Raw genomic sequence first — 141617 nt, 5'->3', positions numbered from 1 at the left:
TCAAGAAGTGCAGTAGAGGCTGCATTCAAAATGAGCCGCTGGGCCTTTATCACACTATCTCATGATTTTCTTTTCTTGCGGTTTATTCTGCGTTATCTTCACGCCACTGACACGTGGACGTTTTGATAAACTGAACAGGCAATAATGCAAATATCCACATCTGCATGTTCAGCCTGTACACACATTATCTGCCTCTAAGTTGAACATTGTCGATAAGGTGAATGGAATTTCCTGCACACCTTCACACTTCCTGCTCAATATGTATGGCCTTCGCAGACTCAGAGATGAGAATATCTGCACATTTGAATACACACCTGGTGGAGTATAATGTGTATATTGTTATCTCACATATGGGTTTTCTTTCTCACACACGTATTTGTTCCTCTCAAAACAAATCCAACCCCAGCACATTCCTTTGTTTCAACTGCAACTTATTTATTTATATTTCCATTTTTCTACGTTTTTATTTCAGGTTCATTTCTTTGCCGTGTCAATATTTGCTGCTGCAACCGCCGGGCGTCCCCACAATGCATCTTCAAGCCTCATCTTATTGTATTCGGTAAACTCAAGTTCTCCAGCTCTTCATTTTCTGATAGTGACGATATGAATTGTGAAGTCAGATAAAAAAAACAAAAACTGCCATCTATTGATGAGTTGCTGCTGAGGCGTCAAGTCCTCCAACTGATTCCTGATCCAGCTCATTAACGCGGGGCCGCAGCGGTAAATACATCTGCCTGAGAAGTGAGGTGTCATCGGAGCGCAGTGTTTAATGACGGCTTTTATATTCTGGGCATGACGCCTCTGCTGCAGCTGTTTAACAATGTGCACCTGTCCCGTCTTCTGCTACATGATCAATACACTCATCCATGAGTCTGCGGCTCACATGCTGATAAACTCATCCTCCTCTGTGTCATTATCAGTAAAACTGCTGACCGTCCAAACTGTCCCCAGCATCTCCCTCCAGGACAATTTCTGATATTACACCAAGAGCCATTTTGTCATCTGTGACCTCTATTGACCTCTATTGGTAAATTATAGGAATTATACAAAAACTGATATGACCTTTCCATAAACCGACCTACCACCTGGCTTATATCTCCCATCCAGTCAAGCTACAATGATCTGTAATTGACAAAAGCGAAGTCACAAGAGAAGTGAGTTCATCTATTCCCTTTATAAATGAGTGAAGAAGTTAATTAGAGTAAAAGACCAACAGAGACCTCCAGTGAGGATCTGCTGCATCACCATACAAAATGACTCTATAGTAATGCTGCATCAGTGTCTGCTTTAATGCCTGGCTGGAGAACTAAAACGTGTTGTGACTCTCTCAGTGCCCAAATATAACATGTTTAGATTCTTGTCTTATTTACCCCGCAAAACGTCCTTATTTCCTAACAAACAGACATCAGCATTGCAACTTAAACAACTTTCTCCTATCAACATGAACCATGAACTTTTCTCTGATCATGATCATGATAACTAAATAGTTTTGGAGCCGACAATAAACCAAACCTAAGCATAGGGTCACTTTTTTCAACTGTATCTTAATACAATTCTTAAAGGGGGCCTGTTATGCTTTCCCTTATTTTCTGTCACATATATAACGTTACAATGTCGGATGTTCAACGTAATACTGAAGTAATACTGAAGTAATACTGAAGTAATACTGAAGTAAACGTATGTAAAAGTAATCCCTGTGAGCAACTACATTTCCAACTGTCTTTTTTACTTTCATGCCGAGCTGATGTCAGATAGGCACTGATTTCTTAACATGGTCATCTGCTCCAGCACGCCCACGGTACATGCCGAACCGTGAACCCCGCGTACCGTTACGCCCCCGGTATAAATTGATTTAAACAAAATACAGCCACGCTAATCTCCTGGAATCCACAGGCATTTAACTAATCTGTAGATTCATCAGCATCATGAGTGTGAGTGAAAACAGGTGACGAGCCAGAAAAAAAAATCTGCATCCAAAAATACCCCCAGTTTGACATAGTTGGCGTGTGTCCACACCTTTGAGTCAATGTCAAATCAGAAGTATTTTGTGTATTCAGTTTCCCTCCGAGCTGCAGTACATCTGAAGCTTCTCTCTGCTGGCCTGATGTGATAAGCATCTCGTTACCCACCTCCGATAAACAAAACAATATCTGGAGCCTAAATCATAGATTAATCTACTACCCAGCGTCTATCTCTGACCCTCCCCTGCTGGTCCTGACTAAATGCTGAATCAGATCTCGAATCTTAAACCAGATTATCATCGTAAATAAAGCTACATCTCTTGCTCTCCCAGTTATCTCTATCTTAAGACACAAGACAAATTGAAACGATGCCAAATAGTCCTCAGTTTATAATTTTTCTGTGAGTTGTTTGGCTGGTCCTCTTAAACATTTGAACCGCTTATATCATTAGTCATACGCCTCTGCAGAGGCACAGCAAAGCAGCAAACATCCTGTTGTTACAGCTGAATTCAAACACATTGAGACAACAACTGGTCTTCGTATTCATGAGCCTTGCACAGCTCCACATGGCCTGGTGCTGATTAGTGGAAATGGAGTTCATCAACAGGGCTGGACCAGTCTCTCACTCGCAGTAGTCCAGATAACAAACATTAGACTCTGCTGTTCTGCAAGTCCCAGAAGAAATCACAGTACTGTAGGGTTGGCAGTGTCTGTCGGTTCATGGTCAGTTCTTTAAGTTCAGCACTTTATCAGAGTTAAAGATCCAGATAAGGGATGCAGGGGTCCTAAAGACTCTGACTCATCCTGCACTTTGGCTAGTGACAGCATAAAAGTGTCATGAAGTCGCATGTTAGCTGCTCATTCAGGACGCTGAGACATTTAGGAAACAAACACTGAAGCCAAAGCTGAATTTAGCAAAGCTCCATGGGACAACAGAGTGCACAAACAACTCACTGCATTCGTGCCATTACGCGTGCAAATATCTAATCAAATATTAATGCACAAAAAATTGCACTCCTGTATGTGCTCACAATCCCAGAGCCTCACAATTATTGTTTATTTCTGTCACAATCTGAAACTGGGAAAATCTCTTTTGCTTTTAATGCTTTGTTCTGTCTTTATGTTGTCCTTCATGAAGTGATTGCCGTCGGACACGCGAACACAAAGACCGGCCAATCTTGGTCATATTTTCAATGCTTTTATGCAAAGATGAAAACATAAGCTTGTGTTGTTAATGTTTTAATACACCATCAAGTAAACAAACAGCCACAGAATGCGCGTATACATGCGAGTAACAGCTGGTAGAATATCTGCGAAGGTCGTGGGGGGTGTTACACACATCTTCATGAACTTTGTGTTCATCTGGCCAATAATGAAATAACAAATGCTTCATGCTGATTTCATGTTGGGGCTAGTATAAGGTGGCTGACACTGGGGGAGTTCTGGGGGAGCTTGTTCCATTTTCTGAAGGTCACGTTTCAGGATTCCTAATTCCTGCAGTGACTGACTCCAGAACAGCTGGACAGACTCCCCCTGTTGGTCATCTCTAAACCTGTCTGTTGATTTACTGCTCCATTCTTTATGGTATAGTTTTCTGTATCATGGCCATGTGATAAATGGGGGCCTCACGCTGTCATATCAAAAACTATAAGACCGAGTCCAGCGGCGTTTCCTGCCGAGGTGCGCCCCAAAGTGGAACCACAACGTGGGCTTTTCAGTCCAAACCACATGTGATTTATCCGTTTCTGTTTGACCCCCGGAGACAGAGGACATGAAACAGATTCACTCAGTGATATTGGTTTCTGTCGCCCCCCTTCCTTTCTGCCCATGGCACTGCAGACATATTTAAGACATGCACACCTCTACATTAACTACACAGGACAAGTGATTGATCTGCCATGGGATGAAAACCTGTCCGGGTGAAATCCCAATAAATCTGATGTGATCTTTACAGCTGGGGCTGAAGGGTGGGGGTGGGGGTGGGGGTGGGGGGGTATATAAGTGAAGGGGGTCCTAAAATGTCTTGTAAATTTTCACATTGTGCAAGAGGAATCAATTGAAGGGTATTCAGGCTTCGGCTAGTGTCTCTGTGCATTAAAGGATTTAAATATTCAGGAGAGAAGTGCAGCTGAACTGAGCAGTTGGATTTTCTGACTCTATAGTATCCGAGCGAGTGATCAGCAGGTTTTAAATGCCACAGCAGATGGAAAGCTATGTAGTTGTGCTTTATTACAGTTCTGCCTTTGAAATCCCATCTAGTGCTGAAGCAAAGCTCCTTCACCAGCATGTGTGGCACAATGATCATGTGACGCCGTCTGTTGTGTAGCTTTACCTTAAAACAATCAAAACAAGTACATAGTTTTAGAACGCAGTAAATGAATCAACACGGTTCAAATCAGATCATCAAAACGCCAAACAGGATTTTTTTTTTTTATCCAAGGACACAGGTCCGTGTGCTCGATTGTCATCGGACAGATGTTTGATATATATCTCTCCTCTTTGCTTTATCACATTTATTGCGAGCGCAACGCTCCATCAGACGCCGTTCGCTTTGTCAGCACGCAGTGTAGCGAGATTGAACAGATTGTATGTGCAAGTGTTTGGAGGGTAATGATCTTTGCGAGGCTGCAGATTACAGGACAATGGCGTTGGGAATGTAATCCATTTTGTCAGAACACATGGGTGGATGTTTACCTGAGGCCTCGACACGGCGCTCTGATATTAATATTCCTACTTTGACCCTGCGGGCTGACCTGGCTGTAAACCCGGAGCTGCAGGTGACACGGAGGGTGGCGGAAGAGTCCTCCGTCAGTCTTTGGCGGCCCCTACGCTATGTGGAGCAGGGATCAGTGTAAGACCCTGGTTAAGCTGAAACCATGGCTGCCCGTGCTGAACCAGACCCCCCCCACCCCCGCCACCGGTCCAGCTGTCACAAGCCTGCTCTCCCAGTTGACATACAGCTGATCTCTGACATACACACACACATACACATGCTCTAATCCACATATGAGCATACCACTTTGTTTTTAATCTACCCTGTGTGTGTGTGTGTGTGTGTGTGTGTGTGTGTGTGTGTGTGTGGTCATTTAAATTGCACTGACAATGTTTTCTTCCTCTGTCTCCCCTGCTAATGTCTTTAAAGCAGGAGTGTAAAAAAAGAACATTTGAAAAACTCGACGTCTGTGTGTCCATAGAGACAAAGGGACAACAAGTTCAACCACCATCTTAATGTGAAAGGATGACCCCCCCCCCACACCTCCCGCAGATCACAGGAAGAACAATATTTTAACAGAAAGGGATATAGATTTCATCTTTAACGACCTTTATCGCAGAGTAATGTTTCCTCGTCCCTTTAAAGTTGCATTAGTCCCTTTTTGGCCCCCCCGGGCAGAAAAACATCACAACAGATGTGCAGCTATCACATATCACTGTCCTGAAGCTACGCTGAGACAAATATCTGGCTCTTTAGCTGCTATAGATGTTCCACTTGCAAAACTGCAAAACCACAAGAGAAAGAAAGAAAAGCTGAAGGAGGAAATGTTCATGATCACTTTCTTGTTTTACAACGTGCAGAATAATTTGATTCAACGTTAACGTCACAAATATTGATTGAGGGAAATTAACAGTAAGTTGAATCAGGAAAAAAAGGCATCAGAGAAAGGGGATAACTACTCAAAGGAATGCTTTTGCTGGTATTGCTGGCTGGATGACTGATGGGGGGGTCCTGACAGACAGACCCAGTCCCTTTAATTGCCGCTAAAACATGTAAACTGCTACGTGGAAAGCAATCAGAGCATGTCATAAACAACTCTGGCTTTTATAGTACTCTCTGGAGATGATGTATTGATTTATTTCTTCGGGGAAAGTGAAAACAATTCTTCATCTTTTAGGGAGGCTGTTTATGCAACTCCTGCATCCAGTCTGGTGCCAGAAGTTGTGCCTGTTTTTAGAGCATCTTTCTAGGTCTGCTGAGCATATTTGTTAGGTGACAGCGGAGAGTGACAACAGGGACGTGAAAGGGAGGGAAGAGACAGACATGTGACCAAGAAAGCCAGAATAAACCTGAGCTACGTCACAGTCACAAGCTGCCTCTGCCGACTGAGCCACCAGGACGCCCTGTGTCACTTCCTGTTGGACTGCAGAGTATCCAGCCGGATTTCTTTAGATTCATCCCGCAAAGTCAAACTGCTCCTTCTGTTTTTGGACGCTGAGAGCCCCCCCCCCCCCCCCCCCCCTAAGGTTATCGTTGCCATCATCGTTCATGGAGACGCTCCCCACTGTGTCACTGCTCAGGGCTAATTGTGAAAAATTAAGCAGCACACATGCAGCTTTGAATAGAAAGCAATTAGGCTAATCAATTTCCCGTATTACAAATTGCATAATATGCACCCAGCCGCACCACACATGCACAAACACTCAGGTGGGTGTCAGTATCCACAAGAGGCAGGAGAATGACAAGGAAAGAGCGGAGATGCCCCCCCTCCCTGCCCACGGCGTGTCAGTTTTCCCTCTCAACAGGGACAGGACGTTAGACGAGGTGCAAGCGGCGCTGCGCCATGAATATAAATGGGCCTGGAGTCTCTGTTGTGCCCGTGAGCGCAGCCATAAACTTGGGGAGGGAGAGCAACACAGCCTGCCAGACTTCTTCTGCCCCGACTTTAAGATCTCATCAGGTAGGCTGCATGGTGGGGGAGCACCCCGAGGACTCGTGCACCTGCAGAACTGCAACACGCTTGTGTGCGTGAACATGTAAACGTGGCCTGTCAGGTCTCTATAAATTGGCGGGAAAAGGATCACGTGGTGATGCAGCATTGCCTGATTCTGAGTGAAATTTACTGCTCCTCTCTCATGACCTTGGATAAATCGCTCTGATATCCTGCAACCGCCGTCCCTCCCCTGCAGTAAATGTTTTGCTGCCGTGACTAGCTGTCAATCAGTGCATTATCCTTTTCAAACAGTTGCCTGTGAAAGCATGGCCACTTTTTTTTATTTTTATTTCTTATCTCTTTGGCGAGTTCCATCTTTTTGTCTTTCCTGTGTCCTGTCAGCCTCCTCCCCCTCTCCTCACTGTCTGCAGAGACAGTGAAGACGGCGTGAGGTCTGATCTTTTAACAATTGATTAAGCAGATCGCCTCTAAGTGTTTGTGGAGGAGCTGGACAGCTGACAAAGCAGCCGCTAACCCTGAGATACAAACCCAGAGGTCGTTTCAGACTGCCTGCAGGCTGCAAACACATGCAACAACAGAGTGAAAAATATAGATGAATCACTTAAAGGACGTTGCTTCAGGAACTTAAACCTTGAGTGGCAACTTCGGTCACATCTCTTATCTACGGAGCCCCCCCCCCCCGGGATCGACTGAGAGAGAAAATAGAGCCATGAGTAAATCTGTACTCTCGGGATATAAATCCGTGCACACAGTTTATAATCCGCGCACACTGTTTTGGTACCTGGTTCGAAAGCAGAAGCGAAGCGGCGAGTTCGACAGGAAGAAATGACCTTAAATAATAAGAGCATGGTGGACTGAAATACAAAAACAGATGCATAATAACGTTAGTTAGCCCAGCTCTAACTAAAAATGAAAGCTATAATCTCGCTAAAAGCATTTTACGACCCAGGATTTGTAAACCGAGATTTACAGATTTACACATGGCTCTTTTTTTTCCCCCCTTGATGCGAAGACAAAAGTAACTTTCTGTTAATTTGGAGTTTCTGCAGGTGTTGTTCTCTTGTTGACCATCACTGCCCATGCACTTAATCATTTCAATTACAGACTTAATTACAATATTTTTGGACTTTAATTTAGGCTATAAAAAACGAAAACTATAAAAATAACGAAAAATGTCCATTACAGGATGTGATTTCCTCAAACGGCATTATTATCACCTAACTGTTGAATAAAACAGGCTGACTGAAATGATTCAGACAGAAAGAAGCACAACAAACATTCAGGTGAATATGAAAATATCACAGAGGATTATTAGAGAGAATGTCTGTACACGTTAGTGCTGTTGCACCACAATAACACATCAGATGAATACAGCAATTAAACGTAATGCAATCACAGTGTTTGTGTGACACACTGACTTTTAACTACACGACTAAAGGAACAGCTGAGAGACTGCAAACACTGCATTACCCTCTGTGTCCTGTGTGTGTGTGTGTGTGTGTGTGTGTTAGTTACTTCTAAAGCCACTAGTCGGCGCTGTGGGCAGCAGTTAATGTGTAAAACGCCTTTGCTTGTTTTTACAATATTTACATAGTTTCTAATAAATTCACTTAGCTTTTATTGTGAAACAGCTGCAGGAAGTGTTGACCAACCTAGTGAGGGTCGCTAACGAAAGCTTGATTTGTCATTCCGTAGTTTATCTCGAAAACACAGAACTTCCCGCCATGAAGACGATTTGAAAGATTTCACATTGACAAAGACAACAAACCACTTCTGCCTGTCGTTAATTAAGCAAGAAGAAGAAAAAGATGGACCGACAGGATGTCGGGCGGAAGCTTTGTAAAGTTGCTAATGGATGTAAGCGGTTTGCTCAGCCTCTATTCACTGATGCACGTATTAACAATGCTCAACAATGTTATTGGATCAGTTGTGACGAGTGGACTACTGTGATGGAAGATGACTAGAAAAACATTGACAGTCAAGAAACTCCTCGTGTGTGTGTGTGTGTGCGTGTGTGTGTGTGTGTGTGTGTGTGTGTCCTGGTACATCTACCTTTGTTAGAACCAATCTGTTTCAACCTTGACAGTAAGGACATTTTTTTAAGGATATTTCGTCCTCACCTCTTCAGAGTGTGTTATGTCAACGGGAGTCCTCACATGTATAGAAGTACAGAGGTGTGTGTGATGTGAGTGGGGGTGGGGAGGGGGGGGGGTGGCTGTGGGATTAGTGGAGACTCTGTTTAAAACAAAATGAATCTGCTTAATCAGCGAATGTATCAGTTGTGTTATTGATCAGGCTCCTCCCCGACGTCCAGGAGCAGATTCCTCCATCACACACACACACACACACACACACACTCACATACATACCAGTACATCCAATTACTGAGACTGGGATATGGTTGGCATAACTTAATGAACAGCCATTTTTCACCTGCCTAACTGGTGCCACGCTGTTCACACCGTCTCATTTCACACTCTCATTCATTCTCAGGTGAAGCCAGTGGAGGAAAAGCACACTTTATCTGTACAGGGTTAAACCTCCACCTGTGGGATGGAGGCTTAAAACCAATACGGGATATTTAAAGATACAACCAAACCACTGGAAAATATCTATGGATTATAACGGAGAGCAAAGTTTCTGCCTCACTTTTAAGCAGCACTTCGCCCCAAATTTCCAGAATGAAGTTCTGTTTCTTTCAATGCTGCAAGACTGAAAACTGCTCGCAGCTCTGAACACGTATTGTTTGGCTTTGAAGAACCAGTGCTGATGTCAGGGATCTTGAGATGATTAACAGACTTTGGTCCAATTTTTGCTTTTTTCTTGAATGAATCGCCAAATGATTTGACCTCTCCTGATTCAAATGATTCAAACAAATGAGTCTGAGCAGCAAACAGTTCACAGCCGGTCGACATGCGACCTGTGACGAGGAGCACGTCTACTTCCGTGTTGTCACAGGTGGCATTTGTCAGCTGTGAGCAGATTAACAGTTTTTAGAGGCCAGACGAGGTAAAACCATCCACTACTTCACTCTATCATTATAAATATATGCAGCAGTTTTGTTTTTCTTTCTTCCTATCTTGTCAATCATCCTGTGACCCCTCAGATTTATCTTGCGACCCTTTTGGGGGTCCCAACCCTGTTCCCAAGCCTGCAGGAACATCAGAACCTCCTCAGAGGTTTATTTGTAAAACATGTCAGACGTCAGCAGTAATAATTTATAATAATAATACATTCATTATTTAAGGAGGGCAAGCTGACCCTTTGAATGAAATACTGGATTCTGGAGGTGGGAAGGAGCCGGTCTCAGTTCTTGAAAAGCCCGAACTCGTATCTGATCTACGCGACAGGTCCCAGTGGATTCCTCGTCTCGCTGCATCATTCAGGATTGAACCAATCAAATAAAACGTGTGACCTGTCGGCCTGTTTCACACTCATTTCTCCATCCAATGAGTTTCAGCCCGACAGGCTTTTGGTCGCCCGTGACAGAATAATCTAACTGGTGCTCTGAGATAAAGGGACAGTCGTTCAGTCAGTTATGGATATCTGATCAGTGTGTGTGTGTGTGCTTCTTGACACTTTGTAATGAGGAAACACATTGCTGATAAGCAGCTGCTTCTATACGTTATTACACCCTGGTGGCTTTGTTCTGGTTCTGCTCTGCTGCACTTGTTATCTGTTATCTTCTGTATTTATTTGCTTGTGTGTGATTGTTTCTCTGGGTTAACTTAAAAGGTCTTACACCTTTACCGAGCCGTCAGTGGGAGAACTATCTTGTTCATCTGTCGTGTTGCTTATCTGCTCTACATGTGTGTCACACCTCAGTCACTTCCAGCCTTCCTATAACTGATCCCAGACACAGCTGAGCTTTCCGTTTACCAATTCAGGTCTCATTCTCATGCCTCACTGTTCTGTATTCATGGAGCCAAAGTGCCAGAACGGATCCTTCAGTAATTACAGGAACCTCTCATTCTCTCGCATCCTGAAAAGTCACTCTTCAGTGGCAGTTCAATTTCCCATGCAGCAGCGGCGGCGGCGGCGGCGGCAGCATCCCGGGTCCGGCAGGCAGGTATCAAAGCCCCTCTCAGCTGCTCTAACTGTTTACAATGACGCATCGATCTGCTCTGCTTAATCCCCCGGCAGCTCAGTGAGTTAAAGCAACAGTTACAGCCAACACACACACACCTACAGAAGGCACAAAAGCCAAACACAATGTGCTGTCTGATCCCCCCGACAAGGATCCTGTCGAGTGCTGCTTTTGATCTGATTCCTCTATTGACAGTTAGAAGAGAGGAGGAAGAGGAGGAGGAGGAGGAGGAGGAAGGGGGGCAGGGGAGGTGGGTGCTACTTATAAACTACAACACATCTCCAAACACAATAAAAAAAGAAGCAGAAAGCATTTCCACACTTGGTCACACTCAGTTTTTAAAGTGAAAAAGAGCATTTTCAAGGCAAATTCCAGCTCCCACCGTAAACATGTTGTGTCAGTGAAGAGAGAAGTGATCCGTTACCTGTGTTGGCAATCCACATCCAGCCCTGGCTCGTCACCACTCATCCCGTGTCTGCAGCTTCAGCTGTCCTGTCCCCGTTTTTCTTTTTTTTTCTTCTTCCCTTCTCTCCTTTCTCTTCCTTCTTTCTCTCCCCTTTGGCCCTCTTCCTCTCTTCCTCTCCCTCCTTCGTCCTCTCCCTCCTCCCTTCCCCTTCCTCTCCCTGCACTTGTTTGAGTCTATTTCAGTGGCAGCAACAGAGGAGCCCGCTGCGACGGTGGCATGGTTTCCAGCACTTTGGCAGAAGGTCACATTATCACTCGCTGGTAAAAAGGGGGGAGGGAAGAAGAAGAAGAGGAGGAGGAGGAGGATGGACGGAGTGATGGAGGGAGATCGAAGTGAGCAGGTGCCGGAGGAGGAGGAGGAGGAGGAGGAGGAAAAGGAGAAATGAAACAAATGAACAAAGCGTGGCTGTCCACAGTTGCACTTGTGCTCTAGGCTAAATGTTCCAGAGTTAAAGTTGAGACAGACGAGGGTTTTCAGGTGAGATGTCCCAGAATGCTTTGAGGAGAAACCCGTGAGCGTGCATATTTGAGTGTGAAGCAGTTTCCTTTTAAAGGTCTTCAGCAGCTGCTCACCTCTGGGGGGAAAAGATAATTCCTCTCTTGGCTGGAGAATGAGACTTCAGAAAAGCTCCGAAAGCTGCCAGAAACTTACACCATGTTATATACGAGCGCGAAACAAATCCTCAGCGCTCGGTCTCGTCCTTCTCCGTCACTGCCCAGTTCAGAAAGACGCGGATGTACTCCATCTTTGGCTGAGACACCTGTCCACACTGCGAGTCCCATCTATCACAGATTCTGCAGGGTGACCCTTGTCTTCATTTCCCAGCCTCGCCTCTTCGCCCTCCTCTGGTGTGAGCCGCGCTCTTGTCGCCGCTCCATCAAAATCAGACTTGAAGAAGTGACCCGGCTGCCCGGGACGAGGACGCTGGCGGCCGGCGACAGATGGCCGGGGCGGGGGGACAGATGCGAGTCAGCCGCTGGAGTTTGTATCTTCTAAAATGTCTGTTTTAGCTGGGATCTGCCCCATGCCTCCCCTTGAAACACACCTTGTGTATTCTTGTCTTCAGTTAGCTGCACTTGTTGTCCTGTTTGTCTTTTTTCTCTTCCCACCTGAGCCCCTCCTTCCCCCATCAGCAGAGCTTTCACTCTGGCTTCACTGGCCGGCTGTAATCCTGATTCCTACACTCCGTGTCACAGGAAGGGCTTGTGAGCTCTAATCATTATGTAGTAAGGATTTATCCTCTCATTCTCCCTCCCTCCTCTCGGTTTCCCTCCCTCCACCCCTCCCGTTTATTTCCCTCCCTCTGCTGTTGGAGCACCGGACGCCTTACAACTCTCAACATACTACAGCCTCTTTTTCCACCATCACAGTATAGTGCATCCTCTCTCCTCACTCTCCCCAGACACCCGTTCATTTGTCAACTCATTCCTTTTTATTTTCAGGCGTCCCCCGCTCCGCTCGGTGTCTTGTCTGTCTTGCTGCAGCTCACATCAACAGGTTTGTCCTTGAAACGTTCTCTGGGACAGACGGAGTCGGTGCTCGCCTTTTCCTTCCTATCTTTGTGCTTCATCTCTTGGAGTGTGAGCTGTATGTGTCTGTGTACGTACAGTGTGCATGAGTATCTGAGTGTATGCATGTGCAGCGTTGATGTACTGCACTGTACTGTGTGTATTACCACATGTAAGCACACATTAGAGCCTTCAGCTTAAAGAGATATTCAGGGTGCATCAGCCTATACGTCAGTGTGCCGTTCAGAAAGATTTGTTTGAGGTGGTTTAGAAACATAGTTTGCCGCTCAGTACATACACCACGTGGCCAAAAGTGTGTAGACATGTCATTCAGAAACCATTGGCAGACTTTGGAACCTGCCTGCTTACACTCAACCACAAGAGGGAGCTTCAGTGAGGTCCAACACTGATGTCTGGCGATGAGATTTGGCTCAGTGTTCCAGTTCATCCCAAAGAGGTCGGAGGGGGTCGAGGTCAGGGCTCAGTGCACGGGGGCACTGACCTGACGTAGATATGTTTCAGGTCATTTAGAGAAGGTGTCGCCGTAACAGTTTGTCCACAGAGAGTCCTAACAAGTGTATTAGTATTGTACCATGTTTGTATGACGTGTTAACTTAATTGGGCCTTTTAGCTAAAAATGATGAATACATGAAAATGACTGACTCTATTTGTCTGGTCTTGTTTCTGGAGTGTAAAGATTAATTTGGTTTCAATAAGCTGCTTGGCTTCATAACTGCAGGACCTGAGCCAAAAACCTGAAACCGGTGGAGTCCTGCGGCAGTTTGTTGTTAATTAAAAGAAAAGAAAACTGATCACTGCAGAAATACGTTTTTCTGTGGGTGCAGGGAAGTCAGTAAAACCCACTTCTGTCTCAGTTGCTGCAGTTTCATCGACTGCAAAAAAAGACCGAAGCTTGTTTAGATTTATAGCGCTGCATTAGTTGTGATGAGGACTCATGTCGTCTTCAGATTCCTGCTCTCACTTTTTAGTCATAATTTGAGCTATTCTTTGTTTTTTTCTGCGAAAAAGAAGAGGAGCAATCCTCCAGTCACGGGTTCCTTGTATCAGCTGTGTGTCTTTTCCATTAGGCTGACAGGATGTAGTTAAGACGTTGTGCATCTTTATGGCGTAAAGTTTCAGTAACAATGCAACTGAAGGATGAGGTGTTCAAGAAACCTCCGGCGTTCTGAACATGCTAACTGCTCTTCCAGTGATCACTGGAGAGTGCCGTCTTCACTCACTGCGACAGTGTTAAAATACAACAGGCTCAGCTTTGACCTTGGCTGACTTCTGTCGTCGTGTCCTCTTCACTGCGTGTTTTAACTGCCCTGCTCTCAGCACAGAACCTCGGCGTTGCTGTCTTGAGTCTGCAGGGTGTGTAAAGGCGAGATTTCTGAAAGGTCACGCTGGTGTTCAGGACATGAAACAGCACTGAGACAGACTTGATTTTAACAGAGCAGTGCAGCTCACCACAAACCCGCTGCCTGAAGCTATTTTAGCTCCACTTTCCTGTGGGTCAGGCCATGATCCCCCCCTGGAGTTCAAAGAAGGGAAATGCACCTGCTGGTTTGCACAAGAAATTATTGTTCAAAAACTGTGCTTTCTGATGCACTTCATTGCATTCATTCTTAACGTTTTTATTTCAGCCCGTGCTCCGCTTTAACACCCGAGACGTTCAACAGGCACAGAATCATTTTGTGAGGACCCGTTTTTGCACTTCCAGGTCACATTTGCATAAATTACATATCCCCGCTGCAAACAATCCCCCTCTCAAAGACAATTGCTAACTGTAGCAGAGCACAGTAAGCCATTAATCTTAATTTTTCCCCTCTGTGGATGAATCCCTCGGAAAATGAATGCATTCTCCCCGGCAGGAGGACATCAGGGGGATTTTATGAGCCTGTCAGGGCTGCACTGAGAGATGTGTCAGCAAGGCCATTTTTTTTGTTTCTGCAGCCGACGGTGGAGGCCGGGCCGCATGACCCCGATCGATCGCTGTACCATAATAAATGTCCATGAACCCCCTGCTTGTGATCAACAGCATATAGAGTTGGCTTTCCTCGATCAATAGGTGATCGATAAGGCAAACAGATGGGACTGTAAAGCAAGAGATAATTACGTGTCGGCTGGTGTTCGGTGGGTTTTCGGGTTTGTGCCGGTTGTAGGAGATAACGGGAACGGCTTCTACCTGCGGCCCGTCACTGTCCTGTAGTTCATACTGCAACTTACCCATCCATCGATAACTTTCAGCCACAGCTGGTGATGATGTTAATGAACAACACGAAAACCCGTGCAGATTCAGATTCTTTTTAAAAGTGATTTAAGGCACGTACGAGGTGTAAAATCTTGCAATTTAAATTCAGCCTCCCTTAATCCACAGTATAAAGCCGGTATGTGTCTTTTTAGATTTTAGAGTGAGGTGCATGAGAACTATTTAGGGCTCTACTGTGTTCTGTTAAAGCAAGATAATTTATAGCTGTTCAGAGACCTGCTTTCAGGATCAAATTCAGTTATTTTACCCCCAAAGTGACTCTTTGTATGTGTATTCCACCTTAACCTTGACTGCGTTTATATTCTCGCTTTTCCGTCTGCGTTTGCATGACGGCTACCTCACCTTTCCTCTGTTGTTCAGCTGTTGTTTGTGTGCAACTCAGAAATTAAAGCGAGGCATCAGCCAAGTTGCAGTTCAGTGGATGTAATTCTGTATGTCGTGATGTGAAGGAAACATATGGTCTGCTGTGATCTCACTGCCACTTTCATCTCAACATTAACAATACAGGAACCTCCTAGAAGGTTTATTATATTTACATTTCGACAAGAGATAATTTGTTCTTGATCTGCCTCGTAGAGGTTCAACTTTTGAGTCATTCAGGATCAAGTGTGAAAGACTTTTGTGTTTTAGGGTCATTCTTCTAATGAATTCGACTCCACTCAGTGACCTAACATGTAAATGTGACTATGTGTAAGAAGTATCACTGACAGAAGAATTACTGGTGATTGTAGTTCTGATCTCTAATGGTCCTTCACGTGAACCCGGTTCAGACTCTCCTCTGTCGAGCCTTGATAAGACTAATCTCTGCAGACTGGCACATTGTGCATGCTGTTGCTGCAGGCTGGCAGTCGTAGTAAACTATGAGGCTTGGCCGGGCAGGTGGGCTGAATGAGGAGGAAGTAACACATGTCAGGGGCGGCGGCAGAGGGAAAGGCAGGCATATGCTCTCTCTTTGTGGCCTGGCCTTCCCGCTTCACTGGACAATATGGCAGAGAAGCACATCTGACCCAAAATAATATCCTCACAGACGGCGAACCAAACGTCATCTCGGCCGTCTCCGCGGCTCAAACTCCTGGCATTTACCAACACGCTCTCCTCTCTTCTATCTGGGTTTGCTCGGAGCTATTTTCAGAAGTGTTTCTGTGACTGAGGCGGAGAAAAACTGCGAGGTAAAAGGCCAAACTTGGCTGTCGTCGATCCCAGGAGAGAGGCTGAATTTATCCCCCTCGTCTCAAAGTATTGACCAAAGGCGTCTCAGCTTACACCCTAAAACCTGGGTTTCTCTGTTGCACAGCGAGGCTCTTATTACTCTCTGTCTCCTTTAATCCAACGCTGCTGCTGCTGACAAGCGACTGTAAATCCCAACAAACAAATATTCATTCTCAAACATTCGCCGTTGGTTGATGAATTGTGATCAAAATGTCTTGATTTATTTTCCCTCTTTTCAAGAACGAATGTCTTGTGCTTGGCCCACAGTGTGTGGCAGTCATGTTTAATAATAGCAGCATTGATTTGGCTATTTTCAGGTCGAAAGAAGTCTATGAAACTGTGCTGAATTTCAAGGTTTTATTTTATTTTTTTCATTGAATGACTGTCCCCTCACAATAGCAAAGGTGGAAATAAAGCCTAGCTAAACTTAGCAGGGGTGGGGTCGGGGTGGACACACAAAGAGTGTGACTTTTGCGTCTACGTTGATTTCTTTTGACCATGGCCACAATATTTACCGAACCGAGAGTAACTTACATATAAAACTGGTTTTAAGTGAGAATAAGAAAATGTACACGACGTGTAAATTAAACTTCCTTAGTACCAGGTGTCGTATTCCCCCCCTTCTGTCTCCAGGTCGTGTCTTCATCTCGAGGCTGGACTCTTTGGTCGCATTCAGCCCTTCAAACTTCTTTTTAGCAGCCAGCAGAGTCTGAAGCTGCAGCCTCAGCTGGCGTGACGAGCAGCTCTGAATGCTGAGTCCGCCGGGTGTCCTGAGGCTGTCTGCTGCTCCCGTCCAGCAGCCAGCGGCGTTTTGGTCTGGGCCTGAGAGCCTGGACACAACCTGTCAAGCCATTAAGCATCTGTGCACTCTGGGAACTCATGCCAAGCCGAGACCTGTTGCCTGATGGACGAGGCAGTGACTGTAAACAACTCAACATCACTGCTGAGGCCGCTGCTCCATTTTCTCTATTTCCTGCCAAATGTCGCCAAAAAAAAAAAAAAGAGGAAACTAAAATGAGATGATATTTTTAAAGAGCTCGTCTTGTATACAAGCACATGTAGTATCGATCCACTGCCTGTCAGCTGAGCTCAGCTCGGCTCTGAGATGTACCAGCGTCCGTTACTGATAAACTTCAGCCTTTTTCAAACACCCCCCCTGATGGCAGACGCATGCCGGTGTCATGCTGTAACTCACTGAACTGCAAACCAAACCCATTAACTGAGCTGCCACAGTGATAGTAAGCCTCTGTGTTTCTGGGCGGACTGATATATGTGAGAGAAAACTTAAAGATGCAGGGCAGCTCGGTAGCTTTACTGCAGAGGCCCAGCTGCTGAGTTTATTCACATAACCCCAAAGCACAAGTGCGTCCAACAGTTTTTGTGTAGTCCCTTCAATGTGGCCCAGGTCACACTGCTAAAAGACCACCTCTCAATGCGTTTTGGGTGCATTCACACCTGGAGTCAGAGCTGTCCTCTAGAAGGAGTGTACTCTTTAGACCGTGTAGTACGATGTAGAGAAATAGGATTATATACAGTCAGTGACACCGAATAACACAAATGATAGTAAACAACCAAGAACGTGTCAGTTACAACTTCACGTATGAACAAAACGTTGCATGTAGACATTCAGGGCTTCGGAAAATACCCTTAGACTCTAAAGTGTTAATTAAGCAGCTCTTTTCTGATTGTTCTTTGTGTGACGATGAAAGCTAAGGTGTCAGGTTGAGCAGCGTCCGATGCGCCCCTGTTTGTCCCCCCCCCGTGTGCTGCGACAGGCTCAGAGGTCTGATTGAGGACGTTCTCTGCAGGCGAGCGTCACTTGTTAGCACCATCCCCGAGACTTCACACGCATGCGGCGGCTGAGAAGTGTGTCCTCAGCACCTGTCCAGACGGCTGCTCTCATCACCAGTGTGTCAGCGCCCTCTAAAGGCCGCTCAGAGACATAACCTGACACAATTCAAACAGTCCCATTTGATATTGCATCCAAAGCTTAGTCCTTTTGGCTTGGAAGAAAAAAAACATGTGCATTTGGGAGGAATTAAAAATGTTCCATGCTCTACATGCAGGGCATCCACCTGCATGGCCCTTTTTTGGCTTTGGTGCTACTAGGACAGCCTTTGCCAACCTGTCCTCTAATCCACAGGGTGAATAAAAATGGATTTGGCTGGAACAGACACCCAGTAAGCTGCCTTAAACCAACAGACAGGATCGTCCACAACACAGAGTCTCTCATGTGCATCCTCATTTTTCACAGGTCAGACAGTAACACTGACCTGCAGGGCTGCAAACACACTTTTATTCCAAAACGTCTGACCTGTAATCAGACTAAATAACTGCAGCACAACCAGCTGCTTATAGCCATCCTCCCAAAGGTGCAGAATAAAGCATTAATAATAATAATAGCAATAGATTGAGGCAGGTCTACCAGCCAAGAGAAACAGCTTCTCCACCAGCCGACTGCCTGAATGCTCGATGCCTCTCCAGAATGATTTTTCCAGGAGAAAAGCAGCATAACGGCACATGTGAGTGGAGGACGGAGGCTGTCAGAGTGAGCGAGTGTTTCCTGGCACGGCGTTCTCTCCTGCCTCCGTCTCCAGAGGCCTCGGACAACAGACGGGTCACAGCGAAGCCACATTTTTAAATCCGGTGTGCAGATGGACACCAGTAGTGGTTCTAAATCCTGCGCCGGGCGGCAGCAGAGAGAGGAGAGAGAGACCGATACATCATCAAGTCGATATTGTGATTTTTACTACGAATGGACCGCTTTAACCTGTGATATCAGAGCTCCCTCCCTGACCGCTGAGACGTATTTTAGATTTCCAAAAGGTGTTTAACGTGCAGCGAATCACTTCCTTGTATGTAAAGCTTGTTACACATAATAATCGTCTTAAAGGTTGGATGTAAGTGGGGTGCTTACAGGATATTATTGGCTGAAATTATTCCAATTTGCTGCAGTGGTAGCTTCAGGCATCTGGATCATAAAATCTGTATTATAATTAATTTAGCTTAAATTAAAGCTTTCATTTCTTGCTGTAGCTTCGTCGTATTAAAATATTTAGTATGTCACATGTTTAATATTCAGATAAAAAGTATTAATGTATCCCAGTTTTCTCTGTTATTATTCAGCCAAATTACAAAAGAGGATCTTTTTTTTTAACTATAATTAGTAATTTGGGAGAATCTGCCCTTTCGCTATAAGTTGGGTTTCAGTCGAGGCTTTCTGATGAATGATGGTGCACAGACTTTTCCTGGGATTTGAGGCAAGTTTGGGCGTGCTCAGCTGTTTTTAGTGTTCCCCATAAACTTGTGCTGTAGCTGATGTGAGAGGTGACAGAGATCCAGAGACCCAGAGAGAGTCGGGAGGAAGAAAACTGGCTGCTGCATTCATTTCTTTTTAAAAGAAACGCTCAGCTCTTCACGATAACATCCAGACTTTTCTCTCTGGTCATTTCCACATCTGATTATTTAGATGCATTCATGTTGGCTCAAATCTTCCTTCTTCTCACTCCAGAAGCTTCAAAACAAAAACAGTTCATTTTCTGAAGGAGTATGAAATAATCATCGTGGTGGGAGGAAACTCACAGCAAAGAAAACCATCACATCTTTTCTGTCAAGACACAAAGTCTGAACTCATTTCTGAAAAATACATGATTCATGTCAACAAGTAAAACGTATGTTGTTTTTATGTCAAATAACACGTTTGGAGGATAGTCCAGCCTCTGTGGGAGATATATGATATCATGTGTTTTAAAATGACTCAGTGATGATGATTAGTTGATCCAGCTTTTTAAATGTGTTGATTTACAGTTTCATATTCTTGAATGTTTCAATGTGTCTCTTTAGAGTTTGGGAACTTTTCACCTTTTCTCTTTAGATTTAAACAATAACTGATAATGACGTAATCATTTGCAGCCTTCATCTCATTCAAACTTCCATGTTACCCACCTCTTCCTCTTCCTCGGGCTCATTTCCTCGTTTCTTTTCCGTCTCAGCCGTCTCGCACCAACAAAGTGACTTTTCTAACGCCCGCCTCTCAGATCACCCAGTTCCACGTTTGACCTTGCATTACCCACAAGGCTGCGGGTCATCAGCCGCGTGCTCACCTAATTCCTCAATTTGTGGCTGGAGCTCCAGTTCTGTCGAGCCCAGCAGTTTTGTTTCCATTTATAGCGCGCCGCTTTTCAGGATTCTTGTCATTATTTTCCCTAATCGGCTGGAGGAGGGAAGGTGAGGTTCAGCCCGGCTGAATTGCTAATGACAGCACCTCCACACTGTTGTAATGGGTATTAAACCACAATCGTATTAAGCCGTCCAGAGTGGAGCGAGTGTCGCACAGGCCAGTGTTTCTTCACGTTGGAGGGTGGGAGCGCCCTGCTGACGAGGCCAAACGCTCCACTAATGTAAAGGTAGTTTAGCAGCGCGGCCCGTCAGCACCTCGTCTCTTTTTCTAGCTTGTTGGACGTGAGGTGGTTTTTGTACTGTGTAATCTTTTTCTCATGAAACTTTTCACTATAAAACTTTTTAAAACTCCTCTCAGAGTTCTTAACCGCCTCACTAGCAGCTCCCTGCCGATGGGTAGTTCATTGCATTCTCATGCTGTTCAGCCAAACTTTACTGTAAAGTTTCCAAAGATACCAAATATGTCGGGCTGAATTTTGCAGGACTGTGTTTAAAAAGGTGCTCCAGACATTTCATGGCGAGGCAGGTGGTACACCATTAAAACACCCGGAGTCCTGGGTTTGAATATTTACCATAAAAGTGTAAACATCATCAAAAGAATTAAAAAGTTGAAAGTAAGTGTGATGTTTTCAGTTGAGATTTCAGTCAAATTTATAAAGAAGTAAGAATTTTAAAGTGTTGTTCTTACTCAACAATATGGTGCTTAACAAAGTAATGTGAAAGAATGCAGGGACGCAGTGTTTTTCTTAGCATGGAAGTTCAGCTGAAGATCTCTGAAGATGATTTGATGTACAAAAATAAGGCTTGAAATACCAAATTCATGTTAACTTAAAACTGAAACATTTTCTGTAAACATGAGAATTCCCAAAGTTACACGACCAACTGCAGAAACACAACGCAGTCTCTCATCATCAGGTAAATGTAGTCAAACATTAACAAAAGAACCGTAAAATAAGAGATTTTAAACATGTTATGAACTGTAACACATCTCTCATAATAATTGAGTCTTGAAGAAAATCTTTGCTTTGAACATCACGGCGTCCGTCACTGAAACTGCAGCTGTAACTGGTCAAAGAAGGAAATCTGGACGAAAGCAGCAGTGAGATTATTTTGGCTTTAAGATGCTTCCAGAGCGATGGTTCGCTTGTGTTTTTGGTGATGGGGTCTCATTCATGATATATAATTCTAAGCTCATTATGATCACGTGCCAGAGTAAGAAGCACTGTCTCCAGATCTGCGTGATGTTCTGGCGTGTGTCTCCCTCTTCTGGACAGACAGGGCAATTACAGCTTGTTAAGCTTGATGAAAATATGTGACTAAAATATCCAAACTTTCCCTCCGAGTGTGTTGGATGATGGATGCTGCAGGAGGAGCTTCCGCCCGTGAGATTCCTCTCAAACCGGATCACCGCTGTGTCATGGAGTTGCTCCCGTTCTTCTTTTTAAAAGCCACTCAGCACTTGTTGTTGAGTCCAAAGTAAAACTTCTCAGAGCGATGTAAGTGAAGCGGGCTGCAGATGGCACTTAGCTGGGCCGAGCGCTGCAGTGTTAGCAGCAGATGGTGGAGTGCCGAGCTGATGGATGCACCCTCTAAAGCTCCAGACAAGAAACCTGCTGCTCCCCCTCCGTCTGAGACACTCGGAGAGAATCTGCAGCTCAAACATCCAGACGCACAAAACACTTAAAGACTGCACAGAGAAAAACACGTGATGTGGATTCTGCGATTCTGCGATAGATTAGCTGATTTATTAGAGAATTATTGTGGTTTCTGTTCTTGTTCTGAGTTGGTACGTGTTGCAGTGTGTGATCAGGGTCTCTGCAGAGCTCACCAAGTTGAGGTTAAGCCTTAGTTATTTAAGACCTGTTAACGGCCAAACCAAAGCAAGAAAGCATGATGGAAAACCAGCGAAAAGCAACATACAATGAATAAATACATCAAGATTAGGCTGAAATAAACACACCCGTGATGAGCTGAAGAGCTTCCTCCTGCAGCCAGCAGCAACACCGAGCCAACAGAGACACAAACAGTTTATAACCTTATTATATGATGATTCCTCTGGGCAGAAATATATCGCAGACATTTGTGTTATTTTTGAGGCAGCTGAAGTCGAAGCTGCTGATAATATGGAGGCTGAAATGTACATGAAACCCTCTTGTGTGGCGCTGAAGCAATTAGTCAGTTTTGATTATCGTTTCATAAAAATCCATCAAGCCAAACAGTCTCTGGAGTCAGCTTCTCAAATGTCCGTGAATTGAATATCTTTGGGTTTCAGATTGTTTGTTCTGCAAGACTCTCATTGGCGTTTTTTTCCCACCGTTTTCTGATGTCTGATAGACTGAATGCTTTATCAATGAATCCATGGATGGATTACGTAACTGGCCTACTAGAATCACGTCTTCTCCAATGTTAATATTTTATTATTTATCAGTTTGTTTTTGTTCAGTCATTTTTGACAGTTGAATAACTATTTTTTAGATCAAATTGAACCTGCATCAGAGGGTTTCTTTGAGGTTTTTGTAATATTTTGTGTATCATCCCGTAGTATTATGGTTCATATCTGGATCTGTTGTGGCAGGAAGCTTTGGGAACGTTTCAGAACCTCCAACAAAATACTGAAGTCCACTTATATTTTGTGTATCATCCCGTAGTATTATGGTTCATATCTGGATCTTATATTTTGTGAATGTTTTATCAAATATGTTCTTATTTGCAACTTAACTATTAAATATATACCTACACATATATAAACATAATGTATACTGTACATACATACATACTGGAGACATATTTAAATTAAATATAAATCCAAGAAAGAAATAAACTGGATAAAAGGGATTCACGACCATCTGGTGTCTGTAGGAAACAGATACACATACAGTATATACATACATATATATATATATACTGTAATATATATACAAACAGCAGCCTGCTCCTGTGACAGCTGAGATGAATCAGTGTCGTATAAATACTTGAATAAACTGAACTGTGTCATCAGCTGCAGTCATCAGACTCGTGAATCATCTTTGTTCGTTTTATTTGCGACCAAAATGACACGAGGGAATCCTGTTCCTACAAAATTGATAGCGTCTACAAATATCTCAGCCGTGTTTTTCTTTGACACCAGCAGACTTGCCGTCTTGTCAGCCCCTCTCTGCCCCCCCCCCACCACCCCCCTCCTCTGCTAGATGTGCCGTGACTTGATATATCGGGTCTTTTAGCCCCTGCTTTGGCTCAAATCCAAGGCCCATTTGTACAGATGGGGTTTTACGTGGGCCATTTTAGCAAAGCACCCTCCCCATAAAGCCAAAGTGTCTCATCGCTTCATAATTGTGTGATTATGGTCAATTGCTGTGGTTGGGGTGACAGATTCTCTTCGAGTCCAACAGATGCTTTTATCATATTTTAGATCCCCATTTGACCTTAATCAACCGTTACATGTATGAATAAAAGGGGGAGATAATATTTCACTCCTGAGGTGGATCAGGTGTCTGTGATGAGACGGCGAGGCTGCGAGGGAAGATGAAACTCTGCAGTTAACGCAGACGAGCGGCGGGCAAAGCTGAAAACTGCTGCTGGTTGAATGAATGATGCAGCTGCTGAGGCGGAGAGATGGCGCCACCGAGTGGAAATTAGACGACACTGCACAGCTGGAATATTACGCACATATTCAAACATCGTTTTTGTCATTTTTTTCTTCCATTAAGCTCTTTTGAGAGTAAAGACTGGGGAGACATTCTGTGTGACTTTGGGATAAACAAATATACTTTATACAATCAAAACAGTATGCAAACTAAAGACTGCTCTCCCATGATGCAATGCACCAAGGAAATGAGAAGAAGAAAAGACAACACACAGCACTAGAATACCAGTAGTATGAGGTAGTACTCCATTCACCAGGAGCTCAGAGAACCTCACCTGTGCTTTAACCAGCGACTAAATAAAGTTTAGAACCTGGAGTTTGCTGAAAGCCGCTCAAACACAAACCTCACGGCGGCAGCAGCTTCTGCACAGTGTTCATTCACACAGTCCGCAACATGTTAGGACCGTATTTATAAATAAAGCTATAGTCAAAGTAAATCCACAGAGCAACATATGACAGCGTCGTCTTCTCACTTGTGTCGCTTTGGACTAATCTGCCTATTTAGACAAACGGGGGCGCGAGTCTGTTTATTATTGGTGCTGTATAACCAGATGATTCCTTACTGTGGTCGACAACAGATCTCGCCTGTCGGAGAATAACGAGGTGTTTAAACGTATTTACTGAACCCTGATTCTGACGGCTCAATCTAAATGATGAAAGAAGGAACTGAAAGTCTGATTTAAATGGGTTTCAGTTGAGGCCTCGGGCTAAAAAAAAAAAACAACAACAAAAAACACTCCAAAATGTATAAAGGATGCATTGCACACTCACCGATTGCAGAGAGCACATTGTGCACATTTTGATGTGGCACAGCAGTGACACAAATAACAACAGTGTTTTCTGGATTGTCAATTCTTCTTCTTCTTTTTTGGCTGTGACAAAAAAAAGAAAATCCCATCTACCATTGTTTGTAGAGGCTCAAAGGATTAAACAAAGTCTACAATGATGGAGAGGCACTGATCTTTTGAAGTATTTACATTTGTGTTTTTTCGCCGCTCCTCTTTCCCCCTGAAGACGAGCGTCTATATTTTTCCTCTCGCAGGCTTCAGCCTCGGAGTTTGTCTTTGCTGCGGTTAGGTAAATGGCGGCCTCGGCGACAGACAGGTGCTCTCCATCTTGTAAACCCGGAGGGGGTTCGGCACAAGACAAATGGGTCTGGGAGCGTCCCCCCCTCCCTGTTCCACCTGGCTCATCTCATATGGTGTCGCAGTGATGTTGTGTCATGGGATTTGTAGTCTTACCACGAGTCCCGGTCCGCCCCCCCGAGAAAGCAGCAACTCATCACTCACCACAAAACAGCGCTGAGACACGGAGGCTGAAGTAGACAAGTTTATTAATGATAATAATGAGGATGATGAGGATGATGATAATATTAATAATTAGTCATAATTATAATAACGTTAATGTCATAATAAATAGAACTCTTCATCTGAAGCACGTAAAGAGAAGCATACAGAAAGAGAAAAAACAAAAACACAAAGTTCAGAGTACAGAGCCAGAGGAGGGGGCAGGGACTTCTAGAGACATTTTTTTAACCTTTCAATATATCCATTTAATTTTTTAACATTTTTAAACTTTATTTAACTGGAACATTTACAAAAAGGAGAAAGAGATAGATTTTAAAAAATCCTTATAAATAAATTTCGTCATTATTAGAACAAAATACAAGATTTCGGGGAGTCAGAGGATGTAGTTTTTTTTCTTTTTTTCTTTTTCCCCCTGAAAGGACAACTGGGGGGGAAGGGGGGAGGGGGGGGTGGAGGGGTGAGGAGGGGAGAGGGTCATTATGTACAGAACACCAGGAATACAAAAGGGGCCAGTCGACTCACATACTAGAAGGCTAGGGGGGGGAGTTGGGGTGGTGGGAGGAGGGTGTCGAATGGGGCGGGTATGCCGGGGTCGGGGGGGGGACGGGGGACTCTCAGAGGGGACATCCTGCTAGTGTCACAGCTCAAGCAGTTGTGCTCAGGAAGATCAGGACCAGTTCATTATATACTGAAGGCATCTGAAGGAAGGAAGGGAGGGCCGCTTGAACCCCGCCCCCCCCCCGCTCCATCCAGCTGCTGAGGTGCCGGCTGGAGTTTCAGAAAGACAACGTGAAGGCGGAGCTTCTCTGGACGCAGAAATAAACTCAGTGGTGGAGTTTAAACTGCGCGTCAACAAGAAGAGACAAACAACCACAGCTTCGTGAGAAAGAGTTCAAACTACCGGGACAAAAAAAAACATTTGAATCCGAAAGATCCGATACGGAAGAGCAGCCAGAGACTAACTAGTTCGACTAGATAAGTTAATATTCCACTAATAAATAAGCTTTGTATTGACGATGGATCAGAAGGTGATGAACCCACAGAAGAGAGAGAGAGGCATCATGGGAGCTGTAGTTGTTGAATGCTAATTTGTTTTTCTCTTCAGTGATGCAATGGAAGCTGGTAGAACAGGAGACTTTGGCTCAGTGTTGTTTTAATTGTGAACTGCAGATAAAAATGAGCTTCAAGCTAACACTGTCCCTTACTACTACTACTACTACTACTACTACTCCTAATACTACTACTATTACTACTAAGAATAATGAGGAGTAATGAGGCTTGTTTGGATACAGTGTACTGCAAATGTTGCTGTTGTATGTGCATCAGTATTAACAGTAATTTGTCATTTGTGAGTCAACCGTTGACTTCCAGTTTGAAGTTTGAAACAGCGGCAGCTAATATCTGACACGTCTACGTGACTGTCCTCTAGAAATGCTACATACTGTGTGTTGAATCATAACAGTTTCCTATCGTACAGTTTAGCAAAAACGCTGTTCTGACAAAAGACAAAATGAGCAGAGATGCAGCTCAAATCCAGTGAAACGACCAAAACCAAACGCATCTGCCAGCATGTGCCGTGTGTGTATCGCAGCCTGATATATCTTCTGCCCTTGTGCCATAAAAAGAAAACCTAAAGATGAAACCACATATCTTGAATTATTAAAGATTTACATCTTCAGTAGGAACCAAGGGGCTGTGAGCTGAGAGCCACAGACAGGAAGTCAGACAGTGTTGTTGCTTTTGGTCTTTTCATGGGATTTGTTGACAAAGAGAAAAGTATAGAATAACGACAGCCTTATTGCCTAAAAACTACTCGCTGACTAGACTAAGTGGATGACGGTGGTGTCGTCCAAAAATGTGACATCATATTTGTTTCTGTTGCAAAGTGCATAGATCATTCAGTGGACAAAATCAGATCACGTGACCAAAGCTTAGTGTTCGAAAGCCAAGCTAAAAGAAATAAAAACTGTGGTTCTTTATCTCCGTCCGTCGACTCCATTAAGCTGATTTTTGCCTCCAAGAGCAGCTCTGCCTCCCAGGAAGTTCCCGTCAAAGTAAAACTCCAACCTGCTCCCGAGTCGTTTCTGACCCACCACAAGTCTGTAGCGCTGAAAGTAGGCCAGATGAATCATGTGACTCTCAGAAACAAACCTACAGGTATAAAAATGCTAAGCCTGCATATGATCGCTGCATGGGAGAACAAATGACCGACTTTACCCCAATTAGACTTCACAACAGTTAGTTGCCATGATATAGATACTCTTTGTAATATATGAGAAGCTGTCTACAGATGAACAGAGGTCGCGTGGGTAGGAGCCCTGATTCAGAACAAGTTTTTTTTTAACCTGAAATAAGATGAAGTTAATCAAGAAGTGTGAGGTGAGATTTACTGTACAGGATATTGACAGTACACACTGTAGTTTTGTACAGGAAGCCAGGAGCTTAACCGAGTGGTACCCTCTTGGAACAATTCACACAAAACCACTACTGAGTAAGTAGTGTACCCTGAACTCTCAAACAAAGTTGTGCTTCACCCGAACCTGCTCGCCTCTGATAAAAGTTTCTTTTCCAGGGCCAGCAGGTTATTTCCAATATGCAATAAAACCGCCTGCCCACCAGGGTCAGCACGAGAACAGCAGTTCATAAACCGAGGCTGCTGCAGGAAGCTGCGAGCCGGGCTTTATCAGCTGGGCTCGTTATATTAGCGGAACAGCGAGCTTTTCCTCAGCAGTGATGAGCAAATGAAAATCTGGGTCACGTCAATACACATCCGGGCTCCGCCGTCATCACAGAGTCTCGCTGTCTCCTGATCAAAGAGCACTGAGACCGTGTGTTCAAATCATACTTTGGTTCAAGTAAGAAAAGAAAAATCAATATTCATAAACTTTTTATCTGACACCCACAACACCTTGCACTAATTAGCAAGTCTTCCAGCTCCAACGAAGGGCCAGAGTGTCTGTCAGTTAAAAGTAGGATGTGATGTTTTGCATTTGATGGGGCAAAAATGTTGTATTGTGTATTGTGTGTAGTTCTGCTTGTGTTGTCAATGTGTGAGCATCTGCACAAGGTGTGTGTGTGTGTGTGTGTGTGTGTGTGTGTGTGTGTGTGTGTGTGTGTGTGTGTGGTAAAGGGGGGTTTCGGGGGAGATCAGTTCACACTATCACCATCACACTTTCAATCATATAACACATGATCACATGTTACAGTAAATATCAGGGACATATTTAGTTGGAGGGGGGTCTGATATCTATGTTCGGGGGCCAGAGGCTTTCCTGCCCACCCCCTCTACTCCCTGACATCACCACAGCCCATATAATAGATATGTATATATATTTATATACAGAAAAAGAATACATACTTATTGGACACCCTAGACATTAATGTACATTCAAAGAACTGAACCAACATTCTTGTTTAAACACGTTTACAGTGACTCTCCTGATATAAAGAATTAAAGTTTCGCTTCCACCAAATTAAAACTTTTTTTTCCTCTTTAAAAGTTTTCAGTGCTGCAAAAAAAAAACCAAAAAAAAAAAAAACCACACAAATAAATATTCTCAGAATACACTGACAAAGAAAATTTGACATATTTTAGCCCTCGTTCCTTGTTACCGTTGGATGGGCACTACTGTATTTCTATAATGTTTTATCTAGCGACATAGTCTATATGCCTCAGGCTTGTGTTTTGGTTATGCACCTGCTGATGTAGTACAATGGGATTATTCGATTATAATTCAATTTGTTACATGGACGTTGATGAGTTATTCTCGTCAGGTGGAAACGTGCATCCTTGGTAGTTGTACGCACCTTATTACCGCGTTGGTCTGATAGTTTGTCCGTCGGTGCAGAGTGACACAAAGGCTTGGGCTCGGAGTCTGGCAGGTGAGTAAAGTCGGCGACTTCTGCGCCATTTTCTCTTAACTAGTCCTCAGTCATTGACCTCTGCTGGGGCGTGGAGAGGGGCAGACCGGGGCAGACCGGGGAGGCTCGGCTTTATACCGTCTCACCGTCCCGCCGTGGCTCACCCCCCCGCTCCCCAACGCTGTAAACCAGTGACACTGCCCATTGGGGAGGGCGGGGATGCCCAATGGTGCTGCCAGGAGAAAGTGACATCACGACAGTATCCACGGGGGACGCTGCTAACAGTAGGCGCTGCCGGTCAGTGACACCGCAACAAGGAAGAAGGAGCGACATCACCGGCCCGAAAAGGAAGGAAGTAAGGAAGGAGGTCGGGGAGGCTGGAAGGAAGAAGGCGGAGCAGTGAGACCAGGAGGCTGACCTTTGACTCCACCCACAGGAAGTACAGCGTAGAAAGTGCTTCTGCCTGGATGCCGAGCTCTCCCTGCCACCTTTCTGTTTATGTTTTTGTTTACACGGCCTCGGCGACAGAGCAGTGTGCCATAGAGAGAGGAGGGGGGGGCTCCTCCCTCCTCCTTCCTGCATACCACAGAATCAGCATCAAGGGCCAACTGTTCATCTCCCTTACCAAAAAACATAAAAACAGATTTGTACATATATACTGCTTTATACACACTTTTTACCATTGTAAATCACAAAAGTATAGAAAAATAAAATGTTTTATAATAACGGGACACTTTTCATTCTCTCTCTGTCTTTTTCTACCCGGCAAAAAGGTGGTCCCTGGTGGAAACTGGCTCACTCCGTCTGTCAAGTTTGTGGCTGGTTTGACACCGCTGCCGCGGCGCCACTTTGTACGCCTCCCGTCTTCCCTCGCCAGCCTCAGTAGAGGGACTCCTTCTCGTCTTCTTCTTCTTCTTCTTGTGTTATTTTCTTAAAGCTAGTTCTCCTCTCTTCGTTGTTTTCATCTGTGATGTCCATCAATACTGAGTACAGCTCTTCCTTTTGTATTTACTGGAAACAGGGGAGAAAAGTGGGGAGACTGGTAAATATGCAGAAGGTTATGTTTCTGATAGGCATACATAATGAGAGGTGCTATGAAAAGTCAATGTGGAGCAGCTCAGTGCAACTTTCTTCCTTTCTGAACAAGTTTCTTGGAGTGAGGATCTTGTCACAGAAAGTATAGGCTAGAAAAAACATATGGTTGGATAATGTATGGAGTAAACAACACACACTTTCTTCAACGTCCCCCCACCGCCCCAACATTTTTTCCATCTATGCAATGTACACTGTTACAAGGAGGAAAAGTTCACAACGTAAGGTTAAGACACACCGACTGAGTCAAAACAGCCGAGGGGAAACAACACTTACAACTCAACTGCAAAAAGTTTGAGAGCAGAGAGACAACAGCCTCATTCCCTTTTCATCCCGCTCTTGTAATGTGGCATAAAAGAAGCGGGAGCAGAGGCCTCCCGCCTGCCAAAACGAGTGCTACTGCTCTCCCCAGAATAAAGATCAGAGTGTGCTGTAATCATACAAGTGGAGATCGGCAGTTTGGCAGTGCAAAGTGAAAAGTCTCAGTGTAATGGGGCTGGATGGAAGCAGAGAGGGGAGGGTGGGGTGTGTGTGTGTGTGGGTGTCGGGGGCAGGCGAGGCGAGGCGAGCATCCCAGGACCCTCGTCATGACAGATGCTCGCTAATTCGGAGTGATCTTCGGCAGCTCCGTGGAGCGTCTGACAAAAGAAATAAATACAGAAATGAAAGTAGACGAGGCTTTAATTTGGAAACGCCTTTGTAGTGCGTTACCCGCCCCCCACCCCCGCCCCCACCCCAACTTCCAATCCAGAGAGACAAACAGTCAAACAAGTGGCGTGTTCAATCAGCGTCCTCGCTGCCTCCCCTTGTATCTCTGTACATGGAGGAACTGGCCTGAGCCTCCTCCCCCCCCCCTCCTATCTATCCTATACCTCAGATTAACTGAGCGCTCGCTGGGGACCCACCATACAAAAATATCCACATGCAGTCTTACAGCTCAGCAGGGAGGGAGCACAATAGCGCTGGAGCTACATATAGTCCTCACTGACAGGCAGCCCAGAACTGAAAAAGGGGGCTGCGGAGACAAATATATTAATCACCCACGGACGTGAAGGATTCAGGGGAGGGTTAGATCAGGTATCAGGAGCCGCTGCTTCTTTCAGTCAGAGTTTGTTCATAGTTTGATCTCAAGCAATTAAAACTTGAGCGCATTAAAGGGTCGGCTGAGCCAGGTCCTAAAAGGATCCGTTAATCTGTTCCTTCAGTGTGTTTCTGAGGTTTCTGCTGCCACCCCAATACAATGGAGGTGATCACAGATCATGTGACCAAAACGGCTGAGAGAGTTCAACACGCCGCAACTTCAGCTTAATAATAAGACAATTTTGTTTTCACGTCACTGTCAACGTGTTCATGTTAGCCAGTTTCCGTTTTCAGGAAGCTACGATAGCGGTTTCTTGGAGCAGGCAACTTTATTTCTTTAAATCGACGGCACACGTAGCTGTGTCGGTCTCATCCACTCTCACCGCCATTTTGTGCCCATTTTTCTGTCATTGTTTTGAGTGGGTGTAGCTAGCTAACTTGCAGGCGATGTAGTAAGGTGTCGCCCCCATTCTTAATCCTGCAAACAAAGCTCGTAATTTCCATTTTCTTCTGTACGACTTGCCGTGTTTCTATATTTTCATGTATTCGCAGCTCATTTCTTGGTGAATATTTCCGAATGTGCAGCGCTTTTTCCGTAAATGCGAGACTTGACTTGTGGAAAAAGAGGCGTTGAGCTCTCTCAGCCACCGTAGAAGGAGTCCCTATTTGTCTGGATGTTTTCAAGGTGGACACATACCAACAAAAAAACAAATCCAAAATCAGATTATGATGGAACCCTTCAGTTGACAACAACAGCAACAACAGCATCGATGTGTAAAGGCAGACATAATGTTCTTATAACTGCTTTATTCTGACACTCAAAACAATCAGAGGTTACTTATATGTCACATGTTGACAACAAAAAGAATTCATGAATAAAGAAAATAAGTCATAATAGTATACTTTTTACCTATGAAATGAATCCAAAAGAAAATTACTTTACACCTTTCAGACAATATATTCTCATTATAGAAATGACATACAATTCAAGAACAAGTTCAGCTGAATTGAAAATACACAGATAACCCCACTTCATATAGGAATACATATAAAACAGTTACTCAGAGAATTGCGATATAATGTGTGTGTGTATATACATTTAAATGTATTTACAAGTACTGTAACTTTTTTGCTTGGTTCTCTTTTGTACAAATCTTTTAGGTGGATTAATAAATGCACCTGCCAGCTTATCAGGGCTTAGTGAATACTTGTATTAAATATAAATGACGAGTATTTTCTGCGGATATGTAAACGTATCTCAATACTACTATTAATAAGTACGAACAGATGTTTGGATCAAATAGAGGTCTGGTTGCATATTAAGCTGGTTATGGAATACAACAAAACCAAACTGAACCAAAAAATATCAAAGTGCTTGTTTCTATAAATTCACATTTAAATTACTTTTGACTTACTGTAAGCATAATTAAACGGCTCAGACCTCTACAATACTGACTACCAGTTATTTACATGTTATCTCTCTAACATTTAAGCCTTGATAAGCTGACACTGAAACAGTTAAACAATGCTAATTTTAACTTTTTCTGTAAACTGTAGACAAACCCGTGCAGACTGATAAGAGCAACTCCGGATGACAATACTCAAACCTGCCCCTGTAATAACATGACGGGAGGAAGAAAGGAAAAGTCTCTTATCTTTAGTTTCATTTTGTTTTGTGGAGCAGTTGACCGACTGGTCTTCAGCATCAGGAAGCACAACACAACTGCAGATGTTTGTTATTTTTGAGAACAAACTACAGGAGGTGGACGAGGAGGTGACAAATACTGGTGCTGAAAACAAAAGCAAGGCTGCTGGAATCCAATTACGAGACCAAAATCTCAGTTTTAATGTTTTAAGTTTTAAGACTGGAGGGAAGACCAATCTGACCAATCAGAGCAACGTTTGACTTTTTGTCCAACCTTCTGACAACAAGGCTGATAGTCTGACATGTTCTCACTTTTAGTAAAACCCTCGCCGACCACGGTTACTCTCACGACCGCAAAACGTGTCCTTCATCACATGAGATGAGGAAAAGCTGATTGAATATATATTAGAGGTCAGCGTTAAGCTATCGTGATGTCATTACAGGGACTCGGAGTGAAGTCATGTAAAACTGTTAGCTTACTGCAAACTACAGTATGTTAGCAAACCTCATTCACTTCCTCTTTCTCTGCCTCCTCACACACACACACACACACACACACACACACACTCTAATGCGTATATACATATATAAATATATATTTATATATGTATATAGCACATGGGCAAACACATTCAGATCAGAAAAGAAAAGAATCTATTTCATTCCAGTCTAACTTACTAATCGTGGTCACTAGCTGAACTCCCACACGTGTTCTCTGCTGCAGAGTTCATACCAGAAACTCCTATAAATGCACGGACCACTTCTCCTGTTTGAAAATGGTAAAAATAATATCCAAAGATCGCTTCGACTCATATAAAACCCCCAGTCGGTGCGTACATACGAGCATATAAAAGGAAGAACAACGTTTGTTTACCCACATAAAGATTTTCTTTGACTCATGAGATAATGGGTTCATTTTCTTTCTTTTTTCTTTTTTTGATATACAACATTACTCTATATCATTTTAACATCTCGACTAAACATAACTAGCTGTATATGATACTTTTATAAATATGTTACATCTCGGAAAGTATTGAAAAAACAAACAAAAAAACAAACAAATAAAGTGCAACAAACAGATTTTTTTTTTTTCTTTTGAGACCACAAACAATTTTTGTGAGTACATATAAATTGAATATTATTGGCAATAGCTTTGAGTGGTATTTCCATAGCTGCACTGAAATCTTGACAGCTAGCTGGAGCTACACAGAGCCACTGTATGTTGACTTACTGCTGCACTCTGCACACATTTACATCGTGCCTCCTAACTCCTGGGTGCTTTTATATAATATCTGACTGTACGTGTGTGTGTGTGTGTATACAGTTGAAAATGTTTTATACAGTATATGTCTACTTAAATATTTTACAGTAGCTTTAATAAAGAGCAACAGTAGAGTCTCGTTTTATCATCCTCTCTTAGGGTCTCTGCTTAAACAAAAAACTAAAAATCAGCTCTCCGTGTTGCAAAGAGGACAAACCTGCTGGTTGTGTTAGAAATGAAACTATCCTGCCTGCTGAGAAGTGAATAGCACTGTATTCTAGTTTGTGAGTTTCAGTTAGCTTATCCTGAGGTAAAACATTTTGTGCAATGCTTAAAAAAGAGACCGGTGACTCTCAGCAGAACAGCCCGCCTCGGTGCTGCGCCTGTACTGTGTGTGTGTGTGTGTGTGTGAGGCGGTGTGGAAAATGTTCGGTGCACCTTGAGTAGAGTTTTTTTCTGCCGTGGTGCATTAGTGATGATATGCAACCGCGTCTTCTGCAAATTAAGTTCATATGCAACTATTTAAGTTCAGCGATTAGCCAACGGTGATGCCTTCAAATGGCAAAGAGCCCAAAGCTGGGACCAGAACGTTTGTTTTCAAACGATTAGTCCACTTGACTAATGGCACTGGTTCAACAGTCTTGTAATAAATCCTATTTACAGGTTACAGTCTCTACTGACTTTGTCATTTGTCGTGATATTTGTTAGCTACCAGTTCTGCTCCGTCATATTTATGTTTTCCTTGAGAACAAACTATTTCAATCGCCTTCCAATAAAATATCACAACACAGCTACAAAATGTACCACAGAACTGAGTCGACACACGACTACTAACGCAGAAAAACTTTTTCAGGTCAACAAATAGAACTATAATCTAACAAGCTGCAGAATATTCTGTGGCAACCTTTTTAAAATAGATTATTTCTACAATGTTTCTGAACTTAAAAGGGCACTCCGCCCATTTTAGTTTCCTCTTTATTGGGGGAACTATTCGGCCTATTGTTTAATGTCTTCTGTCTTTAATGTCCACTCTAATCCGTCACCAGTCTGTGTCGCAAACTGGGGGAGTGGAGTTTAAAAGACATGGCCGTTTACCAAACGGGGTCTAATGAAAGACGAGTACTCTCCAGCTGAGAGCACATGCTTCATTTGGTCCCGTGAAGGGTTAAAAATATCCCGAGACAAGGTAGGAACCCAACACAACTTTGTCCCTGAACGTAACCCAGCCAGCGTTAAAACGCAGCATAGTTGCATATAAACGCACCGTAATTTGCAGGAGACTGGACTGGAGTATGAGCTTTATGAGTCCAAGACAGAAATCTGACCTCCATGACCCTTTACTCTGCATGCTGTCATACCACACAGTACAGCTTGTAAGGCTCCACTGCAAGTGCACAACAGTAGGACAACTCCAACTTAGAAAGAAAAACAGAAGCAATCAGAGCAGTGCCGTCTTTGAGCTAGGAATAACCAAGGCATGTCGGTCAGCGCGTGGACTGATGTCTTTACTTCTGCACGTCAGAACAGAATCCACTGGGACGGATTAGTGATCAGACCTGGGGCGTTTCCTGTTTGTAATGTATACATATTAAGAACATGCCTCGGTATATTCTTAGTCAGATGACGGCGGCTGCATACACACACCTCTGAGCATGCATCATGCGTGCTGCAGTAGGCTCACATTGGTTACGGTGACACAGCACCCATATTCAGCAATCAAGATAATGCACATGTGCATAAAACTTTCCAAAAGAAAACCAAAAGCACAAAATGAATACAAAACAAGAGCAGACCAATGATGACATCAAATAGGTTGTTGTAGAAATATCGGCTTGAGAGGGTGTCAGGGTTTGGGGGGCGGGGGGCTCAGCATTGGGACCTGGAAGCTTTTAGTTTGATTTAGCTCTCCACCAAGGACCAGGTGTTCGCTTGTTTTGAGTTTGTCTTTTTTCTTTTTTTCTTTTTTAGAAAGTTTTTTGTGTGTTTGTTGGGGTAATGTCTCTGTCTTTTCTCTTTCTTTTAGTAGGGAGTGAAGCGACTGTACCCTCCTCTGTATAGGCTAGCCTGCAACATCAAAGATGAAAAAGTACCAATCAGTATTCAGGTGACAGCTTTAGTCGGTTTCTCTTTCTCCACAAATTTCCTTCCTTTTTCCATGCAAGTTCTTTTTATCGGCTTCCACACGGGAACGATCACGAGGCGGACTGATAGTTTGATATATTTAAGCCAATAACTGGAGTGTGTGTTAGGAACAGGGTCACCAGGAGTTAAGGTGGATTGGTGGAGTTGGAGCTTAATTGGTGCGGTTGATAGAAAATAAATTGTTTTTTCTTTTGTATATTATCATTGCAAAAAAAAAAAAAAAAAAAGATAGAAACACTGGACCTGGTTTACGTTTTTTCTTTAATTAATTACATGAAGTAATACATTTAAAAATGTTGTGCTTTTCAGGCTGAAATAATGTCAGAGGTTCAACCAAAGCAGAATAAGTTCAGAGGGGTTTAATCAGCTCCTTTTCAAGTCTAGCGGAGGTGTCTGCACCTTTCTGGCAAACCACCACAGGATATTAGCCCTTAGATTTAGCACCATGCTCAAGATATCTAGGGCAGACACACACATAAAGCATGCATGTGGGCCTATGCATGCACACCTGCACATGCACACACACACACTCACACACACACACACACACACACACACACACACACACGGTCCCTCCTCTCATCTTTCGGTGGCTCTGCTGCAATTAGGAATTCAGACAAACTCCAAAGGCTACTGAATGTCTTCAAAGGCTAATTTTGCCTAATTTCGGGGAGCCCTCTTGCTGGTACAAAACTTTCATCCATATGAGATGCTTCTGTACGCTGGAAGTGAGTAAAGAGTGTTTCCAACCTCAGAGGAACTAATTATTGTATAGCTTTTAAATGCAAAAATGACTCCTCTCTGCTGGAGAACCATTAATCAAATAAGATTAAAGAATTAGGAACCAAACTGGTCTTTCCTCTTTAGCTCACGAGTTTATTCGATGTTGGCCTCAGCGCAGCCCGTCTCCCAGTAGCCTTGCCATTTGTTCATTACCACACGAACACACACACACACACACACACACACACACCCTCTCAAGTCTGTGTTAGCTCCCTGAGCTCCCAACACACACAACATTAGCTCTGATATTTTTAGGGGCCAAATCCTGTCTTCTACTTTCATCAAGAGGCAGAACAAAGTGTCAGAGAAATGGAAGGAAATTTGGAGGAAAAAGAATAAAGAATAAAAAACATTCAAGCACATTTTTTAATTAAGTAAATGAAGAGGAAAAAGAAATGTCTTAATTAATGAAAGCTTTTAGCTAGCAGCTGCACCGGGGAACTGTACGCTTGTTTTTTTATGTTGTTGAAAAATCGCATGCATGCCGGAATGGTAAATTTGAGTCATTTCTCAAGCAGAGAGCACGCCTCCGATCAAGCTTGTGGGCAGGAGGGGAGGGCGAGGCACCTCCCTCCCCCGTCTTGCTCTCTCTTTTATGTCCCACGGCACACTGCTGCATGCGTTTGATGGTCCTTAATCTCTAGGTTTGGTCTGTGAGCCCGGTCCCGTCCCCTCATCGTCATAAAACAAAACCAAAGAGAAACTCTCTCTCTGTTTCAAAAAAGATGCTCTTTTATTTATCGTCGCTTTTCATCTTTGATGTTACAGTAGCTGCAAAAGCTAGCTAAAAACAGACATTAACAATTCAACTTCATCCCCTCAAGTTTTGGTTTGGCTGAATGGGAAAAAATAAAAATGATCCAACTCACTCTGTAGCGAGTTGAGTGATGTAGAATGAACAGAAAGCTTGGAAATGTAGTTGTTATGTAAGATGCAAAGTTTGTGTTAAAAGAAACACACACACTGCAGTAATCATTCATTCTCATTTCAGGAGGAACTCGTGTCAAATGAATATTGCATGAGGTGAGCTTACGTGGCATAACATAAGTTTGTTGCACTAAATGTCTGAGCCAATTTCCACATGCCGGGGTTTTACAGTACCGCTCAGCTCCACTAGGGGGTGCCAGATAGCATGACAAAAACTAAATCAATTGATGAATAAATACATAAATAAAAACCAGTGACCGCTGCAGCCTCTGGTCTTTATTTTGGAGTGTGAGTCGTGTGTGTGTGTGTGTGTGTGTGTGTGTGTGTGTGCTAGCTCATGGTGTTTCTAACACGGCGCAGAAGACAGAAACGGACGGCGGTCTCATAGACTTACCATAGTTCCCACACTGTATGTGGCGGCGGGGCCAATCGTGTGGTGGTAGGGGTCTGCTGTTGCATAGACTCTGCCATAGCTGCACAACAGGAGAACACGGTCATTGATCTATCATTGACGAGGAGCGCAGAACATTTATGCATGCTTGTTTAATGCTCAACCCCTCAAGTCAACTCTTTCAAGTCTCTAACACAATCAATTATTCCCCTCCTCGGCCTCCTGGGCTTCCTACATTATACAAGGTGGTTCAAAAAGGGGAGTTCAAAGGTTGCTGAATTATACTTGTCTTTTCATTGTCATCTTGATTGGGTGGATGGAATAGGTAATGAGCACAGAGAGAGAGAGGGAGGCAGAGAAGACAGATGCAGAGAGGGAGACGTCGTTGGTGCTGGAGGGCTTGGTCTCTCACCCTGTTCTTGTTTACCCAGGCTGCACACTGGGCTCACGCCCCTGTCTTTTCATTGTTGCTGGTTTGGAACTAATCCTTCCAATTTCCTTCTGAGACAGGACAAGATGTGTCTGCCTTATTTATTTATTTATTTGACTTCACATATTCCTCTATTTACTTTCCTTTTTTTTTTTTTTTTCTCAATGCTCGCTTGCAAATGAGGGTCTGCACGGAGCAGATAAGGCACACCCAGCCAAGGACTGAGGGCACCAAATCAACCAGGAATAAAAAAAAAAAAAAAAGTGGAGAGAGGAAGAAATTCTCCTAAAGGAGACAACAAGACATACAGTGTTCATGCCTTTCGCATGAGCTACATTGAGTTATATAAGATCTAAATATGGCTCGGCCCATTTAAGTCCAGCAGCACCCAAGGTCAGTGAGCAGGACATGAAATCAGAAAGGCTGTCTCGGCTCCTTGGGGAGGAGGTCGGTGCCATGAGATGGTCAGGGGAAGTCTCCGTGGTCCTCTTATCTTCAGTGAGCACCGAACCCCACAGGCCCTCTAAGGCTAATATATCTACAAAATGACTCTCACCAGAGTGGCACTGCTGACGACCGGCAGGTCAAACCACCCTGTGCAAAGTCACAGAGCCTCAACAGAGCTGATTGGAAGCCAGCAGGGTTTCTGCAATGTGACTGGCTCCTCACAAGGCCACTTTGATGCATCAGGCTCACTGCTATGAACTCTGTTTAGTTACTGAAAGGGCTTTGCTAATGCGGCCTGTGAGCACTGTAGGCTTTTCAGATAATAAATGTTTCATATTTTGCAGGGGTTTCACACGCCTTCCACAATCCTGGTGACCTCTTTTTATGATTGGCTGACTGCTCCACTGTTAAGTCCGATAAGGTATTGCTGAGACAATACCGACAAACCCCTATTGATCCAATGGGCATGACCGCTTATTCAAAAGGAAACAAACAGACAAAGCAAAACAAACAACTTGGGGGCGAATTACATTAAATCTCAGGGAAAAGTATAGGCAAGAGAAACAGGAATTAAATCACTCTGAGAGAAAAAAAAAAAAGCTGCTGTCCAATCTCTGCTCTCGCCGAGCACGGCTGCTCATAATTCGAGCCGCGGCGAGGCCTGATAAATCTTACATTATCGATATGATCTTCAGGCTCTCAGGCAGGGTGTACGTTATCACAAGTGACATGCTCAATCCTTCCCAGATTAGATTCCCAAACCAGCCCACATCCCGGCTGACAACGGCTTTCAGGGGCCGAAATGAATCAGCGACGCCTCCTCAAACGGAGCACACCTGAACCAGAGTGACATCACTCAGAAGTGATAGAGTCCCTGCCGGTCTCCCTACCTCCCCTCCGCAGACCTGAGGCCATTCATAAATACCGCAGTGATATACCCACTCTCCCATCACAAGCAGACAGTCCCGACATATATCACCGCTTTTCTCATAGAGTCCAACAAGGTTAGTCTTTTTTTTTTTTTTGTGTGTGTTCTTTAGCTCCGAGCTAAAAAGAATATGGCGGTTTGCCTAATAGATAAGATAACCGCAGAGGAAGAAAAAACCCCAAGAAACCCCAAATAACCTACATAGAATACTGAAAATATAGAAAGTGCTCCATCCATCACATACTTCCCCATCTACGATACGTAGATCTTTTTGTTAGGAAAACGCTGAGATGACTTAAAACCAGATTAGATCCACCGTTTGCTTCTTCTGCATTCTCAGATATCCTCCTGTTGATGTTTTTCCTGCATTCCAATGTATGTTTTTTTGCGGTGAACTCCTTTTCCCTCAATCTTCCTCATCTGTTTCTACTTCACTCAGTAATTTCCTCTATTTGACAGCCCGCAGGATCAACGTGTCGCTTTAAATCGAAGTTCGCATTAACAAAGATAGCTCGTCGAACACAGTACAGACGTGTCAACACGTGCAAAATAGTAGCTTAAGACAGAGGCTCTACTCATGCATATCATTTCAACATAAATGTTTTATTGTTGAGCTCCCGACGTGGCCTCGCATTGTTCATGTTGGACGGAAATAAGAGAAACGCACGAAGGACGCATGAATCTAATGACACATTTCAAGATCCGGGACTGTTGAAGCATGCAACGCTTTAAACAACATAATGGTGCATAAAGTTCAGTCTCTGACTTATTAAAGGAAGGGATTCTCACCTGTCACTGTAAGCAGCGGTGGTGGTGGGCTGGGCAAATCTGTATGCTGCATAGCCACCCTGTAGAAATACCACAGTGTTAATCAATGATTAAGCTCAACCTGCAGAGAAAGGTTAGATCTCAGAGACACAAGCAAACAACAATACAGACACAGAGCTTTAAATTGCCGTAATAGTTAAATGTCACTGCACAGTATTCTGATCATCAGCCCATGTTCCCCAACTGCAGGCTCCCTTTCAGACACCAGAGGGGGCTGTTTGATGTATGGTGTATAAGACAAGTGGTGGCAACGGGGGGAATGAATGATGTTGTGAGAGGCAGCGTATTTTGGAGGAGCGAGTCATTGTCACACTAGAGGCTCGTCTGAGTCGCAGCAACAGCATAACAGACGCCACGTGAGCCAACTCCCCAAATTCAGCCCATTTTTAGATTGAGGAGCTTCTGCTGCTACATTATTAAAGAGACCCTTTTTTCCTTTACACGACCCCCCTGTCTCGCAAATGAAGTAAGAAGGCAGAAGACGTGTGGACCGTTGGGGAGTCAGGACCGCTGTATTCATTTGCCAGAGTGGGGAAGGAATTAAAGACCTCATTGTGGAGTGCTGCTATTACTCTCTTTGAAAAATGAAGCTGTTCTCCCACTGTTTTTCTATTAGTGCCAGTGGAGTATGTGCCCATCTGCGTCCATACGGTGGATAGGTGGCTTTTAATAATGCATGTTTTCATTCATTTTTAAACTCAAGGGGAAAGACGTCCGACGGAGAGAGCGGTGCAGAGAGGCAACGGTGTGCCGGTCGCGGCTGCGCGTGAAATCAGGTCAGGGGCCACGGCAGTCGAATCGCACTCCCCGAATTCCCCTCAAGGTTTTCCACGGAGACAGGAAGTCACAGCACTTGAGGCAGATGACTTCCTGTGGGACAGCCATGCCTTGGGACCGTGCTGATTACAGCAACGGCCTGAACAAACACGGACCAATAAATCACTTTCCCACATTGTCACATCCTGCACACAACAGTGCAGCACATTTGTTATTTTGTCGTGCGGAGTGTGTTTGTGCATTCATGTATGTGTGCGCTCATGTGTGTTTCTACATGGAGGTGCACGCATGCATATGTATTAGCACATGCAATATATGTAGTGTATATTCAAATGCGTACGCATCCAGTTTCCCGTTCTGCAGATGTATTAGCAGGTCATCTATTTCCAAAAGGAAGCTTCGACACATCAGCCGGCTGGTTTTGACAACCAGCCAGTGTCCACTGAATGAGTGTGGAGGACACTGAGGGCTGAGGGACAGCTTCCTCTTGGTCACTCGAGACCTTCACGCACACTCAGCCAGTCTGAAGCGGTGCAGTGGCCAGTGCCAAAACTAATGGCAGTAAAGCACCAGGGGCTGGCATGACGGTTTGAGTGATGGACCAACCTGGCCAGGCCTTGGTCAAGGGACATCGGGGCGCAGGACTTAGCTGGAGGTGGCGGAACGAGTGTGAGAGACAAACAGTATCACTCAGAACGCAGCCCGGGCCTCGTCTATGGTGGTGGATGTTGCTACAATAAAAACCCAGTGAAATACAGTCCTATCGTGTGGGCTGGTGTGGAAGTCATATATCACAGGGGTTCAGCGGTCCGTTCCCGGACGCTGTCGTCGTCAGGGTGAAAGTGAGAGGCAACTGTCGCTGCTGCTGTGCCCACTGTCATCTCGCTATCTGGGAGAAAAAAGCCGCAGAATCAGAGGGACAAATTACACCCTCCCACAAACGTTTGGACTAATGTCAAAGTGGGGCAGCGTGGTAATTTCCGCATTATCTCCACAGCGTCCCTGCTTTTCTCTGTCAAGGGCGACGTGCAGCAGGGCCAGCCCCTGATGTGACCCCGCCTGCACGGACAGCTCCAGAGGAACGGCTAATCCCTTTATCTGCCGCCGCTCCTCTTATCTCCCACATGGTGATGGCTGGGAGGAACCGGCTCCACTCAGGCCTGCACAGACCCCCTGGGGCAGGCAGGGATATCCCGGCCAAACCCTCTGAGTGTACACAAACGCAAAAACAGGAGAGAGGAGAAAAAGAGGTAGCGAGAAGGGGGGGGGGGGGGGGGGGCTGCAGAAGACAAGCCACCTCAAAAGCCCAGACAAATCTAAAGTAAGAAATGACCTAACTTGACACGGGACACTGAGCCTGGTTCTGCCTCTTTGCCAAAGTCTGAGATCATAGAAAGAGTGAGGAGAGAGAGGAGGGAGGAGCTGAGGGGGTTTTAAATTTTGTTGTTGGGTTTCTTGGCACAGCAGACAGAGTCCTAATCGACGCCGGCTTGGCAGCGAGGCTGGGAGAACGCTGGGGGCTGAGGAGATCACGTTTTTGTCTCCAGGGCTGGGCTTTTTGTCTGCTTTTCTTCTGTTTCATCTAAGCAGGCCAGAGGAAAAGCCAACTGTACTTACATAGATCTCTGCACCGTAGAAGCCATCTTGGTACACCACCCTGTGAAATTAGAGGACAGGAAAGGAGCGTTAGTTGATTTGGTGTGCAGGCTACCTTACTGAATCTCAGCCCTCGACGTTCTTCCTATTTCAACCATTTGTGGGTCCGTGGGGTGAGGCTCTTGGCAGCTTTAGTGTACTGTACCACAAATAATGAATGACACGTTAAAGCGAAAAGTGCAACCGTCTCACATCTCCGTCCAATTTTCTGTTCTGGTAAAATTATTTGTCTTTCCAGTTGCAGCAATGTTGTCAGGAGGGCTGGTGGTGGAGGGGAGACGAGGGGGAGGACAAAAGAAGGCAGCGAAGGAGCTCCGTCACATGACTCCGCTATATAAATCAACCAGCTGCCATCAGTAGCAAAGGGCCCCGGAGTGGGAGGGAGGGGAAAGGGGACGTGGGATTTCCAGTCCCGGCTTCGGCGCAGAGTCTCTCTGCAGTAAGACGGATCCTGATCTAATCACAGATAGACAGCTATACTGGGCCCTCGGCCTGCCTCCGTCAGACCTCTCCCACGGCCACACAGACCACTGCTGATAAGAGACGAGTGTGAGGCGGGGCTGCACAAAGCCAGGAGATCAGCATAGCCCTGGTCACAGTCCAGTGAGATCTGCCCAGTAATACGCTATCTCAGCTCTCTACAGCTCTCCCTGTGGCTTTGTTAGTTCCTCCTTTGTCAACAGACAATGTACAAATATAAGGAGAGTTAGGGCATGTACATACCTAGATAGCAACAATGATTTTACTCCCCAAAGACCCCCTCCAGGAAGAATAACAAAGTAAACAGAAAAAACCTGATGACCCGCGTTATTTTAACAAACTTTAGTTTTAATATTTTTGATATTCAACAAAATATATGATGACACTCCTCCTCACACCCCTGCTGAACATAATCACATAAATATCTATTCTTTGAAATTATGAAATTATGACTGATGCACCCACATTTAGACAGAAATGCGATAACAGGAAAGTCACACACACACTCGAACTACAGCGTGAACACAACTGACGGTCTGACATTGTCGTCTTCTAGATTCAGGTTTGATACTCACGCTCCGTAAGCTGGGATCGGCGGCGGCGGTGGAGCTGTGCGGAACGTGTTGTACACAGCCCGCCCCCGACCTCGCAAGTGGGCACCCCTGTAGGCCACCGTAGCGCCTGTGGCAGGGTAGGGAAACCCTGTAACTGTGGAAGGAAACACACAAGAGAAAATGACTTTCAGAGAACATCCTCGACTTGGCATTGCTTACCTTATGACAGAATACATTAGAGAGAGACGTGTGGCACTGCTTTCCCTATGACAGAATGCATTATGGGGAAGACAAGGAAACAATAGATTTAATCTTTTCTAGGTGCGCCTCATCGAGCACTCTCCCCTTTCCCAGCTCGCTGCTTTGTGTCGTACTCAGCAAGGATCCACATTTGCTGTACGCATTCTTTCCTGATGCCTGGCGAGGGGCAGCCTTGAAGCATAGGCAGGTAATGGATGCAATACCACTAGTTTCGCACCACGGCTTTTGCATAGTTTAGAAACAATGGGCTAGCAGCGAGAGAACAGTGGGAGGCGGATGGGAAAGAGGTAGAGGACGTTTCTAGGTGTTGGGTAGAGTCGAACGGGAGGTGAACGTTGTTGAACAACCTGACTAGAACTTTCCCCGGGGGGAAATGGAGCAGATGGGCTGGACATCCAAGGCCCAAACCTCAGCATGACCCCCATCTGGGACCATCTTTAGCCAATCACACAGCTACATATGTCCTCTGCCGAATCAGAAGGCGTCAGGGTGAGCGGCAAGGGTTGGGGTGATGGTGCGACAAAATGTCCGCGGTCACGGATTAGAGGACAGACGACGTGATTCTCAGTTCTCTACTTAACCTTCAATCAGTCCGGTGGCTGTCTGATTACAAGCTGTGGAGGTGCATACAAACACGCCGATCCCTGGACATGATTAAGTTGGCCTGCTATTCCAGCAATCGAAATTCCCTCACATCCCCCCTCTCTCCCTCCCCCAATGCCTAGTCCATCACAACACAGTCTTCCCCATTATTCTTCACGCCCCCTCATCACCCTCCCTTCACCTTCTTCTTCTTTACTCATTTCCACGGCATGTTTTGGGTGAATTCATCACAGACCAGTTCAGTTTCTCCAAGCAGAGATCACTCCGTGACGGGGAGCTCCTGTCTGGTCTTGTTTGGGGCGGCGGGGGGGGCTCAGTTGGGGTGAGTAACAGAGGTTAATAACATGTATCCAATGTGTTTCAGATGAACCCGCCGCCGCAAAAAGGCGGCAGGCAGTCCCTCGCAATCGCAGACAAACTAGACAGCAATGAAGATCCATGGTAGCTCGCATATAATCTGTGGTGTATAGGTTTCTGCCTGGGGAGTGACGGCCCGGCGTTACTGTGCCGTGTGCAGCGTTAACCCCGCAGGTGGACGGGGCCAGTGAGCACCCTAATGAACGATGCACGCCGTAGCCCCGCTGCTTCAATAAAGCTGACAGGGAGACAGATTAGTGGTGCTTTTAAAAACACAGAGCGCCAAGTTTAATGTCTTCGGCCATTAACATCACGCTCCATTAGTGGGTCCGCACACATATTCAAACTCTGCGTCTCATTTGGCTGGGTAACGCCCACATAGCCCCCCCACCCACCCCCCACCCCCTCTCCACACACCCACCAAGGTGCATGGCACTTTGTTTGCTGCCAACATACCAATAGACTGCCTGGACTCGCAGGGTGCCCCCTTCCCCCAAGTGATTTATAATGCTGACCTTGACATTTAAATTAGTCTCTTTTTTTGGAGCAGTGGACATCTGAGTGCAGTTGCTAAAGGGCAAAAACAATCCTCTTTGATAGTTTCCGAGTTGTGGTTTTTTTCCACTCTTCTTAACAAATCACTACTATTTCTGGGCCCCAGAAAGTCCAATTGCTTCTTTCTCTTTTTTGGGGGGGAAATTTGTATGCAATATGCATGCAGTGATGTATGTGAATGTAAAGTTATAATGAGTTGGCGATAGGCTACACTGCTTCAATAATAACCCATAAATCAAAGGCACTGTCACACCTTGGTAAGCCTGTGAAAAGCAACAACAGCCACGGTGTATGAGAGCACAAACCTGGTCTAGCCACCAAAGTCAAACACCTTTTTCCGGGAGGGGGGCTGGAGAAAATATGAGTTATGTGCTGGAGGGTGGCGGGGTCACGCTGCACCTCATATGTCATATGTGTCAGCTTGAGAGAAGCTCAATACCTGCAGAGCCAGTTGGACCTGAGGTAATCCAGCTCTGTGCCAATGATGGGGTCATAACCGGCTCCCATAAAGAAAGATCTGATTTTCCACAAGGTTGATCTCTCTAATACTTCCTGCTAAAATACATCGGGCAATGAGCACTTAATCCACGCACTGGGGACCAAAAACAGCTTAATCTAATCAAGAGTCTGGAGCTTAATTATCCCCCTAACGTACACTCCAACAATGAAAGGATCTGTCTACATATATTAAGATGGCAATTAGCCTTTCTTTTCTGTCATTTACACAGCTGGTAGCTTTCCACGAGTTCTCAAGAAAGACTCCACCTTAGTAGCAGAAAATATGAACTAGTGGATGAAAAGCTACTCATCTCCTGTCTCCTTAGGAATTAGCTGTAGTGGAGAGTGTCTGTTAGCCGGAGGGGGCTGGCCGTACGAAGGGATTTCTAAGTGGCAGCTGTCCACGGTGCTGAAAACATCCAACACCAGGAACAGTCCAGAAAAGTTTGCCAATTATTGTAAGATGAGCTAAACAGTGCGATATGTACTGCATGTACATCTGCCTCTTTCTTATTTGATTAAATATTTCCATGTTTTGATATGATGTTAATCTCTGCTAACTGTATGTCAATAACTATATTTAAACGCGGATATATGCAGAAATCTACGTGCTGTAACTACACAGCCGCTGGCTGTACACGTGTCACTTGGCAACTGAAACGGACCAAGACAAAGACAGTCGGGTGGCTGCTGTTATATATGGATAGACCTATATAGATGAGTTAGTGGAGGACAGATTCTGGGGTTTGTTCTACAAAAGTTTTCATGTGAACCAGATCAGCGCACAGTAAAAGGGGACAAAGGTGAGCACAGACACTGGATGCCTACCAGCCACAAAACACCATGATTTGTGCCACTGCCATGTTTTATTGCCAATCCTTCCATTTGACTGGGAACCCAATCACCTTGCTCCTCTTTCCTGTACCACATCCCCCTCCCCCCCCTCCAGCCTGGGTGTTAGGTGGCAACAGAGGACATGGACTAGGGGTTGGCGCCGCCTGCCTGTACCCTACCAACTACTCCCCCCCCCCAACACCCCCCATCAGTAGGAGGAGCCAATCTACCCTGGAAGAGGTTAAGAGCGGGGAGCCGGCATGAGGCTCTCATCCGTCATTCTCCTGAATGGGTTTTGAGGACAATAAACCTGTAGCGCCAGGACGAATGGAGACGAAGTGTGCTGTCACCGAGCCAGGATTTATGGCTCCCAATTTCACTGATCTCCCGCACAGAAATGAGGACTGATAAACAGTGATTAATCGCCTTTATATCCCATTTTACTCCCACCAAAAGTATATTAACTGTAGCTATAATGATTTTGGAATACATCCTGAATCCTGCGAACCTGGTTCTTTAGAGAGGGGAGAAACATCACAGTCAAAGGCATGGTCAGTGTTGTTTTTTTCTCGATTTAAAGCGGCCTCTTGCTGCTCATCGGGGCAGTTTTGTTTCAAAAATGTATGTCTTATTTATGTTTCCCATCTTCCCAGCTGGCAAGCATATGTTGTCGTTTAGGCTTGGCAAACTCCAGTGCCATGTCAAGACGACTTGAAAAATTAGCAGCCAATAAATCACCCAACCCCTCCTGCTTCCCCTGCCTGGAGTGGTGGACCACACTCCCTCTGATTTATGAGATGATTTGGGAAGTGTGTGTCTGTGTGTGTGTGTGTAAAATGGAGAAAGTGCGCATGAAAGAGGCGACACGTATTAGTGTCTGTGTTCTACATAGGTTATCTATTTCTGTATGCTGGAATGCTTTGGTCTGAGTGTAAAGACAGGGGGGTGGTGTTGTGTGTGTATGTAGGTCAGTGAATGATTGTTAATATAAGTTGAGACTTACTTAATGTCCAGATTTTTAATCTAGTGAACATTCACCTGACCATGGCGTAATGTAGATGTTTGAGCACCTGCAGCGGGATGTGTGTGTGTGTGTGTGTGTGTGTTTGTGTATAATTATCAGGGGAACATGTCGAAACCAAGGGAGTGTTGGGGGGAGGAGGAGGAGGTGGAGGAGGTGGGAGGCAGGGGAGGAGGCATGGAGGGGGTGAGGGGTTGGGGATGAAATAAAAATGATAGATGACTGCTTTCTGTCATGGACAGTTATTTAGAGGTTCGCCGTAAAGCTGTCCGGGGAATGAACAGATTTTAGTCTAATGAGCAGAAAGGAAAGCCGTTAAAGTGGCGCGATGTGCTCAGCACTTCTTCCAAATGAAATAGTACCATTTCCCCCTCATTAAAATGCAAAGGGTTCATATAACATACAGCAATAAAGCTGGCATGTCGAGGCAGAGAGAGATAGGGAAAACCCCACTGAGCTCATCTCATTCCTCCATTACTGAGACCAGAAGGAATAGCGGCCTTCGACAGGGTAGGTGCCAACAATATCGCTCACTCAATCTCCCTTATTCGGTTAGCTCTGTAAAAGTCAATCTGGCGCACTTGGCAAATCCATCCACAGCAGCGCCCTCCACAATCTGATAACAGTTGCAGGGGCGCTTGCTCTTGAAATCATTTTTTTCAGCTTTACAGTTGCACACCGCGCAAACAATGGCTCAGGCTCCCTCAGCCACTCAGAGAGGCTTGGATCATCCACTGCTTATCTGGGCCGCTCTCAGATTCACTTTGATTTGAGGGGAATTTCATGTTCAGTAGGTTCAGGATGAGCCCGATTGTAGAAATTCAGGGGTCAGATTGGGATTGGCTGCGGCTGATAGTGGCCTCAGGTGCGGTGCAGTACATGTGGTGGAAGGTGGAGAGAAAAACACTCTTTCTAAATTCTAACTGCAGGAGCTGTAGGGTTCTTACCGGCATACAGTTCAGGACCATAGACAGCTCCTACCACTGGATTCAGCTTCCAGCCTGGTGGACCCAAACAAAAAGTCATCACACAAAGAGAACTAAGCGGAAATGTTATTACTTTTTAGGTTTTATGACGCACTTTGACACTTACCGTTCGTGTAAGGGTTGGCCACTTTTTTGTTTGTCATCACTCGTGCTGTTGCATTGTTCACCTGTTCGAAAGCAATAACAGACCCTGTTATCACCGACCCTCACATTTACTACCCAGATATGCAGGATGGGCCAAAAGCAAGCAGCAAACCAGGACGAATAAAAAGGCAAATTCATAAAATAATAGATAAATAAATAAATGATTATGTAAATGTTTGTAGCACTTTGGTGTGATTGAGTTTGGTTCACCCTTTCATGAATTTATTCATCATTTCAATTTTCTAACATATTATTAAATTACTGGAAAGAGGGGGAAAGCATGCATCAATTACCCACAGGTATGAATAAAAAAAAGCACATCCTCCAAATTCAGTAATTGGTTGGATAAACAAATGGATTCCAAAAGAAAAACACAGACAGTGCTTTGATTTTCTTCTATTGACCTGATGAGAATGACTGAGTGGGGGCTCAGCTCGTCGCGAACACGAGCAGAATTAGAGCAGGCAACACTAAACGACGGTGACAGGGGAATGCAGGTCTTCTCAGATTTGACAGGAACCCAGAGGATGATGGCATGCATTCATTCTGCATTGTCAGGTGATGATGGACAACTAGCGTGTCCGGGTTGACATGTATGGATCCCGTGTTCTACTGAGAACAAGTTATATGCACCATTATGCATGCATGCATCCAGGCACACACACACACACACACACATTCAGGAGTGCAGATATCTACACACACACATAGGAGCCGCATGCTAATGCACAGGTTTATAGGTAAGTTTAGGAGGCAGCAGGCAGGAAGTAGAAAAAGACGGGAAAAAGGGAATAAATGAAAGCACCTCTATTTTGCGTCCCTCTACGATTGTACCGTTTAGTTTCTCCCGTGCACGATCGGCATCTGTGCTTGTTTCAAAAGTTACAAACCCAAAGCCCTGAGAGCGCCACGTTAGCCACCGGCAGAGAAAAAGGAGAGGGAAAGGATGGACACACACACACACACCCCCACACACACATCCGCACACAGAGGGAAAAGAAAGGGGAAGGGGGGGGAGAGAAGGGAAAGAGAGGTGAGAAGACAGGAGTAGGTGAGCAGCGGCGGCGGCAGAGTCGAGTTGTAAGCAGCCAGATTAATTAGAGGCAGTTAGTGAGGCGTCAGGAAACAGCAAACAGAGAGATCCGAGGAGGAGAGGATAACGGTGACATGACCTCGCACAACAACACCAACAAACCTGCCTGCTTTACCCAATTAAACAGCACAGCACCGGTGCCATGGGTGAATGTCAGGAAGCAGCGGATGCAAAACACTGCGTGAGCTGCCATAATAGTCGTATAATTATCTACACAACTTCGGCAGCGCGGCCACTCAAACGGCCCGTCTCCCTTTGAAGACGTGGGCTACAGGAGAAGGAGTGATTCTCAGAAGAGAGACGTTAACTTGATCTCTGACTATTTCTAATTCACTGCTGTTATAAGTAGGACATTTTTACGGAGGCGAAGTTACACCGGCCCATTGATGCGAAAAAGTGAATGGTGTCACCGCAAATACCATCCTGTGTGACAGAGAGAAGCCGGGATATTGACTTTAAAACCCTGACCAAAATATACCCAACCTCTCATTTCCATCCCCCTCCCCCCAACTCTCTGTCTCCCTCGCTCCCCTGGGGGGTTTGTCACTTCCTTGAGTTATGTGGACTGGGATACTGGACCTGAGCTCGATCGCAAAAGCATTAAGATATGCTGGCCAAACAAGTCCCATTCCTTTGGTTTCTATATATACTTATGGAGGTGCGGGCAGGGGGAGAGGGAGCATGGCCGACGCTGCCTGATAATTGCTGGAGGATGTAATACATGTGAGAGATGGCGAACAGTGTGATCTCGTATGCATACACAGGATCTCCGGGCTGCTATTCCTAGCATAAATAACACGGGACCTGTCCTTGGGGAAAGAGAGATAAAGAAATAAATTCAAAAAAGGAATTGAGGGCAAAATTAATCCTTTGGACATTCACCCGACTGTGGTTACCCCCCCCCTCTATCTTTTTTTTTTATCATGCACAAATAATTAGCTTACAAGAGGGGAGAGTGGAGCCACCATTTTTCAAAGGAGACAAACATATTGAATGCAAATTGCCAAAGCTTCATAGGAAATAGATTGTTTATTAATGGCCTGGTAGGTTCATTATGTAGCACGCAGGGTGCGGGAGAGAGGGAGAGAGAGAGAGAGAGGCATCATGGGTAATGGCTTTGTAGGGCACAAACAATAAATGCTTGTTACGGTGGTGGAGGCAGGTTTATCCGGTGCTCAATCTTGTCTGGCAGAGGGGGCCGAGTGCAGCGGCGTCGCCGGGTTCCAGGGCTCCATGCAAGCCTGTATACGAGCCCAAACTACTCCCAGGTATGAATGGGAATCAATAGTATTCATGCCTCAACACCCATCCGGGGATCCTGTCTCCTTTATGAATGGAAAGCTGTGGAGCTTAGTACACTCTATTAAGTGAACGGCTGGATGAGTAGCACTCGGCTGTTCACACCACCGCAGGCTTTACCTGTCCATGGTAGGTGGTTGGGAGACTAATACTGCAGTAACGCAGCAGCGCTGTGGCTATTTTTCTGGTGGCTTGTTGGTATTCTTGGTTTAGGAGTTCAGATTATCTTTGAAATACATACATACATGATCAAAGCTGTGCAGGAAAGACACGGTTAAAACACGATTTTAAGAGGTCAAATTATTGAGTATATTGAATATTTCAGATGTCAGACCTTAAAGGTTAGGGCTGTCTTTATTCAATATTTATGTCAACAAATCCCTCAACAAAACCTACGTATGTTACGGTGCCATAGCGCTCCATTGTTGCCCAAAAAATATTAAAAACACACTGTGGTTTATTTTAACTCAATCCCACACACGCCGTCCTGCTGCCAGAAATACTCACCGGAGCACCAAATGTGGATTAATCCGCTGCTGAAAATAGTCCCCAACAATGGCACTATTTAGTCCTGTTTAAGTGACTAAAAGCTACAGTGCCCAGCTGCTTTTGGAGCCTCTTTGAAAAATAAATCAGTATATCTGAGGCCCAATTTGAACCAATGAGAGCCACAGACAGAGTGGGGAGGTCGAACACATTGTTAGTGTTGGTCTTTTCATGGGATTTGCCGACAATAAGAACATTATAGAATAATGCCGAGCTTATCCCTCAGCTGGCTCCTTTAAATCACAAATGATGGATGTGGCCTTTAATTGAAGGTATAAAAGCAAACAGAAGATGTCCTGTTGGTCCAAAGCTTGAAAGTTAAGGGTATCTTTATATTTATTTAGTTTATACATTTAAAAACAAAAAGGATAAAATCAGAATAATGTAGGCTTCAAAGAGGACCCGGTCCCTGAACAAGCAGTTTCAGTTCCATAAGTGTGAGGACCTGCAGCCTGCTGGTGGATTAAGTGAATTGTGAAACAGCTCAATAATGAATTGATTGACAGGGCTAATGATTCACAACTTGGGTTAGAGCTGCAACAACAAAAACAATAGGGAGGGAGGGAGACAGAGAAAGAGAGGCATGGTGGATGCAGCTCTCCAGGACCAGGCTTAGGGACCACTACTCTCAGCCAATGTACACACTACACTAATGCCATCATTAGGAAACAGAAGAAGTACATGGTAATGAAGCAGCTGGCGTTCTAGTTCACTTACCTTGGATCCTCGCTCATTAAAGATAATCTCCACATCTAAAATCTTTCCAAATTGCTGCAGAGAGAAAAGAAAAAGAGAAAAGAAGAGCGGGGCAGAGATGGAGTTAGAAAGCCTCACTGGCTGTGAATTCATGAGGAGGACGACTGGAGAAAGAAAAACCATTAAGGCAATATGGAAATGTTACTTTTGTGAGGAAATGGTGGTCAATTTGCATTTGTTAGCTCGGCAAACAGTTCTTGAAGCTGGCTGGCACGCTTTAAAAAGAGAGGACTCGGAGCTGCTGCTTTAATGCATTTTTGTATTTCTATCAATACTATATGAGATGAGATCACGGTATCTGTAAAAATACTGGATCTTTGATTACATATCAGCATTTCTGGTGTTTGTTTGCTTGCTTGTTTTAACACAAAGAGAAAGAAGAAGCTTCAGATTATATTTTCATGCTGTCTTGAGATATAAAACCCGCTACACCTTCGCGATCACCTGGGAAAACCCACTTCACAAGTCTCCTGAGCAGATAACCGAGCTCTGACTCGTGGAAAGTTCGGCGGATCAGTTCTGAACGTACGCTTCCGTCCTTTTATGTGCCTATCTCTGCTCTCCTCTTTATTCTCTCCTCCTCTCTTTGTTTGTGTGCTCTCACAGTCAACAGGACCTAAGGGCCAGTCCCCAGGGGTTAACATGCTCCAGCCTTTCGATTTAACAGGCCTGCCTTCGGATCATTAGAAAACAGAGGAATGAAAGTAAACTGTAAGTTCCTCTAATGAGTGGAGTGAGAGCGACTTTTAATTGCTGTCTACAATGGCCGTATTATTTCATTAAAACTAATTACCCTGTCAAGCGGTCCGCGTCGCCTTCATTTCGGCACAACAGGGAAGAAATGGGCCTTCCATGTGGTCGGCGCTCAATGGGAATGGATGGATCGTTTGACTGAGCCACTAATAGGGGTTAGGAGGAGCTGGCTATTATCTGGCTGGAGTGAGTCGAGTGGGCTCGAGGAGGTGAGGGTTTATGCGTTAGCGGAAAACGTATGTTCCCTCCCACTTGAAAGGGTTACGCAGTGACCTCACCGCACCGAGTTAAAGGAAAAACGAAGCTCGGTTATTTAAAACCTCCTCCGTTTCAGCGGGGTGTATCTCTTTCCCCATACATCCGCTGCTGAAAGGAGATTCCATAGATTCCACACATCTGCCTCATATGGCGCTCGGCTTCATTGATTCGAATGGGAAGCGTTGGCTCGATCACACACACAGCCATTTATATCCCAGCGTGATGCCCCTTTCTCGCCTGAGATGACAATGCTTTCCCCACGCAATGTGCAGATGCTAATTGTTTTAACCGAGCGTAATGGGCTTGTGGCGTCGATTAATTAGTTTCAGAGGAAGTCGTCTTTGTGGATTTCCACATGGCGCTGGGGACTGCTCGCTGCTCACCAGTGATCTCATGCACTTCTATCCCCACCCACACACTCACACACACACACACACACACACACACACACACACACACAGAAACAGCTGCATCAGCAGCACCGATAAACAATAGCTTCAATGGGAGGAGTCTCCAGAGGGAGGACAAGGGAGACTGACGTCATCTAAGAGGCTGCAGCTCGATTCATCCACAGACTATTAAAACTATTCAACATCAGTATGAAAATAAAATCATTCATTCATTTTACCCCATTTATGACCTATATTTTGTTTTTCTTATCAAAGCTGAATTGTTCTGCTACATTGCTACAAGGGTTTACATGTCCGTTCGTTTCCATTCGTTCCCGCGGTACAACACGTCTCTTCTCCTTGTCTGAGATTAATGTGTTTTGTACTTGGTCCCTGACAAATAAATGTAATTTGAATATGGCTTCCACTACGTTGCTGTTATTAAGTAAAGCAGAATCATTCTGCTGAAATACATAACAGACATAAAAGGAATTGAAATCTGAAAACGTGAAGCAAACACTCAAAATGAAAAGAATGCCTGATTTGTAGTTAAGAAGCTAAAACATGTGAACACACTGGTGTGGTCCTTTGATACGGTGTGGACTTGCTGCCTCTTTCCTAAATGAAACCACAGTACACTGTATTTTCTTCGCCTTAAGCCTCCAAGTGTGGAAGCAACAAACAGGATCGAGGCCACTGTGCCTCCACCTTTGATTAGCTTGAATATCTTTAAGCTCTTCAGAAACCTATAATTACGCTACAGCAGCCCCGTGTATTCAAACAGCAGAGTGCCAGTGGAGAGCATGTTCAGGCGCAGCAGTCAGTGTGACAGCAGGATGGGGGGAGGGCAGAGGTCCTGATTGCTCCGGGGAATGCTGTAAGAGCCCTTACATGCACTGACAGAAGCGCTGCTGAAGAACCCAGTCGCACAAACGAGGGCACCCTCAAGCAGCGCAGCATGGGCGCCGCACAGAGCTCGCTCACGTTTGGAGTGTTTTCATTTCCTCTGCACTTGCTAGCTCTCAGAGATCACAGTTTCTAATTACTGATTAAGGTCCGCTGTGGTCGTCCTAATGAGCCCTTCATTCAGCGCCTCGTTAAAGGCTCACAGGTTTCTCCACACCCTTAATCCCGAGTCGTGCAGGGTGCATCTCAGGTCCTCCCTTCTTGTTTTAGGTGCCGGCTTCAAAGCTCTCTACTGGTGGTGAAACCTTTTCTGAGGGTTTCTCCTTTTTCTGCCGCGTCGGAGCAGACGGAGATCCTGGTGGGACTCGGCTGCGCTGCAGGGGGCCTTCTCTAGTGGGTCGTGCCGCACCTCCACCCTCCTTCTCCTCTGTTTTGCGGCCTGCATGTCTGTGGGTTTCACTCATGCGCAGCAGTAATGGCGTATTGAGCTGGTGGCGCTCCAGAAGCCATTAGAGCTGGAGGGATGAGGCTTTGCACACGCTGATCACACAAAGGCCCTTTGTGGAGGCCATGTCAGAGGGTGGAGCGGACCAGATATCTCCTTGCCAAGCTCTACCCAAGACAATCAATCCCACCATCCTCTACTATGCCAACCACCAAGACGGGAAGCGGGGGGGGGCATGTAACGGGAAGGAGCGGGCAACACGTGGGTGCGTAGGTTGATTGAGGGGGACTGGGTGGGCTGCGATCAATTTTATATCGTATATCTGCATGCGGCGGCCAGGCACACAAAGCCTCCGAGCTAATTACTGAGGCGATTTGGATTCCACACGACCTGCACCAGAGCTGGGAACAATAAAGCCCACAATCAGAGAGCGAGAGACAGAGACAGAGACAGAGAGAGAGAGAGAGCATCCATGTTGTCTACAATTTATAAAGCCACAGCCAGGCCTCTCGAGTAATTAATATCATCAGCTGGATGTTGTCTTCATAACGACGAGAATTAACGCCTCTGGGTTCTAATGGTCCAATTAGCGCATAACATTTAAAGTACATTTTTGGCAATCGTCTCCATTCAGGTCCATTATCGTTATTGAATTGGGGCTGTTTGGTTCAATTCTTATTTAGGCTTTTGTGAGACACAAGGGTGAGCTGTTGAACTATTCATTGCCTCATTAATTGGGCAAGAGACCGAGAGAGAAAGAGAGGATTTCTCCTGAGGACCACTGGAGATGCTGATATGTAATCTGATTGTCTGCAGCTGACCGCTCTGTATACGTGACCTCTGAACAGGTGATGTTCTGTGTTTGTGCAGCGCCAGTGACCAAGATATAGGAAATTAAAGTCAACTGTTTTTTTCTATTGTTAATAATAACATTGTTCTCTCCAAGTTAATCGCTCATCTGTTGATCTGGGGACACGGCAGCTTCGCTAAAAAGAGACGAACAACTCGAGCAGTCGGGAGATCAAACGGGCTTTAAACCAACCTCGGGTTAGCCGAACCGCTCAACTTCATCAGCGCCCGGTTGTAACTGATTTGGCTGTTTTTCTTTACTTTTCACAACTAGTAGAAACCCGGGAGGTTCTCCTTTTTTTCCTGATAATGTAGCTGCTGGATGCTGGTTTAAGCAATCGCCTCACTCATTAAATACGTGGCCCGTGTTGTCTGATTTAACCTCACTGCTCGTTTTGCTTGAAGCTCGATAAACCAGATATTCAGTTTCATGATGGTGTTATAATTTGCTCTGATCTTAGAGGAGGCACTCTGTGTTCCAGGCGAGGTGAGTCGCGTTGTTAACGTGTTCCCAGATCACAGGGAATTATCTTAGCAAGTGCAGCGTTATCATAACAGACAGGCGAAGGCCAAACCTACAAAATTGAGACCCACGTTGTAATAAATTGAAATGTTCCTTCAAGGTACTCACCCCAAACATTTGCCTTAGGTCAGGGTCCCGGAAGCGAAAGGGAATGTTGGAGACATGTAACCTCTTGGGCTGCTGCTTCTCTGACGAGTCTGAGTGCTGGAGCTGGAGCTGCTGAGAGCCCTCTGTTTGCGTCACATCATCTGTCTGCCAGAGGGAAACAAACAGAGAGAAGACACAAGCTGCTCATTAGCTGCTACAGTATACTGTACCTCCTGGTCCTGAAGTATGGGGGGGGGGGTTGTGAAATGGGAGGGTGGCAGGGTGCAGGGTGGGGTGGGAGGCCTGGCTAACTAACTTACTCAGCGTCTGCCATTTTTCAATCCGGCGAGAAAGCCGAAGCGATAAACAGCCGATGACTTATAGTGTCAAACCTGAGGTTGTGCATTACAAATCCACTTATTAATCTCTTGCACTTAGCTCTTGAGCAACAGGGAAGATTGAAGGCGCTGACAAAAAGGCGTGGATATAGATCCCACAGAGCCCTGACATGTCTAGACTAAAGACACATTATTGGTGACGTTTGCACACAGCCATCAGAGTGCGAGGCCCAAAGCCCTCAGCGTTGTTGTTTCCATCATTATGCGAATGCTATGCTGACATTTCTATATAAATGATGTGTCTGATGTCAATGACAAATTCGACTTGTTTCTGCGTGTGACACCGGTGATGGATTTCACTGAGGGTGCTGCTGGCTCGTCTGTTCAGGTGGACCTTGTTTTTGAGGGAGTTTCTTTTTCTGATGGATTTTCTGTGGACAAAACCTCAGTGGTCAACAGCATAGTTTATGCATCATTGTGGGACAAGTCTATCTGCACAAGTCCTCATATTTGGCAAACCAGATTGTTTATTAGTCTCTTTCAAAATGCATTTGACTGTTGCACAAATTGTTGATATATACGTGATATATAATATATCAGTTTCTAACCTGCCATCTCTGTCGCACAGTTAGGTTTAAGCAACTGAAACCAGTCAGAGTGGAACTAGAGCCGGGAGGTAATTAGTCTAGCTTAGCACCTCTAATGATCACAAATGAACACATATCTCGTCGTTTAATCCGTACACAAACACAGATGTAAAAGTGACAATTTGCGGTTTTAGGTTGAGTTACGTGCTGCTACTATTTTTTGGCTGAACAGCTGGGTGCAGTGATTTCCTGGAGTCTTGTTGCCACAGTGAGGTTGCCAGTTTATAGGTGTTGGTGGGAGGCGTATGAGTGAACTTTGGAGCGAGCCAGTCGGGGTTAAAAGAAAGAGGTGGTGACAAAGCAGTGTCATACTACTTCCACCTTTGCCTCTGAGAGAGGACAGTGTGTTTCTCATGACCACAAGAGGTCACTAATCAGGAAAACATAAAGTTTGTTTTTAGTATCTGAAGACACATTTGCGCAAATGATTAAAATGAACAAAAATGAACTCTGATTTAGTGCCGGTGAGTCAGAAAGCGACTAAATAAAGCAACAGAGAGAGAGAGAGAAGTGGAGAATGAGAAACGAGGGAGTGGATGTGGCAGATATTGAGCACAAAAGCTGTTTGAATGTGATATGTAAACTGCAAGGTCTCCTGGGAAGTGCTCTCTGAGCATGGCAAACACACTATACACTGGCTGGGAAGTCACATACACAGACACAATCTTGTACTGAGATACAGACGTGAAAAGGGAGGAGGTTGTTGCCAGAGTACAAACAGTTCAGATGACACACACACACACACACACACACACACACAGATAACCCTCAACCTGCTCTGAGGCTGTCAGATGGCTGCAGGCCACTCTTAGTGATACATTTCCCACCATTTAGGAAATGGGGTAGGGATTTATTCATTATAATTCATCATCACAGTATTATCATTATCATCATGATCGTAATGATGATCGCCTTTATTATTCTCATTATCATAATCACAATCTCCACTGTAATGGCCGTCATTTATTTGGTTTTTATGGCCCATTCGGAGACGGTGACATACATTGTTAACAGTGACAGTTGTTTGATTCAAGGTCCCACTTTGTCTCCCCCTGCAGCCATCCAGGTAGGGCAGGTCGGTGGACGCTTCCTGAGTCCCACGTGGGCTCGGCGGCGTCCGGACCAGAGGTTAACAAGTGGCGAAGGACACAGGAGCTGGAAAATGCACCGAGCCGGCCGGCCGGCTGGTAAGGAGTGGATTTGTGACTGAGAGAGACGGGCAGAGGGGTCTTAACTCTGCCGTGTCCTCGCGTGCTGGAGGTTAATAGCCTGAGTAGCCATGTTGGGCCCCGGGGGTGACACATTGCAGACAGATGCTGGGACCGTGGAGGGTGACAAGGTACCAGAGCCCCGCGGGTCAATCTGTTTCATCGGTCACACATGACACTATCGACCTTTAGCGTATGTTGCCAGACTACTGAGCACCGCTGTCCTGCAGCTCTGTCTGTCTGGCTTTTTATCACGGCGAGCGCAGTCGCATGTTTGCAAACATCCAGATTAACTTTCACTCGGCGCTCAGACAGGCCGGCAGCACGCTGACATCGGGGGCAAACACACATAGGGAGAACACAAATACTGAATTGCTGACTCCCAAGCAACCCAGACTGCATCCTACTAACTCAATAACTCGGAGTGTCACTGAGATCCGGGACGCACCGCTCCCGAGGCTCCAGCCCGCCTGCCTGGCTGTGAGATGGTGGTGTTGCAGTGGAAAATAATTACCTCTGTATTACCATAGGAGGCCACCTTCAGTGGCACTTTACTGTCCCGACAGCTGCTGTCACGGGGAGGAGGAGGAGGTGGGATGCAAAACACGCCGTCACCGCCGAAGCCAGCAAACCAGAGAGTGAGAGAGCTGTCAGCTCCGGCAACTCTCCGGCTTCCTGTTCAGTCATTTCTCTAAAAGACTCCCTTGCTGTTATTTGCAAATCGCCTGCAAAGTGCTCTGCTCAGCACTTTCCCCCTCCTCACAGAGTGGCATTACAAGAGCATAATTGAAACTATCTGATTGGAATGCTGCCAAGCAGGTAGATTACATCCGATTAAATAGGGGGGGGATACTGAGTCTTCGCTCACAAGAATTATAATGCCTGAGCTTTAATTCATTATTTTCCTCTCCCGGTCCTCCACTGTTTGTTGTCTTTTTCTAAAGAAGCTGCAGATATAACCCCTCCATCACCTGAGAGAGCGGGGGGTGTGATGGGAGGGAGTGTGGAGTAGATGGGCCGCCCCCCACTTCCTCCCCCCTGATTCATATGAAGTAGTGAAAGGTAGAGGCGACGGTAAAAGTCCCGTTCGGACAGTGTGAGGTGACAGACGCTCGGATGAACATGAAAGGCTAAATATGAGCAACTGTATTAGAAAATATCTGGTTCTTTGATTTAAAAAAAAAAAAAAAAAAAAGCCAAAGGTACAAGTGTAGATAAAAACGAAAGGAGAGAAGTCAACTACAACTCCCAAGATGCATTTCAGTAAGACGCATCACTGAGCTTCAATTTCACATTCGGGCTCACTTAAAAATAAAGAAAATGTGGTGTTTTGGTCCCAACTGCGACGTTGAGGTGAATGACGGGCTCTTCTAGTAACGGTGGCTGAGGCTCATGGGTAATGTAGTATTTACAGCTTTCCTCCAATAACTAACATGATGACAAACACAAATAATTTAAAACTGATGGACAAACCATTAACCTATATTAATGTAAGTATAGTCCAGTAAGTCTGGTGGTATTCTGTAGTTTTCTATCGTCAACAAAGTATTGTGTGTGTATCACAGCCTGATATATCTTCGTCCTCTCTGCCGTAGAACTCCATTGTTGTCCGAAAACTATTAAAAACACATTAGTGAGCCTCACTGTGTCACTGGGAGACATGTTCCTTCCATGAACACACACACTGTAGTTTAGTTTGACTTTAGTTTAGTCCCACATACATCATCCTGCTGCCCCAAACACTCACGAGAGCACCAAATGAGGATTCATCCACCGCTGAAAGTAGTGCCCAACAAATGCACTATTTCCTTCTGTTTTAGGGAGTTATTTAGCCTTTTTAAAACTATATATTTGTGTGGCGTCTTCAGCAGGGCCTGGAGCTGAGAGCCACAGACGGGGTGGAGGAGTCAGAGAGTCGAACACACTGTTAGTTTTGGTCTTTTCATGGGATTTGTTGACAATAAGAAAAATATAGAGTAACAGCAGCCTTATCCTGTAAATGATCAAGGAGAGTTTTTATGTTGAGGAACATTGAAGATATCTATAATATCTTTGAAATGGGAATTTCACAGTGGCTGGGGGTGGGGGGGTTGGATCAGTGGCTCCTCCCAGTTACAGATAACACAGTCATCCCCTTTAAATGGTGGCCTACATGCTGCCATCAGCGCCGCCTCTGAAAGCTACACCCTGGTGGAGCCTCAATCCCTTAAACACAGCTCATGAGAGATGAGAGAGTGTGTGTGCGTGTATGTATGAATGTTTGCATGCACTCGCCCATGTTTTCCGCACGCCCTTGTGTGTTCGTGTGTGTGTGTGTGTGTGTCGATGTCTATGTTATCACAGTCCCCCAGAATACCCTTTGGAAAGTCTTCATGCCGCTGACACGGGCTGTGGAAAATCTGGAATTGAGTGCTGCCCTAACGCCACTGCCTTAATTTGTTATCTGAAAAGAGAATGATTACTCATGAAATTCAACCAAACCTCAGACTATTTGAACTGAGCCAGATAACGAGCTCAGTTTTTTTTTTTTTCTCTCTCCAGTCGAGCTCCCTGGCAGCCCTCTGCTACCCTCATCTCTAAGGATTTGGAGAGAAGTTGGGGGCTGCCTCTCTTCCACAAGTCGCCTGCTTTCAAGTCAGCTTGTTTGAACATGGCACAGAGCGAGGTCCCAGAGGTCTGGCTCTGGACAACACCACCTTCCCAGTATAGACGGGGGACTGGTAGACACAGACAGAAACAGAGAGGAGAAGCGACGAGAAGTGCCTGCGCCTCATTAAAACATACACACTCTCCGTTCTCTGCAGGGAATTCACACAGAATCCATACGTTTCACTGAATTTTCACTCTCTCTTGACTCTTTTTAAGTCTTTAAGTCGAGAAGATGTGCAGAGTAAAGCGTCGTCGTGGGGTAGAGAGGATGAGCGCAGCGGAGTCGAGCCAAGGGAGGAGGGTGAGGTGGGGGGGGGGTTCGCAGTGAGTAGCTGATCTGCTCCCTCAATCTGTGTTTCTGCAGGGTGCCCTAATCAAAGGCACCCGGGCCCGTCTGTGGCACCCAGAGCAAACAGGCTGGGTCTGTCATTAAAGCTGGGGAACACAGCGGTGGGCGACACTACACCAGCGGCCCCCGAGGATTAGACTCTCTGTTTACACCCCACTAATCTCATCCCTCTGTCCTCCCTGAGAAAGAAAAAAATGGGTGGAAGTGGAGAGAGTGTGGTCGCAGAGAATGAAGATGGAGGAAAGCAAGGCGAGCTCTCATCTCTCCACGGCCACCGTCTCTGGGCTTTCTTCACAGCGGGTGAACAGATGAAATGAAATCAAATGCGAAATGGAGAGAGGGGAGACGGTGAGAGATAGCGAGTGGAGGAGTGGTGTACGGTGTCGCAGGGGGAAGACGAAGAAGAAGAAGGAGGAGGAGGAGGAGGAGGCTGAACCTCCTGCCAAGTCTCTCCTCACTTTAAACTCTCTTGTGTGTCAGCCATTACTGTAAGTGCGGCGCATAACCATGGAGCAGTTGGAGAGCGTCACACAAATCTTCAAATCAAACATTGCGACATTACAGGGTGACGATAATACGCTAAGCAGTGCTATTGCTCTGCTTGTGCTGCATAAGCACTTTTCTGCCGCCAAATGTTCGGAGCCGTGCGGTAATTGTGAGGCTGGGAGGATGGAGTTATTAACAATGCTCTTTATGAGTGACCCAGATCCCTCTCAAGGGGGCTGTGGCCTCGCCATGACCTCTCCCAGCAGGTGTTTTCACGCTACAGGAGAAAAGAAGGTCTGAAGGTCTTTATTTCCTTCATCTCTGCCAGCATTATCTGCCTTTCTGGACGCGTCTCCAAAGTTTGGAGCTAAGTCGTCCTCCTTTTTTTTTATCTCCATCTGCCTCTTGTGAAGGTAAATCCCAGGTCAAGGCATTCCATATAAGAGTATCAGCACACAAGAATGAAAGGTATAATATATAATTTAGAATTTCACTCCCTTCCAAGCCGTGTATCTCAACGTGCAGAATTGCCAGGGGTTTGTTTTCCACTTGGAGTGCCAATATTTTAAATATATGCACTCTTATGGTGGGGTGAAAACGAGGGAAAAAAGGAGTATAATCAGGTCCTGGCACAGTTGCGCAGAGGATAATGTCTCATGTTTAAAGGAATGCCTCCAACATTTGGATGCAGTTACAAACAAGGCTTTTCGGCCGGTTGAGAAAAGTGCTCAAAAGTCTCTTTTTACTCCTTTAACTGACCAAAAAGATTGAGGGGGGGGGGAGTGCGTGTCCTCCTTTCAGAGATGCTGAATCATTCATGGCTACAGCATGTCACATCTCCTTCACGCAAATAAATAAAACAGCTCAGGTTTATATGTTTTTCAGGGAGCCTCAAATGGCTCTTCAGAAATGCACTTTCATTTTACGAGCACATTTTCAACCAAATTCACCTCCCACGTCAAGCACAAAGCACCGCCATGACAGCAAAGTCTTCCGCTGCTTTCTACTGATCAGCGCTGTTACGCTCAAAACACACTTTTTTATGAAGAAAGGTTCTTTTTTTTTTGTGTGTTTGTGATGGACGAAAAAGTCACTTGGAACATGGTGTGCGTATCAAGGGAGGGGGCTTAAAAGTACTCCATCGTAACACGGCTGGTGTAATTGCAAAGTTTACAAATGCAACTCTGGATGAAACTAATGGAGCTACGAATGAAGACAATTACAACTTTAAATCTATATCAAAATAATGCAGACAAATTCTTTTCTTAAGTCTCTTTTGACACAACTTGTTTAAAATCATGTGTAATACTGTGATTTATTATAATTAAAGGTGTTATTATTATTAATTACCATTGGGAATATTATGGCTGTATACTTTTCAGTATTTATCCTCTAAACTGCTTTGTTTTAATTTGGGGCAAATCTATAAATCTGTATTTCTGTACAACACATTATTACAACAACAACAAGTTTCATATTGCTGTTAGAAATAACACATTCAGGAAAGAAGCATCATGTAATGAACAGTACAAGTTTTTCTCGAGACATCCGATCAAAAGAAAACAGAAAGGTAGAATAATGATAATAATATATTTTACTTGCTGACAGCGTGTTGAGAACAGTGTTTGCAGGTGGTGGACACTGACCGGTGCGGTCGTGGTGGCGGTGATGGCGGGCGTGCTGTTGTCAGTGCCGGCCGGCTCGCTGTGCGTCTGTGTGGGCGTGTAGAGGGTCATGGCGTGCTCAGGAACCCGGCTCTGCCCGGTGTAGTCCTGTGTTGGAAGCGGGTGCGGTGCCGCAAACTCTGCGGGGATGCCATTCTGTGGGGGAGGTGGGTACTGGGCTGGGGTGTACGGCTGGGCCATCGCTTCTGGGGGGTTGGTGGCCTCTTGGTTACCCTGAGAGAAACACACAGCAGGAGGCAAGTGTTAGAACTACAGTCGAGATTAAAGTTAAAGTACATTGTTTGATTGTACGAGCGGCTTGAAAGACGTGCGAGTTCACCAGCGCGCTTTGGAAGGCAACTGGGGAGAGTTGTCCTGCAAACCAACTAAGTCAGAGGGAAACAGCCATCATATCCCGTCTCAGCTCCGATTAGAGGATTCCTTGATCACTGCTAATGAACACAGTTTGTGTTGTAGCGCATGGCTCGCTGTTGGAGGGGCGAGAGTCAGGGGGAATCTCAACTGCACTCATGGCAAAGCACAAGAGGAAAGATCAATTAATTGATAAAATTTTGATTAGGGCCTTTGATTTCAATGACAGGTCTGTTAAAGTAGCAGCTGCTCCCTCTCCGAGCGCCCCCACCTGCGTCTCACTTTATGAGCTTTTCTACCTCCTTTGTGCCCGTCTCACGCCATCATGTGGAATTTTTCAAAATGGTACTTTTTTTGATACCTCTCTAATTTTAATTTAATTTTTAATTTGCTGTACAAGAACATGTCTTATTTAAATCAGGAAATGTCCAATCACAGAATAAAGCATGTGAGCAACCATTTGAAGCCACCTTTTGGGACGTGAGACTTTGAAGTACTCATTTGGAGACATATTTCAGTGGGTGCCCGAGAAAAGTTGGACACCAAGCCTTTTTCCGTACTCTCATTCTTCCATAAGCTTCCAGGACACACAGGACGCGGCGTCTACGCCACATATGTTTTTTAGTCTCTGCTCCTGACTTCAGTGATAGATGGCCCTTTGCAATGAAGCAGTTTCACAGACCCTTTGTCTCGTGTGGATGCTTGAGATGATGAGCTGCAGAAATAATGGACTTTTCTGGCTGGTGCACATTGTTAAACTCGGTAATGGCTGGACTACAGAAGTGCATGTCTTATTGTTGCGAAGCACCAGGCTCTGTGAATCCAGACTAATGAGCAGAACAGCGAGATCAGTGCTGCTGGAGCGGATATCCATCCCAACATTAAAAACACAGAGGGAAAAGATGAGACAATAACACCGAAATCCAATAACACCCCCTGCAAATACCCTCAATCAAATTTAAAGATACAGATCATGCGAGCTCAATGCATAACTCTTTCGATAAGCGAGAAGGAGGAAAAAGCACACAATAGCAGCCAGAAGTAAGGGTTTATGATTGGAGAAAAACAATAACAGTAAACAGATAGAGAAGTTTCTGTCTCTTCCTTTACAAGCTGGCTGGGGATGGTGAGATAGGAGATAAATGTGTTTTATTCTTCTTTTTTTTTGCTGCTGTGGTGTTTGGCCTCTTTCTGCAGATTTCCACGGAAAGCTCTATCCGGGCAGGAGGAGGCAGTGGTTTTAATGAGAGAGCCGAGCCACGCTATGCTGTAAATGTAGTGGAAATAATTCTACTCTGACGTGTTGGCAAACAAACCTCGGCCTAAACTGTGCTCTGCCAATTAAGGAAATGCTCCATTATCTAAATGAAAAAAGAGGGAAGCCTTGAGAGAGGAGAAGGATTGACCAGCTTCCCGCAGCCTGCGGGGCCTCAAGGCTGCTCCTGCTGTAGGAGTGGACCCTCACTCCTGCCCGACCTAATCCCCCCTCTCTTTTTCATTATACTGTATTTCTATCTCCTCTGTCTCTCCCTCAATCCCTCCGCCCCCCTTTCCCTTTCATGCTCATCTCTTCTTCCCCCCCCTCTCTTTTTATGCAGAAACTTTTTTAATCTCTACCCCTGTGCTCTACTTTTCCTCTCCCTCCAGTCATGGCATTATATAACACACTTGCATTGCGGGGCATCCTAATTCAAGGAAGCTCTTGATGTTGGCAATTTTCAACTTCTAAGCGCCCATTTTAAAGGAGAACAGGGTTGGTTACCTAAAAAAAGATGCACCTCCTGGTATGACAGCTGAATGTACTACCAGATCCTGTGACCTCCTTTTAACCAGCCTGTGCAAACCATCGACACGTCGGCGCTCGACAGTCCAGCGGAGACAGAAAGCTCAGCAGCCTGGAAGCACGAAGGTGCTGTGTCTGACTGTTCGTACATCAAACCCCGTTCATGTCATTAAGGAGATCAAAGCTCCAGTTATGTCTTTTAGTTTAGCCACTGTCAGGAGGGCTGCCCACGCTCCTGATCGGTGTTTTTAAGGATTTGCTGAGAAGTTACGGAGTGTGTTTACACGCCCGCTAACACACAGCGTGTGATCGGGAAAACAAACCTCATTATGTTCACTGGGTTACTCTGATTCAACCCGGGACGCCGTGGCACCTTAGGCCATCAAGGACTCCTTGTTACGTATCCAATGAGACCCCTGCACGAGGGCTCGCAGGTTTAACTGGCTCGACCTTTGCAGCGACACACTGCAATGTCATCCTGAAGCTCACTGCTTTGGCCAATCAAATCGCCGAATGTACTGAGCTGGTGGATTACTTTGTGATGTGAACGATCTTTCTGTATTCTTCACAATATAGAATTATTGTTGCAGTTGTACATTAGTATTATAAACAGCTGCGCAGTTATGTTTTATTTCTTAAAGTGGACTTAAACTGGATGTTGTCTTCTCACTGGTACCTGTAGCAACATGCTCCCAGCAACATGGTGCACGGGTGTGTTGATCAACAAAGCACAAGGTGATGATCTACATGCTGAAATGAAGGTAAAAGTCAGAATAAATCGTTTTGTTGCTCCTGTTTTCCATTACTAGTGATCAGATATTGAAGCCAAGTGGTAAATGCAGCAGTGGGTTTGCCCTCAACTGTTGACACAGAGCTGAATAACCAGGTGGCTTTGTGTTCCATGTAAATGTCAAATCCCAAACGTGATCAGACACGAGTGTGCATGTAAACAGATGTTGACTCGGACCGTGACGTGAACCAGCAGCAGTTGTGCCGTGTAGCTCGTCTTCTGTGGATCATGAACGTGAACCTTAAGAACAGCGTTTGGGGGTTTCGGTCTGCTGTTTCTATGAGCATGCTGTGAGAGCCTCGGCTGTTCAACTGACAGACCCTTAGTTTGGGGAAATCTATGATGTAGTTTACTTTCCTCACCCGCAGTACTGGTCACTGTTCTGTTCTGCCTTCGTCATGACAACTTCTACTAAACGGGTCAGAATCTGAATGGTTACGCTCACAGGGCACGCAGGCCGGCGGATCTGTGTCGGGTCTGTTGCTATTTGAGCCTTAAACAAGTGCAAAGGACTGAGACAGAGCCGAGCGACACACAAACAGGATAACAGCCTGGAGCTCGGTTTTGGAGAAAGAAATCTACTAGAGTGTTATAGCACCATGTCGTTGCTGTTTCAAAGGGCAGAAAGGCAAAAGCAAGGAGGCGGAGAGTACAGGCCTCATTAGTGAAACACAAAGTAACACTGGCTCTCGTATGATCTTCGCCTTCCTCTGATGTATGTGACAAACGAGTTATTCAACTGGAAATGAACTGGGAGAAGAAAAAAGGCCCATGCAAATCAGGGGAGTTGTGCTCGTCCCAGTGCGACCACGCGCCCTTTTTGCTCGGGCTGCCTCGCCGTCGTCAAGATAATCCACGGTGCCTGATGAAAAGCCCTCCGTGACGAGCCGCTCAGGTACACGGCACATCTCATTCCACTGAAAGAGATTGCTGTTCATTACGGCTGCGAAGTTGCCGTTATACTGGGATCCCGGCGAGTGTTTCTCTACCTGCAGGCCTGTTTATGGGGAAAGAGCAGGTCCCTTTGCGGCACTTTACTGCCCCCCTTACATGGCCTGCTGCCATGAGCCGCCTAAACCTCGTCTCCACGGACACGACGACGAAGAATAAAGGCAACCAGAGAGAGCGGCCTTTATCGATCTCCCATCCTTTCCATTCCTCTTTCCCTCCTTCCCTCCATCTCTCCTTTCACCCCTTTCTACTCCTATTACTGAAGAGCACAATAAAAAACACTATCTCTAATCTTAAGCACTCTCCTTGTGTAAAATTGGATTGGAAACCCTTACTTAAGGAGATCACTTTTGGAGCGGAGTTTTTGTTTTTACAGACAGCATCGGGAGCCAAAGAGGTCAGGAAGGCCTCGCGGCGATGCCCACTGCTGAGGCTGTCGGTCCGAGAGAAACTCCCAGCATACAGTATTCAGAGAGAGACGGAGACTTTCAGCGGGGCTAACCCCAGCGTAGATGGTCAAGGCTATATTGCATCTCAGCAGGTAGAGCGGCTTGGCTTCTCGCCAGCGATCCGTGATCCTCTTTAGCAGCGCCGGGAGGGACGGCGTTGAGAGGCCAAGAGGAGATGGTGCTGTGCAAATACAGGAGCTGTTAGGAGGAACTCATATCGGCAGAGTGCCGCACTGACTCATACGTGCGATGGAGGGTCAAAGAGCAGCGCAAAGGCAAAATACAGCATGCGACTAATTGCGTTGCATTGAATCCGGAGGGAAATCACTCAAATGGGAGCGGGCTGATCAATCTCTGCGATCTCGGCCGTGATGGAGTGGGCAGCTTTATGGCTTCGGCTCCGTCACACGCAGAATGGATCATTTCTCAGCAAGGGCCTTCCTGCTTTACGTGGTTCCTACTGTATGACACTAATAGTCTCGAGCAAGAAATGTTCCCCCAGCTTCTATACACTAAGCAATTCAAATAGATTTATGAACGGCTCTGCAGTGTTTCTGCATAATCCAAACAGCATGAATAGTTAAATGTTGACTTAACATAAAGCATCGCTGTCTCATCCCTTCATGGAAAATGTACACAAGCAACTTGCTTTGTCGGATTACAGATGACATAACATTTTCTAAGTGAATCTTTTCGGAGCCTCATCCGAAGCATCGTGCGCCGAGCGTCCCTTTCTACGACAATGCTCATTTGGTTTTAATGACCGCCTGACAGTGACGGGGGGCAAACTTGTGACAAATCCCGCCGGGCCGTCGCAGAGTTTATAGTGAAAAGTGTAATGCAGCTCAGCGGAGGCCAACGTACGGCAATCAGTTGATGCAACACAAACGAAACACTGAGTGGTTTTCAGGCAGCTGCATGAAAGCCTCTTGTTGTCCCCAGCTCTGCTGCTGATGCTCGGTTAATTGTAGCCCCGCACACAGACAGCCGGGCAGGCAGGCGAAAAGACGGCCTGAGATGATTTCCACAGGCAACTGGCATTCATTTTGTCTTGAAGGCGCATAAATAAAGGCTGTCTAGCCGGGTCCATTTTAATTAGGCGAGCCACATGATCTTACTCCAAGTCTCTCTGTTAACACTCACCAGAGGCTGCAGCATGTGTTAATTACAACCACATGCCACACAGTGAATCCAAGGTGAGCCAGAGAAGAGAAACTCAGAAGAAGTAAACAACAACAAGAAAAACAAAACACCTTCAGCTGAGTTTCTCATGATGAGGCACATATCTGGTGCAACGGCTATTCCCCTCCCCCCAGTCAACCAATTACAGCCCGATGTTGGGAGAGAGAGAGAGAGAGACAGAGGGGAGATGTGGAGAAGCAGCCCAATTTAATGCAGATTCACATCACACCCCCACCTCAACAACACCCCGGTCTTCCTCACCACTACAGTAGGTTTATGATTTCAAATAGGCAGGGGAGAGGGTTATTGTTTTGTCTCACATTTCCTCCCCAGCAAACTCCCGTCTTTCCATTTTTCCACCTCATTTGTGGAAAAATCAATTCATGAAAATAAACACTCGGTGTCTTCGCTCCGCGTCCGAGTCAATTTAGATTTCGTGCATGTTTCTGACGCTCTTTTCCAAGAGGCTTAATCGTTTTCACGTGTCACATATGTTTCATCCCCTCTAACGTGATTTTTCCTCGTTATTGGGAGCACTTATTTGCTCCACGGCCTTGGATGGAGGTATTAGAAAGGGAGTTCATTTCCCTCAATCCCTTGCTGATTTCTTCATTACGCTGCAGCGGAGGCGCTGCACACGGAGCCTCGCACCGAGATGGGACTGCTCTTAGCGATGCGACTGCGAGTGTTACTATACCTCAGAGACGCCGGAGCGCCACTTAATAAACAGAGTAGACAGAGGATCACTTTGAACTCCTGTGACATGTAATGAACCTGTCTGTCTCAGCCATAGCTCTGTCTGGGTTCAGCCTGTGCATGGTAAAAATGCAGATAAAAAAAATAAATAGACGAAAACACATTCAAATAAGCCTCGAGGCCCTGTGAAAAAGCCATCAGTTACACATGGTTGGCCTCGTAGCATTTTGCCAACGCCATAAGAGGAGATAATTGTCTGTTTCAGTGCTGTTGCCTCTTTTGTTGCATAACAGATATTTACATCTGGGACTAATTACTCCAGACTGGGTGTCAAATTTCGGATTAACTTGTGGGATGCATCCGGTTTGGTGTTTAGACTCATTTATTAGCGAGAACAGACACCGTGCCGCTTTGACCCCATCAGAAACACACTAAAGAACTTCTGCATCCACTTTTTGCTCTCCTAAAGTTGTCAGAACAAAGTGATACTGACACATATGCTATTAAAAATCCTCCCAAACCGAACGACTTCTTCGAGATTGCTATTGATCACTAAGATATAGACCCGAATAAAATGACGGTGGCATGTTCTGTCATTCTGCTCATATAAACCTGAAAATCAATGCCACATGATCGTCATGCCAGCGTACTGCTCTCCCGAATATAGATGAGCCTTTTGAAATTCTGCAGGGGATAAAAATGCCAACATTTGTTTTACAATCAGCTGATTGTCATGTTAATTCGCTCTTTTTTTCCCCCCCATGCTGGGATTATGATACAGGGGCCAGAGTTCCTCGTGGGGACAAAATGCCATTACTTAAGCATGCAGGATTCTCGACATGACATTCCTTGACCGCTGTGACAATGGCAAACATATGCAAATGAAGGAGAGTGCCAATCTCATTATGACCCTGTCAGAGAGACTCTGACGCCTCCCACTGGACCCCGAGCATGTTCGAGAAAGAGAGATAAATGGAAAAGAGGGCACCACAACGACCAAATTCTGGGAGGAGAACAGGTGTAACGTTGTTGTGTATGTTATCTCTGCTTTCCATCATTCTCTCTGCTCTCTTATGACTCCCTTTGTAATTTATTCCACTGGCCTATTTGCCTCGCTGAATCTTTTTTCTGTCTTTGCTCTGCAGTGGAAGGAGGGACAGGTTTACATGGGCGGGATTCTTTGAAGTGAAAATGCCGACTACTCCCTGCTGTAGCCAAAGCTCATCTAATCAGGGGCTAATTCCAGTTATTAAGATTTGAGAGATAACTTTGATTCATCACAGTCCATCTACCCGTATCGGTTAATCACTGTCGCGCTAAGCTCTTTTTTAGTCATCCTTTTGTTTCCACTCCCTCTGGCATGCAGAGAGGGGGAATAAGAGAGATAGAAGAGAAGGAGAGGGAGAAGATATTAACAATATTAATGACCCGTGATTCTCGTCTCCTTAATGAGAAGGGTTATTAACTGTGATTATCCATGATGAAATGGTGGTAATTCTTGAAAGCTTGAGAAAACTTGTACAATCGCTTGTCTGCTGATTTGTTCCTGTGATGTTTAAGAAAGAAAAAGGTGAGCGTGGTGAGAAAGAGAGAAAGAGAACTCAGAGGATGAAGAGGATGAAGAGGAAGGGGCAACTTGGGGAAACAGAGATGCTCGCAGCAGGAAGCTGGGAGGGATTTTTTTTTTCTTTTCTTTTTTTAGGGAGGCAACCGTCTCCAGTCTCAGTGCTGCTGCATTTCAGACAGTTAAAATCTGTCTTCTTCACAGAGATGAATCCAAACTCTGAAGTGTTTCTCCCTCTTAAAAACCCTTGGCACTACGTCGCCTCTCGCTTCCTCTCCTGGTGGCTAACGAGGGGGCCAGCGTACGCACCCCGCCGCCCATCTGCTGGTTGACACTGCTGAATGGCTGTTTGAACACCTATGCCGCTCTCGCCAGATCCCTGATACAGCATTTCTCCCACTCGCCCCTTTTTTCATTCCAATTATAGGAAGTTGCATGCCTGTGGAGTCCCTGTCGGCTCCATATGATTCCCTGAACGGAGAGGAGGGGGGTGGAGGGTGGGGGGGGGGGCTGTCTGGTGAATCATTGATGTGCAGTCAGACTGTTTCATTGCAGATCTGTGTGCATGTGTGTGTGTATGGGGGAAGAAGGGGGTTAGCAGCAGACAGATAACAATCCTGAATTATGCATGTCTGTCCCTTGTGAGGAGTGAAGGGGGGTGGGGGGGGGGGGGTGGCGACGGGGATGAGCCACACTCTCTTATCCCCGGGGACAAATTTGGATAGAAAAGAGCCGGGTGTAGAAAAGTCGGGACCACCGTGAGCGCTACCTGACCGCTTCAGACGCCTCTCTTTAGCTCCGCGAACTCCTCAAACTGTGACGGCTGTCGACTCGCACAGACAACTGCAGACGAGCCCCCGCGACCCGCTCAGGAAACGGCCCCCGATGACGCCTGATCTGTGGTAATAATGCTAATGGACCGCAGTGGCAGATTCTGCCAACTTATTTGTTGGATGTTCCTTTTTAAAAGCATCTCTGGGAGTTTAAGCCTGGACGGCGCGAAACACCATCACCCTCCAAAAATCACACTGTATCACAGAAACACCTGCTGGGCCCATTTGAGATAATAATCCCATTTCTACATGCCAGTGCAGCTCTCAGACGGGAGAAATTGGATTGTTTGCATTACTGACCTGTGGAGCAAGGCAGTCTGGGAAAAGAGAACCTCGAGGCTTTATTAGATTCAATCGGTCTTTCATAAACAAAACCTTACTTTTCAAAAAGGTAAAAAAAAATCTACTAAATGTGGATAAGCCAGCACTTTGTGGACACACTCCATTTATTTTCTCCAATTAAATCTCTTTAATTGGATTGAGGGCTGGCACCTGGTTTACACTCTGTCAACCACGCAATCCACAATAATTGATGCCAGAGCCTGTGTGTGTGTGTGTGTGTGTGCGTGGGATGTGTGGCGATGGGGGAGGGATTTAGAGCATGTCTCACTACTCCACAATTTCACTGTGATCAATTTATCAATGGCCCGCCTCGCTGTCCACCAGCGTCCACTGCACTGAGATGGGAAATGCCTTTACACTTTAGTGCACAAGCCAACATGCAGCTACACACACACACACACACACACACACACACACACACACACACACACACAGTGCTGGAGGAGGGATTCAGGTCCTTTATGAAAGTAAAAGTGGCAATACTACAAAATAAAACACACTAGTATTATCAGCAAAACAAATATTTTGTGGATTTCTACTACTGAAGCATTGTTCACTATTTACTATATAGTGTGTTCACCATTTTGTACTGTCTCATGAGAATGATTATCCCCTAAGCACTCAAGGTTTCCACGTTTTATTGTCTTTCAACATCGAATCGAAGTAGTTTTAAGTGGATTTTTTTGACACCGATCAACAGAAGAAAACTGGAAATGTAAATCTTCTTACAGGTTATAGTCCCATATCTATAGTCCCTCTGAACTGTAGTGTATTAGACTACGGACAAACACACGCCCTCACACATATGCACGTCTACAAGTTCAAACGCATGCTAATGCAGCAGATTTACATACATAGTTGCGAGCCCTGATACGTAGGTGGATATGCACACCAACAGAACTCGGATCCACTCCTGAATACAAATGCCCGCGCGGAATACAAATGGTGTGCGCCCACACGTGGAAACACGCAGAGATACAAATCCAAGAGATGCATCACGGTGCGCTGACAGCACCTTTAAGACACTTTGAGAAACACCCGGCTCCTGAATACCGAGCTCCGCCGGCGTACAAATGGAGAGAGGCAGAGACAGAGCGAGAGGGAGGCCAAGGGAGACCCGACACAGTAAATAAAAATACAATTTCCTCCAGTGACATGCCCATTCTGTTGGAAGCCTGACTCTAATTATTCTAAGCACTTTGAGGGATGGCTTTCCACTGCATTAATCTACACATCCCACTAGCCCATCCACAGTCGATGCACTTTTAACTACCTAAGGACGCCCCGAAACTCTTCTTAAAACCTCAGGAGGAGGAGATTGACTTTGTACAGTGATGGGGTAAAGTGCTTTGCCTGAGTGAATCTTTCTCTAAATCTCACAGCACAACACCATGCAACAATTTTCATTTTCAATTTCAAATAACGCATCCCCCCCCCCCCCCCCCCAAAAAAAAAAGATCAAATTCGAAGGGGGAATGTACTTGGTGCCGTGCGGCTCAAAATAAGTCGGTGAATTCTCATTACAGGGCCTGTGTGAGAGTGTGGTTGTTTTCCTCTGGGCAGGAAAGCACTCGTAGCTCATTTGGAACTGAGATGAATCGATAAATCACCGGGGACCATCAATCAATCAATGAGCCTATCGATATTCGCTGGATGAGGCTCCTCCCACTGCGAGAAGCCATCTTTGGTAAGAATATGTCGGGCAAATGGGCTTTTAACATAATAGCTCTGTCCACTTGCGCAGAGTGCAAGATTGATGCGGTGCAATGTTTACATGTTGACACAAGCTGTAATAGTGATACACAGCAGGCCCCATGTTTACATGTAAAATAATCAGCACACACACACACATTGATATCCCGTAATGTGAAAGACTGCTCCCATTCTGGTCATGTTTATCAAAATCTAAACAAGATCAAACCATCTTTGAAACAGCTCTGCTCTCTGATCGAGGCGGTACATTCGGCTTTGCTGCACCGCAATATCTACTCTTTACAAACATCTGCCCCCTCGGTGGAGGGGGGGGGGGGGGGGGGGGGGGGGAGAGGATGGATACAGAAGTAGAGAGGCGGAAGCAGAGATCTATCTTTCCGAATTAATCACCACTAGTTTTTAAGTAAAAAGTTTGTAATAACGGAGTTTCCAGCTGCTCGAACAAATATTCACAGCACCAAATGTGTATTAATCCGGCGCTGAAAGTAGTTCCCCACTTCCTCCTGATTGAGTGACGTTTGCTAAACATTAAAGTGACCAGCTGTAAGAAAATTATAGAATTATATATGTTTTTTTATATATATTTAATATTTGTTGTATTTTTTCTAAAAAGATGTACGAGGAAGTCAGAAAGTAGTACATGAACTAACACATTGTTTGGTCTTTTCATGAAATTTGTAGACAAGAAATATAGAATAAAAATTAGATCATTATGATGTACACACAATTTGAATTTCTAAATGCCTCATATTACACCTCAATCAAATACATTTCATCAACTGTATAATTCTCAAAATCTAGTTTCCACTCAGAGGGATCCATTTGTTATCAGTTGTAGCAGAAACCTGAAATTTAGAGACAATTCTTCCGCCGAACATAATTCCTCACACTGGCTGCGAGCGCAAAGTAGTGGCAGGTAAATTAACTTTCCTCCAAGTTACCATCTCCAACCCACGTGCCCTTCAGCAAAGCACTTATCCCCTTACTGAGCCGCTTGGCGGCCATCAGCAGAAAACTGAGACTGCACTGAGAGTTAACGTGCTGTGAGAGAGCACTGCAGGGCGATGCCTGGAAAAGAGGATGCATACTCAGCAAACGTGTTGAATTTGGAAAAAAAAAAGAAGAAGAAGTACTGAATGAATAAACAAGCAACCAAACAAATATATAAATAAAGTTGTCGTGTTTTTATTCAGAGGGAAATTACTACAGTTGAGGACCGAGTGTGAAGAATTTGCTCCTGAAACTAGGGGATTATAAACATTGATTTACATTATGGAAAGAGAGGCAGCTGCATTCTTTTTATTCAGGCACCTAATCAAGGATTTAAGACTTTTAAGAATGCTGGAAATCAGAAAATGAGCCAGTTGCAAAAGGAAATAATGCCGTCAAAGAGACAAAAAGGGGGCTTGTGGAAAGATGTAAACAGGGTAATAATGCGAAGTGAAGTGAGGTGAAAGTGGCCAAACTGACTGTCTGTCACCTCTCAGCCAAATCCAGATGTTCTGGCCCTGATGATGGACGAGGAATAAATGGCTGTGCTAAATGTTTCTGTCTGTAACACAATCCTGGAATGACGGGATTAAGAGATGTTTTGAAGAGATGGACTGAAGGTGTCATATACACCTGAGAGGAAACTTTCATCTATGTCTTTTTAGCAGCATATTCCCACAGTCAAATGGACAAATAAAAAAAGACAATGATACGCAGGCCCCATTACCAGATGGCAATACCACAAACACTAATGTTGCAATGCTGTTTGTGTACTGCAAGTTGCAACCTGCAGCCACAGAAAACTACTCTTGTCAAGTATGCATTAATGATGAGGGCACTTACTTAATTCAATAAGACTGCATCTGGATCAAAACACAGATGGTGATAAACAATTATGGGATACATTTGGCATTTTGCTTTTAATTCAGATAAGTGTAGCACTTCATGAGACAACAGTGAAAATGTTTTAAATGTTGTTTTTGCGAAGTTAAGAACTCATTTAAAAAAAAGTCCTGGATTCACACCAGAAACGAGTCAAACGAGTTTTTGGCCCGTGTCCCAAATTGTCACCACATTTCACTGGTTTTTGAGATACTTCATCCTGCTGGCTAACAACCAGAATAACCACCAAATTGGACCAAAAACCCTCCTCTGCAGAGTTAATGATCCGGGCCCTTATTTATTTAAGTGAACACAAGTTTTGGTCCAAATGCAACAAGCCTGCATCACATCAGACAAGACAATTATTTAAAGGCTAAAATCAGCCGGATATATTGTTGTAACCTGAGTACGCGGACGTGCGCTGAGGCTCTGGATGCAGTGCTGCTATGTGGCAGCTGACACAATGGAAACAGATTGCCGTGGTCGCTCTGCAGCTCTCATCACATCGCAGCGGAGAGAGGGAACGTGAGGCCTAAGGGTCAGCGCTGTGGCTGCCTGCAGACACAAGGCTCCGGGCCCAGCCATTACTGTTAGCTAATTGGAGTTTTCCTCGGGGTCAGGCTAGCCATCTGTGGTGCCTTTACCAGCAAAGACCCCAACTCAACCCACCCCCCCCACACCTCCCCATCATTTTTAACACTATGTCACCGTTTGACATGAGTCTCTTTCTCTCTTTCCCCCTTTAAAGACAGGGAGGTGGGGGGATTAAGGGAAGAGTGTGATCTCCCTCCACCGTTGCTGGTTAATAGGAAAAGTCTCTGTCTCCTCTGTGCACCATTCATCATGTCAAATGGTAATATCTTTAAAGGTCAGGCCGAGTCATAAAGAAAAAAGAGCCTTGGCTAAACTTTCCCTGGGATTTCCAGAGGTCTAATCACCAATCACCAAATCTGAAGTGTCTCTTTTGATTGGCTTTTGATGGCCTCATTTCAAAGGGAATCATTAGACAAAAAAAAAAAGGGGGCATTTAGAAGAGCGGTAGCCAGCTCGTTTTTACATAGTAACACGGAGGAAATTCTCTGGATGGAATTAACCAGCTTGACAAACAAAAGAGAAGAAGAAGAAAAATAGAGGCTGGAAGAAATATGAGCAAAAAAAAAAAAAAACCACTGCATGATTTATCCAGCTGACTTCAAGCTGAAAAGCAGCAGGCTGCACAAAAAGAAGGAGCGTAAAAGGGAGATAAAATAGAAGGAAAGGTGGCGGGAAATAAAAGAGAGGCAGAGGAGCTAAAGACTGCTACTGTCTGACAAGTGTCACACTTGCGCTTCGATCCAGCCTTCCTCCTGCGCTAATGACTGTCAACACGACAAGCAGGGCCATCTGAAGGGGGAGAAAATTACTCGCTGAAAAGCAATTGACTGACCCCCATCATTTCTCAGGGAACCAGTGACCTGTGAATATTTCATTATGGGGAAAGTCGTGAGGCCCATATAAATGGGGGGCGGGGAGGGTGGGGGCGTTGATCTGCCGGGCTATGCCGCGCCGAGCCGAAGAGGGAGGCTGGGGGCAGACCTGCCTGTGTGCCTGCCTTGTAGCCTTTTCACTACTCTGCTCCTACAATGCATATTTTAGCCGGAGAAAGAAGAATGAGAGGCCGTCGCGGCGGTTTGGAGAAGTATTTTTTCAACGCGGCGAGAGCTCATGCAGATAGATTGGGAGAGCATCTGGATGAGAGAGGTGTTTCCTTTACCAGAGTGTGAAGAGAAAAGGAGGAGTTGAAGGGGAAGAGAAAGAAAACAAGAAAAAAGAAACTGAAATGTTTTGCAGGTGTGGGTCACAGCCATTCTTTTACCCTCTGTGCGACATTCGTCTTACATTGAGAAACATCAGAGGCCTCGGAATCGAGAGGGGCAGGAAGAGAAAGAGAAGACGAGAAAGATGAAAGAAAATCAATCCCTCGGCAAGCCTGATTGATCGGTGGAGTTTTGGACAATTTCATCAGGAGACTCTACTAACCAGAGATGACACGACCCATATTGGAGGGAGAACGCATTGTGGAGATTAATACCCGCATTAGAGGCATCAGGTCGGATAAACGCGGGCTCTGGCAGTAAATACACTGGGTCTGCGTGCCCCCTCAATGACGACTTAATGCCAGAAAAATCCTCGCAACCCACACTTTACTTTTCAAACTTTGACTGGACGGGATAATTGAGTCAATTAGGAGCACCTTAATCCGTGGAAGGGATCTTCAAAAGAAAAATATACAGTCAAGGTTTGGGTTCGGTCTTAAGGATATAAATAAAGAGAGCTTGGAGATTGTCTCTGTTTATCCAACGATGGCAGGAAAGAGCAGAAGGATTATATCTGATCTCATTCAGGAACCTCATGTTACATATTAACTTCTACTCTTCACTGTTTTAGCAAAACTTTAATCCTTCATTTTTGTGGGAATAACACCATTTTATAATTACTTTGTGACAGTTAAGTATTCGTCAACATTGAAGGACTTGTTATGTTCCGTCTGCGCAGCGACAAGCGCTGAGATAATATCGGCAGTGAATTTAATTAGATAAGAGCAGGAGAATCAAGTATAATATCATTTTCTGGTCATTCTGACATTTCTCTTTATTCCCCATTATTCTAAGACAAGCTTCAAAGACGGGAGGCGAAAGAAAGTCAATAAGCGCATCATGATCTAAACTTCAGCTGAGTCCACCTCGGTGAGAAGCAAGAGGAAGTGGACGGGGTGAACTAGGGGGAAGTGCAGAGGGACAGAGGGAATACTGCTGATCGAGCAGATCGGGCAAGAAAGCATGAAATACTACATTACAGGGGGAAAAGGACAAAAGCAGCCACCAGGGCCTGATCATGTAGGCCTGACAGGGAGGCAGGGGGTGGAAGTAATCGAGGGTCACGCGGGCCAGATGACTGATCGGGGGACGTCGAGCAAAGTGACAATTTTGGCGGATGTAAATATTTCAACAGTGCCGGGTCTACGGTGGAGGTCAAGCAAGCTCAATTTTAAAACACAATAGACAGACACCTTTAATAAAACATCCCACATAAACACACACACACAGCAGAGCCGCTCACACACCGGAAACTCTCACCGTGCTTTCTCTTACAGTTAATGCTCTAATTTCCTGGGTTGCAGCCAGAGGAAGTTGCCTTTAGAAATGGGATGAAATTCAGGTCTGTGCTCATAAGCAGGTGGGGGAACGTGACCACGACGGGTCTGTGACATTTCGCAATGATCCACGTTTCACACATTTTAATGCAACAAAAAGTCCCCGTCTCGTATCTGGTTTAAAAGCAAAGCCTTAAAGAGCACGTAGGATTCTTTTCTCTGTCTCTAAGTGCCTCTGCTGACGAGGGGAGGAAAGTAAAGTCAAGCTCCCAGCTCATCAGACTGGCATCCCTCCAGATGAGACCTGGAGCGTCCCACTGATATACGACACCAGTGTCGGTGTGACATTGCACGTGGATCCCATCCATGTATCGCTGGCTGAACATCACTTGCAGCAGCAGCTCGCAAACCCTTTGCGGACTAACCAGCGCGCCCCTGTTGTCTTTGTCCATCAGCACAGGTAGCTGGTCAAAGCGCAGAGTGACAAAGCCTGAGTCTGGTCCAGAGGCTTTCTGCTGCCCCCCTTGGCAGCTGATGTCAGTAGCCGCTGAGTGGGGTTGGAAAAGCGATGTTCCCCCTTTTGCTCCCCATCCTCACAACTGTCTGTGATAAGGCAGCTAGAGGGGGGAAGTGGAGGGGGGGGATTGTCATAGTGTCAGAGACGGGATTGGCCTCTCATCCTCTGTTTTACATTACTGCATGTCTGCAGGAAAGTTGATTAAAGCCTGGGCGCATATGTGAACTCCTCACCTGCTCTGCCTTTCATCACTGTTGGGGTGGGGAGGTTGGGGTGGGGCCTCCTGCCCCGCTTCGCTGTGCTGTGTATGCACCGAGATTATGACCATGAAGGCTACATTACAGTGCCCTCAAAGGGTAATCAGAAGCTCGGGGTGGGTGGGGATAGGGTGGCCTGGGTGTGGGTGGCTGCAAAGAGCTTGATGGTGGGTGCTCATTTATCAAACACCTCCAGGATAACCTCCCCTCTCTTTCTTTCTCCTGCAAAGAATGTGCCGTGCATGAAAAAGCCTCTCGAGCAGCTTTGCTTTGAGCCTGAACCTGTGCTTTCTGCCGCTCCGTCCTCGCGGCAAATTAGCCCTCATAATGAGCTGGAATCCAGTCCTCACTGCCGCCATTAAAAAGGGCCCTTGGGTTCTAGGTAGACTCTGTGACAAGACCATTGGTGTTTTAAAGCAGTGAAATGCATACCCTAGACCTCCAGCATGTACCGGCTGAACTCCTGACCCCTCCATCCCATCTACATCTCACACCGGGCCCCTCTGACACGGCTCCTCGGAGCTGTGTTTCCTGATCCCGCAACCCATTCACCCGTTTACCCATTTTGAAACAATGAAATGGCCACAATGACTTCTTGGACCGGATTCAATAGGTACTTCAAGAAAAGGGAAACCTGCTGGGATTGGCTTAAATGATGAAAACTATTGTGCTCAGAAAGAATCAATCGGTGCTTTTCAGCATAATTCGATTCTATTCACAAAGGGGCTTTGGAGGCAATCTTAAAATGGAAATGCCACTTTGTTTGGAGTGGGTGGGGAAGAAATGAAGAAAAAGAGGGATAGTTTGCATGGTAAGACACCACCTCCTGCGGGTTAGTACACCTTTCCATCATGTCGGTGTGTGTCGTACAAACCACCGCAGAGTTTGTGCTGAGTGCAACAAAACTCGACTAAAGTGGGTTATCGTTGTCAGCCAAATAATTACGGCGATGGGGGCGGGACGCGCCGCCCCTCTTCCATTACATCCACACAAAGCAGCCGCACGGTGGCTGAAATTTTAAATTGGTCTCTGCTTACATTTTCCCAAACCGCAGCCCTTTAATTGCACAATATTAGAGCAATTTAAAAGACTTGCATGTTCAGTGGAGACTGCGGATCAGTTTCCTGAAAGCAACAAAAAAAAATAAAATGGCCACATATCTATTTTCGAAGGAACATGAATGCTGCGAGGTTCAGGTAGTCGCAGCAGCCAGAGAGCTTACAGGTATTTACTGTTGGGGGCGGTGTTACATATGGTTGCATAAGATATAAAAATATGACATCCTCAGAATAACAGCGTGTTGTTATCTAATCATGGCAGAGCAACAAATTGGTACATTCAGCTCCTTTGATAAAAGAAGGCCAGAGGGCAGTCACAAAAATAAAAGCAACTTTTTTTCTGGATTAATTTTTTGTCTGCACAAACTGCATCAGGTGAAAATAACCACGCATGCACAAGTTGATCCAGCCGAACTACGACGTGTGGAAGAAGAGATGAATGGCGGTGCAGAAAAGAAGACCAGCTCCCCTCACGAGTGCCAATCCAACAGGATGTCGCTTATCTCTCTGGCCGGTAAAGTGCGGTTGAGGCTCCGGTCAGCATCCTTAACCGCTATCTGTCACTCTACCTCCTTCCCTTTCCCCCTCACCTGCCTCCCCCTTCTGCTGCTCTGGGACCGGCTCAGGTTCAACCTGGCTGCGGTGGGAGACGGACAGGAAGAGGTAGACGGGGAGTTGGACTGAGTCTGCAGGCAGGCGAAGAGTGTTGGGGCGTGCGCGAGGGCGGGGGGGGGGGGCATTGTTAGAGGCTAACCCATGGGGCTGTTCATTTCAGGGGCCCTTCTCCTCTCCCTCTGTCTGTCTTGGCAAGAGAAGAGGTAGTGTCTCCTGCATCATTAATGAAGGTGGTTGACGCCCTGTACAGCAGTGCCCAGCAGCAAAGTCTCTCCTGCCTGCCACCAGCCTGGAAGTTTGAAAGAGAGCTGATGTAGTGTATATCCACACTATGGTAATGACAGAGGTAAAGCCTGGCCTCACTCTACTTTGGCAGTCCATGCTGTATAATCAGCCATGACGAATAGAACAACTGGGGAGATGGAGAGGTTTGCTAACTTTGGGCTGGCACACGTTGGACTCCATTGTGAAGTTTATGAGTAATAAAGAAGGCACATTCAGAGAGAATCCATGAAACCTCCGAACATGAAAGCTGCTGTCTGTGTCTACGAAATTTAATCTCGACTAAGCAGCGAAGTACAATGAACTAATTAAAAGATAGTTTTTTCAGAATTCCAGTTTGATTGAATCCTGGATAACATGCATCTCAAAGAGAGATGGAAGCTCTGTCAGAGGCTGTTTACTGTAAAACGCACGATGGAGGCAGAAAAAAAATAAAAACTACCTCTACTCTCCTTTCATCTGCTGCGAAGACAACCATGTCACAATTGTTGCCTCCTCAGATTTCCTGATCAAAGTGCCTTAGTTCAGTTCCAAGCCTTCAAATCACATCCATACTTCATTCTGGGAGTTGAACTTTCCGTCAATCGATACTTCTTTTTGATTTCGGCTGAAAATTGCCACTTCTCAGAAATCTCAGCAAGCTGATGACAACAGCATATAAAGTGTGTTTAGAGGCCCAACCTGTAATTCAGAGATAAACACAGGGCAGCCCCACTAAAACATCTGAAGGGAGGGAAGGGAGCTATCGCTCTGAGGCCGAATATAAAACATCCAGGTGACAGAAAGTGGGACCGCGAGGTCTGACGGGACGTCGCAGTTTGTCACCATTGACTGAATTTTGAACTTTGTTTTTGTTGCGTACCAAGCAGGAAGGCAGAGAGTGCTGACAGGTATTATTGTTATTATCATTATTATTAAAGCATTTTGAAATGTATTTCTTCTGCGAAAGGTTCTATTTAAAAATACAGTTTATTATCATTGGATATTATTATTTATTTCAGAGTCCACTGTTTGAAAAGTTGGACTGACGTAGTGGATGTTTGAATGCACCAAAGATGTCAGAAGGATACAGCCGTTGTTCACATGGTCTTTATTTATTTTCACTTCAGCGATACAAATGCAGACTGAGGCGGAGTGAGAGTTCATCCTAACTTCCATGTGTTGTCTTAAACATTAAGGTTATTACAAACTTGCGGATGCACCATTTCTTTTTCATGTAGAAGAAAATTAGTAAAAGTAGCTGACCTAGCTTTGCTAGTAAACCTTCAAAGCCTTTGGTGTTGATGTCGACGAGCTGCCTGAATACATCAGAGATGTTTGAGACGGCTGCTGTTGGTTTTCATGAACTCACATATTATTATACATGAACCGGTGGTGCGCAGTCGGTGCACAGCTACATGAAATTGTGGGATTTGTTTACTTCTGCGACATATGGACTGGACTTCACAGCGTACTCTGTGCTATGTGTAGATTCAGAGAATGCCATTAAATATTTTATTCCACACCACCTGCGCTTCGGCAATCAACCCGAGAATGTAGCCCAACATCTCACAGACATTTGTTTGCTTTGTCAGCAGGGCCGACGAAGAATGAATAACTGAGAAGGGAGAAAAAGCCTAATTCCCCGCTGCAACATATGCATATAGATTAAAGGAAAATAAAATAAAGAACAACATATTTGTGTAAAATACTAAGCATATTAAAACAGATCTGCTAAGAATTCAACGTTTCAAGGAGCTCTTCACCCAAAACTCACTGAAGTACACAGATAGATTGGAAAAGGGACATTTGTGCAACTGTTGACAAAGTGTTTGTCAGTTCTATTCAAATGTGCGATTTTACAGAGAGGACTCAATGCTAATCGACACATGAATGAAGCCAGGGAGGCAAGCTTATTCAGGAAGTGTACCACTGCAGCCCTCCACTCCCAGAATAGCCTCCAGCTTTACTGTATCTGTGGCTCTTTGTTAGCGCCTCGCCTCTAGCCTCAGCCTGCTGCATTTGCGCAAAAGCAACAACAAAACACTTGTTTTTAGAGGGAAGAGCCTGAATCTGATTCAACTTCAGAGGATTAGAGTAACAATGGGGAGCTCGTGCACTCACACGTGCATTCACCCACACACACACACACACACACACACACACACTGACTCTCACACACACACACACACACACACATGCAGGAGCAGTCCCTGCCCAAGTGGGAATGAACTGCTCCAGAAAGGCCAGGGCCTTGGCAAGGTAATTAACTGAGGGTGCTTGTTTCACATGGCAGAGTCCATTAAGTGCCATGTCACACTGATGTCAGGGTAAAGGTAGTGCACACACACACGCACACACACACACACACACACACACACACACACACACACACACACACACACACACAATGCTTTCAAATGGGGGCAAGAACGTCTGAGGTGGAGATAGTGAAGTGAGAACGACAGAGGAAAAGAAGTGGCTGTGGCCTCTCCGGGGCTCTCCAACCGATCCCTCCCTAATCAGCAACCCCACTCACCCTCTAGGTCCAGCCATCGATCGGCAGCACACCACCCCAGCGCCGTGATGAGGAGCAGGGGGAGAAGTGGATGTGTTACCCCTCCGTATACCCTCTAATTGCCCTGCCTGAGTTACCACCACCCAGCTATCCCGGCAAAATGGCCCCCGCACCAACTGATGGAGCAACAATTCTGCTGGCAAAGCTTGAAAACGGACCCCGACGTAAGCCCATTAGGCACGGATGACCACACCAGACGCTCCAAGAGTGGAAGGCGGTGGGATGAGTGGGAAGGGCTGCATTAGCTGAGGGAGGAAGTGGGTACGCTCGTCCTCATAACCACAACAGTGAACAAACCGCGAGGGCACCACACACCTGAGAGTGTATGCACGCAAGTATGAACACACACACACACACACACACAAGCATATACCTTTCTGTGCTTCTCAGAGTACTGCTGCATCTCAGATAACATTGTCCCCACTGAAGAGACTTCCACACAAGCTAACTGAGGTTTATCTCCCACTTAACAGATGAGCCAAAGGAAACAAGAGAGGCACTCGGGGACTGAACGAAGAGAGGAATGAGGATAGAGGAGGGGACAAAGTGGAGGCAGAGGGAGGCAAAGCAACAAAGCGCAGAAACAACAAAGTGGCGCTGCAGCTCGTCGGCGTCTGCGTCGGACCTCAGGTGAAGCTGCTCGATGAGAAGGAGAGGATGGTCATCGCGGGCGGGTTTCTCCGACTGCTCTTAAAAATGACGATCACACTGAGCATTGTCTTAAACTTGATTGGATAGAGTGAGCGTGTGTGTGTGTGTGTGTGTGTGTGCGCGAGCGGTGGACCGTGGCAGAGCGCGGTGACGGATGGATGTGCGCCCACAGCCCTATGAGCTGCCGTTACGCTGCCCAGAGCAGCACTGCAATTAAACGATATAGGCCTGGATGCTAAGACCGGAGGAGCAGAGGCCGGAGAGCTTTGGACTGCGAGTGCTGAACTGAACACTGTGCTGATTTGTGCACTGACTGTCCCTGAGAATAGGGCCATGTATTTTTAATCAATGTCAAAGTGATGAAGTGTGTGTTTGCCTCAAAAAATCCCCTGACAAACACAAATAGAGAAAGACAAACTCCCCAAGGGGCCCCTTTGTGCACGCACACACAGATATAGAGCGCCACAGTGCAAAGACTGGACAGAACATTCCAGCAACTGACCTGAACAGACTCCTCCATCTTACTTTTAGCGTACAACCTGATGTAAAAACCTCATTCCTCATTAGTATTACATAAAACGAACACGGGAAGCAGCCTGATTCAGAATGCAATTAACATTTTTAATAACAATAAATACTGTTTGGATACGTGGTCGGCTGGCCGATAATTAGAAATTGGCGGATCCGTGGCCATCCCTCAAGACAGACACATGCTGACTTTTCTGCAGGTTATCTGGTATTGGGAATCATTCCTGAAGCATAAACAAGCCAGGGATATAGGCTGGCTACCCTCCAACAGCCTGTCTCCTCAATTTTACAGGCCTCTTTTCCCCTTTCAGCCAATTCAGCCCCAAATATCGATCAGCAGAGAGAGAGCGGTGGGGAGAGGGAGAGGGAGAGAAATTGAAAGAAAGAGATGGGTAGAAAAAAAACAGAGAAAGGGGGGAATTGGAGAGATGGGATGGGGCGAGGGAGGAAAGGCGGAAATGGAGGCCAAAGAGGTGAGGTATGTGGGTAAGTTGCAGAGAGGCAGAAAGTTTCTTCTGCACACACACACACACAGCAGTGTGACGAGTAAAAGAGTGGCGGGCGGGGGGAGGGGAGGGGAGGGGAGGGTGGACACTGTAGAAGAAGGCAACAAAACAGAGGTGCGAAAGGGACGAGAGATCATGTTGTGTCTCAATCCCTCGCAAACAGACATCTAATACTGAAAGCTGTGGCGCCGTAATAAGATCATTAACCCAAAGACCACTGACCTAAGGAGAATGCTCAGTGATCCCCGACTGAAAGGCAGAGCATTACGGAGGCTTCTGGATGATTGCTTGAGAATTATGGGACCACAGAACATGAGCAGGCGGGCTTGTGGGCGTAAATGAAGCCACAACCACAATTCTGTGATACATTATTCTCATAAGTTCTCTCAGCTTTTATTGGACTCTTTACAGTCTTGCCCCCCATTTGGACAACACTGTGCTGTATGTAATCTGACAAGATGCATCAAGGGCTTGATGCGATTATATGAAATGAAATTACAACACATTCAAGGCACCAAAGCACTGCGCCTTATCCAGAGAGCTCATTGGGATGCTACTTAAAGAAGCGCCAGATGTTATGTGGCAGAAGACTTGGGATGATCTTTGACCCTGAAGGAGAACCAATCAAATATCAACGCATCCCAGGGCCTCCAGCAGCAGGAGGGGGCGGATTTGCAAAAAGGGGGCCAGTCAAAAGGCAGGCTGTACGTAGTTTTACACACTATAAAATATGCATTTGCTAAGTGGTACAGCATTTTGCCCTTTGAGAGGTTCATGCATTGTTTAGGCAGCGGAGCAGTGGAGGAGGAGGCCGGATGGTGGCGGAGGAAGTGCTCGGTAATGGGGCCAAACAGGAGTGCTGATTTATGTGCACAGTCACCAAGGTAAAAGAGAAACACAGGGACAGAAGAAAAAGGGGGAAGAAGTGTTTTACCGATGCTCTGTCTTCAAAAGCAGTTCACCTCCTCTGCACTGCACCGTGTTCGGCCCAGCTATCAGCGCACAGCCAGAGTTCAGTGGCGGTGATGCTGAGAGTTCCACCGATGCTGAGGTTAAACCTTTCCTAAATCGTATCTACTGTATTTTTAATCGCGTGTGTTCTCAACTGTCGATTAAGTTGAAGCTAAAAGCGGCCTCGGGGACTGCTGTTTTTTGGTGAAGTAGCAGATGGTGGGCTGCAGAGAACCACCCAGCAGCACTGACTGATCTGTGGCATGTGCGGCTGACAGCCACGCAGCCTCCTGCACAACACAATGCAAACCCTGTGATACTGTCGTCAGAGTGTTATGAAATGAAAGGCCCACCCACCCTTTTGTACCTAACTAATGTTGCAGCCTTAAATAACAGAAAAACAAAAAGCCCAACTAAAACACAGGCTAGAACTGACTAAATCCTCCAAATGCAGCGGGTCAGTTGAGATATCCTGATCTGGGTTACCTTTGACTGTCTGTATACCAGGACCCCCAGGCCTCCAGGCCTGTAATGCAGTGGCCCCTCCCTGCATCCCACATTCACGGCAATAGCATACGCTAATGCATGGGCCAGAAGTGGTCGCCACATTCCTGGCAAACACAACCCAATCTTTAACCTCTTTACAGTGCGCATGATATACTTTGCGAGCAGGGGCCAAGGGTTTATCCATTATGAATGAACCCATATTACTCCAGGCATTAGCAATGTATGAGCTGGGCTTTAGAAACACAAGGTCTGGGGTTTTTCTGCCTGCCTCCCTGCCACTCCTTCCTTCCTCCTCTCCTTCCACGCTGTTTTCTTCCCTTCCTAGCCACGTGCTGCTGCTCTCGCACAGCCTCCCACGGATGCCCTGACTCCTGCCTGACAGCTCTGGGCCGAGCCCCGCCTGTCCGATCGGCAGCTCCGCGAACGCAGGGAGTTTGAAGAGGCAGGGCCACGCCCGAGGCTGAGCCCTCCACTGATCTTAGCTTTGCTCGCCATCTCCAGCTCACCACTCCGAACCCGGCCGACCCTCAGCTTCATCTTCTTCAGTCTGATCCCAAAGCATCTACTGCCTTTGTGATGGTATCTGATTTCTTAAAGCCAGCAACTGAAACTTTAATGAAATGCAAGCATGATGAAAAAAAACAACAACATCAAGGCAGAATATACTGTTGTGCTATTCTTACCATCGACATAGCTTAGAGCTTTCAATACATTTTTCATAAATGTGTCAATTCACATAGCCTCAATATGGATTGTTTTGTTCGTTGATGTTCCAGTGTGTCTGGTGGTTTCTGTGCTCGTGGGCAGAGTGTTATAATAAGGTCATGTTGGGAAGTGCCAAACAGACAACAACAACAACAGCAGCATGTCACAAATATGTTCAAAGTCATCAAAACCTAGCAGAAGGCGTGGACAACGTCTTCATTTCATCGGGCACAATTCCTTCCTCATCAGATCTAACAAACAAATCAATGAGGGCAGAGCTTGCAAAGGAGCAGTTGTGATGACGAGAGCATCTTTACTGCTTACTTTTAGCATTTTTAGCAGCGCAGAGTGAGGTGGGAAGATGGAACAAGTGCTCTCAGTGGAGCCTGGGACTCCCCAGGGCTGCAGCCCTCATCTCCACCTCCTCTCTCCATTCCCTACTGTGGGACAATGAGATTACAGCGGACCCCGGGGAAAGCCCAGCTCCCAGCAGGAGCCATGGTCCCCTGCTGGTTGCCCATATGAGAAAGAGAGCGCACTTCAAAATCCCTCTCCGGCCCTAACATGGGTCAGCCTGGCAAAGATTATGTCTCACTTTTCAATGAACAAAACAACGCTCTCAAGCAATTAACCTCTAGTATAGTCTTGCATGGCATTACTGCGATGTGATTACTGGCTAAAAGAGTTGGAACAATGTGGACATTTCAGCTTTCAAAGCCCATTAATGATTCGAAATGTACAGAATGTCATTAGCTCCAAGGTAAAATATGAGCACTTGTCCCATGTTGTCCTCATGTAAAAAGGAAATTAACATAGTTTCAGCCGGGTTTCAGCCACAACAAATAGCGGAGGACAGGAAGGAGTGTGGTGAGCAGCCGAGCGGCGAGAGGCCTGGACAAGGCCTATTATGACAGGAAGCTCGACTCATCAGCCATTCAGGGCGCTGTAAGAGGAGACATAAATCAATGGTGTGCCAATTATGACACCACACTGAGCCGTGTGAGTGCAGGGAATTAGCCGCACAAATCTCAGTATCAGGTTCAGTTAGATGGGCTGCTCTGGAGTGGGGAGGGAATGCCAAAGAAACACCACAGGGAGGATAGAGAGGAGGCGGGGGAAGGAGACGAGAGCAGAACAGAAGTAAACGCTGAAATGTGAGGCAACTCATTACAGTTGATAAGGAAATCAGCCAAATGCATTCCTGTCTGTCTCTTTTGTTCTTTCTCAGCGGCATGCAGTCAAAGCATACATGGGAGGATGGAAGTTGGGAAATCTCTGCAAGCCCCATTATCAAGTCTTCACTGAAGCAGCAAGGAAGCGAAAGCATCTGAGGTGAAAACTGTAAGACTGCAGTCGCCACACATCAAGCACGGTTCTCATATTTCATTCTCTCACACTGAGATTTCTCTCTTAAGAACATTAAACTTAACCTGACACCTCCCCCTCTACACACACACACACACACCCTCGCAGAGTGCACTCAAGCAGGCGTCTCGGCCGGTCTCGGGGAAGCTAGGAGTGGCGGTTTGAAGCGGGCGGCAGCGGCGTTCAGCTGGGCCTGAACACGATGCCTCGACACCGCTGAACACACAGCTGTATCCCAGAACTTAGATTCTGATTAAATGGAAACAGAACAGCCCATTAAAGTCATTAACATACATCTAGAGTATGCATGGGGGGATGTGCACCAAAGGGTGTGCATGCACAGTAATGTGGCGCATATATTAAGAAAAGATCCGCTGATAGAACTTGAAAGAGCATATCTTGCAAAAGCTTATATATATTATTTATCACTCAGACATCAAAAAGGAGACTTTGTAATGACCTTTTTAATTCATATGCAAAGGTAATGCAGATTCTGAAACTGGAAATCCACCAAAAAGCACAAGCACAAGAGGCTGTAGCATGACTGTACTGGCCTGTATGTTTAATTTATTGTCATGCTGGGTATGGTGCAGCTTTATCTCATAGATTACCATGAAGCACACATGCTTCTTCTAATTTCTGGGATTATGATGTGGTAGTTATCTAGCGTGTGTGGAAAGAAAACGTGTAAAAGAGAATGCGTGACTAATATGGGAACGTTGAGTTAAATTTTTATTAAAATCATGTCCGCAATGCTAATGGAATTTAGCGCAGAGACACTTTGAAAAAAGATGTTTGTTTTTTTTATTACAGAAATTTAGCAGATACATTTGCAAAAGAGAAAGAAAAAAAAAAAAAAAGATCTCAAGATTAAGAAGTAAAACATTCTGTTTAACAATATTTTAAGGAACAACTGTCTCTTGTAATCTTGCCGACGTGTGAAGCACCAACGCAAACATTAGCATATATCGAAATACAGACGGGCCGTCGGAGATGTGAGATAGAGGTGTATCCTGAGTCCACACACTTGGGAGCAGCAGCAGCAGCCGGAGTGTCACTTTGGGCCGAGAGTTATTTGATATCCCCAGCGAGCTGCTCAGGTCACACTCCTCTACAGTGTGTGTGTGTGTGTGTGTGTGTGTTTAAGCCATCAAACATCAAGGTTTGTTGCCTGCAATCCCTGCTGATTTTGGTTTCTGTTCATTGGTTGATAAATCATGAATGTTTTAATTGTACGCTGACCTTGATAAAATGAATGGACATCATTTATCAATTAGGAGTGCAACGGGGTGAAAGTGTCTGCTGACAGAATTATTTTTCATCTCGTCTTTGGCTCGGTCAGCCTCCCTCTGCACACCGTACACCTTTAAAAGGGTTCTCAGGTTGAAACAATTTTCATCTTGCAGAGGTGGGTTTATTTTTTTATTTTATTTTTTTTATTATTGTCATTACATTTCCTCCTGCTCATAAAATCCCTCCCCTCGGTACAATCCTCAGCTGTTTACCAAGTATAATTCAAAAGGAAAAAATAAAAGAAAAAAATGTAAAAATTGAGAGAGAGCTGGTATGACCAGCCTAATCTGTGCGTGGGCGCTTCAGTGTGCTCGCACAGTATGGCTTTTCATGACATGAACATCAAATCCCCAGAGAATACAGCTGCCACGATGAGATGTGTTTTTATGGGGATTTAGGCTCTGGAAGAGAGATTTGAGTATTACCTATTGTCAAAAATGTGCAATGTTAGGAGAGCTGTAGCAATGGAGGATGTGGATATTAAACCGGCCTGTTAATGTTTTACACGGCGTTGTTGATGCTCCTGCAGACCTGTAAAGTCTTGACAGTAACTCTTGGTGTTGAGTGGTACAGAAGACTTATTGAAAGGTGGCGAGTGGGAGGTACATAAAGGAAGATAATTCTGCTCTTCTGAGGGTTTGGAGGAGCTGCAACCCCCCCCCCCCCCACCCTCATCAGCCATTTCTTCCTCAGAGCAGTCTAGCATGCAGAGGGACATCGTTTTTCATTCCTCACAAAAGGCTCAGTGAGCCCTGTCTTTAACCAGCTAACAACAGACCAGCCTACCCTTTAGTTCCTCAGACATCTAAATGCTGGCGGCGTTCATTTTAGCCAGGCATCGGAGAATCGGCTCAGGCCAGTTTTCTAACCTGGAGTGTAGTCCGGCAACGTACCCGGATAGATGTGTGACCACGAGCCAGAGAAGCCCAGCGCCGACCTTTTGAATGGTGGGCTGCCATTCTCAAACACCGGGCCCAGATTGACTTCGCCCTCGGCCAGATGAGAGAGCCTGCTCATGTGTGAACAGCCCCGACTGCCTGCATGGGCTCGCCAGATCCAAATGCCCCGCAGGTCTGAGGGAGCATTTTACAGCCTGTTTAACAGTAACTTCAAAAATCCCCCCGTCCTATTTTTCTTTTTTTTTTCCACAAAGAGATTTCTCAGACATCAGGCCTTGGTTGCTGATTGCCTCTGAACGTGGTGTTGATTAAAAAGTCAGCATTGTTCAGGCTTTCTTGTTTTCTCTTTCTTGTGGATCCTGGGAGTACAAACAGCTCGATAGGCTGCGTGTGAAAGTCTTCGGGCCTTGTGTCTGACGAGGGACCCGCGGTGAGAGAGAAAGGGGCCTGCTTGCCCAGCTTTTGGAATCCAATAAAGTGCTTTATTCCAGGGCTGGGGCCGACGTGAGGCTAATCTTTGATCTGAACTGGAAGCTGAGGGCTCCGGAGTGGGCCACGCTGCCCGATTATTTATGGGAACTTCAAAGGTTCCGCTGATCACACTTGTGTCTCTTATCTAGCGAGCGAGAAACAGCCACAACAACAAAAAGTGACTTTGTGAGGAGAGTGGAAATTCAGAGCACGGAGAGAAAGGTAGGGATAAAGATGTGAGCGTTTGAAATAGAAGGGGGAAGGGGTTTGGCGGGGCTCTGTGGGGAGATCTCCAGATTAGAAGTGATAAGGCCGATGTATATGGGCCATCTGCCTGGGAATGTGCCTCTGGCTCCGTCCGAGAGACAATCGGACCTGAGGAGGATAAGTGCTCCTCTTTTCCTCTGTGTTCCCATGGAGGAGAGGAAAGGCCTCCGATGGCAGGGAAGCCCTCTCCCCTCTGTCCCTCAATCCCTTTTTTTTGTCCTCCCCCTCTCCCTCACTTCCTCTCTAGCTCCCCCCTCCATCCCTCCTTCCACTATCACCAGCGCCACCTCCACATCACATCAGAAATGTGACTGGCCTCAAACTGCTGACTTGCTCACAGTCCATTGAGTTTCCTCTCCTTATCAAATTACAGCCACCTCAATAACCCACTCGCTGCAGCACGCCGGAAGAAATGAGGTTTTCTCCACCGCCCGCCCCTGGCTCTGCACTCTTTCCCTCGCTTTTTTTCTTCTCTCACATTTTTCTTTCAAAAACAGCAGACAGGGGGAAGAAGGGGGGGGGGGGGTGTAAGAGGACGGGGCGGCTGATGTGAGTGTTGGCGTATATTTTCGAGTGGGCGTACGATCGTAATGTTTCGCACGGGCACGAGCGAGGGGGCGGGGGCTTCACATCGCTGATTTGCAGACATGGGCCGATGTCCAGATGGCGAGCGCCTTTCGGGAGTGCGTTTTTTACTTCCACCCCAACAACTGCGCAGTCACAGCAGCCCACCGAGACCCCGGCTACCTCCTAGCATCAGCTACCATGGGTCACTTCTCCCTTTTGAGCCACCGGTCGACAGAAACAAGCCGCCATCTCTCTCTACGCACCCCGTCGTCTTCCTTCCTTACCCCTCCAACAGCAGAACTACCGCCACGTCTCTGTGGAGAAAATGACACAGTCCCATCACCTGTTATATACCTGCGATGAGAGAGCTTTGGGGAGCCTACGAAACGGACCACGCAAGGTCATCCGTCTCATTTTGTGAGCGAAGCTGCTGTTATTACAAAGTCAAAATGAAAAGCCTCATCCCCAGGTCAGCTGTCTGACAGTTGATGGATGTCATTTAACCTTCCCAGCAGCTGGTTACTGGTTTAGACACCAGAGTAAATAAGGCAGAGGGAGGAAAGTTGAAAACACCTCTCCGAGCCTGGATCCACTTTTTTTTTTCCTGATGATAGGAACGAAGAGTAATTGATTTATTTTTAACGTCAGCAGCGTTGATGTTTTTTGAGTTCGTAATTGCCCCTGCGTTAATACATGCAAATGAGAGTTCAGGATAACCCCCCCCCACACACACACACACACATACCCATACATATATACACACACACACACACACTACTCCTCCAATGTGAATTAACATCAATATTTATCTTAGTTCTATTATCCAATTCTTACCTCATTCACATGCTAATTGCCACAATTACCATTAAATCAGGTCCCCGGTTCAGAGGAAATAACCTGCTGCTGAGCACTTGAATTACTGACTCGTCACCTGTGCGCACATGATGCATACACACACACACACACACACACACACACACACACCTACACAGAGACAGCGAGTGAGCAGAGAAGAAAGAGAAGGTATGTTAACATCTGCCTTGTGGTGGATTTTTAAATCCCAAAACACCTGACAAAACTACAATGCAGCCATGAGTTTATACATATTTTTGGAAAGCTATCCTGTCAGCGGCATCATGGTTGGTAGTCTGACACGAGAAGGCAGCAAAAATAACTGATCGGAAGAGCGGCCCAAATTGAGAATGAATGCTCATGTATAATGATTGGAAGGAACCCGGAGAGGGTTAACATGAAAGCCCAGCAGAGTGCCAGCCCCAGTTACCTGCAGAGCCGCAGTCGACGCGCTCTGCCTTCACCTGTTTTATTGGAGACGACGCCGGCGTGTCAGTGACAGCAAATGTCCAAGTTGAGTGGGAGTAGATTAGATTAACTCCCCTGTGAAAGAGCCTTGTCTGCTTCCATTGTGCATCCTGTCTTGTTAAAACTACACAGGTATGCCACCGCAATAAGCAGGTGCGCTGACATCACAGTCGTGTTGGGAATACTGGCACTGATTGGAAAACCTATAGAGTATTCCTCAAACACAAACACACGGCTGACGTACAGCTTCTTACCCCCCCCCCCCCCCCCCTGCACAACCGTCTTACATGAAGATCAAGTGAGTGATTCGGGGGGTAACTGTACTGCACTGCACCCACCGGACGCTATGCTCGGTCCCTTAAGGGGTGTTTCTCCCTGCAAAGACATCCATTTTGTAAATCGACACGGTGGGAGTGTTAGGTGTTATTGAAAAAGGCCTTGCAGGGAGTAGAGACTAGAGGCGTCGCTGCAACCCAAAGAAAGGCCTGAAACCTAACTGGATAGAGACACAGAGCACGCTACTAACTGAGTTGTAAACTTCTATTGCCCTCGGGCTGCAGTCATACGCTGCTCATTGAATCAGCCTGTAACATAGGAGCGAATTCAGAGCTAGCCGAGACAACAAAAAATAAAAAACAGAGAGAGACCACGAACAATGCAAACTGAATAAGTAAGAAAAATAAGTAAAGAAAATCCAATTCTCCTCTCAGGAGCAATATCAGTGCCTTTGAAACTTTCTGACAGAAAAGAATCCAAAGTCTTTACCGCACTAATGCATTGAAAACACTGACCTCAGCAGCTGATCCACAGATCCACCGCTTTTTTTCTCGGTGGGATAAGAGAAGAAAAGTTTCCTAGTCGAGTGCATTCAGTCTGCTAACCTCCCTCAAACAGAAATATGTATGAAGAATGATTACCGATGTCAGAGCCATCTTGCCTCTTGGCCGGGCCTCACGCTCATACAGCACAATCAGGGGAGCTGATGACCTTTGCTGACGGCAGAATACCTCATCGCCAAGGCCTCTCAGTTGTAAAGCAGCAGACACGCCGCACAAGATCTATTAGTTTGCTCTTTTATCTGTAATAATCCTGACAGAACAAATAATACCCAGGCACATTCTGAGCAGAAAATAAAGGGTGAACAAAATTATCATAATCATTCAAAGTGATGCTTTGAGAGCGAAAGTAACGAATGTGAAAATAAATTCAGTTTCGATAAATCGACCGCACTTGCGGGGCTGAAGTGAACGGAGGCTGTGGAGTGGATGGATACCGTGGAGCACTGTCTGTCTTACGCACACAAACCTGCCTCGTAAATTATCTTGAGCAATGTAGAATTTATGAGGCAGAGATATCTCACTGCCGGCCTATCATTTCCATGCCTCTGTCACCGTAATTCTCTCCAAAACTGCCCAAACCCATAGATAAAAACGGCCACTGCAGCTCCAGATGAGAAAGCGAGAAGAGGCAAAAGGGGACAGTAAGTGAAATAAGTGAGTCTGGATGAGGATTCTGTGGTCTCGAGTACCCACTATATCCGGATAAAAGCGACCGGAGAATATGCAAAAGTCGAGTAAAGGAGAGGACAAGTGTGACAATTAGAATTTGCTCTGTTTACGTTGCGTGAAATCAAGTGTCGGGGGAATTTAGTGAATTGGAAGATGAGTCAAATTGCCAGGCGTACGCTGCTTACATCTTTACCTCAGCTGGCGCGGCTCCTCGGCTCCACAATAGCTTTTACCTTTTGAAATATGTGTTTGTGTTTCTCTGTGTCAGTGGGGGTGTATGTGAGTGTGTGTGAAGAGATTTGGGGGAGCTTTTAGAGCGCTATCATAGAGTAGGTGGAGGACGGTGGAGTGTATCAGAGAGGGCAGTCCGCACATGCTGCCCTGTGAGATTGGATTCTCACCCATGAAATGTAAGCACACAGAAAAACGCTCTGCCGCAACAACCTCCTATTTACACAGCAATTTTCCACTCGCTTGCGACAGAACTAAATCGCATTTGTCTCCCCCCGCCGTTGATACCACGCTGCCCTAGAATTTCATTCATATCCAGTTAATTAGCACTTCCTCTTCCGGCACCAGAAAGAGCAATCATTGGACAAAATGTGCAGAGTAATTTATTACAGTTTATTACAGTTCATTGAGGAAGCCGCAATGTGTTGGATGTTAGAATGATTACTTGTGTTTGCACTGATAGCAGTCTGCGTGACGGGGAGAAGAAGAAAGTTATTTACCAAAAACAGCTGGACGGATAAATTAGGCCCCTTTCTCTACATGACAGTATCTCCCACCACTGCGCTGTTTCAACATTTCTGGGTGAAAAGCGACGTCTCTCAAGCTTTACTCCCTCCTTTGAAAACGTTAATTGCTATTCATTACTCGCTATTGCTGAATGATAACAATGTTGGAGTTACAATTCTGAGTCATTAAATTAGAATGAAGGGGATGAATAGGAGGAGTGGGCAATGGAAAATCCTCATCCCTGTTGAGCTTTGACTGTGTGTTACGGTTTAAAGGGTCGCTTCACCCAAATTAGGGGGAAAACACCCTCGTTTTCTTGCTTACCTTTAGAAGGATCTAACCACACGGGTAGGTTTGGTTTGATTCGCAGAGGATTCGAGATTTCTGCCCTCATGACAGTGAAGTTAATTTGTTTTATTAAAAAACTAAGCAGCAATATGTCTGCTTACTGTGGATAATTCAAAGAACTCACTGCCAACAGTTTTCACAGAAACAACTACATCATCTAGTAGAAAGTAGCTCCAATAACAACTTTTCACATTGAGGCAACACAAATTCAATTTTATTCCCCTTCACTGTACTGCCTTGGAGGGGGAAATCTGAGACACTGATATCCATCTGCATGGACGGGAACCCTGTCCCCTAAAATGCAGGTTTGTTCGGGGGAAACATAATTGCTGCATGGATTATGTTGTGTTGCATTACTGCACTGCACAGGATTCATAGAGAGGTGGTCGAGGCGGATGGTTGGCATGCAAAGCGCAGGTCAGGTGTTCTTTGCCAGGAGCGGGCATCGTAGGAGAACATATTAAATGTGTGTGTGAACGTCTGAACAATTTGTGGTTTTGCAGATATGTTCATTAAAAACGTTTCCTCTTCGTCGTGTTTATGTTTAACGTAGTATTCAAACTATCTGTAGGAGAAGTTGGTGACGAGAGTGAATTTATTTATTCTGCAGATTAAGTGAACGGACCCTTTAAGACTGAATATCATAAACTTGGCAAATGATGCCTCCTGGACCCCCCCCCCAACACACACACACACACACACACACACACACACACACACATCCCCCCATCATCACTAATGCAGCACTAACCCAGCAGCTGCAGCAGCGGCGGACATAAACACTCCTGCATGCACCACCTCTCTCTAACACGCACGATCCCGTTCCTTCATCAACTGGCCACACACACACACACACACACACACACACACACACACACACACACACACACACACACACACACTCAGAGGTGGATGCGCGAGCCTGCGGAGGCTGTAATCTGTAATTTGTAAGTTCCATTTGTTTTTAACACACACCAAAGCAGTGGTCCTGTGGGACCTAATAAAACCTCATAAGCACACGGAGAGGAAGCCCGAGGCGCTGCTCTTTCCCACAGATCTCACCTTGATAGATGATTTTAGAAAAACACAGAGGCGTGCTCCACTAACAAAGTGCTGCGAGAAAAAGCAGTGATATTTAGACTCTCCATCTGAGGAGAGGAAAAATGAGGAGGAAGAAGAGGAGGGGGAGGAGGAGGAGGAGGAAGAAGACTCTGATTTGGGTTAAATTACATGAGCGTCTCTCCTTTCTTACCGATTACCCGAAGAGAAGCGGGGTAATCAGTGGGATACCTGTTTGGTTGCCTGCGAGGAAAAAAGGAAAAACAAAGTCTGAGCTTTTGCTATTTTTTATCTCTCCTGCTGTTCATGCAACGCAGAGCTGAGATTAACTAAAACGAAGGGCCCATTTTTTATTTTGAAGTCCATCTCATAATCATTTGTTTCATAGTGTTAAAGGGAGTAGCCAGTGGAGATGTGCTGGGAATCACGGCCATTACTTTATATTACTTTAGGTCTCTAAAAACGAACGTGCCATAACTGGCAATTTCGGACCCCCAGCTCTGCAATATAGAAATAATAATAATAATAAAAGGGCTCATTTAATTTGGAGAAACAAAAACAATTATGAATCTGCCTGGGTGGAGGTCATCTCCTCTCTGCGGCACTTCTCCTCTTGGTTTCATTTCAGAATACCTGTAGACTTTTTCAAGGAGAACTTGAAATCAATTTCAAGCCCCATTTAATTTTATACACCCGTACATGCTGACCCACAACAGCATAGTTCAAATATTGATCTTCTTTAGCGGGTGACCCAGGGTGCCTCTTACTAGTCAAACACACTGTACAGTTGCATCCTTTAAAAATGAAATAATGAGATCAAACACAAGGGGAAAAGGAACTTCTTAGGCCTGTTTGATATGTGAAATAATATCCTCAAACTTGGTTCCCATGCAACGCGCCTGCTGCTGCGATGAAGACAGATAATGACCTTTTGAAAAACAAAATTTCAGCGTTTGCCTGGAGATCTATTTGTCAGCAGCAGCAGCAGCAGCGTGTCTTCTGGCGGTGGAGAAAACTGGCTTGCAGGAGCACAAGGAGAAGCGGTAATAATGCTTTGCTGTTCACCACTGCCATTAAGCCGCTGGTGATAAAAAGGTGCAGTGCTTTTAATGGCTTGTGATAGCTCCTTTTTTTTTTTTTTTTTTTTGCTCTCACTTGTACGGCCACTCTGTTAACTCAGCACACAGGGTAATACGTCTCATTTGAGAGGATCCCGCTGAGAGGAGAATGCTTGAAGGACAGTATGAGAGTGACACTACATTATAAACATACTAATCACAGCTGGCTAAGATACTGCAGTAAAGAAATAATTGGACTCAAGCTGGTCTGGCTGCTTGAGCATTTTAACGTGCCATTTGCAGAAATAGAAAACCTCAGGACAGATTATATTCTCGGGGGAGAAAAAGGCTACAAACTGTTTCTACTTTGAGGTTATCCTCCTGTCTTTATCCTCCTGTAACTGTATGCGTGTGTGTGTATAAGTGCAGTGTAAAAGCAGGGAGGTGTTGTGTCGTGTGTCTTGTCTTTCTCCCTCTCGCCAGTCCCTCTACTCGCTCGCGGTCTCCGATTGGCCTAAAGGAGCGCTCAAGCGAACTGAGCGGCAGAGATTTCTAAACCAAGCGGACATTCCTGAGCTGTATTAAAAGGCCTGGGCGGGAAATAAGGCCACTGCAATGCAGATTTGACAGCAGTGAGTGTCAACTGCCCTCTGCAAACCAGCAGCCTTTATCTGAACCTTTGCATCTTTGTGAAGCAAACCATCATATCACAGATTCAAAGCTGTAGCACTGACCAGAAATGTGTCCATGGAACTGCGTGTCAAGTGGCATCAAATATCTGGTCAGTTTTGTGATCTTGTTTAATTCAAAATAATTTTGACAAAGTTCTCCAGCTGCTTGCGTTTAGGCAACATTTAAAGTTTGAGAACTTTACAAGAAAATGTTTTTTTCATGTCTCAAAAAATGTTGCTATTAGTGCTGAAATGCAGGCGTCGCATCGCCGCTACTCACCAAACGTTTCACGATTCCCTGCAGATCAGCAGGTAACACAGAAAACATCTCCCGTGGTGTCATATTTTCTCACCGGCAGTAAATAGTAGACACTCATTTTAATTAAAAGCTTCATTATAAATTTGCCACCTTCTAAAATAGAGGTTGGTAATTATTGTTAGGTGAGGACATGTGCAACTGCAGCTTTGTTTTCCAGAAGTGGAGTATATTAGCATCAGCAGCACCGTGAATGCTAATTCACTGACACTACAGGTCCAGAATATAGACAGGAGCACTACAGGCTAACATTAATGACTGGAGGATATTTAGCATTATTGGCAAAATGTAAATACACATTTATTGATGCACTGCACAGCACCGTGCATGCAAAGCCCTGCAAACATCCACCTACAGATGACACCAATTCTTGCATATGTAAGCTCAAATATGTGCGCTCACATTAATAATACAGCCGGGGCCCCAGTGGAAAACCTTTGTTGGTGAGTAAATCTATTGCGCTGTTTGTGCCATTCTTCTATACAGGGAACAAATTTAATTTTGTTCCATTTACAAAGGTCTAGTGGAGTAAGACGGTGGGTAGCCTTAAGAAAAAAAACACACAAGTCAGCCCGACTGTGAAGTCTCTGCGAAGAACAAGGCAGCACTCGCTCACACACCAAATGAAATTTCAAAATAAACGACTGAGCTGTGATTTACAATTCTCCTCCGGGCCAGAGAAAAGTGAGAAAACATTTCAATCAGTCCCTCCGCCTTTGTTATGCTGCTATGAATCAGCTGTTTAAGGGACAAAACAGCTGAACGGCGGCGAGAGAAAGACGGAATGATTTCACACCAAAACATAGAACATATTGAGAGGTATATTCCAGAGCCCATGAAATTGGGTTTTAAGTTTTTTTTGATTTGTGCCTGATTGAATCTGAGTGGATTGTGGTCGGCCAGATTGACTGAAAAACAACAAAGCTGGCGTTGCTTTGTGATATAATGGAAATATTTGAAATACAGCGTTTACCTATAACAGCACAACAGAGAAGATGCGACGGCGATGGAGAAGATTGTGGTCTAAGTATAAGGCTGGTGTATTTCTTTATTTGTCTTATTGCTAACAACGTTCTGACCCCCCCCCGTCTGTGGCACTTAGCCCCGCTGGTTCCTACTGAAGATGTAAATCTTTGAAAGTGACTCAGTTTCATTTTGAAAAAGGCTCAGTTATTTCCTGCGACAGCTGGTGGTGTTGGGTGTTAGTCCAAGTCACCGGCCTCCTCCTTTAAAGATGATGGAGGCACATGAACGGTAAGACTCTAATAGTGGATCGAAGCACAACCAACTATTGCGTGTTAACCCTTTTCCCGAGAGGCCAGGAGGGAGCTGGCGTGGCGGGGGTGGCGGTCTCTCTGAGTCCCATGTGAAGTCCGGCGAGGCCGCGGCCCATTTCTCAAACTCATCTCCATTGCACCCACACTGGCCTAACGAGAGCCCATGTAGGGACAAAAACCTATTAGGCCTCCCCAGTTACAGACAGCATCTCCATTTACAGCTGTCAATAGTACAGCTTGGCCTACAATAATTATCCCCCAGGAAGGAGCCGTCTCTGTGCGGTTCGCATTAGTCCATCCCCGGGAGACCGCCAACCTGAATCCTTCGATATCTAAAGTCCCCGTGAATAGCAGCGCTTTGGGAGGCAGGATCAAGGCCTGAACCGAGGGGGAAATGTGTCACGAGTATTCCCAGTCCTCTCTGCATCCCTCGCCTTTAGCCAGATGTATCAGTGTGTGTGTGAGGAGGGAGTCGGTTCCAGTATAGTCGTAGAAAAGAGATCAGCATGAGTAGGAAGAAGAGGAGGAGGAGGAGGAGGAGGAGGTGGAGTAGGAAGCTGAAACCAGAGAGCCCGGGCTATTCCTCCCAGGATCCACCAACATAAAAGGATCGCCTCTTCTAGGTGCCCTAACCATTTAGAACGATACCGAAGCCGTGTACAGTTAAGGGGGAAATTCAAAACAGCCCGACCAAAGAAGCCACAAAAAAGAAATCAATAGATGCAACAATAACAATAGACATCAGCGCAGCGGAATGCCATGATAGAAAATCCAATTACAAATCAAAGGAAGGCAATTTTAGAAAACGGGAGATCTTGAGATAAGTCCGAGGCGAAGGCTGAGAGAGAGATGTGACATGCAGACAATAACAACTGCTGCTTTTTCCTCTTTCGACATAACTAACACCCTGCTTCCCACCCAACAGCATCGTCTTAGATAATAGAGTTACATTTACGAGTGTTGCCATATGCCCACCCAGTGCCTGGTAAATAGAAAATCCATGAGATGCCATGTTTTTATGGCTCTGAAGACAGCTACTAACTACCACGAGCAAACCTGAGCTAGCCCGTCAGCTTCGGCTCGTACCATAAATATATTTATACTTTAATACAGGCCTACAGCGGTGAGCATTGCATCCCGTAAAAGCCTCACCACACTGTAATTCATAACTCCCTCAATATCCAGCACCATAACTCATGAAATGAGCCACTACAATACAAATTGACGGTAGGAGAAAAGTGACATCATCCTGCGGAAGGATGAAGCCGGCGCTCCATGTGGTAGAAAACTCTCCCCCTGTCAAGAAGAGGGACGGCCCTTCAGCGGTGGTGTGATACAGCTACTTTTTTTTTTGTAATCAGAAGCCCACAGTTCTCCCACCACACCGCAGGGAGTCTCTCCTTGTGTTAATGAAAACAAACATTTAGCCGGGATTTATACGCGCCGCAGCCGACTACAAAGAGCATCAAAGCAAACTGCCTGGGAACACACACCCAAACACTGCTGCACACAAATAAAGGCAAGGTATGCTTCGCTAATCTTTTATGTAATAAACTCCTGTCTTCCTGTGATATCATGCGGCGCCATGTTCACACATAATAAGAAAAGCTGTTCGGAGCCCAACTTAATACAGTGTCTTATTTGAAATGCAAACAAACTGTGAGGCAGAGGCTATCACCTCAATCTATTCCCCTTCTGTTCTCTGGCTGTCATCATCCGGCGCTGCAGCCCTGCACTGTGGCGAGGGGAGGAAGCAGGAGAGCGGGGTGGAGGTGGAGGGGGGGGGGCAGCATCCTACGAAGGATGGGTGATGTGGGAGGAGAGGGATGGTGGTGGTGGAGGGGGGGACGCTGGCCACAGTGTGATTCAGAGGGTTGTTTCCCCTCGCGGCGCTGCAGGGCGAGGATTTACCGCAAAGAGGAAAAAAAAAAAGAAAAAGAACAAAAGCTGCTGATACATGAAGCAAACAAAAAGGGATGTTTCATGAAAATAGCACACAGGAAGTGTCAATTTCAGCTCTGTCTTGGACTTTTAAGGGAACCTACTGTGGACATAAACACACACACACACACAGTCGAGAGGCTTACTGGCCATTCAGAGGGTTTGGATGTCACAGGGATGTAGTGGCAGGTAAACCCACCTGAACTCAGTTTGCTAACATTTTTACTTCAGGAAGCTTTTCACATCTTGACATGAACATTTAAGATCTAAAATCTAACACAGTCATCAAAATACTAAAGTATTAAAATGTGATAAATCTGGAAAAAAAAAAAAGAGAATAGTTGTTTCATTTAATATAAAATAATGAACCTGAAAAAAAAATACTCATTTACTTAAATGAAAATATCAAATCTGTGAGCATTATTTTAGTGTGAGAATAAGAGTTTGTGAGGGTGGCACCTGGTCGTCCACATGCCTCCCCCCATCCCTGGCGGGATGTGCCTGCTCTGGACAGATGGGTGGGAGGGGGTGAGGGCCATTACCATGATGGTGGGGGAGAAAGGGGAGGAGTAAGATTCAAAATTAGAGAGCAGGAGTTTCCATCGCGAGCAGCCTCGCTGTTACTTCCCCTCAGTCACTGCAGTAACACTGTTTACTGCAACACATGCTGCTGGTAGTAAAAACAGAACTGGACGCTCAAACCCCCCCCCCCCCCATCCCAACACTGGCAGCAGACCCGTCTCCAACTCGCTGAATTAAAACACGTGAATAATTCAGCAGACAGACAGGCACACGGGCTCTTTAGAGTCACCTTGTTGTTGATTTTTTTTCACCTCCCTTCAGAAAATTGCCGTCTTCAGGTTTCACAAAACAACGGGATCAGTGACAGAATCAATTTCCAAAGGAGGAGGAGGAGGAAAAAAACAAAACAAAACAAGGAAAATCAATGTTAATTTGCAGAGATATATAATTATTCAAAGTGTTATCACTTGGTGGGGATCGCCATTAGAAAAATGAAGGGTTGCAGAGGAGACTGAAGAGCTGTGGAGACACTTCTCTGAAGGATGGAGCGGGTATTTAAAGGGAAGCTATGTATTTAGTTTGAGCTCTAACAACATGCTTTTACCACGTAAAACACCCGTAAAATCAAAGGGATATTATGACAGTGATGATGATGTCGTGTAATGACAAAAGCTGAACTTTGATGACCAAGAAATTCCTGACTTAATATTTCAGAGAGAGTTTTATTTTACTTTTCACATCACAAAACTAAAATGTGAGTACAGACATATGAACGTAATTTAAATACCAGCGTGTGACCTCATATAATGACCATCTCCTGTTTTTACCCCGGAGGCCTCACAGCTGCAACTTCCACATTTTAGGGGATGAAACTGAAATGTGTTTTGTTTTTTTTCTATGCCGGTTGGGGGGGTCACGTCAGGTAACACATCCAGAATTTGGGCACCACACAGATGTAGAAGCATTAGTAATTCTTAAACAGCCAAAGAAAGAGCTGACATCTTTGTGTGTTTAAAAAAAAGTCAAGATGAAGAAGAAGACGTGTCTTTCATTTTGAAAACACACCTGTCCTTGTGGCTGGGGGGGGGGGGGGGGGGGGTGATGGTAAGTATGGGCACAACAAACATTTCCCAGCTCAATGAGTCACTGTACACAAACACTGCGTGGCCCCGCGTCACGGTGATCGCTAATTCACTGCTTTAATTTCACTCAAAAGGGGGGAGGAGGAGGAGGAGGAGGGGGGGGGGGAAGATAAGAGGAAATGAAGAACAGGATGGTTGAAAGAATAAAATGAAAGAGGTGACCCCCCCCTCCAATTCACCTCCTGTCCGCTCTTTCCCCCCTACAAAGGCAGGGTGAGGGTCAAGGGTTAGGGGGGGTGAAAGTACTCCCGGTAACAACACAATGCAGGCACGATGCTATCACGTGCCGCCGAGGAGCGCGCGGAGGAATGAGAAAGCACGGATGGAGAGCGAGTGAGAGGGGGGGGGGAGAGGGAGCGACAAAGCCTCTCTCAGCCTTCTTACCTCGGGCAGGTAGAGGAACGCAGGGGGACACTGGAGCGAGTGAGGTAGCATCCCGGAGCCGGAGAGCAGCAGGCAGCCGGAGTTGGCCATGGAGCTCAGCGTGGGGTGACGGGACGCTTTGCGCATTTAGCAGGGAGATCCTCTCGCTCTACTCTCTCTCTCTCTCTCTTCCTCTCTCTCTTCCTCTTCCTCTCTCTCTTCCTCTCTCTCTTCCTCTTCCTCTCTCTCTCTCTCTCTCTTCCGATCACTTCCTTTCTTCTGCCTCCTCGTGCCTTTTAAATGTCCCTTCCGCTGGCTGTGGTGTCTCTACTGAAGACGTCGCGGGGAGGCGGGCGGCGCGCAGACAATGTGCATGTTCCACCTTTATCACTAATGCTCTCTCGCTCTCTCTCTCTCTCGCTCTGTCTCTCTGTCTCTAGGTCTCTCTCCCCCCCCTCTCTCTCTCTCTCTCACTATCCCTGGCGCGACTCTGTTTACTTTGAGCGCGATAAAAGCCAACATAAGCATTCAGACACAGAAGGGGAGGGTCTGTGCAAGCCGAGGAGGAGGAGGAGCAGGAGGGGTTGTAGAGCCGACAGGGGGTTGGGTAGGTTAGGGTGGGGTTATAAAAGTGGTGGTGGTGGCAGCATGGGTGGGGGAGTGGGGGGTTACTGATGAAGTCCCCAATGGATTCATACATCAAACGGGGCGGCTGAATAACAGAGGGGATGTGAATGACATTAGAACAGCTGATCCTGGGCATTAGCACCTCGTGGGACACTGCATGCTGCCTTTTAATTGCGGCCCCCCCACCCCGCAAACACACACATAAATACACACCCCCTCTGTGGCCAGCACCACCTCCCTCTCCTCCGCCTGTGTGTGCGCGCTCAAGGACACATACTGTACAGCATGTATAACAGATATATCTGTGGAGCCACAGAAACAGGCCGTTATTAGGCTCAGCGGTGACATCCTTCTTCATCTGCTCCTGCGTCTACTGAGCTGTTAATATGCATCCATCCGTGGACTGTAGCGCACGCTAAACTGTACAAGCAAAACAACTCAGAGCTTCCTTTTAATGTATCTTTCTGATTAATTCTGTTTGATACGGCTTTAAAGGCAGCAGACAAAGAGAATGCACTAGCTGTGTTCCTTACATCATCGGCGCTGGGCGGGTATGGAGACTCCATTACCTCCAAGTTGTAGGAAAACGCAAGAAATCTATCTTGAATCTGGCTTCAAAACCTTGATGTCTCAGCAGAGATTGGAGGAACATGGGTCATCAGCGGGGGTACGGCAACGTGTGGTTGCTCTTGTACTCTTGATCTCACAATTCTTCTTAATGCAATCAAGTCAAGACAATTTATATTTATGAAGCCCAAAGTCACAAATTTGCCTGTAAAGTGCTTTACAATCTCTACAATACGCGCCGCCCCCCGTCTTTGGATCCTCGAGCATGCAGCTATCACGTGCCGGAGTTAAAGGGATGGATGGAGAGCGATCAGGAGTGAGCAAAGCCAAAACACCCAACAAGAAGATTTCTGTCTTTTGGGTGGAATATTTTCAGCCTGGTTCCGGACCTCTGAATCTCTGTCCACATCTCAGATTCTAGTGTTGAGAGATTAGATTTAGAGTACAATGTCCATGTGTTTGTTCTTTTCAAACCTGCCCCCTGACAGTAGTCGGCTCGGTTGATGATGTTGTCTGCAACTTTTTCAAGTGACAACTCTGAAATCAGCTCATTTCTTATTTCTTATTTCCTAGCGAGCTCCTCCGTGAGCGGCAGATGCTATTGATCGGTTAAAAACATAAAACAGCTAAATCTTATTGTAGAGTTTACTGGGAGATTTTCTGTTTTCCTGGAGTACCTGAAGTCTCACCTTCTAAGTTTGGTGCTTTGGCCACACTGACAGTAATGATGGAGTCCTGCTGTGGGAGACACAACACCACCACAGAGGAGAATTAACTCGCTCTGGGACACTCCCTCTGCAGATTAAATCATTCCCAGCATGCAGCAGGGGGACGGCTGACCCGTAATTACACTTTTCATACTTGTATTTCGTGAACTCAACAGAAAGACTGACGCTCACCTCTGCTGGCAGCCATCTTTACAGCCAGTATACAGTCTCATTCCTGGATAATTGGTGGGACTGTTTGATGCAAAGATCAGTCACCGCAGATATCTGACGTGGTTTAGGCTGAACGGTTTGGCGTTGCCTGCTAAAGATGGGAATCCATCTCCCTGTCTCTCCTCTGTGTGTTTTTCTGTCTTTCACTCTTTCGCTCTCTTTTCACCGCTCTGTCTGTCTCTCTCACCCAGTTAATAATTCAAATGAGCACTGCCAGATCACTCCCTTCAAAGGGAGTTTCTGGAATGTTCTCAACGGTGCCTTTTCTTTTTGTCATGTGAAATCAAAGCCCTCGAACGCGGTAGAGATATCCTCAGTTAACTCCCCACACTGCTGTTCTGCCAATTAAAGAAAGATCAACAACCGCTGCGGAGGGCTCATAGTTGATCACCAAAAGAAAAAAAAAAAAAAAAAGTGATCTTAATCATCATCATCCTCATCATCGTTTTTGTCACTGTCGCCCTTTGTCTTCCTCTATTTCTTCCTTGCAGCGCAATCACCACATCGCTGTGGCAGCCCCGTAATAATCAGCATAATCATTATTACCACAATCACCATCATCATCACTGTCATTGTCGACTCTGTCACGTCTGTCTTCTAAGCCCGCGTTGCCGGCCTCCTACGGAACGGGATTCACCCTCCGAGGAAGGACTTAAACGCGTTTGATTGTCATTGAATGTGCATGCGCGTGGATACGTGCAGGTGTGTACACGTTTTGTGTCGAGTCCCCACTCTGAGATTCAGCTGATGTGAAGCATTACAAGCTTTTAAATCCAGTTTTAATCTCCCCTCAGAAACATCGTCTTTGTGTACGAGAGACACGGCTTTGGCGTGACAGAAGATATGGAGTGGCTTCTCTTTTTGAGCCGGCGTTATTTCAATGTGCTCCTTAAAAAAGAAAAAAGGTTGAAAGCAGCAGTTCTAGCAGTAAAAAGCCATCACATGCACTGAGAGCTCAGTCAGCAATAATCAAAGGCAATACAACCGGCGACTAATGGGGCCCAAACGATTGGCAGCACATTCCTGTTCTCCACTGTTTATCGTATGACCGCTGATCAATACGGCGCACTTGCACTAATCTCCATAAGAGATGACTGTTTATTTCCCTTAACTCCCATCACTCTGACAGTGGAGGAAGAAGCATTCAGATCCTTTACTTAAGTAAGAGTAGCAATAGCACAGTGTAAAATAATCCATTAAAGCAAAAGTCCTGCGTTCAAAACATTACTTACGTGGAAGTGGTACACGCAAAAAGTATTAAAAAGTAAAACACAAATGATGTAAAGCAGGGTGTAATCAGGATATTAGTGTTGTAGCTGGTCGAGGTCGAGCTGATTATAACTGCTTTATATGCTGTTATCTATTAAAAAAAAACACTAATGTTTTGTCTCTAATGTTTTTGTTTTTGTCCTCTGATATTATTTAGTTTAAATTCGCTTATTGCCTAAAAGTATGAATCACTGAAATCAGTCTGTAAAATACCTAAATGTGTGTTTATTTTTTAATATTGGATTGTAAAGCACTCCTTGTTTGCTGACGTTACGGCCCTGGTTTCAGTTAATTAGTAACTACAGCTGCCAGATAAATGTAGTGGAGTAAAAACAGTATTTCCTTCTGAAATGTCGTGGAATAGAAGTAGGAAGTAGTAAAAAAAAATTGGAAGTAAAGCCATGTACCTCAAGATGGCACAGTAGTTGAGTACTTTTGACTACTTTCCACCACTGCACTGCTTCACTATGGACACAGCTCCCCCATCAGGAGGACCACCAGAGTTTGAACGACAGTATGTCAGAACGGGGATTATGCAACATTATGCACAGACCCAAACTTTGTAAATATGTATGAAAGTAAATATGGAACTTATATTCTCCATTCGGCACAGTAATTAGTCGAGTCGTGGAGTCCGAAGGGGAGCATTTCTGTTCCCCCTACCCCCTCCACCCCCCCCCCCACCCCACTGGACACACAACCAAGACCCCTGAAGACGCACTCTGAAGAAAACAAAGCAGCAGTGTTTGGTGCTGGTGGATTCTGTTGAGAAGCAGCGAGGCCTTTGGAGGGGCACCCTTGAAGTGCCCCTCTGACAGGCTTCCTCATTATCTGGCATCTCCAGAGTGCCAGCCAACCCCGCTGTAGAAGAGGGGGCACGAGGATGCCTCGATCAGCCCGCCCCGGGGGTACCCAGAGAGGGGAGGGTTGTGCTCTCGCTAAAGGTCCGCTGATTATATCTCAGGCCCAGAGCTTCAGGGATCCCCACTAATTAAAGGTTGTGTCATATCTGTTAGAGATAACAAACCTATGTAGCTCATCTTTTTTCTTTTTCTTTTTTTTAAATTAGGGAGTCCATTTCACAGACTTCCTCCCTCCCCACCGATATCCGCGTTCTCCGGCATCATGTCAGGTTGCAGGCTTGGTCTGTATTCAAGGCTGACCAGGTTTCTGCACCCAGAGGAAGGGGTTCCTGTTTAACCTGCCCTCACCCATCTCAGCGTGCCAGCGGTGCTGTGGAGGCATCAGGGATCCTTTGTCTGGAGGCATAATTAAAGCTCTCGTTCATTATTTCTTCACTTTGAGCGCAGATCTGAGTAATTAGGAGGCAGTGCCACGGGGGGGGGAGGGGTGAAGGTTTCATGGAAGCATATGCACATACACATACAGAAAACACAATCACACGTGTCTGCACTCATAAACTCAGGAAGAAAGTGCGTCTGTACACACACGAGGGTGGGGGGTGGGGGGGGGCACTTGTTCAATCTCAGCACCAAATGAGCCGCATTCATCTCTCACCTATCTTTGGATGCCAATATCTGGCACCGAGTGAAGTATGCTTTTTCTCCCCTCAAAGCTGTCATGTACTAATGCATTGATTAAAAATTTTGATTAAATGGACAGTTAAGGGAGGAACTGCAAGAGCGATCTGCGATCCATGCCTCAATTGGATGCTGGGATAGGACGTGGGGGCCCTGGCTTTTGCTGCGTGTGGAGCTGAGGCACTTGCTTCTCTAATGGATTTTGAAACAGAGCTTGGCTTTTATATGGTGTCATTCATCCTCATATGTTTTCGCCTGCCGCGTCTCAAAATCACTGCTTCTTTATGGCAAACTAATGCACCCGGTGCTAAGATCAGCAGGTTGGCTCCGGCCATCACTCACCGAGCTCCGGCCAGGTATGAGGACGTTTCGAAAGCTTCCATCGGAGCAGGCAGCGCAGAAACCAAGAGGTACTGACTCTGCCTCTCCCGCGGTCATACATCACCGTCTACACCCAAAACACATACACACACCGAGCCGCTGCTCCTCCTGCTGCTTTGACAGGGAAGGAAGGGAGGGGGGTGATTGAGCTTTATGGCAGCGGACAGTCAACGTCAATACATCGAGCGTTTTACCACCCTCTTATCCAAAGGTCTGGTTTGCTTGTGGCTACGAAGCGCCGAGGCCAGGAGGTGCGTGATAGTCCTAGGTGGTGGGTGGAAGACAGGGAAGGGTTTTGTTGAGGCATGGTGGGAGACAACAAGCGGGGGCGACGGCTCACGCCCTGTTAGCCCTCTAGGCCGAGAGAGGCTATGATAGAGAGAGAGCTGACAGGGCAGAGGGACGGCCAAGCATGGAAATCACATCAGATCAATGATGAAAAATTCAGTGGCGGCAAGAGTCGCTCTCGGGGACGATGTCACATGGTGCATGTAAGCGTGTGACGACTGAATGTACACGGAGAGGCTAATGTGTCAGCCAGCAAATATGCAGTCGCCCATTTTGTCCTCCAGGGTTGGAGTGGTTATTTAGAAATGAGCTTAATAGCAGGCAGACAGTGAATACAAGACAGACACAAAGGCATGTTTGTAGAGCTATACTTGCATATGTATACTTCTGTTGGCTTTTAAAATTACAAGTTTGTCTCCGGGGCTTTACAATCTGTCATTCTCAGAGGGCTCCACTTACCGATGTGAGTTCAAACTAACACCACTGACAGTAGTCCACCAATACAACATATGGAATGAAAATCTATTAAACTACTGACTTTGAAGGGTTTTAGCTACGACTTTTCATCGTGACCTTTCCGCGGAGGTGCCTCGTATTGATCGTAGTATCAGGTATGTTCAGTGATGTATAGTATATACAGTAGATGATCGAAATGTAGCGTTAATACTGAGGTGGATCTCCCGTCAATATGGTGTATGGTTGTAGTGTATGAGGTCATTGCGGGGAAGGTTTCCAACGGCTTCGTGGCAATATTGGATTCAAAGATTTAAGTAAAATAAACCACATGTCCACATTAAAAGATCATCACTCAAAGAGTCCACATCCACAGACGTGCTGTACTGTGAACCACAATGTGACGACTATCTGGTTATTTTATCTATAAACTGATCTCAATTGAATATCCATAAAACGATGTCATGACAGGCCCCTTCGCTCGTACTGGGTGTGCATTTCTTCAGTCATGCTGGTGCTGACCACGGGTATTTTAACTCTACACTCAAGTCCACACCATGAACGATCTGCTTGTAGGAGTGAATCCTGCCAAAAAGCTTCACTTTTGTCTATTTTTTTATAACCCAGAACAGCAAGAACACACACGCACAACCAAGCGGTGCTGTAATCATGCTAAGTTACCAATCAATAAGTCAGGCCAATGTTCTCAAAGCCAATCCTCAGGGTCCGGAGCACTGCTGCTTTTCTCTTCCACCACCTACTTAATTGCATTCACCTGTTGTCCTGGACCGAAACCAGTCCGGGATTCAACAGCTAGAGTGGATTCTAGCTGGCAGCGGTGGAAACCAGCAGTGCTCTGGACTCACGAGGACTGAGTGTGAAGATACCCGACAGGACGCGCTGCTTGACAAGCACATTACACATATCAGGTGCTCTTCATCGCCAAAATGTCCCACAATTCAAATCCATCCAAAGCAATCATTCTCAAAATCTTTGTGCATTTCAGATTTCATTGACGTTCTGTTAAAAAAAAAAAAAAAAAAAGGAAGGAAAAAGCAGCCTTAACCATAATGGCTGCAGCCCGAAGCAAAGTCAATTACATAGATTGGTGCAGTGACATAAAGTGTATTCCATTTGGGAGCAGATTGGTCATGCCCGGTAATGTTCCCTTCCAGCAGGCATACCTTTGACCATTACTCTAAACAGGCAGTTGGGGAACCAGAGACCTATTTCCCACAACTGTGAATGCTGGTGTGTCTCCCAGAGGGGTCAGGGGTTCACACTGCAGCTACCATGCTCTCATATTTAGCAGCGGCGGGTGAGAAATGGTACATCAATACTGCCAGACGCACGGGGCCACAGCGGCCTCCAGCACACACATATCATATCAGAATGGAGCGTCAGGCGGGCCGGGAGGTGTCAGGAAATGTGTGAATATGTGTGTATGTCTGTAACTGTGCAACTATCAGCGTCTGAAGCACCTTTGCTGCTTATGTTAAATGTATATTTCTTCGATTGGTGAGCACACTACTTCCTGTCACCAGAAGGGTAATACCATTTGCATTTCCCTCCTACGTGCTGCTTCGCTCGTGCGTTTGACCATCGAGAAATGGAAGGGAAGGCGCTGGGATATGAAGACGCTTAAGAAATTTAGATTAGGATAAAAAAAAAAATTAAAAAAAAAGATTCCAACAAGCAAGGTTTGTTTTAGAACTGATCTGAATCATTTATTGAGGGTTTGAGGGCTCATCAAGGTCTTGCCACCAGCTCCATCGCTAACCTTTAACCCCCCTTTGAGCTTAATGATTTTTTTTCCAAGTCCAGGCTAAAGACTAAAAGCGACCCAGCTTTTCCTTCCAGACCCGGAGGCTGTGGCCGCGTCGCACTGGCTAAATAAAAGCCTTCTGAATCGCTTCTCAAACACCGTTTGTTCCAAAAGGCCTTTTCATAAATCCGACTGTTGAATGTTTTATGTGGCATATTTTTTTCTGCCTGTCTTTTTTTGTTACGATGCCTGTTTGGTAAGCGCCTGTGTTCTGAGAAGTGCTACTTAAATAGAGGCTCTAAATATAAAGTTTGTGTGGGTGTGTGCCTCTGTCCCAGTCCCAATGTGTTTCCCTCAGTGTTTGGGTGTTCTCTGTTGGTGTGTCTCTGGCTGTAGATGTGTTTTTCGTGTAGACACCTGCCAGGCTATAAAACCCCCCCTGTGTAGCATGGAGTGCCCGGAGCGTCTGCTGCTGTTACCTAAGATCCAATCCTGCCCTCTGACCACATCACCAGCAGCACACAACAACAACCCCGCCACCTCCTGCATTCTTTCCATTCAGCCGCCATCAAAACGTAGCTACGGGGACTCTCGCACCGATACAGATTTTCCACGGACATCTGCCCCGGAACGATGGCGGCTCGAAGAGAAAGGGTTTAAGAAATTCTGCCCAAAGGAGGTGGAAGAAATGTGAGCGTAATATCTCTGAGTGGGAGTCATGAATGTAATATCACGCTGAACCGAAATGCTGCGATCCCTGCTCAATATTTTAAAAGATGTCTGGTTTTAATGCCGCCCTGTTGAGGGCATAATATCGATGGCTCCAGTGGAAAATGTTGTGTCAAACTCTGCGAGGCGCATATCTGTGAGAAAGGAAATTACAAGCATACATATATACACATGAAGGTGTCATAGATTAGGTAAATGTTCAAGCACAGAGCCCTTGGTGAGAGGGATTGTTTTTCCTGGTCATGCGTGTCCGTTGCGATCAGTCATGCTCATGTTGCTGTATTACTTCCTGTGATGCTCACTCGCTCTTTCCCTAATGCTTCTTTTTCTCCAGTCTCTAAATGCTATCTGTCAGTAGGTGTTGCAGGACTGATAGAGGCTCGTCTGTTGCCTTTCTCATTACAGCGGGGGAGACAAAACCCGGCAAGCGCAGTAACCTTTCATGGAGACAGAGGGAGGGAGGCATCCACACAGAGCCAGCACCTCCGTCTACTTGACATAACCCTATTACGGCTTCCTTAATTTGTCCCGCCGTGACAACTCGCAGCCAAAGAAACGGTTAAAAGAATGAGTGAACAAAAGCTGCATTGCATTATGGGGAGTGGAGGAGGGAGGGAGGGAGTTGTTGAGGGTGGAAGACAATGGGGAGGCAGAGCTGATGCATCAGCCATATTGGATCATTTCTAAAACGCCACACATTATCCGGAGGTGGGCCCTGATATTCTCTCCTTCACTTATCGCTCTCCGTCTCCTCTCCTTTTTAAAATCTTGTTGTTCATTAGTTCACTTTTTGTTTCAGATTTCTTGGTCTTCTCTGAGGTGTGCAAGCGTAAAAAAAAAAAAAGGCAGCAGGCGGATCAAGTGCGACTTGATCAAAAGACTTTGTCAACAGTTTACATGAGCGAAATTTCAAAAAGCTCAGATACGGCGATAATGTTTTATTCTGTTTCCCTTCGAGAACGTCTACTTTTGTTAAATGTGATAATGTTTCTTCCCTCATTTAATATTTACAAAACCAAGGTTCTAAAGAAACCTTCAGTGCTTCTTCTTTGTTTGTACAAAATATGATCAAAGCTGCACGCAGTCAGAGTGTACCTCAACATGAAATTACAACGTCTCAGAAATAACTAAATGATTGGCAAAATGAGTAACAGCTTCAAAATGGCTGATAATAAGAGCCGCTGAAGTATGAGCTCAGTGAAAGTGCCAGACACTCAGACAAATGTGACACTAAATCCTGCATTTGGCACATCCTAAGTAAACAAAAGTGTTGATAAAAGCAAGCCAAAGCAAAGCTTCTTTTGTGCGCAAAACTTACAACAAAAAAAAAGAAAAGAGAAAGGCTTCCTTTTTCTGTGGCAGCCCCACGTTTCAGCTCCGGCACCTCCCCAGGAGAGTCTCTATAATCACACATAAGCTGTGACATCCAAATATCCACTGTAGTAATCTGTATCACAAAGTGATCGAGCAGAAGACTGAATTAACCCAAATACAGCTCCTGAAATAACTATTTTATACAGTGTGTTTCCCATTCTGAGCTCTGGGGGGGTGTTCAGAACTGGCTTCAGCGGTCAACAGTAACTAACCTGTACATACTAGAAAAATAAAATCTGAGGTACTTACACTGACCATTTTATTCTACTGTGTACTTTTACTCCACTACACTTCTGAGGGAAATATTCTACTTTTCACACCACCTCATCTCTCTGTTTGTGCAGACAGTTATTTGAAGGAAATGTGCATTTTAATCAACATGTAAATGTGCTGGGATGATTTTATGGACAAAACATTTGATTAGCTAACAAAACATGATGCGTGTTGCCGAACAGTATATAAAGTAATAATTACTTTCCCCTGGACCAGCTACAACATAAAAATAATCCAATAATCTAAATATGGTAATATTATTCTGTTCAATTTTTAATTTAAAAGGCTGGCACTATTCTTTATTTTAATATTGTAAACAACAAATCCCATGAAAAGACAAAAACCAGCAATGTGTTAGTCCGTCTCTCAATACTTCCTGACTTCCTGTTTGGGTCCTATTGGAGACATAAATCATTAAAAACACTATATAAGTCTGTAATGTTTCATTTTTTAAAAAGTTAACAGCTATTCCTTAAACAGCTGGTTGCTGTAGTTTTATAAATAAATATTCTATTTGTAGGGGACTATTTTCAGCAGCGGATGAATCCACATTTGGTGCTCTAGTGAGTATTTGTGGCAGCAGGACGGTGTGTGTCAAACTAAACTACAGTGTGTGTGTTCATGGTGACACAGTGAGGCTCACTGATGTGTTTTTAATAGTTTTAATAGTTTTTAATATGACACAGAGGAAGAAGATATATCAGGCTGTGATACACACACAATACTATACTGGACATGTTCTCGTTGTTGACGATAAGAAAAAAATATCACCAGATTTATCCAAGTACACCTTGTAAATAAAAGTTCTGGACTTTTGCTTGAGCGTTTACTTGTAATGGAGTACTTCTACATTGTGGTATTTCTAGTAAATATCTTCCCGCTGTGTGTTTTATGTGTTTTTCTGCACACCAGAGATGACTTCCTTTTTTTATATCCTCGACTATTCTAGTGAGCACCTGTTTTGCAAGCACACTTTAATGTTTGAAAGAAGCCTAAAGAAACATAAAAGTGTTGTTTAGAGGATATTGGAGAGTTTTTCTACAGGCTTGCCCCGGGGGGGCCATGACCCCCGTGTTGGGGACTCTCGTGGCTCTGGCTGATCTCTCTCCCTCGCTCTGGCCTCTGATCTGGGCTGCAGCGGTGGAAGCCATGGGTGTGGGTTCAACGCCTGAGCGCGGGAGCTGTCTATGTAGAGAGATTAAAGGGCCTGTATCGATCCACAAGCGCTCATGCATTTTGCATGAGGGAGACATTGTCAAAGAGGCGTCTCAGATTAAAAAAAAAAAAAAAACTAGGGGAGGGAGAGTTCTACAAAATATGCTGAACTCTGTGAAAAATCTTAATGTCGAAGTGTTATGCATGTAAACTCACTTTTATATATTGGATTGTCCATGAACTCTCATCGACCCGAGATATTACTTGTTTTTCACCCCCCCCCCCTCACCCCCCACCTCGCCGTCTTCTTCTTCTTCTCCTCCTCCATTTTTTGGTGGTTGAGGTTGTAATGTTGAAGTCAGAATGTGAAAAACAAGCCCCCCGAAAAAGAAAAGAAAAAGAAAAACTGGCAGCCAGAGATTGTCTAATGGCGGCACTGAGTCCGTTGGAGAATTCTCAAGTAGAGTGTGAATTATTTAGGATGTGTGGCTAGTGTGCAGAGCATGAAGCCACCCCGCCCGGCAACCGCCAGCCAGAGTGGCCGAGAGGATTCAGTGTGCAACAAACATTCGCCCGTCTGAGGTCTTTATTTCTCCTGGAGTGAGAGACTGACTTTGGGCTGCGACTGAGTAGATTTTAGAGAGTAGAAAATCTTTCTTTTCTTCTTTGGCACAAAAAATGAATTTGCTCACATGCACATCTGCCAAAACATAAAGTGAGGCAAAGAGGAGTCGGTTTGACCCATTTACAGCCCCCATGATGCAGCTGATTGTTCATCATCAACATTTCATGCAGGTCATCATGCATGTTTAAAGGCACGCCGTTGTACTGTACAGAGGACCCCCTCCTTCGCAGCATGGGAGCCCCTCAGAGCCTCCTTATCCTGCGAGCACATGTCAATCTCACCTGAACGACCCCGATAACAAGACAAAAGCAATCAATCTCTGATATTGGCCGGGTGGGAGAGTCAGGGATAACACAGACGCTATCAGCGAACGCCAACAAAGACGGAGATTTTCTGCGCGGGGATGATTAGAAACACGGCGGCTGCTGTGACACACTGATCTGCGGCGGTTAAACAGAGGCGGCTCTCATCGCTGGCAAATGATGACACCGAGCGCCGATAGAGGAGATGGGATCTAGGTGTGTGTGTGTGTGTGTGTGTGTGTGTGTGTGTGTGTGTGTGAGGATCAGAGGAGCTAAGTTGATGCAAAACACAGCAACGATTTGTACACACACACACACACACACACACACACACACACACACACACACACACACACACACACACACAGTAAGGCAGGAAACAACCAGTCAATGAAAAGCACAAACATACACATACTGTATATGCATATGTGCACACAGCAGTCAGGTTCAGCCTATTCAGGCTATTGATTGTTTAAATTGATATTTTGGGGCTGGAGCGTTGGATACTTTTCATCTTCGGGAGAAGAAGCCAAACATACATAAATCACATAAATAAGTGTTTAAACCTCCCACTCATTCAGCAGTGGTTGAAACTCAACGATGGACTTTTAAACAAAGACTTAATTTATTTAAAAAAATATTAAAAACAATTAAATGAAAGGTCCAAAGACATAAAATTGATTGAAGGTTTTCCAGACTGTTTTATTGCCCCTGTGGTCAGAAAGCTAAACCGTCATCTTACCAACACTGAACACTCACGTCTGTTTGATATCCGAAACAGGGCTGCAACCCGATTATTCATGTTATCTGTGATTTTATCTGATTAATCAATTCATTGCTTCGTCTATAAAATGGCAGGAAGTAGTACATGGCGTCAGTTCCTTGTTTACCAATTAAAAAAATAAGTTACTCCTTTTCTTATATCATAAAAGTTGCAACTAACTTTAAAACTATGTTTTCTTTACTGTAAAAAGTTGTGTCCCACTAATCCCCAAAGTGACATTCATTTAATGGGAAGTCAAGACAAACATTTTAGCTAAGTTGCTAACTATTTGTCTTTTCTTTTTTTAATTGAGCCCACATAAAAGACAGAGGAATTGTATTTCACATTACTTATTCGGGGTTCAGTTTCTTAATCAAGAACGCTTCCACACACGGACCAGAAGAGCCAGGATCCAGATCTGAGACCCTTTTAATGGACTACGTGTTCTCATACATGAGCCATGCCGCTCGCTAGTGCTAGTACATCCCCTTGTAACAACTGGTTACATAACAACAATGGAAGTGTGCGGTGAAAACATGTGGAATTAAAGGTAAAACACAATAATACTACTAAGACTCGTGTCCATGTGTCTTTTGCCCTGGTGCATGCTGGGAGCTTTCTCTACACGCCTACATCAGCACGCAACAATATGAACTCTACAAACTCAAATGTTGGGTTGTTTCCAATAAGAAATTCTGACGTTTGTCCTCCACCGCCAACTACATCAAACTCTACGACAAATAAAGATTAAAGCCGGAGAGAATGACGTTAACAATTAACCAGTTAGCACAACAAAATCTGGCTCTTTAATTTCAAACTAATAGTTTCAGCACTAATCCAAAATCAAGTAAAAATAATAATAAAACAGTACCTGCGTCGCCCTGCAACAGCCAGAAACGCACGCACACATGCGCAGCGTGTGTGAGAGGAATTTTCCAACATCAAAAATCAAAGCATTTAAGTAGATTGTACACAAGCACGTCTTGGAAGCTTGATCTTACTAATCTACAAATGGCTTCTTGTTATTAAACTGCTAATTCAAGGGATTAAAGGATCCATGAGAACACAATCCCCTTTACTTCCCTTCCAGGGTATGCTGAAGGTGGCTTAAATATTAATTAAGCACACACATGTTCGCCCATATGCACACGCATGCAGCACAATGCACAGTGCTGGCTTTGCTCAGGACGAAGTGCAGAGAGCTTGACTCACACACACAAGTCTGTTTTCATATCGCAGACAGCCACATCTCACTGAGGCTGATTTTTTGTTAGGGTGCTCAGTGCCGTCATCCCTCCGCTCCTCTCGCATCACCCAAAAATCTTCATTTGACTCCTGTTGTTTGTTTGTTTTTTTATCCACCACGGTCCGGGATGAGGAAATAAGCTCAGGTTGCAGAGCACAGCGCTCCGTGTCAGGAGACTTCTCAGGCTTACGCAACCAAACTCAGAGTGAGAACGCACCTGTATGTTTTGGGCAGTGTGTGTTTTACTTTGCCGGCTTGTTGCGGTTGTATTTTCTGCTCGTTCAAGAATGTTTCATTCAGATTACAGATCACTGTGGATTCATGAAAGCACGTTATGTGGAGAATCTAAAGTGTAGCCACAGCATTTGTATTTTTTATTCCACCTGAAAACACAATATTTCCATTTTGGAAAAGAAATAACAATCTGAATCATTTTTTATTGAACTGCGCAGGCTAAAAAATGTGCTTGTTCAGTCAGCCAAGGGCACGCCAGCTCCTTTAAAAAGTGCTGTAAATTGTTCGAGTTTCTTTTTTTGATTAATTTCTTGTTTCCACATTTTTCAAACAGCAGAGATCTCGAATTCTGATTGAATCCGTTATATATAGCACATTATACATTATATATAGTACATTAAGACTGACACTAATAATACATTTTGACATGCTTGCCCTGCTGAAGCTGCACAAACTGCTGATAACGTGGATTTACAAGGTGTATCACTGCGCCCACATTAAATGAAAAGTTAAATTATGAACCAATCTATTTCTGATTTTAACAACATCCTCCAACGACACATTATTTTAAGTGTTCCTGTAAAAGAGCCATTATGAATATAAAACACCTCAAATTATTGTAATATCTTGATGAAAAGGAAAAGTTCATCTCGTCCAAATCCCTCCTGGTCTTAAAAAGAGACAGTAAATTGACATCAAGTGTCAGGCGTGTAAAAGTCAAAGAGTCAAATTTGCGCCATAACCCAGAGAGAATGTACTGGGGCCAGCATGAAAAACTACTCACAGCAGATCACATTACCTGCCTTTTTCACTGAAATAAGCAGTGTAATTTATCCTGACCTTTTTAGATTACTATGAATGTGCTGTCTGTGTAATTTTAACTGAAGTCCTCAGCAGCTTTGCTGGTCTGGAAACAGTGGCTATGAAACCTGAGGCGGCGGTCGCTGATGGGATCAATGGGGCTGATGCCACCAATACAGCAATGATACAATACCAAACAAATACTGAGGGACTGCCTGACATTCACCGCTATTAACACACATCCAGGAAAATCACTTCATTTCATCATCATCACCATCATCATCATCGCAGGAGAGTCACCTTCTAGTTGAGACTGATCCCTCACCACTTCTACTGACGCTAATAACAAAAGTAGAAGCCTATTTCAGCGGTGACAAGTGTTTCAGGATTAGAATTTCATTCCTAATGGGTTCTCTGGTAACGGTTTAATTCACTACCTATGTGATATCAATTCCATTATAATCTCATTAAGCTATTGCACACCGAGGTGATTTCGAATGAATGTGAAACAGCCAACCGTACGCTCCCCTCTAATTGAGCAATACTTTTTATTCATTATTATTGCCCATTATTAAATTAATGAACTTAATGGACTTATTTTCTAAATTGCAAAGACCCCTGGCAACATGTTTTTAATTCCATTAGCAGACATATTGAACAGGAAAAAAAAATAAAAGGAGGGAGATACACAGAGGTGTGTGGGCAATTAGCCTACTGCTGCGACAGATCATCAGTGGCACAGTTTCCCGTCTCTCACTAGCGGGAGTTTGTCCATCTTGTCCCGAGTCTCTGGTGACAGGACTCACCTTCACACACTTCACCAACTCAGATCTCATCTTATCTCTCTTATCCTCAAATATGTCTCAGAAACAAGTATTTCTTGTGTAAACTGCTGCGTTCGGCCTCAGATGCGACTGTTTCAACCTCTAATCTGTCGCCCCTTTGATATTAAGACGCACCGTACACGCCATGACAACATATTTGAATATTGTATTGTAAGCCGAACTAAACATAACCTGAATAATATATGAAATAGATTTTCTGAAATTAGATCTTTTCAGTAACCAGAGGCTGCCACGCAAAATGGCCCAGAAGATGAAAGCGGCGGATCTGCATAAGTGAACGGCCGATCAATACGTCTCAAACTAAAATGGCAAGTCTTGATAAGGTTATTGAATTTTCTTTTTAATTAAAAAGCATACAACTGCGCTCTCTGTCAAATACCACGGCGTCGCTGGTGATGAGAGGAGGAGAGGGTTGTCCTTGTTTATATGTTCATCACTATATGAAAAACAGCGGCGCGTCATCAATCAGCGCAGCAGATACATTTAGTTTCTGTTTGTCTCTGTCGTGTCTGGGGATTAAGCTGTCAGGGCAGCTCTCAAACCACAAACGACGCCGTTCGTATAGATACACATTCTAATTACATGTCATTCGTGAGCTCTAAAACTATCAGCGTTATTTATTTCATGCTTATGCATCGTTTTCTATTCCATGTTTCCTATTTCCACCTTTCGTCCTGATATTTTCCTCACGAATGATGCTACAGAGGCAACGCTAATGCACCCATGTGTCCGCGGATTACGTAGCATGTGAGACATTGCATCCGTTTTGTTTAATGTAAACATCCAGAAGTGGCACATTCTCTTCCCATATTCTAGTCATGAAAATGCATAATTTAAAAGAGCTGAGACCAAGCTGTTCCTCAGCGGTGCAGAGCGAGCGCTGCATCGTATCAGCGCGAACATCAGTGGATAGAAAACTCTGCTCCCCGGAGAGAGTGCCATTACATTCAATCGTCAACCGCTGGATAAAACTCATTTCACTCTGCACAGTGTCTGAATGGCTCTATACATTTTGCAGAGGCCACGATGTGATAGCACAGCGTGTCAGAACCACACTAAAGGGATTTTAAAGCAGGTTAGTGCGCTGCACAAAAGCCACCACACAAAGCCACAGAGCGCCGGGGCAGAACGGCGGAGGCACTGTGGCCTCGCGCAGCCTGAAGGACCCCCAGTAAACAAACAGCACCGAGTCGCGGCTTGTCGGGGAGGTCCACGCCAAGATGTTGACAACAAGATAATGTCAGCGTCTATTTTTAGATGAATGAAAGCGTCTTTGGGTGAAGTGAGCCTGTTTTAAATATTAATTCCTTGCCTCTATTTAGTCTCCATGCCCCGCAACAAAACATTCAAGAATCTAGATTCGTTGGGATCAGATGGACGTTAGAACTTAGATTGGTATTATGAGGGTAAGTTGAACCTTTTAGTGGTTTTCTATGCGCTGATGTAACGTAGCTGTCAGAAATTCTTCATGTCTCCGACTGAAATTAACAGCTAGGCTAATGTGAACGGTTTCTCCAACTCAGTTACACGTAATATGACGTGAACGTGAAGCTGTTTGCATTTTGCTGAATCTACACCATGAAAAGTCAAGCTGCATTAGCTACTAGCAGGTCATGTCTGCACTGTAACCGTGGATGTACACTTAAATCTGCGTATTATTTGATTTCTACTGAAGTGTAGGGGGAGTTATTCTCAACAAAGAGAGAAATGGCTATACGTTGTGTTTATTACAGCAGTATACAGCTGTATTTACGATGGCTGTGTGTCCTGGTTTGACAGATTAATGACATTAAAGCGAGTTTTGGTGCCTATCGAACGCTAAAGGTTCAGTTGCTGTTTGGATATACATATACATGTGTACGTTTACACATATATTTATAAATACATATGATTCAATGACATCCGTGTCAGCAGTGTTTTAACTGAGAATTATTTATCAGCAGGACTTCAGTCCTCTTTATGTGCTGGCCCTTCGCACGCTGCTGAATATTTCCGATTCTAGTCGGAGCTCAAACAGGAGCTTTGACCAGCTCACTCTGGGCATGGAAACAGACACCGGCAGCCACAAACATACAGCAGGTTATATAATGATCATGAAAACTACATGAGAAAGACCCCCCCCCCCCCCCCCCTCAACAAACACACTCCAAATCACCCTGACAGCAGCGTGCTCGCATGTGTGGACGCACATAAACACACACACACACACACACACTCCAGGAGAGGCCAAGCCTGACATGAGGTGAGATGAAGTAGCGTTTCTCATCATCCGCTGAGCCTGGCTGTGTTTGACCTGGAGGATGGAGGTAGGCCCGGGGCATGGCCTCAGGACCCAGGCAGCCGGAGTGAAAGGGGCCTCCGCCGAGACTTATAAAGTCCAAGCCACAATTTACTGGGAAGGCTCAAATTGTGGTGTCCAGCCCTGCTGTCAGCGCCACTCTTATTTGCTTCATTCCCTTTGACACTGCCTCTCGATTAGGGTCATAAATTCCATGAAATCGGTCAATAACCTATAACACTAATGTCACTCTCCTGCCATTAATTTTACAGCCTGTGTGCCACACTGTTTCTTAACCCCTTTTTACGTGACAGGGGGGGTTTATACTCCCAGGGATTGATTGAGAAGAGTATATAACAAGCTTTGAATAGAGCCTTTGCAACCGTAAAGATAAACATATATGAAACATGGCAGTGGAAAAGTGGATGTGACTGTAATTGTTGTATTCTTTGGACATTGCATAGTAATTATTGTTTTAAATATTCCATGTAGCTCACATTAATATGTGTTAATATGTGTAAAGTGTTTAATTATATGTTTCCTTTCTCAACATGGATGTCTAACAGTAATATAAAGAATATAAGGAAGTGAAGAACTCTGAGGACGTCGTACCAGAGGAAGACAATTCAATGAGCTTCAGCTTTAAATGACTCTGAAGCTAAACGACCATCTGAAGCAGGCGCAGCCGCAATGTCATGCATTTCACAAAGAAAAAGAAAAGTAAAGTCCTTTGACACGTTTTGTTGTTTTCCTTCCACCTTTACATGATTTCGACAGCAGAAATGATCATTTTACTCCGTGAAGCTTTAAATCTTGAAAACAGCACAAAACCTGCTGCCAACAATTTTTGTTTCAGAAATTTAAAAGAGTTCAACTTGATGATTCTATTTCAATAACTGAGTACAAAATAGTGGAAAGCGCACAAATTACATTTGTTGCTGTGAGAGAGGGCAGAAGTGGTTTTCTTATCATGCGTGGCAGGTTGCCAGTGGATATGTTGCTGCCGTTCTCACAGGGGCCTCTCCTCCAATCTTTTCCTTATGTGAGAGCTGACACTTCAGGGCATATCTATGGCACAGGCGTGTTAGCAATGCACACGCCTTCTGCTGCAACGCTGCCGAGGAGGATGAAGGACCGCCATGAGAGACTTCTGGAGTTACTGGCAAGCGCAACAGGCCAACCGCAAAAAAGTTAAATAAATAAATAAACCTGCAAAAAATAATTACTCCGAAATGGCATTTGGCAACAGAAAAAGCTCCTTTAAACAGATACTTCTGTTGAAGCACATTTTAAACTGAGAGAGGAGAGGAAAAGGAACTTCTGCAAAGGAATCAGTGCTGAGAGAAGCAAATTCTCTCTTTTGATCAGCTGAAGGGGGGCATTTTGGGCCAGAGCGTCTAAACTGCCGAGGTGCATGTTTGTCTGCTCCTCCCAGGCTCAAGTGACACATGATCATCAAGCTTCTGTCAATTATCAATGATTTTTTCTATTTTTCATTTATTTTTTGAAATTTGGGGCACAAATCTTTGAGTCTTTGCTCCAGTTTCTGTGGATCGTCATTTGTTGGAGAAGCCATAATCTTAATATTTAATTCTCCACGTCGGTAAGATGTAAAATGTCTGTTTTGCTTTGGTTTAAAACATTATTCTGCATAATCACACGTCCCTCTGTGTGAGATTCGCTCAGTCACAAGTGAAAAACAGACAATATCACCTCGTGTTTTGGCAAGTCGGTGTGCGCTGGCAACTTTCCATTCTACTACTCCACCAGCTCTACCACTCCTCATTGTTCTGCTGTTGGAGCTGCACTCCTTTACGCTCTCAGAGAGAGAGAGGACCCTTTAAACAACGCCGCCGCCGCCGTTAATCATTAAATCTGATTTTTATTTTTGCCTCCTCTGGAATGGCTGGAGTTGAATTGACACGGAGCCTCGACGGCGGCGAGGCAAAATGGCCGCTCGTAGTAACAGCTCACAAGCCCCTGGACAACCTGAGGCATGGCCATCCAATCCCACATCATTAAGGCTAGAGTCCTTTATTGTGTTGGAGGCATTAAATGGTGTGCTGGCTATAGCCCTGAAGTCACACTCCACTAGGAGAAAACAGCAGAAAAATAACGGCACAGCTGGATAATGACTTTTCCCTGGGAGGCTGACCATGTGTACAAAAGCGCTAATGATAGCAGGTGCAATAAGCGAGCGCAAGGCTTTTACTGCGTCCGGATCTATTTTCCTCTGCTAAACTCGCCAGTGATTTCCCCCGTGTAGGTGTCTTTCTGTAGTTTAAAAACACCTCCCCCCCTCCTCCCTCCCTCCTCTCCATCCACTCTCTCCTCCTGTATCTAATCTCTTTATCGGCTGTGCAGCTAATATCAAAGAGGACTGTGGTGTGAAAATCCTGCAAGTAAAACCTGCTGTCAGAGCCTAATCACAATTAGCTGGGATCTAGACCCATTAGCCCCAAGGGGAAGAGACCAAAAGCTGACAGAATTATTGCTACTACTACTACTAAGCTACTGATTGCTAATGATCCCATAGAGCACACAGGGTGGGGCCGGGGTTTCCAAAATAAAAACCTACCCTAATTTTTCTTTCTGAATTAATTTTCTATGTTGTCAGATTTACAGTGGAAAAAGACACAATTTACAACCCGCTGAAGTTGTCTGAATCTCATTGGTATTAGTGGTTAAACAGATAACACGTTTCCTGGATGTACCGACTGCGCTGCTTCCTTAGCTCGGGCTTTGCAGCAGAGCTGTTACATCAGCTGTGCTACAAAGGCATGTGTGCCTTCCAGATTATGAAACATTGAGCTGGAAGTTAATGACTGATTGCAACAGCCGTTACTGAAACTTGTAAGAAAAGGAGAGCAACAACTTGCAGACAAAACAACACCACGTGACGCCCCGGAGTGAATCACCTGCAGGATAAGCCTTTCAAAGAAGCGCCTCACATTTGATGTTAAGCCCCCAAACTGTTCTGGCTGTCGGAGGACTTGCCGGGAAGATAGAAATGTCTAAAGTTATTACAGCAGTCAGGTAAAGTGTGTGGCAACGCGGTCCTGTAATGGGGGTGGAGAGCCGGCCAGCAGCAGCTAATGAAGGCGTCTCGGGGAGTACTAAAGAGTCTACGTGACACTACTCCTGATTCGCCCGTCTGAGGACACAGATCAATTAATACATTAACAAACGATCGCAAGCACTTCATCTTGCAATATGAAACCGGCGGCCTGGACTCGCTGCCCTGCCGCCCAGAATGGCTGATCAGCTCTGCCTCCACATACCGTCCGCCATGAATTTCAACATCTTCTGCAGCTTAGGCTGCAAACGCCTCCGTGTGGGTTTGTAATGTCTCACCAGAGGCTGACACCATATGCATGCATTGTAACCACAACACGTGCTGTACATATATGCACTGCGTGCAATAAGGGCAGATGTAAGAGTGCTTCAAGCTATTCTTCATCTTCTAAGAAAATCTAACCTACTGATACAATTTGCAGTATAATGCACCATATATGACTAAATCACAACAGCTTTGATTGAGCGTCTGCCTAAAGGGAATACACTCTTACTAATGACCACAGCTCCGAAGCCTCAAACCGGCTCCTTCCTGATTTTTAAGCCGTCTCTGTCTGGGGTTTTTTTTTTTGCAGATAAAAACAAAGCATTAATGCAGGCCAAACACACCATGTGAGCAGCCTGCGGCACACTTGAGTGCGTTGGTCGGGGAAGTCTAACGTAAACCATTGCTCCTTGCCATGCCATATATATCCAGTCTCCCCATTACCACCATCTCTACTCGACAGCGAGGGCCCTGCACTGCTAAATTATTCATCACACTGAGGGGAGGACAGAAGCATGCATGGTTTCTCCACTCCATGCCTCTTCCCTTTTTCTCTCTGTCTCTAATGCAAAGGAACAGCCGGGTGGAGAGAATGATATACAGGCCGCCTCTCCATCACTGTGTGGCCATCGCTGGAGATGTCGCCTCCACTTCCTCCAATTACCCCAGCGGAGTTGAGGTTGGGTTTGGGTTGTTCTGTGGCAGACCAGACGGTTGCTGGCTTGCCCGCCATGCATATGGGGGAGAAACGTGGGTGGCACCCAGGGGCCCCATGCATAACCTGGGACGTCTTTGTATACACATTCATCTATATCAGTGGGCAACAGGGAAATGTAAGCCAAAGGTAATTGCCCTGGATAAGAACATCTGCTTGGTGAATAAATATTCTAATGAGGGGAGCTTGCAGGTTCCCCAGACTGATGCACGGCTGACAGGCCTCCGGAGGGACCGCAGGTAATGCTCACCACCTGCAGTTCAAACAGGAGGCGGTCCCACCCTCCTCTCGCAGCTAAACGCTGGCCGACTAACGCACACACACACAAACACACTCTATAGATAACAGGGATGGGTGGTGAATCATTGATCATGCACTGGTTGTGATGTTACTGGTCTCAGGAATGACAAGTGCAATGCAATCCTCCTGCAGCTTCACTTTTCATGTTTCCCGGCTAATGTTGTGCTGCCGAATAGATGTTGATCTTAAGGTCTGCAGCAAAATACAGACGACACCCATAATTCTACAACTCCCGCCCGTTCTCACACACTATTTAGTGGCTTAGCAGTCAAAAGGTCACGTCACTGCTTCTGTTATTACAGCAGGGCACCGACGAACATTCATGTTCTTCTTACTTTTCCGTTTAATCCATAACTTGTTTAATCTAAATGTCAGACAATTGTGAAAAAGGTCCATCATAATGTCCTATTTCGTATTAGTTAAGAACTTTATTGTCCACATTGTGGAGAATTGCGTTTGGCTTCACCACACAGCGTTAACGTGAAACAGCACAACTGACCAAACCAAACAAACGAGAAATGATCAGGACAAACTGTCCAAAACCTAAAGACGCTGCATTTACAGTGAAATAAAACAGAGAAAAGCAACAAATCCTCACATTTAAAAAAGTGGAACCTGAGAATATTTGTCATTTTTTTCTTGATAAATTACAATTAATCTAAATCGTTCTCATTTCCTTTTTTATTGATCGACGTAATCATTTCAGCTCCATCACCATCACGTCATCGTGTTTGTTTTGTATTAGAATTTTCCAAAAGCTGATTACCAAAAATGTAAACCTAACCAGTCTGATATCACATTTTAGGACTGCAAATAACAGCCACTTCCATTGTCTATTAATGTGGACATTATATCTCAGGCTTTTATTGTTAGAGGCCCATCACAATTTCCCAGAACCCAGGGTGGCATCTTCAAATTGCCAAATATATTAAGTTTATGATAGAAACATGAGAAAAGCAGCAAATCCTCACATTTGAGAAGCTGGAGCCAGTAAATATGAAGACATTTTGCCTGATAAATGAATCTGTTACCTAAATTCATGTCAGTTAACACTCCTTTGATCAACACATCTAGTAACTGACGTGTCACTTCATCACTATATTACCTTTTTTAAGATTGAGATGATCTAAAAACTGATCATTTCCTTCCTTTTGGTCTTTTTTTGTGTCTTCCTCTTAAGTGTAGGCGGCCTAGAATGAAACCTAAAGGATGAAAACATCCACTTCCTCAGTGTGGAAATATTCACTTCTTTCTTTTTTGAGCAAAACTTTTCCATCATAAGGAGTCATGTTTTGAATTTATGCTTAGAGCTAAATTATAATGTTACTTTTAAAGTGAGCAGAAATGTTTAGCATTTTTTTATTTGGCCCAACTCTAATGGACCCACTCATAAACATACACAACTGATGTGATGAGAGAAACAGCCCACACGAGGCCCACCGTCACCCTGATGAGCCTGCCGGGCTGCAGACTGTCAGCAGTGCTGCTCCGCTCTGCTCGGCCTACACCCGTGTGTGGCCGGCGCTCCGACCGGCTGCGGGGAGAAATAGTGGTGAACCTGGAGGTGGGAAAAGGTGAGCAGCATCCTCACAGCACACCTTCAAAGAGGCGGGAAGACAGTGACGAGCCTCTTTCAATAAGCATCAATGCCCAGGAGGCATCACAGCAGACACAGGGAGGCCTGGAGTGAGGCCTCAAAAAACACACACCGCTGCACGCTGTGTCATTTTCCTTCAGTTATGACATAATTTGGAAACTATACACCTTCCTGTCACTTCCACTCTACTTGAAGACAAAAAGCAAACTTTTCTTGCGGTTCAAATTTGAGCTCATTTCTCCACTTAGAGTAACTTTGGCCCCAAAACATCCTCTCTCTCCAGAAATCTGAGCTCTGAATCAATAGCCTGTGCTGCTTCATTCAAAGCACACCTAACATGGTTTTGTTATTCGTGTTTTGCTCTCACTTCCAAGTAAAAAAAAAAAAAGTATTAAGTATTAAGTCATATAATGGAGTCATCCACGTAAAATAACTCCCCCACCCCCCCAAAAAAAGATGCTCTCTCCCCAGAAATCTGAACTCACGATCAATAGCTACACACAGTCTGCAGAAGACACATCTGTAACTGCATTACAGCTCAAACTGTTTACTGTGGCAATACTAGAAATATGTGTTGCATTGGAAAATAATTTCATTTACTTTGTATTTCTGTGAAGGTACAAAATACAAGTTAGCAAAACAGTGGAGGATTAAAATGATCTGCAATGTGCATTAGTGAGAAATGTGGAAAAAAAAAAAAAAAAAGAGTGCAAAAGCAGCGAGCACTGGGCGGGTATTGTTGTGGTGAGAATACAAACCACCGAGGAGACAAAACCAATCTGACTAATCACACATGATCTCAAACTGAATTAATCAGCAGCTCTGGTTAAGAATCTGTAATCATCCTCATTCTGCGCTTAATGCTGCTTAATTTATGAAAAGACAAAAATAGGAGGAATTCTGGCTGACTTAGACGTATGGGCAGCAAAAACAACAACATCACGAAAAGCGTAGACGAGGAAATCAAAGTGTGTCCCCAGAAGACCCTGAGCTGCTCACTCAAATCGGAGAGATGTAGTTTCAAATGGCGGACATGCTGCATGCTGGGTAGTTTGACTGTCGGCCGAAGTTGAATAACAATACTAGTGAAGATATTCGTGTGAGTAACAATCGCAGTCCAACATCCTCTCTCGTTTAAAGGCTGAATAACTCGGACACATGCAGGCCTCTGTAGCATCTGGCTGCAGCATCCAGCATCAATAACACACATGAAGAAGAAAAACCATCAGCTCTGTTCATACATGTGGGAGGTGCAACACCACACACACACACACACACACACACACACACACACTGTACATACTGTAGGGGCTGAAACACACTCTGACGCATACGCCACACACATTATACACAGCAACTGTCTGCCCATGCCGGAGCAGTGTGAGCGCAAAAGAGATCCACACTTTGTGGTCCGGTACTCACCCAAAAGTACATCATCATGGTGGACGCTGGGACAGGTGTGGGCAGGCGGGCGGAAGAGAGAAGGGCCGAGCACTGGGACCAGTCCAGCCAGTGTGGGTGTCAAGAAGAGTCCGAGCGTTTGGACAGAGAGCCTTACTGGTCCCTGTTCCACAGAGGCAGCCCTCCCTTTCAACTGTTCAGTGGGGCTTGACTTGAGGTTTCCCCCCCTTCTTCTTCTTCTTCTTCTTCTTCTTCTTTCGCTTCTTTCTCTACAAGCAGATTGCTCTTCACTTAATTTTTAAAAGCCCCCTTTTTCTTTCTCTTCTTCTTCCTCTGAGCCAACACAAGAAAGAGGGGGGAAAAGCAGATGGGAGAAAGGAAGGCTGGGGAGGTGTTGTAACCTCTTTTTTCTTTTGACACTCTTCCACTCCACTTGCCTCTCCACACCACTCAGTTCGAGACTCTCCCTCTGTCTCTCTGCTCTCTCTCTCTCTCCCTCTCTCTCTCTCTCCCCCCCCTGTGCCGTCTCTTATTGGTGAATGTGAAATCAGTCGGTACGGCGCCGAGGCTCAACTAGAGCAGCAGCAGCAGCAGCCTGCGCTTGACAGCTGCCTCCAGCGTTCCTCCACCGGAGCCGTGTTGCTCTGCATAGAGGAGTGCGCCGAACAAACCGGGATCCTGCAGACGGTACTGTAAAATTCAGCGTCCCGGGGAGGGGGGGAGGAGGTGGGAGGGTAAGGGAGAAAGGGGGGAAGCAGGAAGCTGGGAGTCGTGGTGGAGAGCTCTGCGGGGAGGAGGGGGGGGGAGAGGGGGGAGGGAAGGAGGGGAAGAGGCTTGTGTTGATGATGATGCTGGTGATAGTGGAGGACTAACAGATTGCTCCTCTTTCTTCTTTTCACTGTCTGTGACTGAGATGTTGCACTGAAGTTGTGGCAGTTTTAGTTCATTGAAGAGAAGAAGAAGAAGAAGACAATGCTGAAGAGAAAAAAAAAGGGAGGGAGGGGGGATCTCAGAGAAAACCTTAAAGTACGCCACAGGCAATTGGGAAGCACAGCCTATTTTCCACTTGTTTTCTACTTTTAGCTGCTGAGCTTCGCTGTCTTCCTGCGTGTGTCTGTGCTGTTCTTTTATTTCCTCAATGCAACGCGACCAAACTCAGAGGCTGGTGACCAGGAGGCTGTTTGGTAAAAACCTTTTTGTGGCAGATCAGAGGCCAGATGAAGTTGCTGTGAAACACCTTTGTGTGCCAAGCTATATTACATTACATGCTTTAGTGTATTTTCCATCTGGCGGCTGTAAAGGGGGAGGGGAGAACGGGAGGGAGAGGAGAGGGATGGAGGGAGGGAGGGAGGGAGGGGGGGAGGTTTGGCTATCTTCTAGACAGCACTGTAACAATGAGCCTGCCTCAGCAATTTTCAAAACATATCATCAATACACGACTAGGAGCTCGCGCTTTTAAATATTAACCCTGTGGCAACCGGGGCAGGCTGCGGAGAGCTCCAGCGGTTTTGCGGCATCCTCTGGTGCCGGATCATCCAATAAAAGACGTCCTGGGGGATGAGCTAATTTGCTGTAGGATCCTAAAGAACATTTGCCAGCTATAGAGAACATTGCCGTAATGAACAGAGCAGATATATTCAGGTTATGTTACCCATCAGTAATTGCCACATAAGGAGGCTGAGTTAAATCTGCAGCTGGCTTTGAGGGAATTGATACACAAGGGGCCTCATTCATATGGCGTAACTGTCATCTTAAATTTATCACCCATTTTATTTTTCCACCTTCTTCAGGAAAGCACACATGAGCGTTGAAATGTGAAACGGCGTAAAGGCACTCAAAGAACCGCAATTAGTGATTTTGCAAATATTGTGATGTTTTAGAAGATTGAAGACGGTTTATTTTAGAAGTAAACTGCGCGTTTTATAAATCAAGACACGTATCATAAAATTCTTAGACTGCGCTTCTTTCTCTACCTCCCTGTCACATCACAGTCCAGCCTTTCCATTACTTTGCACACACGCACACAATCTCTTATTGGTGGCATTACCATGCACATACAAGCCCTCCATATCTTTATACATGTCCACCAGAACCCAATGAATTTACATTAGCAATCACAGAGTGGGTAGCCGCCCCACTCCTCCATCAATCTCTGATGGGAAATAAAAATGAAATGCACTTCTCAGGCAACTCGGATTAAGGATCACGCTTTTATCAAATACTAAAGTCTATTTCAAGTCCTGTTCATAAATAACTGAGGGGAGAGAGGGAGGAAAAGAAAAAGGGTGGAGACAAAAAAAAAAATAAATAAGGGAGAGACCGGAGGGGAAGAGGCTGACAGGCGGGGGCGGTGTGGATGTAGACAGAGAGCATCATGGTTGGAAGCTAAGGGCACTTGGGGTTGGAGGGATTAGGAAATAAGGTTGAAAATAAGAATCTGAGGGCATTTCAGCATCATATAATCCCCACGACTCCTTTCCAGGAATCTCCTTCAATTACAGATGAAAAATGGAATTCGGGTTAAGATGGTGCTGCTCGGGGTGCAGACCCGGTCCTCCCTGCTTCCTGTCTCCCTCCCAAGCTGCAGTTCTCCCATGCTCCACGCTGCTTACCAAGGATGCGAGTGGCTTTCCCGACCATTTAGATTTCCCACCATAGTCTAGACACTCCCCAGAGACTCAGCCCTCCATTATAAAGATAGAGCTTTCAAAGAGAAGAGGAAGTGAAGGCCTCACACAGAGCGTGTTCTCCCTAAAATGTCCGTCTGTCTCCGACCCTCACCGAGTCGAGCTCTGTTGTCTTAATATTTTATGATGATCTCACCTCTCCTCTGTAGCGTGCTGCTACTTACAGAGCATCTTCTGTCAAACTACACTCAGATCTCTGTCATTAGAGAGACTCCAGAGGAGACAATGCGCCGCACTTCCCCACCAGTTCTCGCTCTCGACCCCGCAGAATCCCAGCGGAGGTCTGCGCTATAGTTACGGCTAGCTCGACCTATCGTGCTCATTCATCAAACGCTCAGCCCTGCGCTGTCTGGCCTCAGCTGGTGTGAGACCTGGTCGCGTGACGCTCCATCCCGAGTCTCCGAGGTTACTTTCCTTTAATCACGCACTTCACTTTATGGAGTGACCCGTTTTACAACTCGCTGACACGGATCCTCAGCTGTGCTCGTTTTATCTGTCTTCATCAGCTCCACAGGTAAGTATTGACATTTCTATACTAAATACAGCACATCATGAAAGGAAGGGCTGTGCAGAGTGATGCTGCTTTGAAATGCTGCCCTGGAACAACAGGAACAAGGAAGTTCTTTCTCTCTCAGTCCCTTCTGAAGCATCAAGATCGCAGCATATTAACACTCTTTTGTGGTAATGAAGTTGTAAAGTTTTATATATTGCATTACTTCTTACTTTTATTCTTGTAGTGACAGGAAGTTTTACTGAATAGCTGAAGATGGAGCTGCATTCTGGATTGTACGCGGTGATTTTTCACATAAAAAAAATATATTATTGAAACTGTTTTACGACCATTTCTTTGTTCAATCGAATTTACACGTAGAGTTTAGCATATAGACCGTGTGGAAAAGTCTGGAACAACAGGGAATCCAGGCCAAACTTGAACCACATTGATTTAAACTTGAATATATTTTTGATCCTTTCGGGTGTGCGTCAACTTAATCAAAAGATGAAGTAAAACGTTTAAAGTGTGGAACGTTTTTGGTGTTTATTCTGACGCACTGCTTCCTGCTATGGAGTAACTAGGAGGCTACTATCAGCACAAGATGGAAGCATCGCTGCCGTCGACACTGGTGCGACATCACTCGAGTGACCGACTCCTGCGCAAACCACGAAGTCTCACGGCTGCAGTTTGGTTGATTGTTAGACTTCTTATTTTTCCTGTGTTAATATTGTTTTGTGTAATGTTTTAAATATTTTAATTCTCCTTTCTTCCCGTTACTGTCATGACGCAACAAACACGTTAACAGGTTTTGGTCTATATTTGTAAAATGATGCAAAAGTAATAAGGCTATGATTTCAAGTCATTCTTTAAATGTGATCTAACTATTTTAAAGGATGATGGAACGGTTAGTGTGCTGTGCACTGCTTTGGCCCAAATGTCGCCTAAAAAGGGCCGCAAAAATCCCCGAACTCTAATGTTTGATATATTTAGAGGTCTGCACCTGGTATTTATCAAAGCAGCATAAGACCATGCAGCCCTGCACAGGATAAGCAGGTACAGATTATGGGTCTTATTTCAACTGCTCTTTATTTTTGTTTTCATTTTGTGAAATAAATTGGAACGGGTGATAAGTTAGCTTATGTGTGGGCCGTGACGTCCCGTAATGACAAAGGAGAACTTGTGTTCTGCCATCAAGACATCCTGACAGCCAATAAATATGCATAAAATAACAAGAAAATTCATGGTTTTAGTTGTTCCTTTCACTCCAGCACTCTGACATAGCCTGCATATTTAGCCTTGAAAACGGTAATGTTTTGTCTCCCAGCCCTGGAAGACATCATTAAACATCATTTGTAAGCATACATTACACTATACGCAAGCAAATTGCCCATCTGGTGATTTTGGAGCTCACTGTCTGGGAAACAATAAATCTATTGTATGGCTCCACGTAAAGAATCCCACTAAAGTAACGCCTCCGTGTAGACATACGTTGAGTATAATAAACATAGCCGTGTGCACAGACTGTATGTACAGTAGTGTTAATAATGCAGTGTTTACACCTTGGCATTGAGCAGGCAGCACTGGCCCAGGGCTGCAAACTGGCAGGGCTGTGCAGTAATTAGTGGCTGTGTGTTGTGGATGTGAAGGCTTGCTGCGCGTCATGCTGATACCACTGCCGGGCAGACCCGGTGTGTCGGCAGCAGGCACACAGAGTGCTACACAAGGCCACGCCTTCCTGTCACAACAGGAAGTTGCACCTTTCACTTCAACAAGCGCTCCTGCGGTCTGCGCGCTCAGTTGTTACTCAGCGGTCCAAGGAGGGACGCAGAGGATGTTAACGCCACGACAGCGACGTGTGTGGTCCGTGTGTTCACGCACACATTCATATTAACCCTTTACATCTGTTTACATTTAGCACCATGGTGCAGCAGAAACATCCACCTGCAGTGTTTTTATCCTGTGTCATTCTTGTTTGTTTCATTGACCTTTATTTCATTTTTATTTTTGTCTTTGCATGTCCACGTCTTCGCTGGATTAATTCATTCATTTTTGTCAAATCAAATCAAGTCTACATGGTTATTTTTTTTACATGTATGGTCGTCTATCCACGGTGAATGCTGGAGATACTGCATCAGCTTTAGTTCGACTTCTGTGTTTACTGGTTTGACTAATCTATGTCTTTGAAAGGAAAAGGTGCGATTTTGACGCAAATTGTGTCATTTGTGTAGAAAAGATTTAAAGGCGCACACCAGAAGTTTGTGGAGGTGGGGGGGACTTGCATGAGACAGATTAATAAGGCTGAAAATAAAGAGTCCCACTGCATCCTACATTTCCCATAAGCCCATGCCGCAATAACCCTGATGATATCACTGTGACATCATCGACCGGGCCGCACTAAACACGGCAAGTAAACTGTGAAGTCAGCGGACTGAACTTTTGGGAAGAATTTGTGGAGAAACTATTTATATGGTAGTAATTCCTAAGACCATCCTATTATATTAAATTCTATGCTTTTAAAAAGGTGCCATGATGAGACGTTTGAACTGTGAAAATATCAGTTTAATTAGTTTCCTCCTTCATACTCTTTAAGACTAATAACAACAACAAAAAAATAGCAACAATTTCTGTTTAATTGAAAGCCAAATCTCTGTCAGCTGTCGTGTTTGATGTCTTTCTCATTGGTTGCATCTTTCAAAGACTTGTTTACTGGCTACAGTGTGTACTGCGTGTGTCAGTGCATGCGTGCTTGAGTTTAACTTTGAATTCATTAGTGCGTATATTATACACAAGAGATATATATATATATATATATATATATACTGTACAAGCTGCAGGCTCTTACAGTTGTGAAGAGAAAGATTCAGTAGCTTTGCCGCTTACAATACAAGCAAACCCAACTGGAATCTTAACAGCCTCTTGCATCTCAGTTTGACATTAATTGATAATCAAACAAGCCTTCACATTAGACATTTATGAGATCAGCTGAATTATCTATTTAATGTAACCCAATTATATGCAACCCTTGTGCACCAATCAACAGTAATTCCCGACTCATAAATGACAGCTACAACGGCAGATTTAATCAATAATAAACATTGATGAAAACTTGCGACCCGCTTCCAAAGAGGATAATTAACAGGAAGAAAAAGTGCTGTGCTGAATTTCTTTTTTTCTATAGGAAAATTGCTCTGTGATATTTGTGTTTTATGCCATTCAGAAGAATCTCTTCTCTTTGGCAGCACCAGTGAGAGTAAGTGTAAAGCAAACATTAGGGACAGACATGTACCAGTAAGTCTGAACACAGGCTTCAGCTGCACCAGCTCTTAATTAAAACCTTGAATCTTCTGTTGTAATAAAACTAAATTTCATGAATTATGAAGTCGGCCTTTTTTCAGTGCAAACTAGACACCAGGTCGGCTTCAGCTGGGAGGAAATGAACCCATATGTGGCTTCACCTGTGTTTTTAGGGCCAGAGAAGACACATCTTTTTCAGGCTTCACATGGGACTTTCCCACCTGAAGCTCAAGCCTGAAAAAAGTCTGAAATAAGATGCTGAAATGTGGTGCGGGGTTCCCTCGTCTTACATCCACAGCAGAGGACTGTCACATCCTGTACACGGAGTATAACTTCAACTAACACATGTCAACAGAGTAGGCATCAAACGCAGCCCATTAGAGACTTTGGGGAATTCTGCACCTGAAGCCTGTTTGGGTTCAACAGAACCACATGAAACTCTTCTGACAAAATGGAGGTAAGTGTGCACACGGGGGCCTGCTGCTCTTACCAGTCTTGTAAAGAGGGGCACTCCCAAATGCCAGAGGTGATCGTTCAGCAGTCCGCTGTACACCACGTTCCCGAAGACAGCAATGCTTCCTGACTTACACAACGTGTTTCCTACGGGGACACAAAGAAACACAGGCAGGGCGTCAGACAGGAAGCAGCCGGGGGGCAACTGAATGCACTCCAGCAGCAAGACACTTAGCTGGGGGGGACAAAAAAAAAAAGATAATTCACTGAACGGAAATAATAGAGAAAGCATCATCGATTGTCAGAAATATTGATTTCAGATGTTTATTGACCTTAAAGGTAATGACAAATATAGATAGGTAGCTTGTCTCCAATCAATAAAGTTGCATGACTGAGCAGGCTGATGTAACAGCACAGTGCAGTCCATCTAAATAAACAAACGAGGTGCAATGTGAAGACGGCGAAGGTGGAAAAAACGTGAAATAAAACAGGTGGAGAGAGGATTCAAAACAAGGTGACAAGCCGCCCTCCGGTATTGAGCGGCTAACAGCAGCTCCCATTTAGCCCAAGCGAGTAGTGCAGCCACATCATGATCTACTTATGAGTTTCCAGTTTTATACTATATATAGCATCTTTTTTAATATGTGTAGTATGAGACTGACGCTGTCGCTGCTGCTTTCTTGGTCAGGACACTCCTGAAAAAGAGAGCTGAAGTCCGGCTAACAGCTGTTCCACTAACGTCTGTCACTGAATGCATTAAGGCTGTCCTTCATCGGAAGAAGTAAAACTGTGTTTCTGGGGTTTACTATCCAAATGACCACGAGGGGGGGGCGGCAATGTGTGACCACAACACAAATAAAACCCATAAAATTCTGAGTTTACAACAAAAACAGTGGGAAGCAAAAAGCTACTTTACAAAAAAATACAAAACCATCAAAGAAGCTGTTTCGTTATCACCGAGGCTGCAGTGCGCCGCCCAACCGTCGCCATTCCTTTCCTCAAGATTGTTTTGAATTCAGCAGCATTTTGTTCAGGCATTTTTATGTATGAAAACATACATATATTCAAATATGACACCGAGTACATTATTATAAATGTTGGTTCCTCCCTCGCTGTTCGCTCTCATCGCTCTGAACTCGACTGGCCGCCGCATGTCGAGCTGCTGTCACAAAGTTCTTGGACTTATGGGAAATTGTGTTTGTTAAAGGCTGCCAAAAACATAAATAATAAATAAACACACACATATATATATAAACAAATCTAACAGCATATGCTCGACAGATACACAACAACGCTGGCATACTGTCAAGCCGGCTGTAAAACATATACCATCAACCCTCCTATATAAAAGTCGTGTCCACTGCGACACTTCACCCTCTCAAAGACACTCTTAATTAGCTCAGTGCCAATGAGGGGCCTTCAGACACCAAAACACACACACATGTACCCAAGAGTGTGTCGCACTGCGCGCTGATGTCCCCATGTATGTGATGAATGCAGCTTATGGAGCAGGCAGCACAGAAAACACGGGTCCCCATTGTAATTTCTGCACAAAGGAACGCTGCAAAGGCGCACCAGGGGTGGAGTGAAGCAGTGCTGACAAGCAGCACATGCATTATTTAAAAACAAAAGTAAAAAATGCCCATTAAAGTGTCAGTGGTGCTTTCGGCAGTGCTGGCTTGGGCGCGGTGTGCGTATTACTGTTATTAATGGGCCAGGCGTGGGGGGCATTTCTTCAGTGTGATTGCTCTGCTGCTGTTGCTATCCGCGGTTCAAGCCTCCCCCTTTTTTTTTTCCCATTTCTTCTGTGTGTGTGTGTGTGTGTGTGGAAGAGGAACAGATAAAGAGCATGATACAGA

At 45.2% G+C, this 141617-nt stretch overlaps 1 protein-coding gene across 2 annotated transcripts; it reads right to left on the bottom strand.

The window, feature by feature from the left end:
- Positions 1–36257: 36257 nt before the first annotated feature.
- On the bottom strand, positions 36258–107135 carry LOC139300678 (RNA binding protein fox-1 homolog 3-like). 2 transcript variants are annotated; one of them, XM_070923841.1, is made up of 12 exons: positions 107046–107135; positions 65068–65319; positions 57766–57909; positions 53496–53549; positions 50646–50738; positions 49803–49863; positions 49658–49711; positions 44603–44735; positions 43509–43548; positions 41076–41134; positions 38485–38563; positions 36258–36302 (listed from the first exon to the last, which is right to left on the bottom strand). In XM_070923841.1, exons 1-12 carry the CDS (start codon positions 107133–107135, stop codon positions 36258–36260), a joined length of 1104 nt encoding a protein of 367 aa, XP_070779942.1. The 2 variants fall into 2 exon arrangements, with proteins under 2 accessions (XP_070779942.1, XP_070779941.1); XM_070923840.1 differs by lacking the exon at positions 107046–107135 and adding an exon at positions 65020–65022 and having other exon boundaries at positions 65068–65286.
- Between the last annotated feature and the right edge of the window lie 34482 nt (positions 107136–141617).

Source organism: Enoplosus armatus, chromosome 17, assembly GCF_043641665.1.
Source record: "Enoplosus armatus isolate fEnoArm2 chromosome 17, fEnoArm2.hap1, whole genome shotgun sequence".
In the NCBI taxonomy this organism is placed as follows: Eukaryota; Metazoa; Chordata; class Actinopteri; order Centrarchiformes; family Enoplosidae; genus Enoplosus; species Enoplosus armatus.
This window is presented reverse-complemented; position numbering and strand designations above follow the sequence as displayed.

What these genes read in the sequence shown, in the direction of transcription:
- LOC139300678 (XM_070923841.1), bottom strand. Translation starts at nt 107,135, where the DNA reads ATGGCCAACTCCGGCTGCCTGCTGCTCTCCGGCTCCGGGATGCTACCT. An exon ending in CGTTCCTCTACCTGCCCGAG is followed by an intron (nt 65,320 to 107,045) that starts GTAAGAAGGCTG and finishes TGTTTCTCTCAG; the next exon opens with GGTAACCAAGAGGCCACCAA. An exon ending in ACCTAAGGCAAATGTTTGGG is followed by an intron (nt 53,550 to 57,765) that starts GTGAGTACCTTG and finishes TTCTCTCTGCAG; the next exon opens with CAATTTGGAAAGATTTTAGA.